Consider the following 140,486-nt stretch of genomic DNA (forward strand, 5'->3'; position numbering starts at 1 on the left):
GATGGCTCACATTTCTTTTTTTTTTTTAAGATTTATTTTTTATTTATTTCTTTCCCCTTCCCCCAACTCCAGTTGTCTGCTCTCTGTGTCCATTCACTGTGTGTTCTTCTGTGTCCACTTGTATTCTTGTCAGTGGCACTGGGAAACTGTGTCTCTCTTTTTTTTGTTGCGTCATCTTGCTGTGTCAGTTCTCCATGTGTGCGGCATCACTCCTGGGTGGGTTGCACTTTTTTCATGCTGGGCGACTCTCCTTGTGGGGTGCACTCCTTCCGTGTGGGGCTCCCCTATTGGGGGACGCCCCCGCATGGCACAGCACTCCTTGCGCACATCAGCACTGCACATGGGCCAGCTCACCACATGGGTTAGGAGGCCCTGCGTTTGAGCCCTGGACCTCCCATGTGGTAGGCAGATGCCCTATCAGTTGAGTCAAATCCGCTTCCCTCATATTTCTTCTAATCCATTCTGTCAGTCTATATCTTTTGGTTGGAGAGTTTAATCCATTCACATTCAATGATATTTCTGTAAATGCATTATTTACTTCCACCATTTTATTCTCTGGATTTCATGTCATATCTTATTTTCATCTGTCTTTTTACTTTTGGTTATGCTTTCTGTTATTCTTGCTTTCTACACTCTTCTCCAAGCCTTTCTCTCCTGTCTTATTCTTTTCAGCTACAGGGCTCCCTTTAATACTTCCTACAAAAGCAGATTCTTTTTATAAACTCTCTTAGTTTCTGTTTATTTGTGAATATTTTAAACTCACTTTTGTATTTGAAGAACAATTTTGCTGGATAAAGAATTCTTAGCTGGCAATTTTTCTCTTTCAGTATCTTAATTATATCATACCACTCTTCTCACCTCCATGGTTTCTGATGAGAAATCTGCACTAAGTTTTGTCTTGCATGTCCCTTGTCTGTGATGGTTTTCTTCTTCCTTTTTTCTATCAGAATTTTCTCTTTATCTTTGATGTTTGACATTCTGAGTGTATTAGTCAGCCAAAAGGGTGCTGATGCAAAATGCCAGAAATCAGTTGGTTTTTAAAAAGGGTATTTATTTGGGGTAGAAGCTTACAGTTGCCCGGTCATAAAGCATAAGTTACTTCCCTCACCAAAGTCTTTTACCATATGTTGGAGCAAGATGGTTGCTGATGTCTGCCCGGGTTCAGGCTTCCTGGATTCTTCTCTTCCCGGAGCTTGCTTCTCTCCAGGCTCAGCGTTCCTCTCTTCCCAGGGCTTGCTTCTCTTTTCCTCACAATCAAGCTCCTCTGTGTGCTTACTTCCCTGGGGCTCCAGCTCAAGACTGCAACTAACTCTTCTGTCATGTCATTTTCTCTAGGAGTCCCCACCCCCTTGGTGGGGCAGGGATGCAATGTTGTGCTGACATAGCCCAATTAAAACCTTAATCATTATTTAATCAAGTAAAAGTAAAACCTCTGAATCCAATATAATCTAATATACCCAGAGGAAAAGACCAGTTTACAAACATAACCAATATTCATTTTTGGAATTCATCAATAATATCAAACTGCTACACTGAGTAATATGTATCTTGGAGTAGGTCCATTTAAATTTATTCTTTCTTTTAAAAAAAGATATATTATTGAGATATATTAATATACCATGTAATCCATCCAAATTGTACAATGAATGGCTTTAATATAATCACTATGTTGTGCATTCAACACCAAAAAAATTTTAGAACAATTTCGTTATTCAAAAAAGAAAAACTCCATAACACTTAGCAGTTGTTTCTCAACCCCTCTATCCTTCCCCAGCCCTACATAACCATTAATCTAATTCCATCTTTATAAATTGATTTATATTTATATTTTATATAAATGGAGTCATACAATATGTAGTACTGTGTCTGTTCTCTTTCACTTAGTGTTATTTTTTTGTCTGATATTAACATTTTGTACTATAAACTTATATTTGTTCAGCTTCAAAGAAAAACAGTCTTATATATGCCATTCTACCCCTATTCATATTTCACATAATTTTTTTAGTTCATAAGAGGGCAATCACACAGTATTTGTCCTTTTGTGTCTGGCTTGCTTCACTAAACATAATGTCCTCCAGGTCTGGTTTCTTTCATTTAGCATAAAAAATTTTTTTGCCTAACATTAACAACTAGTAACATTAAAATACATAGCATTTGTTCAATTTCAAAGAAAAACAGTGCTATATATACAATACTACCCATATTCATATTTCATATTGTGTGTTACTATGCTATACTGTCTCATGCTACTTTTTTAGTTTTCCTTTTTTATCTATCTATCTATCTATCTATCTATCTATCTATCTATCTATCTATCATCTATTTCTCTCCCCTCCCCCCCACTGTCTGCTCTCTGTGTCCATTTGCTGTGTGTTCTTCTGTGTCTGCTTGCATTCTTGTCATGCAGCACCAGGAAACTGTGTCATTTTTTTTGCTCATCATCTTGTTGCATCAGCTCTCTGTGTGTACGGCACCACTCCTGGGTGGGGCTGCACTTTTTTTGCATGGGGCAGCTCTCCTTGTGGGGCACACTCCTTGTGTGTGGGACACTCCTACACAGGGGACACTCTTGTGTGGCATGGCACTCCTTGCCCATGGCCTAGCTCACCACACGGGTCAGGAGGTCCAGGGTATTGAACCCTGGACCCTCCATATGGTAGGCAGACACTCTATTAGTTGAGACACAACCACTTCCCAGCTTTCCTTTCAGTAATATACATGACCTTAGACTTTTTCTTTCAACCACTGTCATACCCATGTAATATTATTGCTAGGTATGAACATTATTTTGTACTTTCACCTTTCCTATTTGTTTTCAGATTTATTCTGATTGGAGTATGCTGTGCTTCTTGGGCATGTAAGTTCATTTCTTTCATGAGAGTTGGGATATTTTTAGCCATTATTTCCTCACATAGTCTTTCTGCCCCTTTTCCCTTCTTTTCTCTTTCTTAAACTACCATGACACATATATTGTTGTGTTTCATGTTATCATTCAACTCCCAGAGCACTTGCTGAAATTTTTCCATTCTTTTCTCTCTCTGTTCTTCTCTTTCTTCAATTTTAACTGTTCTGTCTTCCATATCACTTATTCTTTCTTCTATCATAGAAGTCTGCTGTTGTATACCTTTAAATTTTTTTTTTTTTGGCATCCTTTCACCACACTGGCCTATCTCCATGCCACGTGGGAGCCTGCACCTCATCATGCAGGTCTGGGATGCCTTTTTTCTTTTTTTACCAGGAACTCCCAAATCAAATCCATGAAGTCTGTTATTTCTATTCAGGTTTTCAAATTCTTCTTTGTGCTCACTCAGTGTCTTCTTGATCTTTATCTCTAACCAAACTGCCTTTCAACTCATTAATTTGATTTAGGGTTTGTATTAATACATTTGTATGAATTCAAATCACATAATTTGATTTGTAGGAATCTCATTGATTAGTTGTCTGAAATCCTGTGTCTCTTCTGGGGCTTTAATATATTCCTTTGTTTGGGCCATTTCTTCCATTTTCTTAGTATGGCTTGTAATTTTTTGCTGATGTCTAGGTCTCTGATTTTGATGGTGTGTTTACTCTGATGCTGAATTTCTCTCTTTTTTATAGGGATTTAGTGACTGAAGGCTGTGTTGCTGCCATTCTTTGATTCTTTGCTCAACTGCTTCTAGGTCTTTAGGATTTGCCCAGTTAGTTTCTCAAATTTGGGCCATGGACCCAGTAATGGGTGGCAGGCCCACTTCCAAGGGCGTTGGGAAGGAAGGCTGGAAAGGCTGGAAAAAGCCTCACATTTAAATTTCTTCACATGCACTTACTTGGTCTGCCAGCAGATGGCGCTTTTCAGAAGCCCTCTCTGTTCAAAACCTGGTTGGAGTGTGTTTGCTGCAACACTGATGTCAACACTGTGACAGAAGATCCTGTCTCAAGGCTATTCAGAGCCTTCCAAGTGGAACTGTCTCAGAGGCTGTTCTCCAGCTTTTGCTGGCAGCCCCTCCTTTTTCACTGGTAGGAAATAATTCCATTCTCCTTTGCGTCCCCAACAACCAGTCCTGTTCAGTAGGGAGGGTGATTGAGAGGGTCGGATCTTTTTAGTCCTGTGCTGGCTCCCAGAACAAACAATGGCACTGCCCCACCTGACCTGGAAGGGCTCATGGAACACAGCAGGCCAAATTTGTTAGCTAAAAGCTGAATCAGCCATAGGCTGCATCATTCTCTCTCCCGTTTCCCGAGAGGTGAATCCCTGCAGAACCCTCTGTCTGTAGATGCTGGCCCAAGACCAGAGATTCCAAATTATTTGCTAGTAGGGTGGGGGTGGGGGGAGTGTGCTAGCAGCTGCAGTTGAAGCTTCTACTCATGGTCTTTCCATCGAGACTTTTCTCCTGTGTCACTGTCTCTTCTGGATGGTGTCCAAAACCCTAGAACATTTTTTTCTAAGCCATTTCTGCCTGTCCCTTAGCTATCTTTCTGGGAGAGAGGAGAGTCCTGGGTCTTTCTAATCCACCATCTTCCCAGAAGTCCTAATTTCTAATTATATTTACATAGTCAAAAGCTGACTTCATTTATAATGTCAAAAGTTAACTTCATTTTGATAATCATCTCAATTTTGTACTTCCCACAAAGAATAGTAATGGGAACCTCCTGTATTTTTAATGTAACATTTTGTGTGATCTATGTATCTTTTAAAAATAAATAAAAGTATATTATTATATAAAGAAAGAACAGTAAGAAATAAAATGACCATAAATGGTTTTTGGGTTTTTCCTAATAAAAGCAGTGGTTGTTAAAAAAAGATTTTTTTCTACTTATACTAATATTAGAACATCTATCCTTGCAATTGCCCAAGGATTTCTTTCTTATTAAAAAATCTTAATTTAAACTGTACTTCCACTCCTCACCTCCACCATCACTGTATTGCACTGAATCTATACTATTTTGTAATTTCTTCAAATTCTTCCTTCTCTAAAGCAACAGGAAATAAATCATTTGCAAGAGAAAGTATGTTTACCTTCCCTGTAATTATAAAGAACTTTCCAAGTGCTTACTAAGCTTAGACTTCCTCTAAGAGTTATTTTAACACATTTTACTTTTTCAGTTTACTCTTTTAGTCTTTCAAATCTTTAAGGCTAAGTAGAAGCCCTTCTTCTTGTGTTTATCTAGACTCTTGCTGATTTCAAGAACAGCTATCCAGAGCAGATGTAGCTCAGTGGTTGAGCACCTGCTTCACAAGTATGAGGTCCCAGGTTCAATCCCCAGTATTTACTTTACAAAAAAAAAAAAAAAAAAGAACACCTTTCCAAGCTGGTTAATGGTTTTGTCCTTTGAAAAGAATTGTGGGTTTGGGTCAATGCTTTAATGAAATCAGTGTTAAAAATTGCGTTTGATAGTTTTTCTTTGTCTAGCCCTTCTAACAGAATCAGCCTCCAGTTTTCTTTTGGGGATCCACCCTTTCCTCACTCTCATCTATGAGGTGTCCTGACACTCTGACACCTTCCACCAAGGGTGAAGTCAAGACAACTTTCTTACACATGGGTTTTGTGGTCACAGTGATTGGTTTGAGGGAGCAATGGCCTAAGCCAGTGCAATCAGAGGACATTTCAAGACTTTTATGAATGTCACCAACTGATGAGTTTCCTTCTCTGATGGATGTGAACTTAAGGGGCTCATTTCTGCAGCCATGTTATGACCATGAGGGGACTGTCTATTTGAGAATGCAGTCAACCAAAAAGAAGTGGAGCTGAGAGATGACAAAAGGGAAACCAGGTCATAATTACTTTAGCCCCCTAAATTAACTTTTTTATTAAGCAATTTGGATTGATCTTTCTCTTACTTATAGCCAAAAGAGTCTTAACTGATATAATAACAATCATGTAAAATTCAGTAGAATAAGAGAAAAAACTGGATAAATATAGCTCTTATTTTTTAAAGAATGATCTGAGAAACAAATGAAAAATCAGAATTTGTTGGCCATATATGCTTGTACCTTGACACAATTATTTGTCTAGAAAAGAGAGTAAAGTACAAAAAAGCAAGACTCTGAGCATTGCCTTCAAAAAAATCCATTTGGTTTCTTGGGGTATCTAAAGTCTAAGAGATTTAACCCAGCCTCTTACATTATGATCTATAGCAACAATCAATTGCAATGAGAACAGTTGTTCTGAAGAGTGACCCTGAAACACCACAAAAGCAGCAGTCATCAGAGAAAGGTTCGTAGGTGCAGAGAATTTTAAATCTAGAGGGAGTCAAAATCACCTGCTGCTTAGTAAGGCAGGAAAATGGATTCCTGCCATTTTCAACAATATAGGTTGAAATACCCATTCCGTCTTAATTCCTAAATAACTGACAAATTAAATATATGAAAACGATGATTTTCTAATCCCTTCCACTGCTTGAGGCCCTACTATACGAGGGAGTTAACTATGGCTGGGCTTTCTTAGGTCTTGAGGAACACAGAAAGTTGAACAAATAACTCAACTGCCTTCTTCTCATCCTATAATTCATATAGTGGGGCCAGAAGAAAGGCAAATCTATTTTTCAAAATGATCTTTGGGAATGCTGTACATTTTAATTCAAGTTATTTGAAAGGAAGAACATCGAGTAGAAAATAGAAGAAATTTGGAGTTAAAAGACTTTGATTTAATTACTATCCATGTCTGTGAGAGCTACTAGACTGTAAGCTCCATTAAGGCATGGCCCATATCTGTCTTAAATAACTGCTAGGTACCCAGTGCCAAGTACAGTGTCTGGCACATCTAATAGGTACTCAATAAATTGTTAAATAAATATATGATTTTGTGTTATCCCTCGACCTTTTTATTTAGGCTAACTGCTGTGACATCTACCAAAACCTCAGTGCCATTGTGGGTTTTTTTCTCACTCACATTACAGTCTAACATGGGTCAGTGAATGGGGGAAAAATATCTCCACTCCATAGAGTCATTCAGGAACTCAGATTCCTTTCAAGTGGTGGCTTCAGCATCACCTGAGGCCAGATGTTTTGTTTCTGTTTTTGTTTTTTGATTAGAGGAGTTGTAGTACACAAGAGATTTTAGAGACCCACCCTGCAGGAGGTTCACATTGCTTCCATCCACATCCCTTGGCCAGAACTCATTTCTATGCTGGCCCACCCCCTCCAACTTTACGAGAGTTGGAAACTGTAATTTAGTTGCATGCCCTAGAGGATGACAAGAAACTCAAACATTGGTGAGCATTAGCTTTCTCTGCTCCACTCTCTGAGCCCCAACTTCTACTTGTGAAAAGAAGAATTTATAATTGCTATTTGTAGCACTTCATAAGGATTAAACAAGGTAATAAATGTGGAAATACTGGATGCAATGCTAATCAAATGTTGGTTATGACTATTCCTAGGAGATTTGGTCTCTTTATTTCTGTACCGCATCTGTGAAATATGTTGGTAGGAATGATTTCTAAGAAAACTTCCCAGCTCTAAAATGCTTAGAGTCTATGGTTCTTTTAACTCTCTATCCAGCAAGCCCCTTTCCGACTTTGTATTGGTGCCTAGGATAAACTCCTCAGGCCAGGGGTTCTTAATCATTTTTTATTTCACAGATCCCTTTGCCAGTCAGGTGAAAACCATGGACCCCTTATTAAGTCCACAGTGTACTGTGTATTATTTAATAAATACATCACACCCACACCAATATGTCTCCACAATAATAGTGTTTTTTAAAAATTTCAACTCAAGTTCACAGATCTCTTGTTAAGAACCCCTACTTTAGGGCCCCACTCATGATTCTACAACCAACCCACCTGTCCCTAACCCCTCTTTTTAATTTTTCTTAATTTTTTATTTATCCCCCCACCCTTGCCGCTTGCACTCTCTGTCTGCCCTCCATGTGCATTTGCTGTGCATTCTTCTGTGTCTACTTGTTTTCCCTCTCTTCTTGTCTTCTCTTTAGGAGGCACTGGGAACTGATCCTGGGGCCTTCAAATGTGGGAGAGAGGTACTCAATCAATTAAGCCACCTCAGCTCCCTGGTTTATTATGTCTCTCATTGTCTTTCCTCTGTGTATCTTTTTGTTGCATCAGCTTGTTGTGTCAGCTTGCCATGTGGGCCAGCTCTTCACATGGGCCAGCTCTCCATGTGGGCCAGCTTGCTGCACAGGTCAGCTTGCCTTCACCAGGAGGCCCTGAGAACTAAACCCAGGACCTCCCAAGGGGTAGATGGGAGCCCAATAGCTTGAGCTACATCTGCTTCTCTCTAAAGCCTCTTTAATTGCTATACTGTGGCCCATGTCCTTTGTGAGATATAACCTGACTCTATGTTATCTCATTTTAATTTGGTCAACCTCAAATATGGGTAAAAGGAAACCTTTTCCTTCATGTCGCATCAACCAGTTCCAGGCTGCTACGTTTCTTAATTTCAGAACAAAATTAGATGTGGGGAAGAGAACCTCAGACAGCATTTGACAGATTAGTAATATCAAAACAACATGATTACTTTAATCCTGTATAGAAAAGTTCTATGTAATAGCAGTTTGGTACAGACTGTCTCCTTTGTCTGTGGCTTCCTTAGTTCTCCTAGCATTTTTCTCTAGCTAAATTCCCCTTTGTGGTTCATTGACAACTGTCTTGCTCAATGATGGATTTCCTAGGGTGGGCAGGAAAAGGGGTTCTGAATTCTCCTATATTAAAGGCAGGTTAGGAACTGATAGCCATTAATGCTCAGGGGAATCCTGGCTAATTATAAAGCAAAGCAATGGTTCTATCCACTTCTATTCTGGGCCCTTCTAATCCTTCTCCCAACCAGAGCCAGGGTGCTCTTTTCACACTGCAAATCTGATCATGTCATCTGGGCTTAAAACCCTTTAATTTGTATGTGTGAGCTTTTTTGTTTTTGTTTTTGAGGTACCGAGGCTCTGAACCCAGGACCTCACATGCAGGAAGCTAGCATTCAACCACCAAACCACACTGACTCCTCCAAGTTGGTTCCTTCGCAGGGACCAAACCTGGGACCTCCTATGTGGGAAGCAGGCGCCCAACCTCTTGAGCTACATCCACTCCTTCTTTCTGAAATTTTTATCACCAAAGATTAGATTTGCTTATTTTTGGATTTCATCCAAACATAATCCTACTGTATGTACTTCTTTGTCTCTGGTTTATTGAACTGAACATAATCTTGAGATGTTTCTGTTTTGTGTTTATAAGTAGTTCGCTCAAGAATATTATATGAATAAACTGAAACCTATTGATCCAGTCTCCTGCTGATGGATATTTGGATTGTTTGCATTTGGAACTCTTTCAAGGCCACTATGAGCCCATTTGCGTTCATGTTGTTTAGGGGGCACATATTTTCATTTCTTTTGAATTGAGTGGAATTAATGGGTCATTGGGCCTTTAACTGTCTAAAGACCCATTGATCTCAGAATGAAGACCAAAATCCTGAGTTCTCTGCATGGCCCTGGCCACCCCTCTGGAGTTGTCCTGCATTTTCCCCCTCCCCTTCTCTTTCTGAACTTCAGCCCCTTTGCCCATGTCCTTTGCTTTGCTGGAAACACTCTGCCTCCCTCTTTCTCTGACTGTCTTTCAGATCTAAACTCCAGCACCCCCTGCCTACTTCCCCATGAAGGCAAATGCCCTAACCACAGGCATGCTCTACGTTCTTGCTGCCCCAGGACTTACTTAGATTGCTGTTTTGTATTTACGTATGTGATTACTTAATGTTTGCTTCTCACTCAGCAGCAAGCTCTGTGAAGGCAGATTGAGCTTGGGTTTACTCACCCAATGTCTGGTCTAGTTTCTGGCACAGAATAAGCTCTCACTAAATGATTGTTGGATGAATGAATAATGACTGCTTTATATCCCACCCTAGATTCTGTTCTCTACTTTGGTAAAATCCCTTTAGTTAACTCAGAGAAGAAACTCTCTTTGCCCTCTTCATGAATTTCTTCACGTCCTGGACTTAGCCGGAAAAAAAAAGCCCAGGTAATCAGTTGGGTTCAGGTTGCCTGGCTTCCAGGAAAGAGAAGAGCTTGAGTTGTGACCTTTATAGCTCCTGTGGTTAAACAGACCATTATGTAAATGAAGTTCCTCTTAAATAGGCTTTTGAGCCAAATAAGACAAGGTGTGGAGTTAGCAAAAATTCTACCTTGAATTAGGACGTAGGAGCTTGCTCCTGGGTCTGTTTTTCCCTTCGTTTTTATGAGCACCACATCCAAAGGGCATCCTCAAGATGGTCAAGTTTTTTGGAAAGCAAAACTTTTTCTTAGCAGGGAGTCAGGGAATGAACTTGTTCTAGACAAGAATTAGAAGATGGAATGCTGTGCAATGAAATTCGCTTCTGTATTGAAAGACAACTTCCGTGAGGTATTTTAACCATTTGACAGGACAGAGTAGAGATGTTGATAAATGGGAAGGCACAGTCACTGGATGCGTTGCTATTTATTGTGAGTGAGGATGTACTGGGATATGATTTACTACACTTCCCCCCACTGTCCAAAAAACCCAAATTATGCAGTAATGAACATTAATACAATCTTACATGCCATCACATGACTTTGAATTTCTCATGGATGTTTTCCTCATGAAGACATTGTCGGCACTCCTTCTAGGGTAGGGGCTCTCAAACAGGGGCCATGGATTTCAGGGGGTCCGTGAGCTTGAATGGAAAAAAAAATCAACTTATTATCTTTATTTTTTCTGACCTCTAACTGAAATCTAGCATTTCCTTCATTTATGAATGTATGCAATAAATTACAGTAATATCCATTTCATATCACATTACAGTTGTTGCATATCTCAAAAAATTGTTTACACCCATCTGTATTTCAAAATCACAGTAGTTGTTAGACCTGACGCTAGTTGAGTGTCATAAAACTATCTGCCGCTACATTCTGAGAAGGGGTCCGTGGTTTTTACCTGGCCGCTACATTCTGAGAAGGGGTCCGTGGTTTTTACCTGAGAGGGGTCCATGGAACAAAAAAAGTGGCGAACACCTGCTCTATATGATGTTCAAAAATCTGGCTTTTCCACAGACTATCATTCTGTGAATATCTTTTTTTTTTTTTAAGATTTATTTATTTTATTTCTTTCTCTCCCCTTCCTCCCACCCCCGGTTGTCTGTTCTCTGTGTCTATTTGCTGCGTCTTCTTTGTCTGCTTCTGTTGTTGTCAGCGGCATGGGAATCTGCGTTTCTTTTTGTTGCATCATCTTGTTGTATCAGCTCTCCGTGTGTGCAGCGCCATTCCTGGGCAGGCTGCACTTTCTTTCGCACTGGGCAGCTCTCCTTACGGGGCACACTCCTTGCGCGTGGGGCTCCCCTACGCAGGGACAGCCCTGCGTGGCACGGCACTCCTTGCATGCATCAGCACTGTGCATGGGCGAGCTCCACACGGGTCAAGGAGGCCCAGGGTTTGAACCGTGGACCTCCCATGTGGTAGACGGACGCCCTAACCACTGGGCCAAGTCCGCCGCCACCTCTTTTCATGTTTACATAAAGACAGACCGTCTTCACTCTTCCTAAAGTCCCGGTTGTATAGCTGTACTCAGATTTACTTAATCTGTCCCCACCTAATGGACATTGAAGTTGCTTCTGGGTTTTTGTTATTGTAGAGATGCTGCTGCCAGCATTGACATCTGCCTACTATTGTGTATGTGTTTGATTATCCCCTAGAAGTGGAATTGTGGGGTCAAAGAATGGGTGCACATTTTATATTTTGATGTTGCAAACTGGTTTACTGAAAAGGCTTTAGTGTCTACGCTTCCACAAGCATTACAGTAAATATTCTCTTATCCTTTACCAAAACTGGGCCTGATTCTTTTCAATCTCTGCTAACCTGCTGGGGGAAAACTATCTCATGGTCAATTGTATTTGATTTTCTTTGATTATTGGTGAGGTTGCTCAGCACAAATGCTTATTGGTCATTACATTTCTTTCCCTATTGCTCTACTTTCTTTCCATCTTTTAAAATTAATAGTATTATTTATTATTATTTTTAAAATTCTCTTAGTGTCCCTTGTCCTCATCTTTTTGAGCCCCTCTGCTCATACCAGACTTAGGGTAGTATGACCTGGAGACCCCCCTAAGTGAGGGGCTCTGGCCTACACCCCAGATGTGCTGTGAGTGAGGAAACTTTTTGACTAGGGACTCGTATGCAAGTGAGATTTTGCAGATGACTACATTAAATAAATAAAGCCACATAATTGAAAATGCTGGTTAGTAAGGAACTTACTTGAAAAACCAGTTCCTCTTTCATTTATCAGTTAACAGCTGAACACAGAATTTCCTGTGTTTTTATTTTTTTTAACTCATAATGGTTGACATCATCACAGCCAGCTAGAAGAGCAATTTCCTACCATGGTGGAGGCTCTGTGATATCACTGGGATTACACAAGCAAGGGAATTTGCCATCAGCATGTGTCTCTGGAAATTGCAAAAGACATTAATTTTAACTTTCCTGAGAAAGGAGCTGCTCAGGGGAACAGTTTTTCTTAATTTATTATAGAAAGAAATTTTGCTTTCTAGCCAACAGAGAGAAACTTATGACCTCCAGGTGCTAAATAAATAGGGTGGGTGGACTAAACTTCTTTTTTCCCCAAGCGACCAGACAGCCCTGAGAAAGCTTTGGAATTTCCCACTCTCTATACCTCAGGTCAGGTCTTTTAAGTGGGGTAGACCCTATTAGAATGAAGATGGATGTTTTCGTTTCCTTTGCCTCCTACACCAAGTACCACAAACTGGGTGGCTTAAAATGACAGAAATGTATTCTCTCACAATTCTGGAGGCCAGAAGTTTGAAATCAAGATGTCAGCAGGGTTGCTTCCTTCTGCAGGCTCTGAGGGAGAATCCGTTCCATGCCTGCCTCCCAGCTTCTGGCGGCTGCTGGCGATCCTTGGCCTTCCTTGCCTGGTAGACACATCACTCCAAGCTCCGCCTCTGTCTTTGCATCACCTTCTCCTCTGGGTGTCTCCCCTCTCCTCCCCTCCTCTCCTCTCCCGTCCACCCTTGTCATTAGATTTAGGGACTACCCTAATCCAGGGTGATCTCATCTTGAGCTCCTTAACTTAAAAGTCCCTTTTCCCAAATAAGGTCACATTTCCAGGTGCAGGGGTTAGGGCATGGAGATATCTTTTTAGGGATCATGATTCGACCCATGACAGCGGCTAAGGGTTTATGACCGTCTCGCCCCATCCACCCCTCTTGAGGTGGTGTGGAGGTGACTCTTTCAAGTAGTAGCACACTGAATCTTTGCAAGTTCATTCATTCACTACTAAGGACCTACTCTTTGTCATGCATTCCACTAGGTAGAGGCATACCCTGGCAGGGCCTGGCAGCAAGCTTGCAGTTAGCATTTTGGCACATATGCTTAACCCACCATATACTCCCAAAATAGGACTGTCTCTTACTGATATCTCAAGATCTGGGTCCATTTTTCTAAAGATTTGAGTGTAAACATGATTTCACTATGTCTCCAGATATAAAAAGCCACAGGAAATGTTTTATTTTAAAATTATACTCATTTACACCAAATACCATTGATTGTACACTTTGGATGAATTGTATGCTTTATTTATTTATTTATTTTAAAGATTTATTTTATTTATTTCTCTCCCCATCCCCCTGTTGTCTGCTCTCTATGTCCTTTTTCTGTATGTTCTTCTGCATCCGCTTGCATTTCAGGTGACATCAGGAAACTGTGTCTCTTTTTTGTTGCATCATCTTGCTGCTCTCCGTGCTTGCGACGCCACTCCTTGGTGGGCTGCGCTTTTTTCACGCAGGGTGGCTCTTCTTGCGGGGCGCACTCCTTGTGCATGGGGCATCCTTACACGGGGGCGCCCCTGCGTGGCACAGCACTCCTTGCACATGGCAGCACTATGCGTGGGTCAGCTTACCACATGGGTCAGGAGGCCCTGGGGATTGAACCCTGGACCCTCCATATGGTAGGTGGATGCTCTATCAGTTGAGCCACGTCCGCTTCCCTGTATGCTTTATTAATATATATCAATAAAATTGATTTGTTAAAAAAAAAAAGGATAATCATGAAGGTGCTATCAAATCTGGGAAAATGTTCAATGACGCTAGAAGCCTCAACCTGGTGTAGGGAATCAGGGAATACTTGCTGAAAGAAGTGACATTTAAGCTGGAACTAAAGGATGAATAGATGTTAATCAGAGGTAATTTAGGAAAATGTTTCTGGCAGGAAAAAGTAAGTTTAAAGGTCTAGGGCTGCAAAATATTCCATGTGGCTTGAGTAAGCTGGGGAGGTAGGCCTGGGCCACATTGTGGAAGGACAAAGGAAAGACATCAAAGGGTTTCCAGCTGGATGTCACATGATCTTATTTGGTTTTGGAAAGATCACTTTGACTATAGTATGGAGCATGAATTGGAGGGGTCCATACTAAAGAATGGGACTCAGTTAGGGAGCTGTCCCAGTGGTCATATGGGCAGGTTAGGGTGGTGGAGTGCAGAAGGAGATATATGGGAGACTTGGAAAGACGCTTCCCATTAGTTAAATGTGGGAGAGTTAGGAGAGAGAGGAAGAGGTCAAGGATGACTTGGGTGGTGAAGTCAGTTACTTATAGAGCATATTGGAGATATTTGGGGGGAGGGGATTGGGTTTGTCAGAATGTCCATTGTTACAAGTAAAAGAAACCAAACTTGAATAATTTAAGAATAAAAGGGCTGATGTCTAGTAGCAGAGCTGGTCCATTCTTTGGTTCCACATCCTTTTGTGTGTTGGTCTTATTCTCTCCTATTGCAGACTTTCTTCGTCCATGAAATGGAGAGAGAGTGGGTATTGTCACAACTCTGTATTTACATTTCCCCCTTCTCAGTGACTCCAGGAGAAAGGGCTTCCTTTTCCTAGTATCTATATTCCCAATTTTAACATTTTGTAACCGGGGGGATCTCTTAATAGATGACATCTAACAGTTTTTAATATTATAATGAGCAGGGTTATTGCTTTGTGATACTTAAACTAATTGGGCTTCTTATCACCATTGGGAACTCAGACTCATTGAAATGCCATATAAAATCTGAGAGAAGGATTCTGATTGGTTTGATATGTGTTGTCAACTGTCCCTGGGCCAATCATTGTTGCCAAGGAGATAGGGTAATCTAATTGTTCAGTACTGGCCATAGGCCCATCCCTGTAGCCAGTGGTATAGGGTGCTATGATCGGAAATCACATCTGAGTGACATTGGGGAGAGGAGGGATTCCCCCAAATGAGAGCTGTACTGTCATGAGAAGGAGGAAAAAATATGAAGCTGGGGAGGCCCAAAGACCAGATGAAGAGTACAAGAAGAAAGGCAGTGAGTTTCATTTTAGACATGCTGGGTTATAAAGTGGCTAGTGAGATAGTCCAGTGGTGAGGTCCACTGTTCACTAAAATTAGCAAACAGTTGAGCCATTTTTTACTTCAGTGAGAATATTTTCGGTAGAGTATGGGGCAAAAGGCAGACAACAGAGAGCAGAAGAATGAATGGGGAGTGAGGACAGGGATGAGGATGTCAGAAACCAAGGGGAATTAGGATTTGTTTGGGAACATTCTCTGTCTGAAGGCCAGTGTTACTTACTCAGTCTTTGAGGCCCCAAGGCAATGCCCTAGGGTGGTGGTTCTCACAGGCTGGTCTGACCAGCAGCATCAGTCACTTGGGAACTTGTTAGAAAAAGCACATTTTGGGGACCCACCGTAGAACCACTGAGTCAGAAACTCTAGCCCTTCAGGTGATTCTGATGCATGTTGAAAGTTGGGAACCTCTTCCCTACTGACCTGGAGGAACAAGCTTGGATAGAGCTGGACTGTGGTACTATCTGTACCAGGGAGGCATGTGGGGCTGTTGTTAACATATTTCCTCAAGCTTGGCTTGCTGGAAGCAGAAAGTCTGGTTTGGGGGCTGGGGGAGAAAGGCTGGACCTAAGGGCATGAATTTCTCTAAAGCAAACAAAAGAGAAAAAGGCCTGCTTCCTTCCCAGGGCAGGATCCCTGCTGCTTGACTGTGCAATGCACCTGTTTTGATTTCCCAAGTAGATCAACAATTTGACATCTTTCCACTCCTCTGAGCAATACAGTAGAGAATGGATCTCTTGAAGGACGAGCCTGGCATTTGGCTGAAGCTGTCAGAAAATGGCATTTCTTACAATATTTTCAGAGCCCCTGGGAAATGTTAACCAGAAACCGAATTTGCCCTTTGATTTCTGTCTTTATGGTTGAAAACCTTTCTTAAATGAAGCTGTCTTTTTGCCATTTTCGAGACTAGAATGATACCTAAAGTGACAACGTTTGTGAAGGATCTTTACAGAGCGGGTATAATTTTAGCTTTCTAATAATATACTCTTATTCTCTTGCATTCTGATTTGCTTTCCTGAGAGGAGGAGACTTGAATGAATGCAGTGCCTTTGGCTGCTGGATTTGCATAAAACCCCTGATGTACATTATCTAGTATGAGAGTCTGTAGTCAATGTCCACTTAATAGTTGATAGATGGATGTCATCTGTTGTGGGCAGATACAGAAATGTGGCACAATATAAATACCATAAGGGCAGAGCTGGCTGGGTCCATGGTTTCATCCCTAAAACCTAGACTAAGATGGATATCCAGTAAACATATTGAATAAATGAATGAAAGAATATGGCGGTCGTAATTGAATCTTGGATCACTCAGGAACCTGGAGGCCTCAGGGTTTCTTCTGAGCACCTAACCCTCTGGGACCATAAAGATAACATATGTAGGCAGAACTAGCAACATAATTTGCAGGGCCAGTGCAAATGAAAATTCACGACCCCTTGCTCAAATATCACTAAGAACATTAAGATGACAAAAGCAGAACATTCAGCCAAGGGAACAGCCCTTCTGAGTGTGGGACCCTGTGCACAGGTTACAAACCCATGAAGCTGACCCTGCATGTGGGAGAGGGAATGAAATCTTACCAATCCTGGTAACTTCGTGAATATGGCTTTAATTTTTTTGTGTGTGTGTAACTAAATGAACTTTTTATCTAGGTATTTCCTCTCTTTCCATGAAAGAGAAAGGCAATATCAAAATAGAGGGAGGCCTATAAAAGAATCAACTAAAAATGGATCAAAGACCCAAATATAAAAGCCAAGACCATAAAACTACTAGAAGAAAATGTAGGGAAACATCTTAAAGGCCTAGTGGTAGGTGGTGGTTTCTTGGGTCTTATACCCAAAGCATGCCCAACAAAAGAATAAATAGATAAATGGGACCTCCTCAAAATTAAACACTTTTGGACCTCACAGGACTTTGTCAAAAAGGGTAAAAAGGCAGCCAACTCAAAGGAAGAAAGTATTTGGAAATCCGATATCCAATAAGGGTTTAATATCCATGATATATAAAGAGATCCTACAACGCAACAATAAAAAGACAAATGACCCAATTAAAAAATGGGCAAAAGACTTGAGTAGACATTTGTTCCAAGAAGAAATACAAATGGTGAAAAAACAAAATGAAAAACTGTTCAACATCACTAATGATTAGGGAAATGCAAATCAAAATTACAATGATATATCATTTCACACCTATCAGAATGGTCACTTTTAAAAAGACAGAACTACAAGTGCTGGAGAGGATGTGGAGAGACAGGAATACTTATTCACTGTTGGTGGGAATGTAGAATGGTATGGCCACTGTTTGGCAGTTCTTGAAGAAGTTGAATATAGATTTTCCATGTGACCCTGCAATACCACTACTGGGTATATACCCAGTAGAACTGAGAGCAGTGACCTGAACACACTGATATTCATGGTGGCGTTATTCACTATTGCTGAAAGATGGAAACAATCCAGATGCCATCAACCTATGAATGGATAAATAAACTGTGGTGTAGTCACATAATGGAATATTATGCAGCTGTAAGAAGAAATGAAATTGTAAAGAATATGACAACATGGATGAACCTGGAGGACATTATGTTGAGTGAAGCAAGCCAGACACAAAAGGACAAATACTGTATGATTGCTATACTATGAACTAAATATATTGTGTAACATGCTGTATAATTCCATTTATATAAAATGTAAATATAAATGAATTTATAAAGATGAAATTAGAATAATGGTTATGTAGGGTTGGGGAAGGCATGCTAAGGGGTGTGGAGTTTTCTTTTTGGAGTAATGAAATGGTTCTAAATTTTTTTGTGGTGATGAAAACCCAACATTGTGATGATACCAAAAACCATTGATATTTTTGCATAGATCATTATGGTATCTGAATATATCTCAATAAAACTGCTGAATAAATAAATAATTGTGCAAGAATAGCCAGAAATAGCTATGCACAGCAGGGAAAACCGAGAGATTGCAAAGTGAAGAATTTTTTTGTTTGTCTGTTTTTTGTTCATTATTATTATTATTATTGAAATAATGAAAACACTCTAATAATGATTGAAATGAGGAATGCACACTATGTGATTATACCAAATACCATTGATTGTACACTTTGGATGTATTATATGTTTTATTAATATGTACCAATAAAATTGATTTGTTTAAAAAAAAAATAGAAGGAATCTGTGATAGACTGGATTATCCCAATTCTATTTTTCCTCCCTGGAACATATCCACAGTCTTTGCCATGTTGCTGTCCAGTACCTCCCCCGGAGAGAGCAGAAGAGATTTCCCAACCCACTGGTGTTAGACTTGGCTGTATGACTTGCTTTGACCAATGGAATGTTAACGAACATGACATGAGCAGAAATTTTAAATGTGCTGTGTGGTTTACATGCTTTAATGCATGCAGAGCACTTTGCATGTTTTTGTGTGTATTTTTTTAGGAGGTATGGGGCTTGAACCCAGGACCTCATATGTGGGAAGCAGGTACTCAACCAACTGAGATACATCTGCTCCCGAGCATGCTTTAATTAAAGCATTCCTTCAAATAAACCTATGAATGAAGTTACAAATATCCCCATTTCCAAGTGGAGATAAAGATCCAGGAAAACGGACTTTGGCCCAGTGGTTAGGGCGTCCGTCTACCATATGGGAGGTCCGCGGTTCAAACCCCGGGCCTCCTTGACCCGTGTGGAGCTGGCCGTGCGCAGTGCTGATGCGCGCAAGGAGTGCCGCGCCACTCAAGGGTGTCCCCCGCGTGGGGGAGCCCCACGCGCAAGGAGTGCGCCCGTGAGGAAAGCCGCCCAGCGTGAAAAGAAAGAGCAGCCTGCCCAGGAATGGTGCCGCCCACACTTCCCGTGCCGCTGACGACAACAGAAGCGGACAAAGAAACAAGACTCAGCAAAGAGACACCAAGAACAGACAACCGGGGGAGGCGGGGAATTAAATTAAAAAAAAAAAAAAAAAAAAAAAAAGATCCAGAGAGGTCAACTATCTTGCCCAAGGTCACACAATGCTAATGTAGATGGGATCCATCCAGGGTTGCACACACCCATACCTTGCCCCCTGCCATATGAGGGGAAATCCTGGAGAAACACAATATCTATCACTTTATCCTGAACTTTCCTTGAGTTTGGCCCACTTCTCCTTCTGCTCCACTTTTGATGATCAACCCTTGATCAACTTTGCCTGTTTCCTTCCCCTTGTCTCCACCCACACCTTGAGATTTGATGCCTGGTTAGGTGATCCTCCCAGCTCTGAGCAGCCCAAATTTCCCTCCCTTCACCCAGCATAATTCTTCCAAGAAAGGATCTATTGATAAAGACCCTGCTTGTTTGCCTAGTCCAGGGACCTCCCTCCCAGGGTATAGCTGACATTCCTAGCTTTGGAATTGGGTCCATAGAAGACCCTGAGTCACAAGGCTTCAAGACTTAGGGGAAGGGCTTGCAAACGGGAGTCAGGTTCATAACAATACCAATTAGAAAGTGTGCCTCTGCCTTCCTAGGTGTGGCTCCATGCAGCAAACGCACGTCAGCCAGGCTTCCTGGTGTGGGTCCGGGAGGCCACTACCACAGCACAAACGCATTACAGCCTGGCAGGAGCCGGGGCGCTTGTCACCCCCGTCCAGGTGTTAGATACGAGCTGATCTCTTTGACAAGACTGTAACACACCTCTCAAGAGACTGAATGAGTGCTGAATCCAGAGTTTGAAAAGAATGTATTAAGACAAGCAAAAAAGAAAAAAAGCTTTTGTTATCTTCACTACAGAATATGTAAATGACCATCCAGCCTCAAATTTCCTGGCTGTCCCCAAATTTGCCAAGAGAGCTTTTTTAAAGATATCATTAAAGAGATCTTACTCTAGTTGTCTTTCTTGTTTTTCAGAGATTGCAAGCACAACGTAGTTCTCTGGAGAGTCAGGAGAGAGAAACCTCGTTTTTCAGGAAAGCTCCTCTCACGTTGTGGCAAAGGCCCACTCAGCCGCTATTGTCTCAGTAGCCCCAGCCAGGAGAATATTCCCGATATTCAACAGCTGGTTGGTAGGGGCTCTAACCAGGAAAAGCCCTGCCCCTGACTGATCTGTGGAGTGGATGAGCTGTGATCCGGCTGGGCCGTCCAAATGGGCAACACCTCTTTCCCAAGGAGTCCCGTCCAAGTCAGAAGGCCAGCTCTCATTGGCCAAATCTAGGCCATGAGCCCATCCTTTGAACCAGAGGTTTGAGTCAGACTGACGCAGAATATATGGTGTGAGGGAGGGTTTCTTGTGGTAGGTAGATGACACCTCCCAGCCCCTCCCGAAGAGATTTATTCCCTGAACCCATGAGTATGTTTCGTGGCAAAGGGGACTTTAAGTTGCAGGTGAAATGGAGGCTCCCAGCTAATCTTAAATTAGGGAAATCATTCAGGATTATCTGGGTAGGCCAATGTAATCACAAGAGTCCTTACAAGTAGAAGAGGGAGGAAGCAGAAGGATGACCAAGGAGATGCAGCATGAGAAGGACTCAGCTTAGTGTCCCTGGCTTTGAAAACAGAGGAATGGGGCCACTAGCCACGGTAGTCTCTAGAAGCTGGAAAAAGCAAGGAAATGGAGTATCCCTTAGAGTTTCCTGAAGGAACACAGCCCTGCCGATAGCTTGACTTTAGTCCCATGGGACCCATTTTGGACTCTGACCAAAAGAACTTTAAGATAATAAATGTGTATTGTTTTAAGTCACTAAGTTTGTGATAATTTGTTACGTCCGTGATAGAAAACGAATCTATTCCCACCCAAAATATTAGGATGCTCTTAACAAAATGAGAGGGAAGATGGTGGGCAGGTAAACAAATAAATCAGAACAGATGTATATCGCAGAGTAGATCTCTGGAATCTTTTGTTCTGTGGCTCCCTGGATATTTTTCAGCAGAGACAATTTACAAAGTGTCATCGATGGCAGTGCTGACCTGTTCCACAAAGCAAAAACTCATAGCATCTGTAAGCAAGAGCAGAAAAGCATCAGTTAAGAGTGGGACCTTCAGACTTAAGATCTGGCTCCTTCACTCCCCAGCTGGATAACCCTGGACAAATTACTTAAACTCTCTGTGCCTCAGTAAAAGGAGGATCAGGTTTTGATGAGGATTAATGAGGCTAATACAAATAAAGAACTACAAATCATTCCTAAATGCTAACAGTTGCCATTCCAACCAATACTACTAGGCAGTCGTGTGTAATGTTTAGTAATCGAAATGCCGACGCCTACCTGGGCTCAAAGCTGAGCTTTGTCACTTAGAACCTGTATGCTTGAGCAGGTTACTTAACATCTCTGAGCTCCAGTTTCATGGTAAAATGAGGATAACGAAGCTATGCCACAGAGCTGTTCTGGGGCTTAAACGTCATAATTCATGTAAAGTACTAGAACAATGCCTTGTGCCCCCTATAAATGCTACCCATCATTATAATTGTTATTATTAGCATGGGGTCACCATTACTCTGCATGGCTAATAACTAAACAAGCACCACCATGAATTCTCTGACAACTTATGTGTTCATCAAGAACTTTTAGGCAGGGAAGAAGTATGGTTTCCATACTATGGGAATTTCGGGGACCAACACCATCTGTCCTCTTTGCAAGAATTCAAAGCATGGTAGCTCCTTGCTGAGATGCATGTGCAATATTTGAAGGGAAAGGAAAATGGGAAAATAGTGATCAGAAACACACCGTAAAGAAAGGCTCCAGCAGTTACGCAGAGCACCTACAGGCTTCTGGTTTCCCCCACTTGGCAATTCTGCCGGATTTGATTCTGCCTGTTGCTTTCCATGTAGTGTTTTTACACTTTGTAACACAGTGAGAACATTAGGTTAAGGAACCTTGCCATTTTCCTGTGGAGAGCAGCCCTATCAACAGTACCACGAATTCGCACTTGGGTAGATAATGACAAGACAGCCATTAGCAAACAAGCAAATCATTTGATGGCAACGACTGATTGAATCAAAACATTCTGGTTTTCCTTCATCTGAACCCACACAAGGGATGAATCAATCCAATTGGAAAAAAAATATTTGTTTTATCTTTGCCACATTTATTTACTCTTTTGGGACTGTTTAACCTGATGGGGCAGAGAAGTTGGAAAGAACAAAAACACTGAAGGCACTGACCAGCCTTGTGTGTCTCTAGCAGCAGGCAGGAATGCCAGTGGCCTGGAGGGATTTCCACAGAGGGCTCGTTCTTGAGCAGTTTCTGAGATGTCTGACCCTATTCTTCAGGGGTGGAGAACTGAACTGTTCATGTGCCAGCTTTCAGGAAGTGCAGAATGAGAATAAGAGAAAATAAGCCAAGCATTTAACCCTGCCTCTCCAGGTAAAGAATCTCGGACTATGAAATGCTCATTCCACAAGATTTCCTGAAAATTTTATAGGGGTACTCCACGATGCCAGGTGTTACGGGAAGGCAAAGAAAATGAGACATGGTTTGAAATCTCGAGGAACTCCCAGTCAAACAAGGCACAGAAAAAACATACATTTATCTGTAAGGAGTAGGTTGGGATCCCCGGAAGAAGAGCTGGAGGGGAGGCTTGTGGTTTATTGAGGGAGGACTTGCTGGTGAAAACTTTAAAGATGGGAGTGAAGTGGCAAGGGCTGGGGAGAAGTTAGGTGAGGAGGTGGACGCAGCCTGAGCCCATGAGGAGGAGCTTTGAAGGATCACCAGACCACAGAGTTGTCCCAACTCGAGGCAAGGGATGGGTTTCTCCCTGTGTCAGCTACCCATTGGCTGTCAGCTCTGCCTGGGGATAGGATAACCTACCAGACATTTCTGGGCAAGGCAGCTCCCTCCAGTCAAGGGAAATTCTCCAGAGAAGGGTGCTGTGAACCTTCCGTGGCCACCACACATAGCAGCTGTGGCACAGCAGCCTGGTAAAGGGAATCTGGGCAGGACACAACGGCAAAGTCATCCTTCAGAGGAGCTTGGGAAAGTGCTGGTGGAAGTGCCAGGGAGCTGTGAACTGCTCAGCTGAAATCAGCAGGAGGCTAAGAAGTTATTCAAGTGGTAGTTATTCCCCCAAAAGCAAAACAAATTCTCAGGAGCAGTCTTCCAGGAAGTCTCTGCTTGGACATTCCAATAAGACATAAGGCAAGGCAAAGGAAATGTGTTTAGGGCAGAATTAGAGTGATTGTGTATTGAAACATAACACTTATGGTTACCCTAGGGGAAGCATCTGGAAGGTGGCTAGAGATGAAGAAGGAGGAGGATGGACAATCCAGAGATTCAGGTCTCCTGAGTACACACCAACCCCAGCACCAACCACAGGTTCAGTGAAAGTGACAGAAAAGGCATGTGTAGAAAGGTCTCATCTGAGTCCAACTCCATCACACTCAGGAACACAAACTCCAAAGTAGGGCCGACTGACATGGCTCTGAACTCCAGAGCCATCTGTGATGACCGTAGAACATGTATTTCTCCATAGCCCTCAGAAGCACCAGTACCTGGGATTTTATCTACTTTGGCTAGTGTCCTGGTTTGGGGTTTGGGGGCAGGGAAGACTCTTCCATTCTGCTGCTTTCCAGAAAACTCAGACAAAAACCAAACCAAAACATAAAATAACCATTTATTGCTCAGTTACGATTTGCCAGGTACTGTGGCTCACCTGCATGACCGCACAATTTCTAAAGAGAGCACTTTCTCATATACAATCATATTTACCTCCCATGACAGTCTTGCAAAGGACACTTGTCTCTATTAAAAATGAGGCAGCTGGGAGAGGATGTGGTGCAAATTGTTGAGAATCTGCCTTCAACCATGGGAGGTCCTGGTTCGGTTCCTGGTGCCTCCTAAAAATCAAAACAAACAACAAGCAGAACAGATGGAAAAAACCAACTCAAGGAAGCCAATGTGGCTCAGTGGTTGAGTGCCGGCTTTCCACATGAGTCTCAGGTTCAATCCCCAGCTCCCCTCCCCAGTATCTCAAAAAAAACCCCACAAAAAAAAACCAAAGCAAAACAACAACAACGAAACAAAAATCAGGCACTTGAGATGCAGAGAGTTGAGGAACTTGCTTATGCTCACGCAGCATGAGTGGGACTGAACCCTGTCCTGCCTGCAGCCAGAGCTGCCGCCCTCACTTCCACACTGCACCATTTCCTCCTTGGAGCTTTGTAGTTAGTTTCCCTATTACTCAGGGACTCTCAAACCTTGCCATGCTTCAGGATCATTTGGAGAGCTTCCTCTTCTTTTTTAAATAGCAGCACCCCCCACCACCGCCCAGATGGCTCCCTCGTGTGTCTGCTCGTTGTTTTCTGTCATCTTCTTTAGGAGGCAGGGGGAACCGAACCCAGGCCCTCCCGCATGGGAGGCAGGCGCCCAACTGTGCGAGCCACATCCGCTCCCTGGAGTGCTTCTTAAAAGACATTGCTGGGCCCTACCAGTAGGTCTCTGTGAGGCCGGGTGCAAAATGAAAGTGAAGGGCCCCAACTTGGGGTTGGGGAGTCAAGCCGGCCTACCCACAAGTCCACTAAGCCTATCTAGGATGGACTGCCCAGGAATTTACAACCTCCGCGGTGGGATGTCCTTATAAGATTTCTGGTTCGGGGGTGAAGGCAGGCCCCTGACAAGTGGTCGATGATTGGCTTGCGCAGCTGCCAGCCTATTGGCTTGTGCAGCTGCCAGCAGGGGACAGCTGTCGCTCTGCCCCTGACCCCTCCCCTGTTTGCATTTGTGCCCCACCAGGGGCAGGGGCAGAGGGCAGTGGCCAAGGCAAGCCTCCCCCCACCAGCTCCAACTGGTTGCTGCCTCCGGCGGGGCGTGGCAGTGGTCGTGGGGCGGGGCGGGAGAGGCCCAGGGGGTGGGGAGCAGGTCGTTGGCGAGGGGAGGCACGAGGGACAGAGGGACGGGGGAGGACAGGGAGGGGGGTGCAGCAGGACGGCCGTGAGCCCAGACTCCAAGCGCCCAACGCTTGCTCCATTGTTCAGTCAGACTTCACTCATAAAATACTAATTCAAGGTTAAAGTCATTAAGAATTTTAAGGTGGTGACCTTAGAGCATTAAACTTCAGCTGCCAGGCTTCCTTAAATGCTGGCTCTGTGCTGAGTGCTCACCCAGGAATTCAGCTCTGGCCGGAGCGTTTGCCTTTCTGTCAAGTGCCCAGGGCATTCTGAGAACCACTGCTGTAACTTCATCTTTCCTTTCCTTTGAAAAGACTCAAAAGCATTCCGTTGCTCTCCTGTGCAACTTTTGCTTCTTTCTCTGTAAAATGGTGATATTTCCTGCCCTGTAGGATTAGGTGAGAGGCTAAAAGTCGATAAAGCCTCTAAAGACTTAGTGGGTGCTTAGAATATAGGCCACGCTCAAGGGTAATGGTTCTTGCTTTTGTTATCACCACCTCTCTCTTCGTTCAGGCAATTGGGTCTGATGCCTTTAGCTTTTGTGTCCTGCCCACTTCCTTTCTGCTCTCCTCCACCCCAACTTGGGAGGGGACCAGAGAAGTACAGCAGGAGGGTAGGGGTGCGGAGGGATACCTCAGGCCAAAGACTCTTGTTCCCCCCCCCCCCAAAAAAAAAGGAAAACCAATCAGGAGGGGATGTGTAATGTTGCTGCCAACTACCTTAATGAAAATAAAACCCAGATCCTCCAAAGCTGGCCATGGAGGGAGAATCTGTGTGTGGGAAGGAGGGGGCTGACCACTGTACCCAGTATTCCCCTGGGGATTATTGAACTTCTAGTCTGTAAGGGACATAAAAGATATATAAATATCTCTAGTGAGTGGAAAGCTCCAGGTGTCATTCAGAGAAGGACAGAAAGTCCCAGCGCTGGAGAACCATTTCCCACGACTACAGCCCTCCTGCCCCTTTCACACCTAGACCAGGTCATGATGTCGGAGAGCACGAGGCTGCAGCCCAGCCAGCCATAAAGGGCTGGCTTATCGCCACCAAGGCCTTCTGAAAGTCAGCCTTATATGGCCTTGCTTGCTCTCCAGGGCCATCTCACTGGGCAAGCACTTAGTCATCCACTTTCCCAAACTCTAGGCCACAGAGACCTAGAGAGAGACTGAGTTCTTCTGCAGTGGGTCTCAACCTTGGAATCTCCCGGAAGCTTGAAAAAATCACCTAGGGTACAACAAACTGTGAACCCTAATGAAACTATGGGCTATAATGAAGAGTGTAAACACAGTAACACTGTTTCATCAGTTGTAGCAAAGATACAGCACGAAAGTAAACTGTTCGTAATAGGGAAATTACGTATGTGTGTGTGGGGTATATGGGAACTCTGTACTTTCTGCACGATTTTTCTGAAAACCTATAACAACCAACTTCTCTAATAAAATAAGACAAAAAAAAGTTGCCCATGTCTTGGTCTCACCCCCAGGGGTTCTGATTTCATTAATCTGGGGTTCATTCCAGGCTTTGGTGTTCTGAAAACTCTACAGTCATTTCCACTGTGCAGTCAAGATTGAGAGCCACTGCGGGACTGTTTACTCAGGTCTGGGTTCTTTGAGGAAGCCGGACCTTTTTGGGGTGACTGACGCGCAGGGTGAACAACCCTTTTGGAAGTGGGGGAAACTCCATTATTCAACATTGGCATACCCTGTCCTAGCTAGTTATCCAGAAAAGTCATCAGCCACTATACAGCGAGGTGAGACGGGCTGGGGAGTCATTTAGTGGGTGGGGGGTGGGGTGGGCGCGTCATCAGGCCACAGGTAGGCACAGGTTGGAACAAAAAGCCAGGCAGAGGGATTCTAAGGTGGGTCTAGAATACATCCCCTGGAAATAAAATGGCTTCTCGGAGCTGTTTAGAGCGGCAGGACCCCCTCTTTATGGCTTTAAAGAGCTGGGTCAGAGAGTTCCTCACCATTGCATTCCCCAGCCCTTAAGCCTGGTGTAGGCGCTGGTGTTGCATTTGGCCTGGTCTATCCTCATTCCTCCTCCCAGACATATGCTGCCAGCCCAAGTACAACCTCCTCAACTCAAATCAGTTCTGGAAACATTCATAGAACATCTCTTCTCTGACAGGCACCATGCTAGGAACTAGAGAACACTCAGTAAATAGCTGTTGTTGTTTATGAATATTCTTCTTAGAATGGTAACATCGAGCAAGTGACTTGCCTCTTGGTACTTCAGGTTCCTAATCTGTAAAATGTGATAATAAAAGGGCCTACCTTGAAGAGGGGTTGGGAAGCCCAAATGAGTGAATCCATCAAAGCACTTAGAGCGATGCCTGGCATAAAGCAAACACCTAATGGATGTTAGTCAGCACTGTTATTAATTCTATTATAATTAAAAGGATTACTTCTGCTACCGTAGTGAATAAGACAGATAGGGTCTTTGGTCTTGTGGAACTCACAGGCAAATGGGGAAACAAGCAATTGTCATACAGAGTGGTAGGTGCTAAGATACCTGGACTCAGAGGTGCTGGGGGAACAGCCAAAGGGGCCCCTGTACCAGGCTTGGGGGATTATTGAAGGTTTCCTAAAGAAAGCAATGTCTTAGCTGAGATCTGAAGGATGACTAAGAGGTTTCCAGGTGTGGGTGGGGATGTGGGGGGGAAGAACATTCCAGGTAGAGGGAATAGCTGTGCGCAGGCTGCAGGTGAGAAGTGAACAGCTCAGCAGAGAAGCAGTGGGCTGACCGGGCTGGACAGGACAGATGGACCTGGCAGGCCATGATACGGAGACTGCACTTGATTCACACACGGAGAAGACACAGATCCAGGTAAGTGGGGGAGATGGACATAAAATGGACAATTTAATGTAATGTGAGAATTGAGAGGGGGAGTCCCCAGCCTTGCCCATGGCAGAGAAGAAAGAGGTGGAAAAAGCCAAGCTTGAAAGCCCAGATCAACACGGACAAGAGTCATGGGGAAACATTTTCCTTTTCCCAGCTCTGCCTTCTCACCTTTATTCCCAGGTCTCATCAGCTACTAGCAAGTGAGAAACCTTAGTGTGATCCCTCACGCTCACATTCAACCAATGGCCAAGTCCCACTGAGTTGCCAGCTCCGACTCTGCCCTAGGTGACACCCTTGTCATCCATCGAGGGACAATTTCAACACCTTGTGTCCCTCTCTCCAGCTTTGCCCCCATGAAATTCACTCTCCACACTGCGACAGCCAGAGCGGTAGTTCCAACATGTAAGTCCAGCCATTTCTCTCCCTGCGGCAAAACTGTTCAGTTACCACAGCTTCTTGTTCTACCTGCATGTCTGCTTACCCACAGAGCTATCACGAGCTGAAAAGAATGTGTGTAACATACCTTCAGGTACTTTGGAGAAACTTAAGGGTGCTATTTTTAAACTTGTTTTGAGTACCAGAGGTAACTCAGAATCCCTTCTTATCTATAATTTCACTAACCCAGAACCGTTTTGTTTTTTCTTGAAAATTCTGCATTAAGGTTTAAAAAAACACATTTTAGCTTTTGGCTGCAGGGATTAAAAAACACACACAGAGATCACCCTTAACTATCCTTATTTGTTTCTCCAGGGTGATCAACAGTAAATGCCAAAATATTGGCTAGAGAAAAGAAAACTGTTTGTGTACATTAACTTCCTAGCCTGAATAATTAAAGATTTCAGCTTTCCCTCCTTTTCCACTCCCCACCCCCTTCTTTATCCTCCTTCAGGGTGGTTCTCTTCTGGTTTTACTTTTTTAAAGTCAGGCTTATGAAGAATAATTTACATGAAATGAAATTTACCCTTTCAAAACACATAGTTCAATGAGTTTTGTCAATTGCATACAGTCATGTAACCACAACTATAATCAAGATACAGAACATTTCCTTTAACTCAAAAATTCCTTTGCAGTCAACCCCCATTCCCTGGGAACTTGTGATCTGTTTTCCAGAATGCCATATACATGGAAGCATATAATATATAATTTTTGTGTCTTTCAAATGGAATCATATAATACATAGCCTTTTGCGTTTGGTTTCTTACATTTAGCATATTGCCTTTGAAATTAATCCATGTTGCGTTATCACTAGCTTGTTCTTTCTCATTGCTGTGTAGTATCCTGCTGCCTGGATGTAACATAGTCTGTTTATCCATTCATCTGTCGATGGGCATTTGGACCGTTTCCAGTCTGTAGCTATTATGTACATTATGTGAGACATACAGATCTTTGTGTGAACATATGATTTCATTTCTCTTGCATAAATATCTGGAAATGGTATTGTAGGATCATATAATAAATATATGTTTAACTTTATAAGAAACTGCTAAACTGCTTTTCAAAGGGGTTTTGACCATTTTTCATTCCCGTCAGCAGGGAACGGGAGTTCCAGTCGCTCCATATGCTTGCCAATATTGGGTATTGTCAATCTTTAGAATTTTAGACCTTCTAGAGGATTTGCAATGGTCTGTCATCATGGTTTTAGTTCATATTTCCCTAAATGCAATTTAGCATATTTTATTGAGCTAATTTGACATTCATATATATGCTTTGATGAAAGTGTCTGTTCAAGTATTTTGACAATTTTTAGGTGGATTTTTAAAATTTTCTTATCGAACTATTTATATATTCTGGATGCAAGTCCTTTATTGGATAAATAAAGGGTTTGCTAACATATTTTCCAAATCTGTGGCTTTTAATTCATTTTCTCAACATTACCTTTATATATATAATATATACTTTTAAAAAATTTGTGTTAGGCTAGTATATTCTCATCCATTCTTTTATTTGTTATTTTTTTTAACAAATCAATTTTATTGAGACATATTAATAAAGCATAAATCCATCCAAAGTGCACAATCAATCGCATTTGTTGTAATCACAGATTTGTGCATTTATCACTTCAATCATTCTCAGAGCACTTACATTATTCTAATAATAATAACAAACAAAAACCAAACAAACAAACTCATCACCTCTCAGTCTCTCTATGCTTCCCCTGCTGTACATAGCTGGTGTTCTTTTTCCTTCTCTCTAGCATATTTGTTTTTATATTTCATAAAATGTCTTCTATCTATGCAATATCACCCATATTTGTGTTTTACACGAGGTTTTACTATCTTATACAGTCCCATGTTACAGTTTTTAGCTTTCCTTCTAGTATTATACATGACCTTAGATTTTTCCTTTCAACCACTGTCATAACCATGTAAGAGCTCTGCTAGTTACAAACACCATGGTATGCTTTCACCATTTCTATTCATTTCCAAAGATTTACAACCTTTTTACCAGTTCTGCACATTAACCCTCAGCTGTCATTTTCTACCCTCTTTTTATTTTCTGTCAACATTATCTTTTTTTTACATAACAGTTTCATTGAGATATAGATATAACTTATCTTTTGGAGAGTAGAAATTTTAAATTTTGATGAAGTCCAATGTATCAATTTTTCCTCATGAAAAATTGTTATGTTTGTGTACTATCTAAGTAACTTTCACATAACAGGGTAGCAAGATTTTAAACTATAATTTCTCAGAAATTTTATAGTGTTAGGTCTTGAACCCATTTCAAGTTAATTTTTGTATATGACATGAGGTAAGGGTCAAGGTTAATATTTTTGGCATATGGATTTCCAGTTGTTCCAGCACTATTTGTTGAAAAGCTCCTTGGGGAGCAAGTGTAGCTCAGTGGTTGAATGCCTGATTCCTATGCACGAGGTCCTGGGTTCAATCCCCAGTACCTACTTTAAAAAAAAGTTACCCTTTCTTCATTGAATGTCCTTGGCCCTTTAGTTGAAAATCAATGATTCTATATGGTTGGGTCCCTTTCTAGCCTGTTCCTTTGAACTTGTCTATCCTTATAACAATACTCTACTGTCTTGACTACTATAGCTTTAGAATAAATCTTAAATCAGTTAGCATGAATCTTTCAACTTTCTTATTCTTTTTCAAAATCATTTCTAGGTATATTGCACTGATGTATACATTTTAGAATCAGTCACTTTCTACCAGAAAAAAAGGCTGTTGAGATGTTCTTTAGGATTGGGTTGAGTCTATGGATCAATTTGGGGAGAACTGACATCTTAATATTAAGTTTTCCCATCCATGATCATCTCTTCATTTATGTAGCTCTTTGTTATTTTTTCTCTGCATTTTGTTTGTGTGTTTCAATGTACAGGTCTTACACATATTTGATTAAATTGATCTCTATGTATTTCATGCTTTTTATTCTATTGCAAATGATATAAAATTTCCAATTTTCCATTGTTTGCTGCTATTAGTAGGAAAACAATATTTATTATTTGTTTATTTATTTTTAAAGGAGTTTTATTGAGATATATTCACATACCATACCTTCCGTCCAAAGTGTAATCACAATGTTGTGTAATTTTAGTGTAATCACAATGTTGTGCATTCATCACCACAACAAATTTTAGGGCAATTTCATTACTCAATATCCTTCCCCAGACCTACAAAACCACTAATCTAATTCCATTTTTATAAATTGATTTATATTTACATTTTATATAAATGGAATTATACAATATGTAGTACTTCATGTCTGCTTTCTTTAACTTAACATAATGCTTTGGTTTTGTGGGTTTGTTGGTTTTTTTTGGCTTTAATAATTTGTAACATTAACATGCATTTGTTCAGTTTCAAAGAAAAACTTTTATATTTTTATATATGCAATATTACCCATACTCATATTTCACATGAGGTTTTACTATGTTATACAGTCCCATGTTACATTTTTAGTTTTCCTTCTAGTAATATACACAACCTTAGACTCTCTTTCAACCACTGTCATAACCATATATAGTAACTGCTAGTCGCAAACACTGTGATGTGCTTGCAACATTTCTACTCATTTCCAAATATTAACATACAACCTTTTCACCAATTCTGCATAGATTAACCTTCAGTTTCCATTCTCTAACCTCATTCTATATTCTGGTTACCTATATTCTAGTTATTAACTTCATGTGTTTACACAATGTATTTAGTTCATAATAGAATAATCATACAGTATTTGTCCTTTTGTGTCTGGCTTGCTGCACTCAACAAAATGTCCTTCAGGTTCATCCATGTTGTCATCTACTACATGACTTCATTTCTTCTTAGAGCTGCATAATATTCAATCATGTGTATGCACCACAGTTTGTTTATCCATTCGTCAGTTTATGGATACCATCTTTTGATGATTGTGAATAACACCACTGTGACCATCGGTGTGCAGATATCACTGTTGTCAGTTCTTCTGGGTATATGTTAATACCTAGTAGTGGTATTGCTAGGTCACATGGCAAATCTATATTCAACTTCCTTAGGAAATGTCAAACAGTCCTCCACAGTGGCTGTACCATTCTACAGTCCACCAACATTGAATGAGTGTTTTTATCTCTCCACATCTTCTCCAACACTTGTAGTTTTCTGTCCTTTTTTTTTCCTAAAGATTTATTTTATTTACCCCCCCCCCACCCCAGTTGTCTGTTCTCTGTATCTGTTTGCTGCGTGTTCTTCTTTGTCTGCTTCTGTTGTTGTCAGCAGCATGGGAATCTGTATTTCTTTTTGTTGCATCGTCTTTTTGTGTCAGCTCTCCGTGTGTGCGGCACCATTCCTGGGCAGACTGCACTTTCTTTCATGCTGGGCGGCTCTCCTTACGGGGCACACTCCTTGCATGTGGGGCATGTGGGGCTCCCTTACGCGGGGACACCCCTGTGTGGCACAGCACTCTTGCGCGCACCAGCTCCTCATGGGTCAATGAGGCCCGGGGTTTGAATTGCGGACCTCCCATGTGATATACGGATGCCCTGACCACTGGGCTAAGTCCCCTTCCTTTCTGTCCTTCTAATAGTGCCTATTCTAATAGGTGTGAAATGGTATCTCATTGTAGCTTTGATTTACATTTCCCTAATTGCTAGTGGGTTGAACATTTTTTCAAGTTTTTTTTTTTTTTTTTTTTTTTTTTGCCATTTGTATTTCTTTGGACAAATGTTTATTTGAGTCTTTAACCCATTTTTAGAATTGAGGCCTTTGTCTTTTTATTGTTGAGTTGTAGGATCTCTTTGTGTGCCATGGATATCAAACCCTTTTCAGAGATGTTTTTTTCCAAACATTTTCTCCCATTGAGTTGGCTGCCTTATCATCCTTTCACAAAATCCTTTGAGATGCAAAAGTGTTTAATTTTGAGGAAGTCTCTATTTATTTTTTCATTTAAGACCCAAGAAACCACCACCTACCACAAGATCTTGAAGATGCTTCCCTGTATTTTCTTCTAGTAGTTTTATGGTCCTGGATTTTATATTTAGGTCTTTGATTCACTTTGAGTAGATTCTTGCATAAGGAGTGAGATAGGCATCCTCTTTCATTCTTTTGGTTATGGATATCCAATTCTCCCAGAACCATTTGTTGAAGAGACTGTTTCGTTCCAGTAATGTGGACTTGGTAGGTTTGTCAAAAACCAGTTGGTCATAGAGGTGATGGTTTATTTCTAGGCTCTCAACTCTATTCCACTGAGCAGTATCTTCATGCCAATACCATGCTGCTAGTTTGTTGTTGTTGTTGTTGTTGTTTGTTTGTTTTGTTTTGTTTTTGAAAGTAGGTACCATTTTCAATTAATATAAATAGCATTATTTTTTTTTAAGATTTATTCATTTATTTCTCCCCCCCTCCCCCATTGTTTTTGCTCTCACTTTTTGCTTTCTGTGTCCATTCGCTGTGTGTTCTTCTATGTTTGCTTGTCTTCTCTTTAGGCAGCACCAGGAACTGATCCTGGGACCTTCCGGAGTGGGAGAGAGGCAATCATTCTCATGCACCACCTCAGCTCTCTGGTTTGCTGTGTCTCTTATTGTCTCTTCTCTGCATCTATTTTTGTTGTGTCATCTTGCTGTGCCAGCTCTCGGTGTGGGCCAGCACTCCATGCAGGCCAGCTCTCCCCTCAGGCCAGCTCACTGTACTGGCCGACTTGCCTTCACTAGGAGGCCCCGGGAATTGAACCCTGGACCTCCTATATGGCAGATGGAAGCCCGATCATTTGAGTCACATCTGTTTCCCCACCATGCCGTTTTGACCACTGTAGCTTTGTAATATGCTTCAGGATCAGGCAGTGAAAGTCCTCCCACATCACTCTTCTTTTTTTCAGATGCTTTAGGCTATTCAGGTACACTTTCCCTTCCAAACAAATTTGGCATTGCTTTTTCTATTTCTGTGAAGTTGGCTGTTGAAATTTTGATTGGTATTGCATTGAATCTATAAAGCAGTTTAGGTAGGTTTGACATCCTCACAATATTTAGTCTTCCATTTCATGAACATGGAACGTCTTCCATTTGTTTAGGTTTTCCTTGATTTCTTTTAGCATTGTTTTGTATTTTTTGAACATGGGTCTTGTACATCTTTGGTAATTTGATTCCTAGGTATTTGAGTCTTTTTGTTGCTATTGTAAATGGAATCCACCCCCTCCTACAATTTCCTCCTCAGATTGTTCAATACTAGTGCACAGAAACATTGTTGATTTTCACATGTTGATCTTATATCCTGCCACTTTGCTGAACTCATTTATTAGCTCAACTAGCTTTGTTGTAAACATTTGAGAATTTTCTAAATGTAAGATCATGTCATCTGCAAATAGTGAGAATTTTACTTCCTCTTTCATGTTTCCCTTTTATTTTTTTCCTTGTCTGACTGCTCTAGCTAGAACTTCCAGCACAATATTGAATAATAGTGATGACAGTGGGCATCCTTGTCCAGTTCCTGATCTTAGAGTGAAAACTTTCCACCTTTCCCCATTGCGTATGATGCTGGCTGTGGGTTTTTCATACATGCCCTTGATCATATTGAGGAACTTCATCTCTATTACTGTCTTTTCAAGTGTTTTTTATCAAGCAAGGATGAAAACTATGGAATGCTTCACAAATTTTCATGTCATCCTTGCACATGGGCCAGGCTAATCTCTCTGTATCATTCCAATTTTAGTATATGTGCTACCAAAGCAAACACCAATTTATTTTTTATATTGATCTTATATTCTAAAACCCAGCTAAACTCACACATTTGTTTCAGTACTTTTTGTTTTTTTTAAATTCCTTCACATTTTCTATGTAGATAACCATTATGTCTGCAATTAAAGGCAGTTTTACTTCTTCCTTTATAATCTATAGACTTTTGTTTTCTTGTCTTATTGTGCTAGCTAAGACCTCCAATACAGTAGTGAAGAGAAGTGGTAAAAGTGGACATTCTTGCTTTGTTCCCAATCTTAGGGAAAATCATTCAATCTTTTACCATTAAGTGTAATATTAGCTATGGGTTTTTCATAGATACTCTTTATCAGATTGAGAAAGTTTCCTTCTATTTCTAGTTTGCTGATTTTTTTTTAAAATGAATGGATGTTGTCAAATGCTTTTTTCTGCATGCATTGAAATAATTATATGCTTTTACTATTTTAGTTTGTTGAGGTCATGACTATTATTTATTGATTTTTGAATGTTAAACCAACCTTGTATTCCTGGAATATACCCAATATACATTTCTGAATTCAAGTTGCTGATATTTTGTTAAAGATTTTTGAGTCTATGTTCATGAGACATATTGATCTATAGTTTTTTTTTCCCTGTCTTGTCTATCTTTGGTATTAAGATAATGCTGGCCTCCTAAAATAAGTCAGGAAGAGTTCTCACTTCTTCTATTTTTTGAAAAAGTTTATGTAAAATTGGCATTATTTTTTATTAAGTGTTTGGTAGAATCCACAATGAAGCCTTCTGAACCTGATTTCTATTTCCTTAATAGAAATAGGCTATGCAGGTTATCCATTTCTTCTTGAGGGAGCTTTTATAATTTGTGTTTTATTATTTTTTGGCAGTCTTTATGTGAGATGTTAGCATATAGCTATCCTCTGATTTTCCACTTGCTACTAATTGTTGGAGATTTGGACCCGAAGGGTATCGGGAATGAAAGAAAGAGAAAAAGAGGGGAGGAAACAAAGAGAAAGAACTAACGAGCAGGGATCAGGGGGTCTGCGAGTAATGACCCCTCAGACAACTTTATTTTCTACATGTGGCATTATATATACTCAAACTATCGAGATAACAAGCAGTGTAACTACACATTAACAAGACTTGTAAATAAAAGAACTTATCTCAAAGCACAAAGATTCAGTATTCCTTTCAAACTACAAAGTGTGTTTGCTCGTATTTCTCCTTGCCCCTGACAGGACAGCTCTATCCTGTTGATTCCAAAGGCTTAATTGCTGCATTCCTATGTTAAAAGCGTAGCCATGGAAACAGCATATCTCCCTTTGCGAGACCACCATTCCTCAGTTTCCAACAACTAATGATCATCTATTTATCCATATCACCTTATCCCATCTTTCCTTATTTTTGTCCACTTAGTATCTGGAATGAACAAATCACAATACAGTTCATCTGGCTGACAGTGAACACGTGAGAGGAGAAACCTGCTGGGTTATGAAAGGGTGGAAGGCACTGTAGACCTTGGGCTAAAAGCATTACACTGAAAAAGACTAGGATTTGCCTAATGTCTTTGTCAGACAAATTTGTCTCTTGTAATATTGGCTTTAAAAATGGGGAAAAAAAGAATAACTGGTTCAGGAGAATTTGCAATAAAAATCTTCCCTTCAAACACTGGAAAAGTCAGAAGGAAAAAAAAAAAGGACAGGGCATACCAGCGTGATGCTTTCCGATTTACTTCTAAATAGACTTTAAAAAATGTTTTATAAGAAACATGCCTTTAGTGTTTATTTTAGAATTGTTGGCAATTCTGAAATGTAACAATTTCTTGATTGGAAGAATTTTAAAACAAAACATAAAAAATCCAACTTTTCTCCTTGATTCTTTGTCCCAGACCTGTGTATAAATATTGTAAATAACTTTTGAGAACGTTATAGCCACATTTGTTGGAGCAACACTCTCAGTGATTTGAATGACCTATTTAGAAGCAACTCTTGCCCTCCACTTAAAATGTTTCTTTGTTCAGATTAAATTCTATATTCTCATCCTGAGGGTGTTTTGTTTCCAAGTACAGAATAACCTCCTTAAAACTACTTTGGCTTAATTTACTTACATGTACAGTAGGTATTTTTTTCTATCACTGTCAAAGATTTGTTATAAGAATAAAATCAATCCTATGCTAGACTGTATTGGCAAAGAGAGATTAAAACCACAATATAAAGGAGAACTGATGTTATTATAGTGCTTTCCTTTATGGTAGGTCATGTAATTATAATTTTTGGGTGCTAGGAGAGCAAAGAAGGGCTGTTTGTGTAATCAACTGGCCTTTCCACATGGAATATATGTAGAAGTTGTCCTGTGGTTTGAGGAGTTGACTACTGTTTGTAAAGCTTGTTTTTTGTGGCTCTGCCACATGCCTTTGGTTAAAGCAAGTCTCACCCATGCTTGCCAATCTCCAGGTTGGTTCACTGGGTGCTGTTGCTTCTCAGAATTCTATGACTAAGCCAGGAGTGATATTTATTGTTTACTAATTGGTATTTCTTCTGCCTGCTCTGCTTACCACATCATCGCACCAGGCCTTGATCTTTGTGAACTTCTCTGGAAAGTCAAACACATCCAGAAGCTGCCCAGGCTTAGGTCTAATACCATCAACTGTTCTTTGGGAGATCGTGGAGCTGTGCTTGGGAGATGATTGGAATGAAAAGGAAATTTAACAGTTTATCTAATCCAAGTCTCTCATGACACTGATGAGGAAACAAAAATCCAGAGAAATTAAGGCATTTGATCAAGATCCCTTTTTCTATGAAGGGTCCCTGGAGTTCCCAAGATCATTGTAGTGCTGCTTTCTGGCAAAACCACTCTGTGCATTTCCCCATGTCTTGCCACCCTTTGTTACAACTGTTCATTGATGGTGTATATCTCACTAGACTGAGCGCTCCATAAGGGTGGGACTCAGTAATATTTGTGTTTGGGTCTCTGACACAAGGCCTGGAACATTTTGTGGACTCATGAAGTTTTGTTGAGTCAACCCACACAACAGTGGGTGAGTCTCTCACATGCCCTCTACCAGGTACTATTGTAGGGGCCGGCTCATGGAGATGAAGGAACAACTCCAAGGATGCCACGCTCCTCTGTCGGACCAGCTTCTGAAGGATAGGCCCAAGATTAACCTGAGAAGCACATCTAAGCCAGGGAAGAGGAAATGTCACAAGGATCCAGTCAGAAAGAAAGTGGAAAAAGAGCTTCAGTTTCCTCACCTGTAGATGCATTAGATTTATTCATTTATTCAGAAACTTTATATTGGGTGCCTACTTTGGGCCAGGAACTGTTCTAGGCACTGGAGATACAGAAGTAAGTATAACAGACGTCTCTCCTTATATTCCAGTGGGAGAGAGACAATAAAAAAACAAAGGAATAACCATTATACTGTCAGCTAGTGGTAAGTTCTGGGATGAAAAATAAAGCAGGAAAAAGAAATAGTCATTGATAAGGGGCTGCTATTTTAGATAAGTGGAGGGAAGGGAAGGCTCTCTTAGCAAAGACATGAATGAAATGGAGAACAATGCCATGTGAATATTGGGGAAAAAGCATTCCAGACAGAGGGAACCAGTGCAAAGGCCCTGAGGCAGGCTTGGTGTATTTAAGAAACAACAAGGACATCAGAGAGTTAGAGTACCAGGAGGGAGGAGAGAAGAGACAAGACAATTACTCTGCACTAGTGAAATAGTGTCCTTTCCAGCATGTAAGTTTTATGATTGATGGTCCTCTGACTATATGGACCAATTTCAAGTTCAATAGAGAGAGTCCATACAGTGCTGAAAGCAGAGCTCTGTCTCTCAGGAATACTTGAATGGAGACCACCCATCCCCTAGGGAAGGGTCTCACTTGAGTTCAACAGGCCCCTGGGGATTCAGAGTCAGGCTTTAGTTGTCCATTAACCCCCCAAATCTGTATGTCCAGAACATTTTTCTGCAGTGGAAGTCTTAGACAAAGCCTGCACACAAATGCCTGCAGGGGCAGGTAAGGATACAAAAGAGTGAAATAGGTCAGGTGCGAGAACTCAGCCACACTTGATCGCCTATTAAACATAGAGGATTTTTTCTTTCTTTCATAGATATGTGCTCTCTCATTTGTCTAGAAATGTGCTACCTTTTGAGTCTATCTTTTATACGGCAGAGACTTGGGTCAGAGATGGGTCTTCTCCATAAGGAAAACAATAGTACCAGGGTAATAACAAATGGCAAGTGAAGTCCAGTGTTAGGGAGATGATGGGATGACGAGGACTGTGGTTCATGAGAAGGCACATGCCTTCTGCATGGGGTGGTCACCATCTGCTTCAGCTGATCACGACCTTGACAGATCATATGGGTTGTTAAGAGAAAGTAGAAATCTAGATTTCTTTGAGGGTGAAATCTCCATATTTTTTGACATACATTTTCTTTTTAAGAGAACACTGGCATCCCAACTGTAACACTGTGGGAGTCAAATATGGCCCCCGGGCAGATGGTTTGTGAAGTGTAGTCTACAGATTTCATCAGGATTTCTGAGAGATCTGTGACTTAAATAAAATGGACAGCCCCTGCCCTAGAACACGACTTCCCTCCACTTCTGTGGGTGGAAAGACCCAGGGCATGGCCGTCTACCATGCTCCTGCATCCCAGAAGTCTAGGGGAAAGCCATCTGCCTGACTTCTCCCCACAGCCACCCTGATGCACATCACTGAAGCCAGTGACATCTGCTCCTCTTCCTTTTTTCTCTGACCACCAGAGAGTGGAGCAAGAAGGACATTGTAAAAGGGAATTGGTTCTGAGAAGCAGCAGATGGAAAGCAGCAGATGCTCTCTAAAGTAGGAGGCCACCCTTTCCTTCCTCTTCTCAATCTCTGTTCTCACCCCTTTTGTAGATCACACATACACCCAACCCACTGCCACCCTATGAAAATGCCTTTGACAACAAGTTATAGAAACCCAAATCAAACCAAGTCAGGCCAAAACCAATTCATTGGTTCCTATATTTGAGAAGTTCAAAAGTACGTTCAGCTTGAGGTCCTTTGAATTCAGAGGCTCAGCCATCTCTCCCTTTCAGTCAAAACTCAGCTCTGCTTTCTTTTCTGCTGATTCTTTCTTTGATGGTCTTCCTCTGAGTGATGGAAAATTTGGCTTACATGTCATTACATGCTCATCATCTCAGAAGCATTTATGTCAAATTTCGGGGGAAAAAATCTGACTGGAAAAAATCGTGCTCCTGGACAAAGCCCTGTGTTCAGGGACAGGGGGCACTCTGATTGGTTATCCTGGGTCACGTGATCTCCAGACCCACAGGGCCCAAAATCATAGGGAATGGTGGTGGTGGGCCAGCAAGTGAGGAAGGCAAATTCTCAAAGGAAGGGATAGTGGACACTTAGAGTATACCTTCTGTCCATAGGCACTTCAGACATAATCATCAAGAATCATCCATAGCAACCCCATCCCCAAAACAGAAACTTAAAAACCCTCTGGTCAACTCTGTAGAAGCTCAGTGTGGGGCACCTGTCAATTCCAGTATTAGAACTTCTGCATTGCAAAATACAAAAATGTCAATTCTGTTTGGGCATATAGAGGGGATTTTCAAGCCTTGGAAACTCCTCAAGGCAGGCAATGGATGAAACTTTCCAGTTTTGTGAAAATCACCCTCCCTCCCCTCCTCCAGCAGAATGACAGCTCACAGCACCAGCCATGAACCTGCCCCACCGTACACAAGAGATACGTTCCTGAAAATCTAGGAGCAGACAGAGTCACTTTGACACTCTGCAATTTCAAAGCTGAAGGGGAGTTCCAGGGAATCAGCTACAGGAAGTTCTCAGGTAGTCACAGGCAGGGGTGGGAGTGGGGGATAGGGAGAGGGGCTGTGAGCCTTTGAGCTTCACATCGGCAAGTATTAGATAATCTCTGAAAAAAAATCCAAAACTCACGGAGAGTTAAAAGATGATAGTTGAAATAATAGCTCATCTGTAGTAAGTATTTGCCACATGCCAATGCACCAAGCAAAGCACTTTTCAAAGATTGTTTCATTTAATTCTCACAACAAGCCCATGCAGTGGGTACCATTATTATTACTTTAAGTGGCTAAATAATTTGTCAAAGATCACATTAGTAGCAAGTGGTGGCCAAGTGAGGCTTCAGACTCAAGTAGTTTAACTTTAGAGCCCTGCTGCTAATACATTCATTCATTCAACAAATGTGTTGATGCCTACTGTAAGTAGGGAACTAGTCAAGATGCTAAGATATAACTGTGAACAATGCAAATACACATATATGTCCCCAGGAAGCTTACAGTCTAGTGGAGGAGAAACTCAGTAAACTGGACAAATAAACTCTAAATTAGGGGGAAGTGGATGTGGCTCAGGCACCTGGGCTTCCACCTACCACATGGGAGGTCACTGGTTTGGATCCCGGTGCCTCCTAAAGAAGACAGAGAGCTGGCCTGATGGGCAGGCGTGGCAAGCTGACACAACAAGAGACATAAGAAGAAAAAGCATAATGAGAGACACAACAAAGCAGGGAGCAGAGGTTCCCAGTGCCTCCTAAAGAAGACAGAGAGCTGACCCCCACAGGCGTGACAAGCTGACACAACAAGTATGTGGGGAGGAAAAACCTAACGAGAGACACAATAAAGCAGGGAGTGGAGGTGGCTCAAGTGATTAGGCATTTCCCTTCCACATCAGAAGTCCTGGGTTCGGCCTCCCAGTGCTTCCTAAAAGAAACAGAGAAGACTGAACAGACACAGCAAATGAAAAACAATAAGGGGGTAGGGAGAGATAAATAAAATAAATCTAGTATATATACATATATGAATTAGGTTAGACAGTGATCACTTGGAAGAAAAACTGAGCAGGGAAGGATGTGTTTATGTGCAGGGTGGGGTGGTGACCAATTCTGAATAGGGTGATCAGACGATATCTCATCAAGAAGGTGACACTGAAAAGAGCAAGGTGACACTGAAAAGATCTGGGGAAGTGCTGAACCAAACCATGCAGGTATCTGGAATAAGAGCACAAAGGTATGGGCAACAGGACACACAAAGGCCCTGAGGCAGGAGTGTAAGCCCAGCATGACTTGATCAGAGGGAACAAGGAGCAGAGCAGGAGGAAATGAGATCAGAGAGTTAAGCTGGCTGGGTGGTGAGGGCTCTTGTGATGCCTATTAGGGTTTTGTCTCTTACTAAGGTGCCGTGCTTCCGTTTGGGTTTGACAAGAAGAGTGACACGAAATGATTTAGTTTAAACAGGATCACTCTCATTGCTCTTTTTGGAAGAGACCACAGGGGGACAAGGAGGCCAGCCAGGAGGCTGCTGCAGTAACCCAAGCAGAGATGAGGTGGCTTGGACTGGGGTGCAGTGGAGGTGTGGCAAGCATGTCAATTCCAGGTTTATTGTGAAGCAGAACCAAAGGATTGCTAAGAGGTGGGATGTGGGGTGTATGAGAAAGGGAGCAATCAAAGATGACTCCAAAGCTTTTCTGAGATAAGAAACAGCTTTCTTTATTTTTGGGGGGAGAGGGACAGGAATTATTGGGTCTCAGCTTTGGATATTTTTAATTGGAGCTGCCTACTACACATCAGAACGGTGATGCTGAGAGGCAGGTCTGGAGCTCAGGAGAGAGTTCCATGTGAGCTAGCATTTCAAGCTCTGTTAACTACACCTTACTCCCTTTGGGTAACTAAAGACATTGACCCACATACAATTTTGGAAGAATGATGACTGCATCAAAAATACTTACATGGCATTAAAGAAAACCACGTTTAAAAATTGACCCATATCTTACAACCTTAAAGAAAAATAGCTGTTTTCACTTCTCCACATTCCCTTCTGTTTTTTCCCACTTGATACACAATTTTAAATGTGGTAACCATTGTGTAGCTACAATTTCAAATTCTACTCTTTTTTTCCACTTCATTTGACCCATAAATATTTTCCTAAGAGCGTCCCAAACATCTTTCTCGAGGATTAAAAAGACCTCCAAAATGCTGGGCATTACTGGGAAACATTTTAGGAACAAAAGCAGAAAATCCTACTGTGGTTACAAAGCTTGGTGCCACTACAGCTGGCATTGTATTTATCCTTTTCTTTGTGGACAATGGCTCTCTGTGGAGGCGACTCTGACCTGGGACCTGAATTATGAGAACCCCCCATGCACAGGATCAAGGGAGAGAGTTCTCCAGAAAGAGGAAATAGCAAGTGCCAAGGCCCTGTGGGTAAGGGGAAAGCACAGAAAGAAGGGTTGCTGGAAGATTTATTTCATTTGACAATTAAATGGAAGTTACGTATTTTATTTTTGTGAAAATTTAGGAACATCTTTAATGTGAACTACAGAAGAGTGGATACACCCCTCATTTGGGATTCTCTACCAAGGAAGAGAAGCAGTAACGGAATAATTGTGAGCTCTGTGACTCTAGGAGATCTAGTGTTTTCCTACAGGTTTTGGGCATCAGACTATTCACGTAGAATCTGGTATGTCCATTCAACCCAGCCCTCACCTAGAACCTGAGTCCAGCCTCTTAATTTTATAGAAAATGCACAAGTCCCAAGAAGATAAATGAGTTGTGTGCGATTATTCAACTGCTTTATAGAGGGTTCTAATTAGCGTTTAATTAGCTCCTCCCTCCCCATCAAAGATTCTTTCTAAAAAATAAAACAATTCTCGGCGCACACGACTCCGAAGCCCGTAGCTTGCCAGAAAACTGCCCCTCACTCCGGCTCACCATGCCTATCATTTGCATAGATTTCTCAAAAGCAGGAAAGTGATTGAGAAAACCGTTCGCCCTCGACCCCGAGTCTGGGAGCCGGTTCACGCTTCCGCCGAGAGCCAGCAGGGGGGGCACCTGGCAAGGGTTGTGAACCGCGCCTCGCGCTCGTCCCCGCCCAGTTCCTCGCCCAACTTCCCCAGGGCCGCCGCTTCGACTAAAAGTGGCCATTGACCTTTCAAGCTTTTGAGCAGTGATGCAATAGAATAGTATTTCAGAGAAAAATGATTATCGAAATTTTTGGATCCGATTTTCCCGTGAGAGTTAAATGATTTTTTAAAAAGTAGGTCACGTTCAAAGTAGGTCACACTTCGGGGACGGCGTGTAGGCAAGGAGATGAGTTTCAACTAAGGCCAGCGGGCCTTCCATGGGGTGGGAAGAAGTGAGGGTCTCGGGAAGGAAAGGTGCGAGGAGCTTTCCAAATTCCCGGTTCCTGGGTGCCAATTCTGCAGGGAATCGCGCAAACTAACATTCCCCGAAGAGCGGACACCGAGGCCCGACACCGGACACCTCGCCGCAGCGCAGGTAAGAGCGGGCCCCTCCGCGGTGGGCGCAGGTGAGCCGGGCGGAGCGGCGGCCGCCGGGAAGGAGGTGGTCGAGCGGAGGAGAAAGGGAGGAGCCAGATGGGGCTGGTGCGGGAGACCGAGAGCCGGAGAGCCGAGGGGAGGGGACTGAGAGCGGCCTCTTAAGGAGGCGCCGCTCTCCGCCCTCGCGCTGCCTTCCAGCACCCGGGGCCGGGGGAGCCGCCTCCAGCCAGTTCCCTCCAACCCCCCCGGCGTGGGTACGAGGGGCAGGGCTGGAGCTCAGCACCCCATCACAGTGTCTGGGAGTGGGTGGGACGAGTTTCCGAGAACCCCTAGTTTTCCCTGCACTGCCTCACATATGTGAGGCCTGGGGGGTCGCGTCGAGAAGGCGCGGAGGGGACGGGAAAGGCGAAACCCCCTGCCTTGGCGACCGGCGGCGAGTCTGGCGCTCAACTGTCCTCCCGAGAGGACGAGCACAGGGGCGCGCAGCTGGCCCTGGTGGGGAGCGGGTTCCTGCCGCCGAAACTGGGGCGGCTGTGGCCGGGGGGTTGCTCCGTTTGTCCCGAAACATCCCGGGGTGTGGGGTCAGAGGGAGCAGATTCCCAGGCTCCCCAACCGCCCTACCCCGCACCCGAGCGCCTAGAGCCTGTTGTCCCCAAAGCCTGCGCATTTGCGCCGGAGCCTCTTTAAAGCGGTAGCCGGGGCCGCGGTCACGTGAGGCGGATTCCTGGAAAGTTCCTGGAAAGCGGCCTCCGCAGCAGCCGGGCGGGGCGGGGCGCGAGGGGAGCGCGGAGGCGGGAGGAAGGCGGGGAGCTAGGGAGGCGCGTCCGGCTGGGAAGTCGCGCGCACTCACCGCTCTGGGGACAGGCGTTTAACTCTTGCCAAGTCTCCCCGCCGCCGCTGCGGCTCGCGGGCCTTGGGTTTCCCCTGAAGCATGAACCTCCTCGTCCGCAGCCCCCGGCGCTGCGCGGGCTGCGGACGGTTTGCACCGGGGCCCCGGGCGCACGGCCTCAGGATCCTCTCCTGCGCCCGCAGCTCGGGCACCGGAGGAGCTCGGGCCGGGGCTGACGGCAGGTACCGGTGGGGGGAACCCCGAGAGCTCCGCCCAGAGGAGAGTCGCTGGGGTGGGCACCCGGACGCCTGCGCCGGAGTGGCGAGCGGGCTTCCGCAGTTTAGATCCTCCGGGGTAGAATCCGAGCCGCAGATCTGCCCAGCAGCCGGTCACTACTGCCTGTTTTCTCCGGTTCCTTCTCGGCGTCGGGAAGTCTCCGGAGTTTTGTTTTTTTCCCCCCTACACTGTCATCCAAATGATCTGTCGTCCTAATAACCTGATCTCCCGCCCTTGTCCTTTCTTCTCCTCCTTCCCCCTCCTACCTGCTTTTTCGCAGGCGGAGGGAAGCCCCGCAGCCCTCAGTGTGTGTGTGGGGGGGAGTAGGGGAGCTGCAGCCCGGGAGGTCAAGGCGGTGATCCCCGAGGCTCTTGCCTGCCCTTGGCGCAGAGAGGGCCAGCACCCGCCGTCGCTCCGGCCGCGCTCGCGCTCGTCGCATCCCCCGGCATCTCCTAAATTAAACGTCAACAGGGGAAGCTGGGGCAGACACACCCCTCCTCTCCCGGGCCCCTCCCGGCTCCCCCGCCCCTTGTCCGCTGGGGAGCCTGCCTGGTGCGGAGGCGGCTGCTGCCGAGGCCGAGGTAAGGGTTCGGCCTTCGTCGTCTGCACGTCCCGCGGCGCTTTCCCTCGCCCGCCGCTTCCCAGCCCCGCGCCCGGGCGAGGGCCGCGCGCCCGGGCCGATTCCTCGACAGCGCCCGCGGCGGCGGCGGCAGCCACCGCCTCGGCCCTGTAGCTGTGGCCGCGGTACCCACCAGCGCTGCCCACCCCTGCTCCGAGTTGGCCCAGGGAAGCAGAGGAGGGGGAATGCGACCCATCCGGGGCGGGGATGTGGGTGCTCGCTCCCCTCCGCACCTCGGGCTGGCTGACCGCGGGCGCCCCGGGAGCCCCGCGGCCCTTAGGGCGGGGAACCAGGTTCGTGCGGGATGCTGCCTCCCAGGGGCACCCGGGCTGCGTGGGGCGTGGGATGGGGTGCCGAGGAGGGGATATCGCCTGCTCTTTCCATTTTTCCCCCTCCTTGTCCTTGACGAGGGCCAGTTCCCATGGGATCCGCAGGTGACTGCTCACAGCCCCAGGCGGGAAGACACCCCTGTCCCCACCCGTATCCTGTTCCCCCTGAACCCGCCCCTCCCCCCGCCGCGCCCCCGCCAACTCTGGCGCCTTGGATCCGTGCTCTCTTTATCCTCCTTTTCTCTCGAGCTGGGCCAGGGCGGCGACTGTACGCTTGGGGTTAAATGGTGCGGGGAGCACAGGGGCGGAGAAGTTCCCGGGATTTTCCACGTCTCTGCCTGCCCACCCCCTTCACCCCAGCCGCAGGGGTCCAGTTCGGACTGACCCAACCCTCCACTTTCTCTTTACAGGAGAACTGTGCGTGACCGCGCCTGCGGGGGACTTTGCCATTCTTCGGTCGGGACCTGGGGAGGAAGAACCCGCGGCTCTCCAACCCCTCCCCCTCCGCCACCATTTCGGACACCCCGCAGGGACTTGTTTTGGGGTTTCTACTGACTTCCAGGAAGGACGCGTGTCCCCTCTGACCCGAGCTCGGGCGGCCACCTGTTTGTGCCACAGTGACCTTTCCCACATGACCCTGCGGTGCCTCGAGCCCTCCGGGAATGGCGCGGAAGGGACGCAGAACCAGTGGGGGACCGCGGGGTCGGCGGAAGAGCCGTCCCCGGAGGCGGCGTGTCTAGCGAAGGCCCTGCGGGAGCTCGGGCAAACAGGTAGGGATGGATGGGCCGCGGCGCCAGAGGGGGTGCGCTTCCCCAAAGACGGGGCTGGGGCTGCGCCCGGCCCGGAGCGCAGCTGGGAAGTGGGGTCAAGGTGGGAAGCAAAGAACGGGATGCCTATTTCCCTTGCTTCCCGGCTCTGGGACCGCGGGACGGTGCCCACACGCTTCTGGATCTTTAGGAATGCGAAGGGCGAGTGGTTCTCGAGGGTCTCCGAGGGCTGAGGGAGGGCACAGTGCGAGAAGGGCTCCTTGGAAATAGTCTCCTGGGGCGCTGGAACCTTGACTACCTTATCGCAGCGGCTTCGGAGTCGTCTTCCGAGCTCGACTCCTGGTGAGAGAAAGCGCTCGGCGCCTCCCTTTCCGCGGGGTGCGAGGGCGGCGAGCGGCCGCCAGCTTCCCGCAGCTCCAGCCGCTTCCGGGTCCCGAGCGAAGCCGCCGCAGCAGCCTGGGATTTTGGTGGCCAAGTCCAGGGACCGACAGACTGCCCCGCGGGAGGCCGGCCGGGAGGAGCGCAGGCAGCGAAGCCCCTGCCAGCGCGGCTCCCGGGGGCCGGCGCGCCCAGGGTATTGCTTATTTCCCGTGCTGTGCTGCGCTTCGCGCGACTGTCGCCTCTCGGCGTCTGAATGAGAAAAAAAAATTTTATTTTATTTTATTTTTTTGGGGGCATATCGCTTTCAAAATCTGAATCCTAAAAACTTAAGTTTGAGGCAAAGTTGAAGTTTTGGTAGCACTAGGAGTAAGGGGAAATGCCCCCTTGCTTGCTGTCCCTGTCGTGCAGTGCCGGCTGTGGGCTTTCCCTCAGCGAGGTGGGAGAGCCGGCAGATTGCAGGTCTCAGGGCGATTTTTAAGGGGAGGGAACACATTGTTGAAATTTCTCAAATGCCGAGTGACTCTGAGTCACTTTTGAAAACGGGATGGTCTCGGGAGATGGCGCAGGCAGATGAAATCGAGAATGCTGGGGCGATTCATGGTTGTGATTGGATTTGGATTTAGGCAAAGTCCACGAGAGTTTAGCCAAGATTGTAAACTTGAACTTGAATTATCAATTGGGGCTTCCCTCATTTCTCAATGGCTGATAAGGCAGTTGTAATCAAAGCCGCAAACAAAAGTTATTGTACTAGAGCTGTACTTTTTAAACTAGTAAAGAGCAGTGCCTACCAGGGCTTTCAGCAAAGGGATGCAGACTTTTTTTTTTTCTTTGACGGGTGGGAGGAAGTACCAACCATCCAAAAGGTTACTTCTTTTACTCCCCTGGAATTACTGGGGGTGGGCTTTCCGGCTGTTTTTTTTTTTTTAAGACATGAAAGTTATTTTTAACTTCTGAATAATTTCTAATTTATTTTATTGATTTCACTTAAATGGTGCTAAAAACATGGTGTTTTGTCAGCCAGTGGTTACATCGCAAATGTTTTGTTTCATTAGCACCAGGTAGTTTAAAGAACAGCCAGAAAGATTTTTTTTTTTTAACAAAACCAACTCAAAGTTTGGGCTCATAAAATTAAAAAGGACCCAAAATTTCATTCTGTTTTTATGGAAAGTATGTCATTCGCCGGTAGACTCTTACTTGCAAACTTTTAGTTTATTTATATTTTCTACAGAGCTAGAAAAATTGCCAAGTACTTCTTGCTCAATTCTAAAGATTCTTATAATAACTATTTTACCCTCTTTTTTTCCTTCTTTTTGTTCAAAAACCCCAGGATGGTACTGGGGAAGTATGACTGTTAATGAAGCCAAAGAGAAATTAAAAGAGGCACCAGAAGGAACCTTCTTAATTAGAGACAGTTCTCATTCAGACTACCTACTAACAATATCTGTTAAAACATCAGCCGGGCCAACTAATCTGCGAATCGAATACCAAGATGGGAAATTCAGATTGGACTCTATCATATGTGTCAAATCCAAGCTTAAACAATTTGACAGTGTGGTTCACCTGATAGACTACTATGTTCAGATGTGCAAGGATAAGCGGACCGGCCCAGAAGCCCCCCGGAACGGCACTGTTCACCTTTATCTGACCAAACCTCTCTACACGGCAGCACCATCTCTGCAGCATCTCTGTAGACTCACCATTAACAAATGTACCGGTACCATCTGGGGACTACCTTTACCAACAAGACTAAAAGATTACTTAGAAGAATATAAATTCCAGGTATAAGTGTTTCTCTTTTTCTAAACACACCTCCTGTAGAGTGTCTCCGAATGCAGCTATATAAAAGAGAACCAAAACTTGAGTTATAGCCCTGGATAACTACACGAAATTCTTTCTAAGAACAGCTGAAGTCAATCTAATTTAAGTAAGTGAAGAGGTAGCTAGATATTTAAAGTTCCCCTGAATATTTTCTCCGGAGTGATGCCTGCCTTCCTAAGGCTGACCAGTTGGTCCTTTTAAATGAAAAATAAAGTGTCCCAAGTAAAGGCTATAGGAGCATTTTATCAGAATGCCTTGCCTTTCTGGGGCTCCTTTCCAGTAGGGCAAAGGTCCTAGCATGGGTAATAGGTAAAGAGCTCCTCCTAGGAGTACTGATGAAGTGGAAGGAGGCTGATACAGGCTTAACTTCCATTTTACATACCTGGTGATCAGAGTCTATTTTAGGACATGTTAAGGTTTTGCATTCTGATGTACCTGGGAGTTTTGTTAAAGAGATCATGCTTGTACTTTTCCCTCATTTTATGCAATTAACTAAATCAACCAAAAAAAAAGTAACCACGAAATCCTGTATTTGTCTTTTTACTACATGTATGAACTCTCATGTGAATGAGTACTGTAGTAATCCACTCAAAGGGAGCCTTATTTCTGAAATTCTTCAAACTGGTGCAAAGGGAAAAGACTTTCTCTTTTCCTTTAAGGCTAAAGACAAGAATGTCATGCTATACAGGTGCAACTCAATCTCTGTTAATACAGTATAGATGTAGACCATTTTATGCTGTTGAAGTAGCTGTGTCCAAACCTGTTACCACTGATTTTTTTTAGAAATGGCTTTAGAAATTTCCAAGTTGTCCCTGAACTGTCTAACCATGGACATTAGCAGTTGTCGCCCTTCTACCATGTAGAATACTTTGACTTAATTTTCTTCCAGACACAGGGGAATACCTGTCTGTTTTTCAAAGTGTTTATTTACTGCTGTTACTATTTGATTAGAATGTATTAAATAAAAAACCTGACTTTTAAAAGTTGCACTGGTTACTTTGAACTGTAGAGAACATACACTTTCATGATGATATAGGGTTGCCATAAAAACTTGTCAAGTGAAATGAGCCAAATAACGAGCAAGGAGTGGAACATTACTAGCCTTTATCTAAAATTATGGGCTATACCTGCCCTTTGCATTTCTGAAAGCATGGTTAAGAAGTGACAAGAATTGCCAAGTGGCCTGGATTTTTACAAGTTGGGTTGGTATTACACTAATAATACCCTTTGTAGTTCCAAAAGCATGGATTAGAAAGTATAAAAGTTGTGACATGTCATACATAATCTTTTACAAGTTGAGTAGGTATAAGACAAAATAAAAATTAAAAGTTTTGTGGCCATATTTCTTCCTACATGGTCTTTTGACTATGGCAGATGTACCGCCTTTTTTGGAGTCTAGACACTATTCATTTTGCCTTCTTTCATTTCCTGCACAACTACACACAGAAGGTAATCCAGTATATCATGTGTGTGCCCTGACTGCATTAGAAAACTCAGTTAAAAATTATAGTAAATACCTGCTCATTGCATATCTTATTTTCATGAAACTCTTGAAAAAATGTTAACTGTGCCTGGAAGGAAAACGTAACTTGCATGTCCAAACAACAGAGTCAAATACAAGAGATTGCTAGGTGTGGCTTCAGAAGAGTTTGTTTATAGCCTAATATTTAAAGAAGGGCTGGGCTGTTAGGTCTATGATGGGGGAAATAACCTTTTCATTAGCATGATTGGCATTCTGTGCTTTATTTACAGTGTTTCTCCAGTGACAACAGTTGTTCAGTCTTGGGTGTTTGACTTTTCTGGCAAAACTTCCACATCATCAGTGCCAAGGGGCTTTGTGGAATTTCTTTACAGTCTTTTGCATTGCTAGTCTCATTGTTTCAAACACTGTATTTCTCAATTATTGAGAGTGGGGGACACTAGCAGGATATGAGTGCTCATGAAATTGTAAGAAGTTCTGCATTATCACTAGCAAGTGACTAATTATGAGAAAACCAGAGGACAGCAAATACATCTGTGGAGTGTGCTGTGTAACTATTACCTTACTTTTTAAATTTTCTAATTTTTTCAGGAGGTACCCATCATCTTGTACATGCTAAGTATGCACTTAACCCTGAGCTATGCCTGCTCTATTGCCTTACTTTTTGTTTTTTAAATTTTTTTGTGCCTTTTTAATCTTCCCTCTTCCAAGTAAGTTGATAAGCATTGGGAGAGAGTCCTTTTTAAAGATTTAAAAAAATACAGTTAAGAACATCGTTTATTTATTGCATTTATTGTGTGCCAGGTTCTAGCTCAGCACTGTACCCGTATTATCTCATTTAATGATCGCAACTGAATGACAACATTACAGTGATTACAGGAGGTATGCCCTCTGATTTGCGAGCGAAGAGGCATTCCAGGAATATCCTGGCCCTTTTTATTCCTGGAGAGGAATTACGAAGAGCAAATTGCTGCTGAACATTTCTACATTGATCCAGACTAACAGGTTAGAGCAGGCTATAAAAAGAACCCTCAGCCTTTTTACTGCTGCCTCATCCGGAAGGAGAGGTAGAGATATCTTCATTAGTGTTGTGCTTTGTGGGGTTCTAGTCAGCTTGGCCCAGTGGTTATTTTTTTTTCCTGAACATTCCTGAAAAGGGAGCTCACAATAACTGGTGTATGTGTCAGAGGGGCTTACAATTAAGCTGGTAAATGATGTGCTTTAACTCTCATTGGCAGTCCCATTTTACACATGGTGGAATGAAAAAGTTAAAATGTACACGTCTCAAAATTATCCTCAGCAGAGCCAGGAAAAATACCCAGGTTTCTTGCGAGGCAGGGCAGTCTGGGGCATGAGTGAGGGTTTTTATTATTATCGTTGAAATATATGGTATGCAGAATTTACATATCCCACGAAACTTAAAATATTTGGATCTGAGTTTCTGTTCTGAGCAGAGGGGAGGCAATGGAGTTTTCCATTACCATCACCGTGGACATTGGTGGCTGCTAATTTTTAGGGACTTGGGTGTTTTTTTTTTTTCAGGGCTTTGGATAGTGGAGAAAAGGCAGTTCAGCTTATGAGTTGAGAGTTCTTTTTTGGTGTGTCAGTAAGAAAGTCTTGACTTCATAGTAATTATGTAATCCAAATAGGTAACAGAATGGGACGGTTGTTTAGGACTGTTTATTTTCTTGGGAAGGATTTTCTCTGCTTTTAGAAAATTGTACCCTGGTAAGGGGGGGGTGGGTAGGAGACAGAGACGTCATCAAATAATCCCAGGGATGGAATGTCCTGAGACTCAGGCCGTGTGCCGCTGTGCTGTGGGCTTGGGTGCAGGCAGGTGGGGCCGAGTGGCTGCTGTCACAGGCTAACAGCTGGCTAGAGGCCACTCTGGCTAGAGGCCGCTCTGTCTTGGAAGGGTCGCGTTATTCTACCTTTTGGAGCAAAGAAGTGCTGTCATTCATTCTAGGCCTTACTGAGCGGCCTGTATTCTCCTCTCCCAACTTTCAACTTCCTAGAATTTTCAAGCTTGAAACCACTTTCCAGATCACATATTTTTCATCCCCTCATTTTACTGAAGAAGGATTTCCGACTCAGAGAGGTAGAGTTTTGCAACAACAACAATTAGCCAGCATATTTTTGGCAAAGCCAGCATGTGAACGTGGATATTTTGATCTCTGGATTAGTTTTTGTACAAGCTGACTCTTTTACCCTCTGTTTAAATTGTCAGCCCTCTTCTTTGCTCCCCTGTCAGCCCTATACTACAGTTATTTTAATGTCATACTTTTCTTCCTCTAAAATTTAGAGGAAGGGTTTGCCAATTCTAGCTCCTTCCCAGCCCACCCGCAAGTATCAGCTTGTGCTGGGTTTCACGATACCTTTATCCTTAGGAGAGTTCTGAATTAATTTTTGTATTTTTTATTTTGAGGTACTGGGGCCTAGGGATTGAACCTGGGACCTCATATATGGGAAGCTGGCGCTCACCCACTGAACCACATTAGCTCCCTTTGAACTAATTTTAACTCCTCAATGTTCCTAATCTTTTGCTGTTTTAAAACCTCCCATCCATGCTGTTTTGTGATCTCATTTCTGTCTCTGCCAGCTGGGACTCACACGCAGCCCCAGTGCCCGAGTGAAGGCCCCTCTCCAGGCCTCACAAGGTCGCCCATTCTTTCTTCGCTCACTCCTTGGCATAGTGGCGTCGTTCATTCCTGCCTTACTCTCTCCCTTTTTGTATCATAGATTTGCCCTCTTAGCTCATCTGCCACAGCCCTGTTGGCAGTATTATACTCCAGTGAAAAAGAGTACTTAACGTTCTCCTTGAGCTGGATAATTGAATGATGAAGAATACCTTCAGATTAAATTTCCCTTTGTCTCTCTCTTGGATTCACTTCAGGGTTTGAAACAAGGAGCCAGACCCAAATAAAGCATTTTTATCATGCGAGTGTTTTTATTATTCTTTATGTAGCGTATCGGAGGCTCCTTTTTCACCGTCAATTTGCGTTTCATTGGGATGGAATGAAAATGCCGTCCATTCCTTCACTTCTGCCCATCTATATGTAAGAATGAGTCTGTAGTAGTTTGTTTTACCCCTCCTTTGTGTGCAGACTTTTCCTTGTATTCTCATCTTCACATATTTTTTATTTTTCTCTACGTGGCTTGAGTTCAGGTTACTTAACGTTATTACTAAAGTAAAGTAACAGCTGCTGCTAGAGTAACCTTAAAAGTTCCAAAGTTCCACATGCCTAGATAGTAAGGAAGCTGAAGTCCTAGAAGCAGTTACGGATATCCCTTCCTATCCCTGCCCGAGCCTCGGCACCCGGGAGGCGGGACCAGCTCCGTGTGGTCACAGAGAATGGGGCTCACTTCAGTTCAATAAACATTTACTGAGCCATAAAAATAAAACTGCTTTTATAGACAACACTTACTCCAACTACGTTCTCAACTTAAAGGAACTCTGACTTGCCCTGGAGATCAGGAGCACATTTTGTGATGAATTACTTATGGGGCTTTGCCTCTCTTAGATACAGGCAGATGGAAAAGGAAAGCCAGAGTGCAAGAGGGAAGGAAACGTCAGCTGCCTCTTTTTCTGTCTAAGAATAAATACCATCACCCAAGCAGCCCCTTTCCTATAGCAGAGAGAGAGCCCCACCACCACCACCCCTTTTTTTTTCACGAGTTAAACTATCACAGAACTTCCACCTTTCAGGAATATTAAGATAGACATTTATTTTTTCCTAATCTTTCCCCCTTCTGTTTCATTGGTGTGCTTTTTCCTGTTTAGATTTTTGGTCCAGAGAGCTGCTATAATTTTTAAAATTCAGAAATGTATTTTTCCGTGTCAATTCTACCCAGAGAAGTGGTTTGACTTCCCATGTTAACATCCCCTCTGCCATTGTGATAAAGTTGATCCTTTTTTGGTTTCCAGCATAGCTTCTATCTCTTCATTTCTATTTCCAGGCCGTGGTCATCAATTCTATATTTGGTTGGGAAGTGTGTTTGTATTTTGCACATTTGATTAGAGCATCTGTTCTCAATTATCTGTTGTAATAAGGGGCAGAGAGAATGGGGATAATTGAAACCTATAAACACATCTAACCAATAGTTTCAACTTCCAGTTCCATCTCCTTTGCCTGACAGAAAAAAATCAACTGTTTCTCTGTTCTCATTTTATTTTTTCTTGTCCGTCAGGCATTGAGGATGTAACTAAACAACAAAGAACTGAAAAGATAGCAAGAGTGAGAGAAGTAAGGATGACAGAGCACATGGGGTGTGTTGAAGACTCTTGAAAGTGAATTGTTAAATACTTGGGAGGGATTTTGCAAGCTAAATCATTATGGGCACATCACTGGTAACTTGAAATGAGCCTCAATGGGAGTGTTTACTCTAGGGAAATTGGCTGATGCTACAAAGCAAGCTCCCAGGCCCCTAGCCCCCATGGCTTGTATATCAGCATACCACTGATCTATATGTATTGCTTGTCAATAATGGAGACTTCACTAGAGTAAGATCAGTTTGTTTGTGTCCTCCTTTGTACCAAGCCTGGTACTTAGAGCAGAATAGGAATTAACAATTTCAGGAATGAAATTTTTTTACAAGTATGTATGCCAATCCTGTATTGGGCTCTATTAGTCTCTTGATGCAGTATCTTGCCCTAGTGACTCAGTGGTACCCTTTCAGTATCTGTTAGGATGGAGGGATTGGACATTCTCAAAGTCATAGAAGCAGTGGTGACAACAATTCTCTTAGCTCTAACAGATCTAGGTCTTATTTGATTTGCATCTAGCTTCATTCATTCATTCAATTATTTAATTTCCTTTTTTCTTTCCTCTCATCTGCTTTCCTAGCTCTCTCCTTTATGACAACATTTATTGAGTTCCTACTGTATTATTCATCAGGAATACAGAGAATAAGAAATGTTCTTACATTAGGGAGCTCTGATAGTTCTCTGGGAAGGGACAGAGAGGAGCTAAGATTTAGAAACAATCTGATATGTTCCATATCCTTCTCAATAATTCCATTTACTCCACATGACAAACTGACAAGTTATATATAGTTCCCATTTTAAAAAAATGAAACTGAGGTTTGGAGAGGTAAAATATCCTACCAGTAAATGATGAGATCATGTTTCAAACCCAATTTTTTGTTGGACTCAGATACTTGGTTCTGCATCTCAGGATACCACATAGTACAGGAGTTGCAACTATCTGAGCAGTTTATTGCAAAACGCAGTGATAGAAGTGGTGACAGCAGGCAGCATCGTGGACGTCGTGTCCTGGAGGATTCACCCAACTTCTTGAGAGGTTAGAGAAGTCCACAGAGGAGGGTCCTTGTATCTAAGTATTAAAGGGCAGGAAGGAATCTTCAGATCCATGGTGAGGAAGTTCTTCGGCCCAAAAGTTTGAAGAAAAGGGTAGAGGAATGTTGCAGGCGCTCTTTGAAAGGTGAGTTGGGGCCAGGTCTTGCAGGCCTTGTGAATGAAGAGCTTGGACTTTATCCAGAAGACAGTGGGAAGCTGATAAAAGCTTTTTATATGGTGGAGTAACTGAACTTTAGATTTGTGTTTTATGCCATTACTCTGGCAGTTGACTTGAATTAGAGTGTAGTTTTTGTATTCTATGCCATAAAAGAGTCTCGTTTATTTTGAAAAATGAATAACTTTTCTCTCTAACTCTGGACTTATTCAAAGCTGGAGTCAGTCAGCTCAGTTTTCTCCTGGTGTGAAGATCTCTGTGTTTTCTGCTGGGTTTGGATCTTTGAGCACTGCCCTATAATGAAGAGTTTGGACTTAGGTTTTAGATCTTGGTTGTGAAGGAGAAACAGGAGTTGGACATGTCAGCCATTGTTATAATTCCCCTTTTGGTAGCTTTTCATTATCAAAGGACCTGGAGGATTGTCTTTGCTTTGCCCCCTAGCTAATATCATCCATGCACTCCTAGAAAGTTGTGGGCAAAGGACATGTATTTGTAACTCATTTTCCCCATTTACATTGATTATTCTCATTTCTGATTGAACTTCAAGGGACAGGGATGTCATTGAACTTTATTTTTTCTTTTCTCTGTCAGGCAATTAATAATAAAAAATAATAATAAAGGAAAATATATCTCAATAAAAATTGCTTTAAAATAAAATAAAATAAAATAAAAATTTTAAAAGAGGAAACCACCTGAAATGCACTAAGGGGATTCTTAAATTCTTTGAAAAAATGAAAAGAGTCTTGGAATATGAATGATTCTCCTCCTCTAATCTATCCACCTTGCGGGTTTGTATTTTCCCAGAACTGTTTTGAAATGGGACACACCTCTTGTCTTGATAGCCATGTGGAGGGTATGGGTGTGAAAACATCTTAGGTAGAGTTAAGTCATCGAAATGGGTAATGACTAAAAGCTCTCAAGAAGTCACTGTGTTGGATAGGCCATGGGGTCCACTATTTTCAAGGCTTGACAATGAGGTGGCATTCTATAACAAACCAACTCTTAGGCCTCCAGGGGACTGAAAAAAAAAATCTAGGGTATTTAATAATGCCTGGCATTGCCCTTGTCGCTTTACAAATATGACTTCATTTTATGCTCATGACAAATCTTTGAAAGTGGGTTTTGTTATATCTTATTTCAGAAATATGAAGACTGAAGCTTAGAGAAATTAAGTGGCTTGCTTAAGGTAACAGAGAGAGCTGGCATTTGAACTCAGGCCAGCCTGGCCCCAAATCCCACGCTTTTATTCACTCTTCTATCTTTTTTCTCAGTAACTTAAACACATACTTTTATGCTCTGAGGCCTGCAGTCATCATAGGCCACAATGATGTATACTAGGCCATGGACCTTTTAGTCATATGGAATTGATATTAAGAGAGCTATGACCCTTTCTGCCCTGTTTGTACTTATGCTATTATTTAATTTCAGAAGTAGTACAAGATATCCCCAAATCCTGAGCATCCAGCTTGAAAGGATCCCTTACACCTTCCCTTCCAGTCTCCTTCAGCTTTCTAGCCAGTATACCCATAACCTACCGCCTCTTCCCTATTACCCCCTTTCTTTTTCTGGAGGTAATTTATCTGAATACTGTGTATCAGTCACAATAGATGAGGTTATGCTGCTGAACAAACAACTCCAAATTCTCTCAGTGGCTTCAAACAACAAAGGTTTATAGCTTACATTATATGTCCCTCATGGGTCAGCAGAGAAGCTCTTCTCTTAGTCACTTGAGAACCCCAGCTGACGAAGCAGCCACATCTTTGAATGTAGCTGGCCAGAACTCTGTAAAATGGTGCTACCCAACCACAAGGCGGGCAGGAAGGGCAGCCCTCCCAGGTGCCCAAGAAGGAGAAGGAAAACAGAACTATTTGGTGAGCAGCAGTAATAACCACCACATATGCCATGCTTCCTTCTCCTCCTGCTCCCCCCGCCCCCTGCCCATGCCAGGCTAATTTGAGCTTAGGTAAACTTTATAGGGCACACATAGACTCCTTAAGTCCATTCCTCCTTCCCCTTTGTCTTCCAGTACTTTTTCAAGTACTGTAAAATAACTTCTCCCTCTTCTTTGTGTTAGCCTTTTATAAGCCAGAAGTCTTACACATTAAAAACATGTTGAAGAGCTAGAGCTACTAACCTCGAAAGCTTCTGAAAGGACCAAAGGCCCCTTCTGCTCTCCACAAACATCTCTCTGGGCTTCCTCACCCTGCTAAAATTAAGCCTGTCTTTCTTCCAGCGTCAGTAGTCACAGTAAATTATGTTCACATCCGCCTCTATTGTTTTCTGTTTTGATTAATTGGATATATTATAATAGTATTCAATAATAGTATTTTCCAAGTTTCAATTAAATACAGAGACTTTTGGGCACATCATAAGTTAAATAGACTTGTGTGTGCTAAATTGGGCACCAAATCACCAATTTTAATTTGCTTCTGAGGGAAACTGTATTCTAAATTCTGGACAAGCAGTTTGCAAATCCTGCTTTAGAAAAACCTATTTGTAAGTTAGGGTCTTTTTCTACAGCAAATATAAGAATAAATGCTGTACTTTAATAGACAATTAGCCTTGACTGCATTCATGGTTTTCTATTTTTGAAATAATTAGAATATGCAAAATGTACTTTAATTTAAAACTTTAATGGACATAATTCAATCTTTTCCTTCATTCCTCATTTCAGGTTTTCTGCACAAACCCAGGCAGGAAAATTGAACATTATCTTTGACCTCTCCCTCTTTGTATTTACCTTTTTCATTCTTTCACTTTTTCCTTCATTCATTCATTCCATCACTCAATAAATTCTTACTGAGCATATACCTCTGCCAAGTACTAGGCAAGGTCCTGAAGAAAATAAAGCCACAGTTCCTGCCTTTAAGGAGATTTCTGGCTCATAGGGAGACACACGTGCCAGCAGTTACAGTACTGTAAGATAATTGCTATAATGGAGGTATATGCAAAACACAGAGAAGCAGAGAAGGACCACCTCTGGAGAGCATTAGAGAAGAGGTGGCTTCTGACACTTAGAGGATGTTGGCCTGGCAGAGAGGACATCACGAAGGAGTGAGAAACCACGTTTGTTCCCAGAAGTTCTACCATTGTGAATGGGGCTTTAAATGCCGAACAGGAAACCACAGGTGATGAGATTGAATTGGTGACCAGGGATAATAGCAGCAAGGGCTTTGCCTGCCTTTCAGAAGAGTTTGTATTTTTCCCAAGAAGTGAGGGAGCCATTCAGGTCTTTTGAGCAGGAGAATGACCCTGTCAGATTTGGTGGCAATATGGAGACAGGCCTGGAGAGGCATGGCTCTGGGCTGCAGATTTTTAACCTGATTCCTGGACCTGCAATAGAGCCACAGATGGAATGTAAAGGGTCTGTGAACTTGGCTAGAAAAAAAAAAGACATCGTACTATCACTAAGCTCTAACTGAAATTTAGCATTTCCTTCAGATACAAGTGCCGGCAACAGATCACAGCAGACTTAGCAGAACCTGTGAGTTTGTCACCAATAGAAATCACACATTTTCATAATCATATTAAAGTTGTTGCAGATATCTCAAAATATCCTTTATGCTTATCCGTAAACTGAAATTACTGTAGTCATTAGATGCACTGTTACAGCTTATGATTTAATGAGTTAATAAAGAAGCACCTATAATTACTATGTCATGATTAAATTTTTCTTAATATCTGCATTTCAATATAATTCATCTTTCGTAATCCTCTGCGTTTTATGATTTAAATACATTATTCTGAGGCATCCATAGACTTTGCCAGATTGCCAAAGAGGTCTCAAAAGGTCAGAACTCCTGCATGAGAACCATGTGATTGGTGAGGTCACTGCAGGCTAAGGCAGTGGCAGGGAGAAGAGTGAGGAGGAAGGATTTGCAAGTGATTCTGGAGACAGAGCAATCTTGATAGATCTGGGACATAAAGCAGAGGGAGGGTCCACATGCACCTCTCTTTCCCCAATAGGCTTCTAGCTGGAGCAGAATTCTTCCTAACGTCTGTCCAATCCATCCCTTCTTTCACATTGCGATCGTTATTTGACCCTTAAACTTTCATTCTAGTAATACATGTAGCGTGATTATTAAAAAATCCAATAGTACAGCAAGACATAATGAAAAACAACCATCCTTTCCTCCTACACTTTTTAAAACTCTTATTGTGTTATCTTCTCCAGCTAGACTGCACATTCCATGCAGGTAGTAACCTTGTAATCCCCATCATGTTTTTCACAGGTGTTGAATAAATAACTTTGATCGATTCCAAAGGTACTTCCTGTTTCAAGGTCATTGTGTACTTCAATTATCAGTACACTTTAGTTACAGAAGTTATACCAACCTTGACATTGGCTAGGAAATTGGTCTTTTGCCTAGATTCCCGTATTTTCTTGTCATTTGTTTCCTCAAAAAATAGCACAGAATGTGCAATTGAAATTCCATTTACTTGGGCTTTCTGGTTATTTTCGTGAAAGGGAGTTTAGGGTTGAATAATGCCATATAATCTTAAAAAAGAAATTGAGAAGGTGTATTTGAAATTTCTACCCATTCCTTTCTTTTCTTTTCTTTCCTCCCTTCCTCCCTCCTTCCTTCTTTCTCTCTCCTTTTTTTTTTGCTCTCTTATTCTTGGCAGCAGTTATTAAGTTTGGTCTTGTTGCCCATGTTGTAGACTGCAGGTGTAGCTGAACGCTTAAGTTGGCTTGCTGAAATTCCTTGTTGTGCTTCTTGTGAGGTCCAGGAATGTATAGTTTTATGGTCCGATATATCTTGATGGTTGCCAGATAAAACGGATGACTGGGACTTCTAGGAAAAACACATTTAGATGTTTCCAAGTTGATTTGTAGGAATTTAGTGTTATTAGATCTTTATGGCTGAACTTTTTCTCAAGTGGCAGAACTTCAGTTTTGAGAACTGTTAACGGCACTTTTCATTAGTGCCAAGAGTAAAAAATTTCACAAAGTACTGGATTGTTAAAAGTACTGGGTTGTTAGTATGGACTGACTACAAAATATAAGCAAGTCTTATTTTAAGATTTTTCAGTTATCAATACAGTAAAATACAGTTTTAGCTACTGACAATAGACTTGCCCCCAAACTTTTAGAAATATGCACTTTCCCCCCTATTTTCTCTAATAACATTTCTCTATCTAGTGACCTGAGATACTACTGGGTTAACCTTGAGGCTTGATTGTTTACTGTTCTCAGTTGTTTTTGCCGCGGAGGAGAGCTGGGTTTGAGAGAAAGGACTGTGGAAGAGTCAGCTTTCCGATTTACACATTCAAATCACAGTCCTTTCATTCATTTATATTATAAATATTTGAAGAGCAAGTAAGAGCGGGTTCCTGAAGAAACGGGAGCTGTTACCTGGTACTACGATGAGTTAACTTTCCTTTAAACTTCCTGGCACCCCCCCCTTAGGGCTGGATAACAAGTTTTTACTTGTTGGCACTGCAGTTAAGCTCAGAACACTCTTGGAGCAAAATGACTACATATTTTTTTTTAAACTTTATTGAAATATAATTTTTAGTGGAGGAAATTTTTAGATTTGGAAGAAAGTTTTAAGCTGCGGACCTTCAAACCCAACTTTTTCAAAGGAGTTGACATTTAATCAGCAGCTGTGAAAAAGGGAGGTAAAATCTAGTCTCTATAGGAAGAGTTTGGAAGGGAGTTGACCTTGACTTATTCATACAGGACCAGAAATGAAATCGCCTCGCTGGATATTTCTAGGAACTCGTTAAGGGAGAAAGAAAGTGATGGGAGTGAGGGGAAGAAGGGGCACGTCTGTCTTTCTGCGGGAGGAGGAATTTCACTTTTAGTTTTCGTTCCTGGTAGCTGCTTGCGCATTTTCAAGTGGCGTTCCTACGGGGCGCAGGCTCTCCTTTCCACGACGTGCACGAGGGCTAGGGGAGGCCACCGATCCCGGCGCCGCTGGGTACTGCAGAAAAAGTCCTTTGTCTGCAGCCCCGCTGGAGCGCGGAGCCCAGGCGGGGTCTGGGGCCGCGGCGGCTCCCCCCAGGCGCGTCCCGGCGCCGCGCGGGGCTCCCAGGGCGTTATGTAACCGAGCATCGCGGAGCCCAGCCGTCCGGAGCTGCCCGACCGCAGCACGGTCCACGCTGCACCTCCCCCGGGGAAGGGGCACGCAGAGCCAGCCGCGGGGCTCGGCCGAGCCGGTTACCGCCTCTGCACGTCGCCCTAGTGAGCCCGATGCAGAGGATGACTGTGGAAAGACAATTTGGCTTGCAGAGAACGTCTCATGACAGAGCATCCGTTTTGTTTTTTGTTACTGTAGGGTTAATATACCCTATAATCTTAAACTAGTTTTTCGATTATTATAAAATTCATACATGCCCACCGTTTAAAATGTAGTCAATTCAGAAGAGCATGAAGTGAAAAATAGAATTGCCAACCCACCGTCCCACTCCTCAGAGGAAGTTGAAACTTTCTCTCTCTCTCTCTTTTTTTTTTAATTCTTCCGGAGTTTTAAAATGCAATTTTAAAAATTACTAAAATCTCTCTTTTTTAAAAATAAAGATGATTTTAAAAATTATTAAAGTCTCTCTTTTTAAAAAAAGAAGCACTCATAAAGAGTATTATACTATCCCCTCTGCTCTCCAATTTGCTTTTTTAAATTTAATACTTGGAGTTTGTATATCTCTGTAGCTTTATACATTTTTGTAGTAACAGAGCTCTACATCTTTTTTTTTTTTAAACAGGTGCACAATATTCCCTTGTAGGAATGTACCATTATTGATTGAATCAACCCCCTACCAATGGACTGTTAATTTTTTTTAAATTTAAAAATATATTTTATTATCAAGGTCTAGCACCTGAACAAAATTCAGATCTCATGCTTTGACTAAGGAACTGTATTTTGTTTCTCTTTTCTAATCAAAACAGGTGCTTTCGTAATTATTTAACTTTGGGTAGATACATAGAAAAAAAGTTATTCAAAGCTTATTATTCAGGGACTCAAGAATACTTAGGGTCAAGGTCAGTGATGGTTTAATGGCATCAGATGAAAAGTATATTCCAGTCAAGAGCATCATATCAACTTCAACTATAAACTAGAATGCTGCACTTTTTTAGCAGCAAAAGTGATATTCATTAAAGTTTTTAGTTTTCCTTTAGTCTTAACAATTTTTTTTTATTTCCCCAATAGATTTATGACTCCTAGATCATTTTATAGTCTTTTCTCATATTTTACGTTATTGCCTACATTGTGTAGATAGCTATAGTAACTGCCTTTAAAAAACTTGGGAATATGTAAAAATATTTTGGAACAAGGACAATGCATCATGGATCGTTCATTTTTAAATAGCATATTTAGTAGTGAGATCAAAAAAGCTTGCTAATTAAATGACCTCCAAGTTAAATCTCTTCCAGAAAGGCTGTCTCTGGAGCTTTAGGTGCTCTGCCCTGGGCCTTTAGAATCAGAGAGGCCTGACCCTGCAGCCCGGAGAACTTCAGACTTGGAATGCCCATGGGTACCCAGGGAAGTGGAGAGATTCATGGCTTCCTGCTTTGACTGTGGCTCCCATTAAAGCAACTGATCGTCTTCAGAAACCCCAGTGGGCAGAACTGGAAAAGGTGGTGTGTGTGTAATGATATCTTTAGTTAATTCTGTTCAAAAGACATTTATTAAGCAGGGATACAGTAAAGGTCGCTCCTTTTTCAACTCCCTGCCATCCCCACTCTTTCCCTTCTAGTTTCCCCTTTTCTCTCCCTCCCCTAAGAACCACTTATTCTCTGCTCCCTTGTGATATCTGAGGGGTGGTCAGTTCTAGCAGCAATAAGATTGACTTCTTGCAACTGAATGGTGCCTCTGGATTGGGGATTAATTTTGTCTGTGGTTGTTGGGATAGTGTCTTGACTCTAATCTAGATCCTGACCCTAAAGGGATATTTGATCTGTTTATACCTCCAAATGCTTGAGGCATCCCACCTTATATGGAAACATTTCTTCTTTTTACTTCCATTTTTTGCAGTTAAAAACCCATTAACTGATGAAATCAGATGCTAAGATATAAGTCAAGTTTCAAAAAACTTGTTTCAATGTTAAATTGATATAGATATAATCATAGTAGCATGTTCAAATACCTTTTAGGTTATAGCCACCTGTTTGGATATTATAGAACTTGGCACTTCTCTTATTTCACAAATTACCTATTTCTCTAGGAAATGGCTTTTCAAAACCCAGCTCATCCATCTTTAAAACTCATCTTAAACAAAGACACAGTTGCATCAAAGGAAGATCTGGGTGTCGGTAAAAACAAAACTAAACCTAAAGTAAAATAAAATAAAATAAAATAAAATAAATTTCCATGTTAGTCCCCATTAAGTCAGAATCTCTGTGGCATTGTGAGCTACTCCATTATCATACAGAGACTTATGCTTTAAAATAAAAGAGATAAATCAACATGCATCAACAGTTCCTCTAATCAAAACATTTAATTTCAAACCACTGTTTCCAGTAATACATTAGAAATGAGCAGGAAGAGAGAGGAGGTGAAATGTGTTGTTCCATGTTGTCCCTAAATAGAACATTCTTCACTACTGGCAGGAAGCACCTGGGGAATTATTTGCTTTAGAAATTTGGAAATTGTTTTTAAAATAAGAAAGAAGAAATAAATTGGTTTCTAAGTTCAGGTGCTTTTACCATTTTCATTCATACATTTTTAAAATCCAAATTCTGATGATAATGAATTCAAGTAAATAATGTATTTAAATTTAAGGGAAAATGTAGATAATTTCAAGATTGGAAATTGAGATGGGAAATTTTAGTTTAAATCTCCTTTTCTTCTGTTACTGAACTTGACTTTCAAGATTACAGTACTTTCATTTTTACAGCTCTCTATATATTCTGTACAAAAGCTTAAAAGTGAAACAAAGATGTTTCTCAACAATTATAATTTCTGCCACCAAAGTCTTTTAACTTTTTAAGTCCATTAAGACTTTTGAAAACATTCTTTCCCAAATCTAGCCTTTACTTAACAATTGGCTAATGAAGTTATTTTTCCATATTTATTTTCCATAATAAGAAATATTCTAGTTCCTTTTTAAAATCTTATGTTACTTCTTTACATATAATTCTTTGTTTTTTTACCTTATATAATTAATATGAAGATACTTTATTATAGAGATTTCACTTGCTCCGACAGTTGTTAATATGAATATATATTTACCCACATCACTAGAAACAGTTATATAAGGAGTTATTCTGAATATAAGCTCTTGAACACTGGAAGTTAAGGGAAAATTTTTTACTTGTAGGGTCATTGGTCTTTGTGTTTTAAATAATAAGAGTTAAGTAAGAATTTCACCATCATCTAACCTGTACTTGAAGCAAGTTTTACCACATTTTAAAAAATATGTCAAATTGAATAATCCAACCAGAAACACAGGGTACTGATTCCTTTTGTCAGCAATACTTGAAAAGTATTTATTGAGAGTTCTTTTATTGCCTCGGCTTCATTACTTTTGCAAAATATGTGAGGGATATTAAACTTAGATTTACTAGTATACTTAAAATCTTGTCAAAATGAAACAAACACTTTTTGTCATAAGTAGTACTGATTTAAAAGCATTTGTGAGGGGGATGCTTTTGGAATCGCACTCATTATTGAAAATAAAATATGCTCAACTTTTTTCTTTTCAGTAGACATTTATTTTACTGATTCCAAGCCAATAGTTAACTTGAGGAGATATTTCACATGTTGCAACTAATTTTTATGATTTAATTTTAAAAATGAATTGCATTTTAGGTTTTTTCTTCTCCTTTTAGATACCTGACATGCATTTCTGAAAATATGCTGCAGACCCTGTCACTATCAATTCAGTGGAAACACCAATTCTTTCTGCCATTCTTTGTTGTTCTGACTTCAGAATTTCAAGAGGGTTTGTTGTCAACTTTAATGTACCTTTTGATAAATAAATTGAGTCTCAAATTTCTTGTGTGTGTGTGTGTCCCTAGAGCTGGAATGCTTTTCTTCGGCCAACGGAAAGTGGAGCTTGGTCCTTCTCATTTCCAGATTAAATCTGGTTTCACTTGTTTTAAATTCAGTTGGTTCTTGACTAAAAGAAGAGAAATGCCCTCATTTTTCCTTTTACTTTAAGCCTTGACAATCTACAGCCTTGCCAATGTCTTTGGGCCCATCAGATATCAAGCTAGTTTTGGCTTTGTATCTGGTTAATCTGATAGGATCTACAGTCTTTTGGCATTTTATTTATGTTATTTATATTATTTTATTTTTTATGGGGGTATAGTTCTCCCAGCTACTTTCTAGTAGCAATTAAAGGGCATAGGCAGTTGTGGTTATTTTACTGAGTTTGCCTTACCCCTCCATCTTGTTCTCAGCCATCCTTCCACTTACCCAAAACTTAATACTTCTCAGTATGAACCTTCACACTTCACCTAGCGCCAAAACTTGGTTACTTGGTTAGATGGCATCATGCATGGGATGATCCTTAGGGTAATTAGAAGATGTATTTGGATTTATCTCAGCGGGATTAGGCTGTTTCTTGACTTAAATTGAGTTCTTATTATGTGACCAGTTTTCTGCCAATTACTTTTCATATACTATTTGATTTAATCCTCACAACCCCATGCCTGGCATATAATCATATTGTTCCCATTTTGCAATGACAAAACTGAGGGCCAAAGAGGTTGAAGTAGAAGGCCATCCTTCTACTAAATGGCAGAGCTGGGATTTAAACCCAGGTTATTTAATTTTAATATCTCAGACCTTAAGCTAACTATGCAGCTGAGTTACTAACTAGGAAGTTGCTGTTGTAACAGAGTGCTAAAAAAGAGATATCAAAATATCTAGGCCTATGACAATACTGTTCAAACAAAACTGCTGTTTCCACAGGCCTCTCTGTCCTGACCCACATACCACTTGCCCATGAATTGCTTTTCTTCTTGGGGATCTATCTTGTCTTATTGGTAAAATAGAAATTATATTATTGTAGGTGAACAACTCTTTCTCGCTTTAAAAAAAAACTTTTTAGTTTGAAATAATTATAGATTCATAGTAAGTTGCAAAGGTAGTACAGAGATGGCCCATGTACCTTCACCCAGTTTCCCCCAATGTGAATATTATGTAAGTCTAGCACAATAATGAAACCTGGCAATTGACGTTGGTATAAAGTGTATGCATAGCTCTAAGCCATTTTGTTACCTCCAGATTAGTATAACCAACACGGAAATCAAGCCATAGAACTATTTCATCACCACCAAGATCTCCCTTGTGCTACCCCTTTATCGCCCCACCCATTCCCTCCCACCTCCCACATCCCTAACCCTTGGCAACCACTGATTTGTTCATCTCTATAATTATGTCATTTAGAATTTCTTTTATAAAAATCATTGTTTCTTTTATTATGAAATATTTCATCAGAAAAGTACAAAGAAGTCCTTAGCAATCCTTACAGAACCACTGGCCAAATTGAACATAAAACTAGATTGAGTAAGTGTTATTGTCTTTCCTTCACAATTGAAAAAACAATCACAGGTTCAGTTTTCCCTTTGTCCAAATCTTTGATCCTATTGACTTTATGCCTTCCCCAGATGAACTCTGCCACAGTGTTACTGGGTATGTTTCCTATCTGTGTTTTTATCTTTTACTATATAAGTAGGTGCCTATAAACACATGGAATGGAATTTTATATGTTTTAAAAATATAAATAACTGTCAACAACAAATATTTATTGAGTGCCTACTATGTGCTAAAACCTGTTAATAGACCCTGGGAATGTGGTGGAGAATAAGGGAAAACCCTGGCCCTAAATATAAAAACATGAATAAAGGAAATAATTGTAGCTGCTGATGGGTGGAAGGGGATCAGAGGGTTGGCAGGGTCCTGAGCAAAGGCCTTGCTGAGGACACTGTGTTTAAAACCAAAAGCCATCTGATGGCCACGGGAATTGCTGAAGGCAGGGAGAGGGAAGAAGAGGTGTGATATGGGGACATTTTCAGGACTTGAAGTTGTCCTCAATGATAATGCAAGGACAGATGCAGGACATTATACATCCTGCCATAACCCACTGAATAGACTGGAAGAGAGTGTAAAGAATGTAAACTATAATCCATGTGGTGTAGCAATGCTCCAAAATGTACTCATCAAATGCAAAGAATGTACCACACTAATGAAATAAGTTGTCCGTGTGGGAGGAGTGGGGTGTGTGTGTGGGGAGTGGGGTATATGGGAGCCTCTTATATTTTTTAATGTAACATTTTGTGTGATCTATGTATCTTAAAAAAAAAAGCTAATAAAAAAAGTGGAAGGAAAAAAGCACCGATTGCTAAGTAGGAAACTGCCAAGCAAAAGGAACCACGAATGCTGATGTCCTAAGACAGGAATGAGGGTTTTTTTGTTTTTGTTTTTTTTATAGTAGATTTTGAAAAGTTTTATAAAGATACATAGCTCATACAAAATGTTACATTAAAAAATATAAGAGGATCCCATATACCCTCACTCCCCCCTAACCCCCACTCCTTCCCTACCCCCAAATTCTTTCATCAGTGTGGCTCATGCATTGCATTTGATGAATATATTTTGGAGTACTGCTATGCCAGGATTAAGGAATGAGCTTGATGTGTACAAGGAAAAGCAAAGGGACACAGCAGCTGCTGGAGCAGTGTAAACAGTGGGGGGCAAGGAAAGAGGGGGTGTCAGAGGAGGAGGGGTGCAGATTAGGAAGGGCCAAATAGACTGTGGTAAGGAGTTTGGATATAGTTCTAAATATGTGGGAAGCCACTGAAGTATGAGCAGGGATAAGATGTGGTTGTCATGCAGTTTTCCAGGTAAGAGATCCACCAAAGGGATGGTGGTGCCTTCCAACAAGATTAAAAGTCTTGGTATCATCTTATCTTTCTGCTGTTTGCCTTTAGGATACAACATTGTGTTTTGAGATTTACTTATGCTGATAATTGTAAATACAGTTAATTCATTTTAACTGCTCTGTGTACTCCATTGTATGAATAGGCCTAATTTTCTTCATTGGTTCTCTTATTAATAGATTTTAAAGATAAATTAGCTTTCTGCTTCTATGCACAGTTCTGTGAAAAGCATCCTTATGTGTAGATCCCTGCGGATAGGACATTTGTTTCTCTGAGATATGCATCTAGCGAGAGAATCTTTTCGATATGCTTATTATCAAATTTGTCGGATAGTTCAAAATTGCTCTTCAAAGAGGTTTTACTAATTCATAGTCACTAGTTGGGTATGAGAAATTCCATTTCCCCAAATCCTCGATATGTGGTATTGTGCTTTTATTCATTGCCAATCTGGTGGATATGAAATGGTATGTTATTGTCATTGTAATTTGCATTTCCTGATTACTGGTCATTATGTTTATTAACTCTTTAGGTTTCCTTTCTGAGAATCGTTTCCTATCCTATGCTTTCTTTCCTGTTGGGTTGTTTTTTCTTATTGATTTGTAGGATTTTTAAAAAATACATATTCTGGATAATAGTCATTTATTGGGTTTTATGCATTGAAATTTGTAATTTTAATTTGTTTATTGTAATGTTATCTCTGTCACATTTTCTCATAAGCATGTGTCTACAGGCTCTCTATTCTGTTGTGTTGTTTTATTTGTCTCCCTATACACCAATGCCATTCTTTTGTAATTACTACAGCTTCATAGTAAACCTTGCTGTCTGGTGTGGTGAATTGTCTTTCTTTGTTCTTCTTCTACGTTATCTTGGCCATTTTTGTCGTTTAGTCTTTATTTTTTATTTTTTTTTTAAGATTTATTTATTTTTCTCCCCCCCCCCCCCCCAGTTGTCTGTTCTCTGTGTCCATTTGCTGCATGTTCTTGTTTTTGTCCGCTCCTGTTGTTGTCAGCGGCACGGGAATCTGTGTCTCTTTTTGTTGCGTCATCTTGTTGTGTCAGCTCTCCGTGTGTGCGGCACCATTCCTGGGCAGGCTGCACTTTCTTTTGCGCTGGGCGGCTCTCCTTATGGGGCACACTCCTTGCGTGTGGGGCTCCCCTATGCAGGGGACACCCCTGCGTGGCAGGGCACTCCTTGCCACATCAGCACTGCGCATGGGCCAGCTCCACACGGGTCAAGGAGGCCCGGGTTTGAACCGCGGAACTCCCATGTGGTAGACGGATGCCCTAACCACTGGGCCAAGTCCGTTTCCCCGTTTAGTCTTTAATATTAATTTAAGGACCAATTTGTCAAATGGTGTGAAAAAATACTTGGATGTTAATTATAATTGCAACCAATTTATAGATTAATTTGACTCTCCAAATTAATCTCAAAAGCTCATCTTTGAACCTTCTCACCCAAACATAGACGTGGTGTATCCTTTCATTTATTTAGATCTTCTTCTATGTGCCTCAGTCAAACCTGACTCCTTAATAATCTTGTACTTCCTCTGTTAGATTTGCTTATAAGTTCCCTAGAGTGTTTGTTGCTATTGTTAATAGAATCTTTTTAAAAAATTATACCTTCTATTAATTTTTTGCTGGTATATGGGAACACTATTGCCTTTTGGGTATTATTTGTATCCAGCAACCTTTCTGAACTCACTAATTCTAATAGTTTGTCTGAAGAGTCTTTTGGATTTTTAAAAAATGTAGTCAGTAATATTGCCTGCAAATAATTGTTTTTTTAGTCCCCCCTTCCCCACAAAGAACCAGAGTTTAGATAATCTCTTTAAAAATTTCTACACTCTTGGGAGCCAATGTGGCTCAGTAGTTGAGTGCCGGCTTCCCACATACGAGGTCCTGGTACCAAAAAAAAAAATTTCTACATTCTAGGATCCATGATTTTATTCCATGCTTTTGTTTAATGTATGTGTGTATAAAAATTATGCATGGGCACCATTCCTGACACATTATATGATTTTTTGATATATTGTATATGTGCCTATACCCTTCTCTATTTAAAGGGAATTCCCATGAAAATTGATAACAAAAATATAAAATACATAATAAAAATAAAATTTTTAAGAGAGATTGGACATCATTCATCACTTGTTGATGATTTTGCCACCATTGGAGCCTCAGACACACGCTGCACATATTACTAATTGCAAGGTGAGGGTCAGTAAGAAACAAGAAAATAAAATTATGTTGATCCTCGGTATTTGTAGCATAAACACACACACTCATATATGCACACATATACATATATATGCACACACATCCACACCATATATATACGAAATGTATACTGTACAACATATAGGCATGAGAATATGTTTCCTGCACATGAAAAATCAGGTCCAGGAAATGGACCCAGTTTCCAATAAAGATTCAAAGGTGTATGCCAGTGTATTTCTGGGATGAGTTTCTACTTTTGGATGGGCTCCTCAGATTGGGATTATAGTCAAGCTCCTCCACTGGGTGGTTTGAAGCAAAACTGCCCTTCTCTGCTCAGCTCCTGTGACACTAGGCGGCTCTCACGGGACACTTGCCCTGACACCTGCATGGTGGGTGGTAGTGAGGGAAAGGACAAAGGAAGTCACTGAACTCTTACAGCTGACAACGAGGTTGTCACTTGGGTCTTCTGCCATCTTTGCAGTTTTTGGGTGACTTGGGAAAGGCAACAGACCTGCTCCTCTTACAAAGATTTCTGAAGGGACTGGCCTGTAGAAACTTGCTGGGTCTGCCTTTCTGGAGTTGTCCAAACCTCCCTGGAGCGAGGTCCAGTCAGGATGTGGTCTGAACTGAGAGGCAGTTACCAGGCCATTTACTCCACCGCTGAATCTCCTTGGTCAGAGACCAAGTCATAGCTGTTCCCCGAAGCAATGAGAGTAAACACCGCCTCCTATTTTTAGTTCATTGCTTGCAAAAATAGCTCGAAATCCAGACCTTTGAGTCTCACCAGGCTTCAGCTTTACAAACCGTCCTGTGGTAACAATAATGATAACAATGAACCCCACCATTACCCTGGAGTTCCTGTGTGCTAGGTGCTGTGCTGTGCTAAGGACCCTATGTGCACTATCTTGTTTAATACTCACACAGGGTAGTTATCATTATCCCCATTTTTCAGATGGGCAAATCAAGACTCAGAAAAGTTAGCTCGGGAAACGGACTTTGGCCCAGTGGTTAGGGCGTCCGTCTACCACATGGGAGGCCCGCGGTTCAAGCCCCGGGCCTCCTTGCCCCGTGTGGAGCTGGCCCATGCGCAGTGCTGATGCGCGCAAGGAGTGCCGTGCCACACAGGGGTGTCCCCCGCGTAGGGGAGCCCCACGCGCAAGGAGTGCGCCCATAAGGAGAGCCGCCCAGCGCGAAGGAGGGAGCAGCCTGCCCAGGAATGGCGCCGCCCACACTTTCTGTGCCGCTGACGACAACAGAAGCGGACAAAGAAACAAGAAACAAGACGCAGCAAAAAGACACAGAAAACAGACAACCGGGGGAGGGGAGGGGAATTAAATAAATAAAAATAAATCTTTAAAAAAAAAAAAGAAAAGTTAGCTCACCTGCCCCAAGTCACACAACCTTTCAGAGGCTTGAACCCTCGTCCGTCCATGTTTTTTATCACTTCTCTTTCTTGCCTCTCCATGTTCTATAGTGGCAGCTCTGTTGGGATATTTATGATGTAGGATCTGGCCCAGGTTCCTCAAAGAAGTTTCGTTGATAAATTGGATTCAAGTTAAATAATCAAGAGCTTATGTTCATCTATGTGGGTAATATTAAATATCATTTTTTCGTATTGTTTTATTATTTTTAAGGCCATTGGATTTTCAAGTTACATTGTTCTTTCCGTCGTGTTCCTTTCCTACAGAGAAACCCAAGATATTTTTCCTACATTGTATTATTTAGAGTAACTGCTTGGCAATTTAAAGGAGGGCCCAGCAGTTGTGTGTAACATAGTCTTAAAATGGCTAGTAAAACCATCAGGGGATGAGCAAGCTCCAGGGCTGAACCAGAAATGTGGCTGCCTTTTCTGGCTGATTGCTTTAGCAGAAAAATCAAGTGCGGGAGCCTGCGTTCCCTGAGATGATTGGCATGCATTATCAGAGTAGCTGCACCTGGAAAATTTCTGGCTAAAATCTATTGATTTCATGTCAATGACATATGGGAAACAATAAGTGATAGTTTGGTTGCGGAATAAAAGTACAGGGAACACCCACCTGAGACAATACACTTGCTTCTAATTTGCCAGCTGTCAGAGGGAAAACGCCGTGGTGCTGGCTGTTTCCTGGGGAGTCCTCATTGGGTATACGAGTATATAAAAGCTCCAGTAATTATGTGCTGAATGGGGTGGCTGGTGGTGGGCTCACAGAGTGCCTGCACGGGGGATTATAAAAGTCCAGGCTTGGGGAGCGGGTATAGCTCAGTGGTTTGAGTGCCTGCTTCCTATGAGGGGACCCTGCTTCAATCCCCAGTACCTCCTGAAAAAAAAAAAAATGTCAAAGCTCTTTTGCTTGTAAGCAACAGAAACTAACTTCGAACTAGCTTAAGGAAAAGTAAATTATTAATAATACATATAACCATAAATAATTATTTATAAAATAATGTAATTAGGGGAGGGGTTTTCCTTTAAGAATACAAGGTTACCTCATGGAATCCAAGGGTGACAAGGGTTGTGGGCTTTGGGTGGGACCAAATGGTCAGCTGTTTCCCCAGGCATCTTTCTCTGGACCCATGGCCCCTTATTGCTGCTTCTCTAGCGTCCTCTGCTCCTCTTCTCTTTCTCTGTGCCCAGCTCTGCCTGCCTTCCTGGGCATGGCTGCCTCACTCCTCTTGATGTTATGCATCCTCGGCTTATGCCAGCAGTAGAATCTGACTCTGTACCTAAAGTCCAAGTTTGGGGTCAGAGATTCTGATTGGCCTAGCTGTGGCAGGTTGACAGCCCCAGCTGTGGCTCAGACATGGCCTCCACGCCCTATGCATGGAGGGTCACTTTCTGAACACATATTTTCTTCCGACTTTTCTGACCTCACAGATTCTTCACAAAACATGGAGGTTTTTTTACTCTTCCTTTTTAAGAATGGGGAAAAAGGTGAGAAGAAGATCCATCCTTGTGTGAATAGGCCATACATAAATAAATATGGGGAAATGCCTGTTCTTAAACATTCAGACACACCAAGAATCTGCATTTTTAATTCCCAGACTAAGAAGAAATGACACTTTAATCTAATCTAATCTTTGTATGCTTGAAAAGAGTTTTACTGATCACCTGTCAAAAGGAACTACAATAACTACATAAAAAAGTAGTTTTGCCAGATACATTATTTTATAGGTACGGGTGTTTCCATCAAATACACCAGAACTCAGCACTTTAAGAAAAAAACTGTGATGGATATTTTAGAAAGTTAGACACACATATGTAAAGTGATTAGTCACCTATTGGAATATTTTCTGGGTAAGATCAGAATTTTTGCATGTTGAGTTTTTAATAAAATTGATTACTGACACATTTAGAGTAAAATGTTGTTAAGGAACAATCCCTTTCCACCCCCACCCCATCTCCCTGCCTATCAATCTTGTTGATATTATGTGTCAGTACTGCTTCTGAGTAGTTCTTGGGAGCTTCTCTTATTTATGATTCAAAATTGTATGTTTGAATTATACACAAAGCACAGGCCATCATAACCAGGATTTAATAAAGATGATTTTTATAGCAAGATGTAACTAAGATTAAAGATCAAAAGAATTATCCAAAACTCTACTATATATTTCTTTTTTTTTAAAGGAATGAACTTTTTTTTTAAAGATTTATTTTATTTATTTCTCTCCCCTTCCCCGTCTCCCCATATTGTCTCCACTCTGTGTCCATTCTGTGTGTGTTCTTCTGTGTCTGCTTGCATTCTCAGCAGCGCCGGGAATCTGTGTCTCTTTTGGTCGCGTCATCTTGATGCATCAGCTCTCCGTGTGTGCAGCACCATTTCTGGGTGGGCTGCACTTTTCTCAATGTGAGGTGCACTCCTTGCGCATGGGGCTCCCCTACGCGGTGACAACCCTGTGTGACACGGCACTCCTTGCACGTGGCAGCATTGCACATGGGCCAGCTCACCACATTGGTCAGGAGGCCCTGGGTTTGAATCCTGGACCTCCCATATGGTAGGTGGATGCTCTATCAGTTGAGCCACATCCATTTCCCCTATATATTTCTTATGAACACACTCACCCACTTCAGGAAGGTCATTACCTGTTGGAAACCGGATGGGTGATGACAGGGGATTCAATCGTATCTGTGATGCTTTAATCAATTGTTCATTCTGGGAAGTTTCCGTTGTAAAGTATATGGTGAAACAATTTGACTTTTCAAGCAGAAGCTGGTCCCTCAGGTACATTTGTAATCAAATGAAAAGGAATTACATAAATGGCCACAGGTAGCCATCCCTTGCGTGCATATCTATTGCATGAATACCGCTGAAATCAGAGAATAGTGTCAAAGGGGAAAGGGAAATGTGCTTCGAGTTGATATAGTTCCTGATTTTATTCTAGTCATATGATGCTCTTTTGGGAGATGGTAGATGTAAAATTCATAGCCATCACCATCTTCAGCACAGCTGACATTCATTGAGTGTTTTATGATGTGTCAGCCACTTGCCAAACTCCTTAAATGGGGATATTAGGATACAGGTTCAGCCAATGTAACAGAGACCTAAAATAGCAATGGCTTAAACAAAACAGAATTTTATTACTCACCTAACAGTCCTGGATGCAATTCACAGCTGATATGATAGCTCCATGCTCCTCCTATCTTGTTTCTCTGCCATTCTTAGCGAATTTCCCTTATCCTCATGACCCAAGATGGTTCTCCATCACAGCATTTACTTGCTGCTCATTTCTCACTGGCCAGAATTGAACCACATGGGCACATCTGGCTGCAAGGGAAGCTGGGAAGTCATCTTTATTCTGGACAGCCGTGGATGGCAGCCATAAAAATTGGGGTTTCTATTCCTACAGAAGAAGAGGAAATGAATATTGGGAATATTAGAAGTCTGTGCCACAAATAGTCTCTATTCTTGCAACCACACTAGGAGTCAGATCAAAATTACCCCATTTAACACATGAGAAAAAGAGATGTTACGTTATTTGCTGAAGGTCACACAGCTAGTAATTGTGGAGCTGGGTGTGTATTTATTTTTGTTCCTCCTTTGCTGAGAAATTCTACTACTAGGTAGGATCAGGGCTGGGAGTTCTCACCCTTCTTGTGGCTGCCCCACCTAATTACTGTTTGATTGATTTCATCACACCATTTAAAACAATCATCCAGGAAGGCGTTGTGTGGTGTGTCCTTTAGCATTGAAAGCAAGCACACATTTAATTTTGTTCAAGGAATTCTGTGACATTTATTGAGCAATGGATAGTACATTTGGGTGTTGCCTCATCAGAACTGGGAAACTAGACCAAGGAAATGTCATTCTTTAGTTTGATTCACATTATATCTGACTTCTGGTTAGGCTAGAAAATATGCTCTTCAAATCTTTTTTAATAAGTAGAAAATGCTTTGATAAAATACATGTTCTAAAACCTTTTTCTGAGCCCAAAGTCAAGACCATAGACTTGCACCTAAAAATTAAATAAAAGGTGGCAAATTTTCAAAAAATTAATTTTATGTTTAAGAAGAAAGTAGCATTGGCACATTGACAGATGTTGCTTTTCCATAGGATCATCCAATCAGTGGCATCTTCCATGCAACAGAATTTGGCAGGAAAGCAAACCTTTGCTTCTACACAGCTCACAATTTCCAAGAGATGGCACATGGTGAAAACAAAATTTAACAAGGGAAACCTAGTTCCTGTAGGTTCACATGTGACATTTTTCAAGCTCATGCCAGATCAAAATGATACAGCCTGGGACAAGGCATGAAATCATACCTGTTGTCGATCTTTGTCTTTGGAAATGTTAAAAGTTGAAGTCTGCACCATTCAGGATCAGGACCATGATTAGAATGAGGCAAGTGAGGCACACATTTCAAGGAGCAAAATTCATTGGAGGTTGCAAAAGACTTAGAAATTGACATAAATATCATTTTGTGGTAAAATTTACATAGCATAAAAATAATTTTAACCATTTTAAGTGAAAAATTCTTTGACGTTAAGTATATTAATATTGTGTAACTTTTACCACTGTTTCCAGACTATTTTCAATATCCCAAACCAAAATTCATACTTATTTAGCAGTAATTCCCCATTACTCCTTCCCCTTACCACTGGTAACCACTATTCTGCTTTTGTCTCTGTAAATTTGCTTATTCTAAGTGTTTTATATAAGAAAAATCATACAATATTTGTCCTTTGCACCTGGCATAGTTCACTCAATATGATGTCTTCAAGGTTTATCCACGTTTTAGCACATACCAGCACTTCACTTCTTTTACTATTCCACTGTATGACTATACCACATTTTGTTTATTCATTCATCTGTGATGGACACTTGGGTTGTTTCCACCTTTTGCCTATTGTAAATGAACATTGGCGTACAAATATCTGTCAAGGTCAATTCTGTTCCATTGGTCTATATTCTTTCTTTATGCCACTGTCACACTGTTTCAATTACTATAGCTTTGTAGTAAACTTTGAAATAAAAATGCACGTGATTCCTCCAAATTTGTTCTTCTTCAAGATGGTTTTGTATGTAATCGAAGTATCATTTAAAAAACAAAAACAAATTCTTTAAATAAAATAACTATAAATGTAAAAGAAAAAAAAAAGGTTTTTGGCTATTTGGGGCCTTTCCAATTCCATATGAATTTAAGGATCAGCTTTTCCATTTCTGCAAAAAAAGACTGCTGGAATTTTCATATGGATTGCATTGAATTTTGTAGATTGCTTTAGGCAATATTGACATCTTAATATTAAGTCTTTCAACCCATAAATACAGGATATCCTTTCATTTATTTAGGTCTTCTTTAATTTCTTTCAGCAATGTTTTGTTGTTTTCAGTGTACAAGTCTATCACCTCCATACAGGTTCCCATATAGGTTATAGTGATCCCACATAGGTTAAATTTATTCCTGGGTATTTTATTCTTTTAGATGCTATTGCAAATGGAATTGTTTTCTTGATTTCCTTTTCAGATTGCTCATTATGGATGTCACTCAAGTGACTTCTGAGTGTTTATCTTGTGTACTGCAACTTTGTTGAACTATTTATTAGTTCTAGTAACTTTCTTATGGATACTTTGGGATTTTCTATGTATAGGAGCATGTAATCTGTGAGTAGGCGTAATTTTATTTCTTCCTTTCCATTTGGATGTCTTTTATTTCTTTTTTTTTTTTTTTTGCCTGAGTGCTCTTGCTAGAACTTTCAGTAAAATGTTGAATAATAGTGATGGCAGTAGGCATGCTTGTCTTGTTCTTGATCTTAGTGGGAAAGCTTTTAGTCTTTCACCATCGAGTATGATATTTGCTCTGGTTTTTAAAATAAAGGGCCTTTATCATGTTGAGAAAGTTCACGTCTATTCCTAGTTTTCTGAATGTTTTTATGGTGGATTTTGTCAAATACCTTTTCTGCATCAATTTAGATGATCATGTGGCCTTTCCCTTCATTTTTATTAATGTAGTGTGTATACTGATTGATTATCAGGCTAGTGACTCATCTCTCTTCTCTGGGCCTCTGTGGTGTCTGTAGAGCTGTCTCTCTTCCTCTGTATATCTACTTCCATGTTCTTGATTAAGCATTAGTTTACATAGCCCACCAAGGGGGCAGGGACTCAACCCTGCCTGCCCTAATGATGTAGTTGAATCAAAGCCATAATCTTGATTTAAGTAAACTAAAAGTGAGACATCTGAATGTAATACAATCAAAGGTTATCATTCCCAGAGGAATAGACCAGTTTACAAACATAACCAACATCTTTTTTTTGGAATTCATACATAATATCAAACTGCCACAGTAAGTAATTCCTCCTATTCTATTTTTTGGAAGAGTTTGAGAAGGATTGTGTTAAATCTTTAATGTTTGATAGAATTCAATAGAGAAACCATAGATCCTGGATTTTTCTTCATTGGGAGGTTTAAAATTACTGATTCAATCTCTTTATTTGTTATAGATTTGTTAAGATTTTCTATTTCTTCTTGCAACAGATTAGGTAATTTGTTTGTTTCTAGGAATTTGTCCAGTTCATTTAGGTTTTGTGATTTCTTGGCATACATTGTTCATAATACCCTCTTGTAATTCTTTTTATTTTTGTAAGATAGGTAGTAATGTTCCTGCTTTCATTCCTGATTTTAGTTATTGTGTCTTCTCTCTCCTTTTCTTTGCCTGTCTGGCTAAAGACTTGTTGATTTATTGATCTTTTCAACAAACCAGATTTTGGTTTTGTTGTTTCTCTCTATTGTTTTTCTATTCTCTCTTTCATTCATCTTTTCTCTAGTTTCTTCTTTCTACTAATTTTGGGTTTAGTTTGCTCTTCTAGTTTCTTTAGGTGTGAAGTTATTAATTTTTTATCTTTCTTCTTTTCTAATGTTGGCATTTAGGACTATAAATTTCCTTTTGAGCGCTGCCTTCAGTGCATTCCATAATTTTGGTAACTTGTGCTTTGATTTTCATTTGTCTCAAGGTATCTCCCATTTTCCCTTGTGATTTCTTTTTTGACCCACTGGTTGTTTAATAGTGCATTGTTGAATTTCCACATATTTGTAAATTTTCCATTTTTTTGTTACTGATTTCCAGCTTTGTTGCATCATGGTCTGTGATGATACCTTGTATGATTTCAATATTTTCAAATTTATTAAGATTTGATTTGTGGCCAATTATGGTTTATCCTGGACAATGTTTTATGTGCACTTGAAAATAATATATATTCTGATATATTCTGCTGCTGCTGGGTGGAGTGTTCTACATAAGTCATTATGTCTAATTGGTTAAGTGTTGTTCAAGTCCTCTGTTTCCTTATTGCTCTTCTGTTTAGATGTTTTATCAATTACTGAAAGCGGTGTACTGGCATCTACAACCATTGTAGAACTATCTATTTCTGTCTCCAATGTTTACTATATATATTTTGGGGTTCTGTTATGACATGCATATATGTTTTTTTAAAAAGATTTATTTTATTTCTCTCCTCTTCCCCCCTGTTATCTGCTATGTTCATTCACTGTATGTTCTTCTGTGTCCACTTGCATTCTTGTCATGTGGAACCAGGAAACTGTGTCACTTTTTTTGTTTCGTCATCTTGCTGCAACAGCTCTCCGTGTGTGCAATGCCACTCCTGGGCATGCTGCACTTTTTTCATGTGGGGCAGCTCTCCTTGCTGGGCACTCTCCTTGTGCGTGGAGCACCCCTACGCGGAGGACACCCCTGAGTGGCACAGCACTCCTTATGTGTGGCAGCACTGAGTGTGGGCCAGCTCATCAAACGGGTCATGAGGCCCTGGGTATCAAACACTGGACCCTCCATATGGTAGGCAGACACTCAGTTGAGCCACAACTGCTTCTCATATATGTTTATATCATATCTTCTTGCTGGATTGACTTTTCTATCAATATATAATATCCTTCTTTGTCTCCTGTAATTATTTTGACTTAAAGTGTATTTTGTCTGACAATATTATAGCCATTCTGGCTCTTTTTTGATTACTGCTTGCATGGAATATTTTTTTCTACCTTTTTACTTTCAATTTCTTTGTGTGTTTGTACCTAAAGTGAGTCTATATTGTAGACAGCATATAGATGGACATGTTTTTTTCCATGCGATTTTTCAGTCTCTGACTTTTAATAGGGGAGTCAAATCCATTAACATTAAAACATTTAAAGTAATAACTGAGAAGGAAGAATTTATTCCTGCTATTTAACTATTTTTTCCTATATACTTTACATGTTTTTATTCCTCAGTTACCCCCTTACTGATTTTTTAGTTGCTTTTTTATTATTACCATTTTGATTCCCTTCTTTCCTTTGCTCTATATTTTTAGTTATTTTCTTAGTGGTTACCTTTGTAATTACAATTAGTATCTTAATCTAATAACAAGATAGTTTGACTAGTACCAACCTAGTTTCAGTAGTTTACAAATTCTGTACTCCTATGTATCTCTGTACATCTCCCTTTATATTGTCATTGTCTCTGATTGTATCTGTACACCTTGAAAACCCACCAAAATAGATTTTAAATGTTATTTTACACATTTGCCTAAGTTAAGTAAGGAGAAAAAAAGCAGTTACAAACCAATAATATATGATTTTATATTTACCTATGCAGTTACCTCTATTTATGTTCTTTATTTATTCATTTGGCTCTGAGTTACAATCTTGGGTCATCTTATTATTATGCAATAATCCCTTTTGCATTTCTTGTAGGGCGGGTCTTCAGGAAATGAACTCTTTCAGCTTTTGCATATCTGTATATGTCTTAATTTTTCCTTGTTTTTTTATTGTCTTTTTAAAAAAAGACATAGATCACACAAAATGTTACATATAAAAAATATAAGAGGTTCCCATATACCCCCCTCTCCACCATCCCCACTCCTCCCATATCAACAACTTCTTTCATCAGTGTGGCAATTCATTGCATTTGATGAATACATTTTGGAGCACTGCTACAATGCATAGATTATAGTTTACATTGTAGTTTGCACTCTCCCCAGTCCATTCAGTGGGTTATCGCAGAATATATAATATATAACATCTGTCCCTGCAAAATCATTCAGGACAACTCCAAGTCCCCAAAATGCCCCCATATCACACCTCTTCTTCCCTCTCCCTGCCCTCAGCAACTCCCATGGCCACTGTCTCTACATCAACAATACAATCTCTTGCATTGCTAGAGTCACAATAATTCTATAGTATAATACCAGTAAGTCCACTCTAATCCATATTTTATTCCTCCATCCTGAGGACCCTATGATGGCGACATCCACTCCACTTCTAAATCAGGAGCGGGGCTTAGATCCCACATGGCTGATGGATGGATGGATGGGATTCTCCTGCTTGCAGTTGTAGACTCTCTTGGTTCCCTGGTGTGATGGCTGACCATCCTCACCTCCCTGTTTGCTGACCTGGGTAAGTCCAACAAACTAGAGAGTAGGCGTTGCAATTCCATTGAGGCTCAGGGCCCAGTTGGCACATGGACAGTCCAGAGAGTCAAGTCTCCTGAGCATACACCAACCCCAGCACCAACCACAGGTTCAGTTAAAGTGACAGAAGAGGCATGTGTAGAGAGGTCACATCTGAGTCCAACTCCATCACACTCAGGAGCACAAATTCCAAAGTAGGGCCCACTGGCAAGGCACTGAACTCCAGAGCCATCTGCCATGATTGTAGGACCTGGGTGTCTCTGGAACCCTCAGGGTCACCCCTACTTGAGGTTGTATCTACTTTGGCTGTCTCTGGGATCCTGCTGAGATGTGCGTAAGTGTGACACCTCTGATGATCTCATGACTCATTTTGAAGTCTCTTAGCCAAATAAACTCATTTGTCTTTATCGTTTCCCCCTTTTATTCTAGGTCTTTTTGTAGTTGCATCACCAGCTGGTGCTTGATAGTAATCCCTTGGCACCAGGGAGGCTCATCCCTGGGAGTCATGTTCCATGCTGGGAGGAAGGTAATGCATTTACATGCTGAGTTTGGCTTAGAGAGTGGCGGAGGTAACTCTTAGGCACCTTGCAGCTCTAGGCCTAGTTGAAATTTCAAGCACAGAGGCTCAAAAATGTAGTCATCAGTATCCAGGGCCCATCACTGGACCACCCTTCTTCACTGGTCTTTGCCCTTGCACTTGGGGGATTGTTGCTCTTCCATTGGGGAATGTGACAAAGCTCCCCAGAATGGGAAGTCAGCACTCCCTCAGTTGTCATTTGTAACTCTACCCACTATGACAATACCCAACGAACATATGAACATATCTATATACCCTATATGTATGCCCTGGGAAAACTCCCTCCCACCCATGCATCCTCTCACACCATCAATGACACATCACACTAGCGCTCCTCCCCTGCCAGAGTTGAGCCCCTCTGTGATCCAAAACTTCTTCAAAAATGAAGCCTAATATATTGCCAAATTAAATAGTAGTGGTAGTTTTAAGGATTAGAAATAGAGTACACAATAATTTAGAAAAACTAAAATAAAGTATAAAATAGCTTGGGTATTAAAAAATGAAAAATATCATAAAACTGTATTTTGGATGTTTTGCCTTTCATCACTGTAATACGTGTTGCCCTGTATGTACAGTGGCAAGGCAATCTCTTCCATTCCTTCCTCAGTGCCTACATCCTTTTTATTTATTTTTTTTATTATGTCTTCAAAATGTTTTAGGTTTGCCTTCAGTTTTGTTTTTTTTTTTTTTTTTAAGATTCATTTTATTTATTTCTCTCCCCTTCCCCCCCATTGTCTGCTCTCTGGGTCCATTCGCTGTGGGTTCTTCTGCATCTGCTTGCATTATCAGGTGGCACTGGGAAACTGCATCTCTTTTTTGTTGCGTCATCTTGCTGCATTAGCTCTCCATGTGTGCACCACTCCTGGGTGGGCTGAGATTTTTTCATGTGGGGTGGCTCTCCTTGCGGTGCATACTCCTTGTGCATGGGGCTCCACTATTCAGGGGTGGCCCTGCATGGCATGGCACTCCTTGTGCACAGCAACACTGTGCATGGGCCAGCTTACCAAATGGGTCAGGAGGCCCTGGGTATTGAAACTTGGACCTCCATATGGTAGGCAGATGCTTTATCTGTGAGTCATGTCTGCTTCCCTGCCTTCAGTTTTGAAAGATGGTTTTGCCAGATATAGAATTCTTGGTTGACAGGTTTTTTAATTCTTTAAGGACTTTACATATGGCACCCCACTATCTTCTGGCCCCATGGTTTCTTCTGAGAAATCTGCTTTTTTTAAAAATTAACTTTATTTTTCTTTAATTATCCCCCTCCCCCAGATTTTTCCCTCATCTGTCTGTTCATTGTTTGCTTGCCTTCTCCAGGAGGCACTGGGAACCGAACCCAGGACCTCCCATATGAGAAGGAAGTGCCCAATGGACTGAGCCACATCCACTTCCCACAGGCTGCAGCATCTGCTGGCAATGTGGCCTCCGCTTTTTGTGGCAGGGGTGGAGTCTAGCTTGTTGCAGAAGGAAGCGGCATTTAGCTCTGTTGCAGCAGGAGGCGACATCTGCTTAGTTTCTTTTAGGAGGCATTGGTACCTGAACCCAGGACCTCCCATGTTGTAGGCAGGCACCCAAGTGATTGAGTGCCACATCTGCTTCCTGAGAAATCTGCTCTTAATCTCAGTGGAGTTACCTTATATGTGACAAGTCACTTCTCTTGCTGCTTTCAAAAATCCTCTCTTTGTCTTTGGATTTTGACACACTATAATGTGTCTTGATGTAGCTCTCTTAGAGTCTGTCCTGTGTGGAGTTTGTGGGTTTTCTAGATGTGTATATTCATGTCTTTCAACAGATTTGGGAAGTTTTTAGCTATTATTTCTACACATACTTCTTTTGCCCCTCTCTCTCTTGTCCTTCTGTGACTCCAAAGATAAATATGTTGGTATGCTTGGTGGTGTCCCATAGGTCCCTTAGGCTCTGTCCATTTTTGTTTATTACTTTCTCTTTCTATTCCTCACAATGGATAATTTCAGTGGTCTTATTTTCAAGTTCACAGAAAATTTCTTCTCCTTTTTCACTGCTGTTGAATGTGTCTAATGAGTTTTTCATTTTAATTACTGTACTTGGCAGTTTCAAAATTTGTTTGCTTCCTTTTCATAATTTCTCTTTATTTTGTTGAGAAAACATTGTCTTAATTTTTTTAGTTCTTTGTGTATGGTTTCCTTTAGCACCTTGAATATATTTAAATAGTTGATCTAAAGTTTTTGACTAACAGTTCCAATATATGAGATTCTTCAGAGAAATTGTTTTTTCTTTTCAATGGGCTTTCTTTGTGTGTTTTGTAATTTTTTGTTATAACTCTGGAAATTTAGTTCTCCCATCCCTCTGGGATTGTATTTTTTGTTGTTGTTGTTGAGGGCTGGAGCCATCACAGCTGGAGCTATGTTGTTGAGGCTCCAATAGTTAAGGAGCCAATAGTTTTCCAAACTATTTTTGTTCCCATATGGGAAATAGAAAGAGAAAAGAGAAAAAAATAGGTATTGCTTCTTTAAGACTCCTCTGCCCTTTTGCCAGGCATGAGGTTGGGAGGTTGTTGGAACAGTGGTTATTGGAACAGTGGCTCCCTAGTGATCTGAAGAAGCTGATTAAAAGCAGGGATTAGTGTTCAGACCACTTACCCCAGATTTTGCAGGAAAGTCATATAGTCTGCTCTGGTATAGCAAACTGTACCAAGAGCCCAGGCTGCAGTCCCCGCTGCTGCATACCATACAGTTGGGAGAGGGGAGGTATTAGCTACTGCACTGATATTTACCAAAATGTATCAGCCTCTTCATCCAGCTCTTCCCTCCATGTTGCACAGTGTTCCACTAGACTCCAGATTTCAAGATAGTTGATTCAGACAATTCTTGCTGGTTCAATAGTTGTTTTGGTGAGGGACTGATTCTAGAAACTTTCTACTCAGCCATCTTTCCACAATTCTCAAGATAAATTTACACTTAGTGCAGCATTTAAAAGATCAAAATAAATGCAGAAAAATCCATTATGAACAAAATATTAAAAATTTACATAAAGACAGGCTGTTATTATTTGCTTGTTTTATTACCCTGCATCATCATACAACTGGAAGGTCATTTCCAATTAGCCTGTAGTTCCTGGCCCCACAGTTCTTGTGTGCCTTACTGGGCAGGTTTGGGAGTGTTGACAATATGTGTAAACAGATTGGGCAATGTGGGGCTTTACATATAGTCATACTTTTTTACTGTAGAGCTTTTATTAACTTTTTCCACCTGGTTCAAAATACAGGAGGATATTTTGACGAGTGTTTATTTGGATGCATATTTTTCTTTTGCCTCAGTCTCCATATGATTCAGCAGAGAGTGCTATAAGGACCTCAATGAGCCACTGCTATGATGAGTTCCAAAATTTTGGGTGACCTAATAGTGCTGGTTCCATTTCTGAGACCATTTGGCTAAGCATATGATTCCTCACCTTTTAATCATCATTCCGCAAATGCACTCAGTCTTTTCATTTATACCAGGTGGGGGTCTTTACTTAGTATGTCTATCTAGAGATGCATTAATATCATTTGACCTAAGCCTGGAATTCCCCTGATCACTACCTCCCCAACTCTCCCCTTCAGAGATTAAATACTTCTTGTTTTCTCTCCCTTTTGTGATTTTGCATTCTTGTATTTGTTTATTTCACATCTTTTCCCCTACGAGGCTGAAGTCTCCATGAGGGCAAGGACGATGTCCCTCTGGCTCATCATATTGCTCTCAGGCCCTAGCAAAATGTCTACATGATGTAGGAAGCCAATATGGGTTTTTAAAAAGTGGTTAAATGAATCAAGAATTGGTTTATTCCTGGGAAAAAGATTTGGCTCAACTGATAGGGCATCCGCCTACCACATGGGAGGTCCAAGGTTCAAACCCCGGGCCTCCTGACCTGTGTGATGAGCTGGCCCATGCGCAGTGCTGATGCGCGCAAGGAGTGCCCTGCCACGCAGGGGTGTTCCCTGCATAGGGAGCCCCATGAGCAAGGAGTGCACCCTGTAAGGAGAGCTGCCCACGCGAAAAGAAGTGCAGCCTGCCCAGGAGTGGCACCACACACACGGGGAGCTGACCTCAGCAAGGTGACGCAACAAAAAGAGACATATATTCCCGGTGCCGCTGGCAAAAATAGAAGTGGACACAGAAGAACACACAGTGAATGGACACAGAGAGCAGACAACAGGGGGGAGGGGAGAGAAATAAATAAAAAATAAATCTTAAAAAAAAAAGAGTTGGTTTATCCCCATTGTCCCATTCTAAGTAAAGTTTTGCATGCTTTGTTATTAGCTATTGGTAATGATGCTAACAGGATTTTTAAAAAGCAAACATTCCTTTAAATGTCAATGAATTAAGTCTTATTCTCTTTCTCTTTCTTTTCTGACTTAAGTCTTGCTGAAGCAAGCAGGTATTTCTCCTACCTGATAACTACTATTAAATTTTAAGTGATGGTTTACAATATCTGAAAATGAAAAGGCAGAGTTGTTTGGTGGAAAGAGTGCTGGATTAGAATTTAGGAGGCCCAAGTGAGAAGGGTAACTCTCACAACAGAGAATGGGATGCCTTTGGTAAGATGGGCCGGGTTGTCCCCTGAACAGTCAAGCAGGCCTGCATTCTCGTTCTCTTGTAGGCCCTTGACCATGCTCAAGTCCCAGAAGTCCAGAGTCTCTCTGTTCTCTTCAGGTCTGCCCTGTTTACCAAATACATCTGACTGTAAAACCTTGGCACAGAGACCTCTTCACACCAGAGCCCACCCCTGTCTATGCTTCTTTCTGCAGCCAGCAAAGCCTTCATGTCCCAGTTCAGTGTCTTTTCTGGTGCCCTTTCTTCAGCTGTTCTGGATCAGAAGAATCTGGGAGTTCCTTCCTTGAGGAGGTTATTGGTTCAAAGTGTTTGGCAAATTCAATTAATGCTTTTGCAGTAAGGCACCAGCCCTGGCAAGGAATCTGTCCTCCAAGGCTGTCCTAGCAGGTTGAAAGAGGCAGGGTGGTGAGGGAACAGAACCCTCGCTCTTTTGAAGTCAGACAAATCTGGGCTGATGTCCTAGGAGACATTTACTAGCTAGCTAGTCTCAGTTTCCTCCTAAGTTAGTGGAAAGAGAATTGTATTAAAACTCTGTTAGCCAGAACTCTTGGTTTTACGTGACAGACATCCAACTCAAACTAACTTAGGCATAAATGGGAATTTACCAGAGGGACTTACCTGGTTTATTTCCTCTAAGCCCAGGAATGGTGAGGGACAACTGGGTTTCAGGGACAATTGGAAACAGGGTCTGTAACATTGTCAAGAAGAATGAAATAACCAACTCAGGAGAGCTGGTGTGACTTAGTGGTTGAGGTGTTGGCTCCCACATATGAGGTCCTGGGTTCAATCCCCAGCCCTGGTACCTCAAAAAAAAAAAAAAAAAAGAAGGTATGTGACATCTTCAGGACACACAGCTAGTTAGTGGCACTTCAAAACCTAGACCTAGCCCTCAGAGCTCACAATTCACTTTACCTTCTCTATACCATATGATGGTTAAGAGTGCTGTTAGCTCTGAAGTCAGACTGCCTGGCTTTGAACTCAACCTCTTACTGTATGACCTTGGGCAAGTTCCTTAACCTTTCTGAGCCTCAGAGAGTCACTTTGTGGGGTTGTTAAGTTGATTAAATGAGTTAATATAGCTATGTTAGGTATTAAGATGATTCTACTCTAATATACTCCTGTTTGGGTCTCCTACCCTGGAGCTGGTTACCTTCTCCACATGTGTGAGGGGACTGGCTGAGCAATGCAATGACACCTCAGTTTGGTTTCATTGGGCCCTGTGGTTGGAATAGGAGCAGCTCTTCAAATCACCTAGGACTCTTAGTGATAAATGAAGTTGGCACCTATCATTGCCAATCCCAGAAGTACAGTTAAATAGTTTTAAAAATAAACATGCTCCCCACATAAAAGTGCATCATGTTCATTGTTATTGTCCTATTTGCGAGCATTTAGGAATCTCTGAGTTCCTGCCCCAGTTACTGATGCTGTGAGGCTCTGTCACAGATCTCACAGGGAGTGTTCAGCAAGCAACCTAATCTCCCTGTGTCCTTTGCTTCTCTGAAAGAGACACAACAGTACCTGTACTTCCGTTAAACGGCACAGACTTTGGAATCCAACAGACCTCCATTTGCATCCTGCCTCTGCTACTTCATAGCTGTGTGTCCTTGTACAAGTTGATAAATCCTCTTTCATCTTGAAATTTCAATATTCACCCTGTAGAGCTGTCCGGAGGAGTCCATGAAGGGCAGGCACAGTGCTGTTAGCTATTTTTAGAATTGTCACATACCATGTACATGTTTGAGAACATACAAAATCATTGAACAATGGTAAACTATCATTTTTATAAAATAAAGACATTCGCATACATAGTTTCTTGTAATTATGCTACCTCTTTAAATTCTAAAGATACTCAAGTGAATGAAACTTTGGGTAAGAGTTTTCTAGTGATTTTTAAAACAACAGCCATGCCAGCAAAATACACTCACCCAAACCAAGAGAAGTGTCTTCTTTGGTTATGTGAAAGGCTGCGGGGTTCCTTTAGACAACAGAAACAAACAGAGTGGAACGGTGTAGTTCAGCTCCATGGCTGAACACCTGTTTTACACATACTAGGTTCCGGGTTCATTTCCTGGTACTTCCTGAAAAAAAAAAAAAATCAACAAAAACAGAAATCCTGAGCAGCAAGTGATTCTCACTCCTGGTTTCAGGGGAGGAGAAAGCATTTATTATTACTTCCAGACTCATATGAGTGCTTCTTTCAACCACAAAGCTTGAGGTAGACTGGCTTCAGAAAAAGAACCTTGTCTCAAAAAACAGAATTTGAAGCATTCACTCAATTTCTCTTTATTTGTCTCAATCCCCATCCCCACCCCCACCCCTGCAAGCACCATTGCATAGTTAGCAACTTGTTGAAGGTTCTGGCCCTGTGGTTTCAAGTATCCTTATTCACAAAATTCTCTTCAACATTTTAGAAATTCCCTTTGTACCCTGGAGAAAATTATTCTCTTCGTAGTGGAAGCACTGTCCTTGTAGTGGAAGGTTCTTTCTAACATTGTGAAATGCTATCTTGATAAGAGGTATTTATATTGATCAGAATGGGCTAGGTTAAGTGCTGTAACAAACGAACTCTTGAGATCTCAGTGGCATAACAAAAGTTTATTTCTCATCCACCCAAATCCACTGCAGTCCTGGTGGATTTCCATGGTGGCTTCCTTCCAAATGGGGGTTCAGGGATCAAATTGGCTTATACTGTAGCAAGGGAAGCAAGGGCATGAATGTGCCACACCACTTCCATCACAGGCCACTGGCCAGAACCCATCTCACAGATCTACCTAAGGAAACTTGGAAATGTATTTCTCACATGTGCCCAGGAAAGAGAGAATGTGCCCAGGAAAGAGAGAAGGAAACATTTTTGCTGCAGTACTTTTCCTATCCAAACAATGGAGAAGCTGGTTGTTGGGTCAGGGCATCTTGTGATAGAAATTTATAAGGGGCTTAAAAGTCTGAGCAGGGGCAAACAGGAAGAAATGGAAAATACAAGTATGTTCTTGAGTAGGTTGAGTGCCTTCCTTTCAGTGGTTTAGGAGGCCTTCATGTAACAGGAAAACATGGAACATCAAAAAGAAGCCGAGATCTGGGGAAGTATCGTGCTGAGATGCAAGCATTGCCCAGACTCAGTTGCCCATCCATCCCTTCACATCAACTTCCTGATATCACACCACCATGCACCACCCACAGAATTCTCCTTGTATTATTATTATCTTAACTTTTCCTTTAAATAATGTATTCCCTTAAATAAAAGGAACTTTAAAAGTAACTTCATGCTCTGCCTTAGTGGAAACTCAGTATCATTTACCATAAATAGAAGGTCTCCCTAACAACAAATACAATGCTAACAAAACAGGGTTGTGAACATGAGGTTTGCTCTCTTGGTTACAAAGAGGGGTTAGCAAGTGTTGGAAAGGTGAAAAAGACAAATCAGCTCTAAATTTCTTTATGGAATTAGAAAGATTGAAAGATACTGTATGGGAGCAGATGTAGTTCAAGTGGTTGAGCACCTGCTTCCCACGTATGAAGTCCTGGGTTCACACCCTAGTTCCACCTAAAAAATGAAAAACAAACGAAAAAACCAACTCTCATTGGGGAGCAGATGTAGCTCAGTGGTTGAGGGCCTGCTTCACATGTATGAGGTCCTGGGTTCAATCTCTGGTACCTCCTTAAAAATAAATAAGTAAATAAAAGAAAGGTACTGAAATTGTAAAGGAAGAGGCAGAGAGCTCAGAAATGGGCTCTTGTGTCAGGATGCCCAGTTCTAATACCAGTGCCACATCACTTACTAGCTCTGTGACCTTGGACACATTGCCTAATCCCTTTGTGCCTCTGTTTCCTCCTCTGTGAAACTGAAGATAATAATATTACCTACTTCATATACATGAAACCCTTAGAACAGCGACTGGCAGAAAGTAAGAGTTATATATGCATTAGCAATTTTAGTAGTTTCTTACAATGCCATATATTGTTCAATGCTGTTCTTGATGCCACCTAAAACCATTTGTACTCATGTTCCATCATCTCAAATCGTCCAGTGGGATGCATCCCACTTTTAGGAAAGCATGGATTTTGTGGCACCATTACAGGCTTTGGAAATTGATACTCTAAGACCTAAACCCTCTGGCTCAATTGGTGTTCCTTTAGGCAGGTTACAAACTTCTCTAAGTCTCATTTTTATCATTCCTAAAATGAGGACAAAATACCTCCCTGCTACCAGATGCTGTAAGATAAAATATAGAGTATCCATCCCCATTTTGCCTTGTGATGGGTACTCACTAAATACTGCCCTACCTTCAAGCAGTAATTCATATGTGTCCACTAGAGATTTGTGGAAGTCTCTGGTGGAATCTTTAAACATTTTGCCCAACATATTAGTTAGGGTGACCAACTCTTCTGGGCTGCCAGTTTCAGTATTGAAAGTTCCATGTCTGGGGACAACCCTGAGTCCTGGGCAAACTCAGATGGTTGATCATCCTGCCTAGAGGGCTTGTTATAACACAGATTCCTTCCCCCCAACTCCCCATCTCCAGAAATTTTGATTCAGCAGGTCTGGGGTGGGGTGAAATGAGAATTTGCATTTCTAGCAAGCTCCCAGGTGATGCTGAGGTTGAGAGTTCAAGGACCACATTTTGAGGAGCACTCACAATATTAAACTGATGCCCAGCATTGGGCAGCACCAGAGTTGAGAATCACTCAACTTTTAGAACTCCCAGGGGTTCTCATAGTGAGAATGTTATTATGCCCGTTTTATAGATAAGAAAACTGAGGCTTAGCAGGGTCTTAGTAATTTGCTTGGTCGTAGCTAGGAAGCACTCAAACCCAAGTCTGACATCAAAACAGTTTCCCTCAACCTGCCCTGCACACACGTCAGGCTTCCTGGTTCAACTCCCTTTTTGGAATACATTCTCTCCAGGGAGATGGTTCAATCCCCCAGGGAAACAGGCTTCTGGCCAATCATTACCCTAGGTCAGCCATGGACACGGCAAAGACACAAGTGGCGACCTCGGTTCTGCACGTTTTGCTTACCTGTACTTTTACTAATCAAGAAACAAGGACATTGTCAAGATTTCCTTTGCAGATTGACTTGTTTCAACAAATTTCATATCATCAGATAAAGAATCCAGAACTACACAATTGCTTACCGACCCACCCTAAACATTTTAAATCCTCTTTCATTACAGTATAATTATTGGCTGACCTGAGAATCATATTCTGTTCTAAGGTTTAGCGCAGCTAACTCAATTTCTGCAGTACCCAAAATGCAGCCTTGCTACATTTAGGAATAAACCAAATCTAATATTTTATTGAATTCTGATACCACGATCAGTGCTATTATGTGTAAATAAAACTTGCTCTGATATTCAGTTTATGTTGCTTGTCATTGTTTTTTCCGCTTTTTACACAGAGGAGACCTCGGTCAGCTTCCCTCCTCTGCTTTCCTCCCAACTCCTTCCTCTGCTTCGAGAACCGGTTGGTTGGTTCCCTGGTCTCAGCCCCCATCAACTGGTTACGCTTTTGACCTCAACGCCTCAGTCACGCCTGTCCCTTCTGGGATTGCAGTCCTTCCGCACGGCCCTCGGGACCATTGGTCTTCGGTTCAAGAGATGCTAGAAGAACCCTGAAAGCAACACCTACCTCAGGAGCTTGTTGTGAAGCAAGACAGGATGTACCTAAAGCGCGCAACGTGGCACCGGGCACGCGGTGAGCGCTGTCAAGACCATCTGATCCCTTCCCTTCCCACCCCTCTCAAACCCGGGCCTCTGCACAGGCCGCTTCTGCCCGCCAGGCAACCTCCCACTAGGCTCCCTTGTCCTTTTTCCATGTACCACGCATTTCTCCTTTGTATTAATAGCAGATCACCGCGCAGTTATGCATCTTTCCCCTGGATTAGTCTGTGGATGCCTGGCTCCTCTGCCAGGCCACACGGGGTGCGGGCTGTGACGAGCAGCTGGGATTCGCCTTTGGCCTTCGCCCCGCCCGCGGTTCTGGCCCCAGCAGCTGCAAGCACAGCCCTCAGCCGCCGGCCCCGCGCTGGGCCTCAGGTGCAGACAGTCGCCCCGCCCAAGGCCACGCCGCCTCCCCGCCCTGGACTCTACACACTTGACCTTCACAGCCCGGCTGGGGACCGCGCCTAGCGGCTCCCCAAGCCAGAACGCCTACCCTCGTAGCTTGGCCCCGGCTCCCCTTAGACTGCATCTCGAGGTGCCTTCTCCCTCTGCCCAAGCCCGTTGACGCCCTTTCCTTGCACAAAGCACTACCTGATCAACTTCTGCATGCTAATCTCCGTTTCAGAGGCTGCTACCGGGGGAACCCAAACTGCGCCTCTGTGCTCTCAATAAAGGCAGGAATTGTATCGGGTTTTGCCAATCGAATACGTTCTCAGAGCCCACCTGGAGGATCTCAGTAAATGTTTGCGCAACGAGTGAATAAATAAGGGGTAAACAGTGCTGGTATTATTCACTTAGGTTTTTTATGTCTCACCCCCTCTCCTTCCTTCAAAGGGAATTTAACTTCTACACAGGAATTTCTTGGCTTTGCATCTAGGGATCTAGCTTCTTCCTCGTCCTTCCCCTCTCCTTTCACTTTCCTCGTTCCTTTTCCTTCTCCCCTTCCCCTTCCTAAAATCCTAGGTTAGCAATCCCTCTTAGACCTGGCTGAGGAGGAAGGAGAAAGCCTGGGGAAAGCAGCTGAGAGATGGTGGTGGGAAACAGTTAAATTAGTTTAGAGGCCAATTCTGTAACTGCAGCCTGCCTTTCTATCAGAAGCTTGTGTAGGGCCCCGTGGAAAAAAGGGAACTGCCAAGGGGCAGAGGAAATCAATATCTGAAGCCTTGACTAATTGCATGGCAGTCGGAAGGTATTTTCTCATTTTGAATGAGAAGAAAGGCCCTTTTAAAACAACAAAGCTCTTGTACAAACAGAAAAAAAGAGAACTCACATTTTGCATCCATGTGAAAAATAGCCTCTTTGTTATTAATTTTTCATCCTCATGTAAAGTCTACTGCAGTCAATGCTTTATTTTCTGCAACTTTTTTTTTTTTTTTTTTTTTTGGCTCCTTCTTCCTCTTCTAGAAAAATCCACCAGATCAAGTTAGGTTAGGAGACTGGGATTGAGACCTAGCTCTGCCATTTTAGTAGCAGTAGGATGTCTCTGAGCCTCAGCTCTTCATTTGTAAAGTGGACATTTCCTAAGAAACTCAGAGAGCTGGGCTATGGCGAAGCTCAAATGAGTCAAGAATGTGAACAGCTTTGAAAATTGCCACGGACTCTAAGAAGAAATTTCCATCGTTGTCATTGTCACTGTCCTTGTATTTAATCTTAAGTTAAAAAACTGGAAAGTGAAAGCTGGTGCCAAATAAAGAATAGACTGCACTTCAAAGCCAAATATAAAAGCTTTTTATCATCCCTCATCTTGAATGATGTTTGGCAATGGTCCCGTTGACCAGCATGAGTAAGAAACTACTGTTCTTGGGCTAGACTGAGAATGTCAAACTTTTATGTATTCATTGATTCATTGGTTAATGGCAGAAATGGGAGAGCCATCTTGTTCTCAGATACAGGGTTTTGGATCAATCAGGTAGACGCTATTTTTCACAGCTCAGTTAGTACCTTCCTTTGCTTCTCTTCCATCCAGTGCAGCCCTGGTAGTCAGACGCCACCTAAGCTTTTCCTCCAAATACCTTCTCTTCTGAGGATTTATGCCATTAGGAATCATCTCCCATCCTCAGACCCGGTGTGCAGGGATCCATGATTTCCTTCACGTAGAGCAAATTCTGTAAAATATAGGACTCTTTCTCTTTCCCACAGAAGACAGACAGATGAGGGTCCTTGAGGTGCCAGCAGAGGATCCAGAGGCTGCCCTTTTAATGCCGCTGTATTCTTAAATCCCTGTACTATTCAGGGGCTGCAGAGAGCTTGCGTTGTTTTATAATCAGAAGTGAGAACTTGGGGATGGGGGGTGGCCAAATTTTCAGCAGAGATTATCATCATCTGTAGGCATTTTTAGAACAGGGATGGGCTTTTTGACTATCTCTATCCCAGCTGCAGGAAAAGCTTTCAGGAAACGTGAGCTTTATATTTGATGTGGAAGGAGCTGAAGAAGGAATAATGACAAAATTACATAAGCAAGCAGATAGCTACTGCACTGAAGTCCTTCTCCTTCTACCATTAAGATGGCATGATTATAGCCTTGAAGGACAGCAATCCTATCTTATGTCCCTGTGCCCACACATAATGCTGGGGGCTCCTTCGTTAATGGGGCAATGTGGCATTGTGTTGCTTCCATGATAAAATCCAGACTACTCGGAATGGCATCCAAGGTCCCTTATGATCATTGCCAGCCTGATCTCTTGCCGTTGCCCCTCCTGAACTCCATGCTTCAGCCACCCTGGAGGAATTGTAGGGCTCCAGGCATGCCCCCACCTAGCTGCATTTGCAGATGCTCTTTCTTTGTGTTTCTCATGAAACTAAGTTCTTCTCTTTTCCAGGGCCTGTCCAGAAACTCCTTTTTAGGGCAGTCTTCCCTCTCTAGTACCTACCCCCATGCCCCAAATCCCACGTCCCACTGGGTTAGATGCCCCTCTTCTGAGCTGCTTTACCAAGTTGCCAGAGTCCTTAACTTTCTGAATTCTTTATCAGCAGTTATCTTCCCTGTGCCCCCGCCCCATGATTGATATCTTAGGGCTAAGTGTTGGGCCTTGTTGACCATTCATTCCTAGAATCTAGTGCTTAAGATATAGTAGGTGCATAATAAATGTTGGTCGAATTAACAAATGAATGGCTGTTCAGATTTAATCTTTCCTCTCCATTGGCATCAGCCTCTCTGGCTTGTTTCTCTATAGCAGGGGTTCTTAACCAGGGGTCCACGGACCCTCAAGGGGTCTGTGGAAAGGTTTCAGGGGGTCCATGAGCTTGAATTGGAAAAAAAATTAACTTATTATCTTTATTTTCTCTGACCTCTATCTGAAATCCTTCACATATGAATGTATGCAATAAATAAACTACGGTAGTATTCAGTTTACCTGACTGGCAAAGGGGTCTGTGGAACAAAAAAGGTTAAGGGAAGCAGACTTGGCCGATGGATAGGGCATCCGCCTACCACATGGGAGGTCCGCGGTTCAAACCCCGGGCCTCCTTGACCCGTGTGGAGCTGCCCCATGCGCAGTGCTAATGTGCGCAAGGAGTGCTGCACCACGTAGGGGTGTCCCCCGCGTAGGGGAGCCCCATGCTCAAGGAGTGCACCCCATAAGGAGAGCTGCCCAGCATGAAAGAAAGTGCACTCTGCCCAAAAATGATGCAGCACACACGGAGAGCTGACAGAACAAGATGATACAACAAAAAGAAACAGATTCCTGGTGCTGCTGATAAGGATAGAAGCGGTCACAGAAGAATACACAGCGAATGGACACAGAGAGCAGACAACTGGGGGGGAGGGGAGGAAGGGGAGAGAAATAAATAAAAAATAAATTAAAAAAAAAAAGAATCCCTGCTCCATAGGGTCACTGGACAGGGATCCTGAAGAGTAGATGGAGAAGGCCTGCATTTGTGGTGGGTTTTGCCCACATTTTACCACTCTGCATTTTAATTGGGTTAAGGTATTATCCTCCAAGAGGTGAAAACACTACATAGTACTTAGATGAGAGAATTGGTAGACTTGTGGACTGTTGAAGTAGAAGGGATCTAACAGGTTGTTGGGTCCATCTCTCACACATTACAGATGACAAACCAGGCCCAGAGACAGAAAGGTTTGTTCAAACTCTAATGATTAATTAATGGCTGAAGAGGACGTCTTCTGCTTTTTGCCTGTCACGGTGACTTTGTGGGACCAACCCACCTCATATTCCTAGGAGGTCAAGTAAAGCTAAGGGGACTTGATTTCAGGATATTAGAAAAGAGAAGTTCATATGCTCCACTGGGGTTGCTGAGGAAACGGGGTGCAAGCCTGGGACCATTGGCAACCATTTTGTCACCATGGGTAGAAAGACTGAGAACAGAGTCAGCACCAAGAAAATCAGAGCCAAGCATGCCAATCTGTCCTGATGCCATCACTGGTGATCCTGGATACAACCATGTCTGCTCCTTGCTCCCTGTAAGAACTCATAAATAATAATAATTATTATTTTGCTTAAGGTTGTTAAAGTTGCATTTCTGTCACTTCCAACTAACTAACCTAAGAAATACAATAGCAGACCTAGAACCAGGCCTCTAACTCCCAAATGCTGTTTGGGAGTGAGCAACTAGAGAGTCCACTAAAACTAAATTTGCCTACTTCCCAGTTCTTACTCTGGCAGCCCAGTGAATAAGGCTTTGAGGATAAGGACTGGGAGGGGGTATTGGCGGGGGGGCGAGGAGGATGGGGAGAGGCACATATGTTACTCAAAACAGATTCAGCTGGGCTATTCTTCTAGATGAATTAAAGTACATTGTGCTCTGGACCAGGGACAGCTGCTGCAGTGCAGACTGAAAAAGCAAGGACAACCAGTAAGACGTCACCGTTTTACTCCTACTATGTCATGACTCACCTATAGCTTGGGAAAATGTGCTGCGGAACAGCTGCAGCCATAATAAATAAACCTTCTACTGCTGATACAGCTGGGCTGGACCTTGTCCATCGATGGGGATCCAGGCAAAGAATGAAATCATTACGACATGCTAATTAGATTGCTTCATGTGTTGGAGATAATTTGGTTTCCAGTCTCTGAGATCAGAACTCCATCACGAGGTCCCGGAAGCATGAACTGAAACTGAGGTCCTGTCCAGCTACCAGGATGGGATTTTTAGGAGTCTGCTCCATCCCACTTTCCCTCTCTTCTCTGCATTCATATAGAGTTCAAAAATAGGCAAAACTATTCTACAGTGTTAGCAATATTGGTGATGTTTGCTATTGTGATAGGGTGGCTGAGAAAGGGTACCAGAGAGGCTCCAGGGGCGCTGGTAATGTTTGGAAATCTTGAAAACTGTGTGCTGGCTACATGAAGAAGTTCAGTTTGTGAGACTGTGTTGAGCTATGCACTCATGAATTGTGTACTTTTCTGCATGTGTGCTTGATTTTTTAAAAAATTATATGTTGTTAAATACTGCGATTGTGGGCAATTGTTTGGTACCAATGAGGTCTTAAAAACAAAGTTAAAGGGTGGCCAGTGCAATTAAGTGATAATACTCTATCATAAAGTCGTCAAACAGATGACCCAGAATATATTTATATTGACTTTAAGATTTATAATTACCAAGGTGAAAATATAAATTAATTATTTTAGTAGAATGCTCACATTCCTTCTGGGGTATTTGGTTTGAGTCTTTCGTGGACCCCAGAAAATTATGTTCTTAAGCTAACCCATTCTTGTGCTTGTAGATCTATTGTATGTGAGATCTCTTGGTGAGATTCAGTGAAGGGGCCTTTTAATTAGACCACTTTTTCTTAGATTGCTTCAGTTAAGGGCCCAACCTGGGTCCCAATCCTCTTACTGAAGTTCTTTATAAATGGAGGACTAAAAAACCACAGATATACAGAGAAAAGACCACAGAAACTAAGAGAAGGAACCCAGGAGCTCAGAGAAGAAGTGGAAGAGAGAAAAACCGCAGACAGAGCCTGAAGAAGAATTAGCAAGACCTGGAGAAGAGGGAAGAGCCGAGCAGATCGAAGCAGAGACTTGCCCTGTACTTGATCGCCCACAGCTGGACTCGGGGAGAAAGTGGGCCTGGAGGAGAAAGCAGAGACTCAGATCAGCAGTCACCACTACTGTGTCTTGCCACATGGCAGGGGTCCAGGATTGCCAGCAGCTGACCTGCAGTGAGACAGCATCTCTGATGATTTGGATATTTTCACACTCTCAGAACTGTAAGCTTTTAACCTAATAAGTTCCCATTATAAAAGCCAACCCATTTCTGGTTTATTGCATTGGCAGCCCTTAGCAAACTAAGACAAGGGGCAATCTGAACTATTATGCTACCTCAGGGTCACAGTAAATAGATCTCAAATCCATTCATATCTCTTCACTTCCATTGCCAGTGCTCTAGTTCAAGTCACCACCAAATCTGCCCCGGACTATGGCAATAGCCACCCTCTCATGCCTGATGTGTACAATCCATGGCCCACACAGTAAGCAGACTAGATTTAAAACTTGTCTCAAATTACTGCTCCCCCTGAAAGCCTTCAAAAACTACCTATTACTCTTAGATTTAAATCTAAATTATTTTCATGCCTCCATCTCTTGATCCTGCTTCCTCCAGTTACTTCCCCATTCTTTCTTTCTCTTTACACACAACTTCTTAAAATAATTGTCCATACCAACACTATCCAGTAGAAATATACCATAAGACACAAATATGCTGTCATGGTCGAGTTGAACCAGACATGAAACTCAGCCACTTTCTCGGCTTCCACTGAACTCCTTCAAAGAATGCATGCATGTAGTAAGCTTCACTGATGTTTAGTGGGGAGGGAGTTTATTAAGGAGGTGGGGTAGAAAGAAGAGAACTTTATATCGTATCAATATAAACACCTTTAAATTAGAACATGACATTAAGTTTCTTAAAATGCCCAATTGGTCACCCTACCAATGGGGAATTTTTAAAGGTCCAACTGGCTCTCAGGCCTGCAACTTCTCCTTGGCTCCTCTCTTGCTTTTCCATCTTCCATTTCTTCCACCCCACCACCACCAGCCCAGACTGCCACAGAGAAGTCTAGTTTCTTCTTTGTGGATACTCAGCAATTTTCAGATCCTTGTTTAATCAGAATCATCAAGGTGTTTAGGAGTTTCAAAAAGACTTCTGTTCAAGGAAGCCTGGCCAAACCCCACTGGAAGTCAGAGGGCAAGGGAACCTGGGTGCTGCAGTTTGTAGAGGTCAGCCTCCTGGGGGCACAGGACAGGACACAGAGGGATGGAGAGTGGAATCAGGTGAGAGCAAATAGAGAATAACCAGTCTAGTGCCTGGTAGGTCTTATACACATGCTTATTGAATGAATAAATAAGTGGACGAATGAATGAGTGAATGGGCAAAGAAAGGTGAAGAGAAAGAGAAAGGGATATCAAAAAGAACAAACATTTAACAATCTCTTACTGTGTGCCAGGTGTTTTAAAGAAACAATCTCGGGAAGTGGACTTGGCCCAGTGGTTAGGGCGTCCGTCTACCACATGGGAGGTCCGCGGTTCAAACCCCGGGCCTCCTTGACCTGTGTGGAGCTGGCCCACGTGCAGTGCTGATGTGCGCAAGGAGTGCCCTGCCACGCAGGGGTGTCCCCCGCGTGGGCTGATGTGCGCAAGGAGTGCACCCCGTAAGGAGAGCCGCCCAGCGCGAAAGAAAGTGCAGCCTGCCCAGGAATGGTGCCGCCCACACAGAGAGCTGACACAGCAAGATGACGCAACAAAAAGAAACACAGATTCCCGTGCCGCTGATAAGGATAGAAGCGGTTACAAAAGAACACACAGAGAATGGACACAGAGAGTAGACAACTGTGGGCGGGAGGAAGGGGAGAGAAATAAATAAAATAAAATGAAAAAAGATAATCTCATTTAATCCACACAGAAATCCTGTGGGATGCCTTATTGTCTTTGCATATGGCTGAAGACCTTAGAGGCTAACACACCCCATTGAGGAGAAATCATGGAACCAGGATTCCAACAGGTCCAAAGTTTTCTTCCACTGTGTCACTTTAGGCATACCTCATGTGTTTCCATACCTGTGTCAGCCCACAAGCTCCTTCGCTCCCTGTCTGGAAGGTCTTCCAGCCAGGTGAAATCCCAGTAATCCTCTGGATCAGCTCACTCTTCCTCTTCACCACCTGCCCTAGATTACCACGGCTAGAGGTCATCTTTCCCTTCTCAGAATATTATAACGACTATTATGTATCATTCATAATTCAATTATCATCTGTTTTTTATAATGTAATTGTTTGAGAGTTTATCACCCTACACTGAAAGCTCTCAGAAACCAGAAAGATTGATTTTTTATTTCATTACCTTGCATCCATCGCATTAGTAGGTACTCAATAAATATTTGTTGGTCTATTTACCTATATTATTTGATTTATTTTCAATGTTTTTTTGTTGTCTAGGATAAATTCACTTAAATTGTGCCTTTTTAACATATACCGTATAAACAACTTATAACCTTTTCTCATTTAATATGGGATCATAAGTATTTTTCCAAAATGCATACTTTGTAAACAGTATCTTTAATGATGGTTTAATAGTCAATTCTATGGATGTTCCAAAATTTGCTTTAAATCGTTTCTGCTGCTAGATATTTGGGTGTAAAACTTATCCCATCCCAATATTAATATTGCTAGGAACATTTTTGAAGTTGCATTTCTCTAAATGAAATAATTTCTGTAGGAGCCATCTTTAGGAAATACTTAGTGCAGACTGAATAAACAGTACACTTGTTAATCACACCAAGTAGATTTAGCTCTGAGATTCTAATTGATTTTGTAACCCCTCTTGCCCTGAGGGAGAGTCAAAATAAACGTGTCTCCTGATATACGCAGATGTACAAATACTTTTGCAAAGCAAATTCATCCAAACATCCACCCATTCATCCTTCTCTCCCTCTCTCCAAATCTGAACTACGGAGGAGCCCTGGTGAGGAAGGTGGAACACTGCACCATCTCCAGTGCAGCCTTTGTCCTTTGACAGCCAAGTGCTGAGCACAGATGATGTCGTGTGGGCAGTACAGCTTGTGATTCCTGAGGGAGATATTAGTTCCCTATTTTGCGGATAAAGAAACTGAAGATCATAGAGAATACATAATTCACTCAATGTGATAGAACTAATACATGCTTAGAGGAATGCCTGCCCCCTAGCAGGCATTCTACAAAGGATACCTACTAGTTCTCGGTCTTGTGGGAAATTTGAGGCCTGCTTAGTTCCCTAGAAAGGAGCTCTACACAAGATCAAAGTGGCGTGATAACTTTGCTGTTTAGAGTTTGAAATTCGTTTGGGATATTTACTGGATAATCCACATCACCAAATAATATTTATGGTCTCTCCAGGTGGGTCCTGAGGTATCAATTAAGATGCTATACAGAAACATGGGCCCTAGCCTCTAGCAGCTCATCACCCAAACAACTCTGGCGGGGCTTGTTGTTTAAGAGACGCGAGTAGGGCAAGGGAGTGCTGCAGAGATCAGAAGCTGCTGGAGCCTCTTAACAGGGCTTGCCATTGCATAAACCGGGGGAGAAAGAGCCATAGTAGGAAGAAGCTGGTAGTTTTCTTTGATTCCATACGAAAGGTAGACTCCCCAAACAAGATCTAGGAAGCGGTTTCTTGATGTTAAGTTTTCTTAGGTTAGCAGTTGAATAGTGTGGCTGATGCTGTTTAGCATTTGTTTTCAGCTCTATCTTCTGAACTACCTTTAGACCAAGCAGGTTGGAACACAGCCATACCCTAATCCCCTGCCATGACCTTCTCAAAACTCCAAGCAGCAAGTGAAGGCCCTCCTCTTTCTCCATAGCGACCTCTGAGGTCTCTTTCAGATCTCTTCACGGTTTGTGTTTGCTCTTACTGGTTATTTCCTATGCTGAATCATTCAAGGACTATCTGATCGTCTCCTGGGGAAGTCAAATAGTTTGAAACATTCTCAGTGACTCATGTATCCTCACTAGTGCTTTTATTTATTTTTTCTTGTTGACGTGTCACACACTCACACACACAAATAAGGGGCTGAAAAAGAGTTTCTATTTCCTCGGTCATATAATACCGACTACCTGCTTTTTCAGTGCATGTCTTCACTTGCCTTTTAGCTTTCTAGTTCATACAATTGACGTGAAATTCTGATGATTTAATCCTTAACCAAGTCCCAGGTTGAGCCAAGAGTGTCGAATTCAGCCCTACAAAGCGGAAGCATTCCTTTATGTCAAGGAAGGTCACGGTGCTGCTATGTCATAAAAAACTCCTGGTCTCTTAAGGCCATCGGATCAGCTGCTTTGCCACCCTCACAACTGCTCTGGCTGCGAACCCTGCTTCTGAAATCCCGCCATAATGAGACTAACAGAGCCTGTGGTGCACTGCTATTTTATGACTTTAAAGCAGCCATGAAATTGCAGGTGCTCCGAAAGCAAGAGGAAAAGGCCTGCTGAAAGTGACAATAGAGGTATGAGGGACGCAGGATGGACACCACTGTGAGTCCTCAGTGTCCAGCTTGTAGACTGTTCTGCCAAAGGCTTGGCTCTTTCCAGCTTGAAATCATTGCTCAGGTCTTCCTAGGGAGGATTTAAAGTAAAACAAACCTCTTTTTCATTTTTTCCACACAGGCTGTTTTCTCTCAACAATATACCACTTGAAGGCTGTGTAAGGGAATTTCTTTTCTCTGATGAAGGTAGACACACATACAACAGGACGCCAGCCTCGTTCCTTGGCATGGGATGCCTCCCCCAGACTTATCTTGCCTGATTGCTGCAACCCCTTAGCACGCCCTAGGGTCCAGGCACGCCTAAGTAATTATACAATTCCCCACGTAGGCCAGAGTGCTTTCCACATCAGAGCTTCTGAACATGCTGTTCCTCTGTCTCTAATGCTGTTCCCTATCTCATCTACCTGGAGAACTCCTACTTTATCTTCAAGATCGAACTCAAGTATTCCTGCCCCTGTACAGCCTTCTTAACTCTTCAAATAGCACTGAAGCCTGTAAGTCACACTGTACTTTGGGTGCACCTCTCTTAAAGCACCGCTTGCCTGGGCTTAATGCCACTCTGCCTTACATTTTGAGCTTTATGACAGGACAGATTGACTTGTCATATTATTTTCTTACTCTCGGGACCGATGTCATGCAAAGAATATAAGTATTTTTTGAATGAGTGAAAATGATTTAAAAATATTTATATTTGTCTGATGATATAACATTATATGATAATTAATAGAAAATTTAGGAAATACAGAAATGTGCAAAGAAAAAACTGAAAATCACCTGCAATCCCACCAGAGTTAGTCACTATTAAAATTTAAGGTTTTTTCTACTTTTTAAATAAAGCTTCATTGGCATTTGTTAATTATTTTTTATTTATTTGCATAGCATACAATTCACCCATTTAAAGTATACAATGGTTTTTAGCATAATCACAGAGTTTTGCAACCATTACCATAACCCATTTAGATCAAGGGATCTTAACCTATTTTGTTCCACAGATCCCTTTGCCAGTCAGGTGAAAACCATGGAACTCTTACTAAGTCCACACTATATTGTGTATTATTTAATAAGTATATCATACCTGCACCAATACGTCCCCACAAGAATAATGTTGTTTTTTTTTAAATTTCAGTTCAAGTTCAAGGACTCCTTGATAAGAATCCCTAATTTCAGTCGTTTTCTTCATCTCAAAAACAAATCCCATGTCCATTCACAGTAACTCTCAATTTCCTGCCAACCTCCTCACCAGCCCTGAGCAACTTCTAATTTACCTTTGTTGCCATAGATTTGCCTCTTCTGGATATTTCGTATACATGGACTCACACAATATGTGGCCTTTTGTGTATTGCTTCTTTGACTAAGCAGAAGGTTTTCAAGGTTCATCCATGTTGTAGCACACAGCAGATCTTCATTCCTTTTGTAGCTGAATAATATTCCATTGTATAGATATAGTATTAATGCATTTTGCTTTATTATTTTATTTATTTTATTTTATTCATCCATCAGGTGATGGATGTTTGGCTTGTTTCCACCTTTTGGCTATTATGAATGATGCTGCTATGAATATTGTCTTCAAATTTTTGTGCCAACATATGTTTTCATTTCTCTTCAGTATGTACCTAGCAGTGGAGTTTTTGGGTCTTATGGTAACTGCGTGTTTAAGCTTTTGAGGAACTGCCAGACCATTTTCCAAAGCAGCTGTACTGTTCTACATTCCCACTGGCGATATATGAAGGTTACAACTTTTCTACATCCTCATCAAAATGTATTATTATCTGTCTTTTCAGTTATAGACATCCTAGTCTATAACTAGGATGACCTGATTTGCATTTGAGCAATAATTTTAGCATCTTACCATGTACTTATTGTACTTATGTACTATTGGCTATTTATATTTCTTCTCTGGAGTAACGTCTATCCAAATCCTTGGCCCATTTTTAAATTGGGTTATTTGTCTTTTTTTCTTTTTGAGTTGTAAGGGTTCTTTATATATTCTAGATGCAATTCTTTTATCAGATATATGATAAGCAAATATTTTCTCCTATTCTGTGGGTCTCTTTCCACTGTCTTGATAGAGACTTTTGAATCGTAGAAGTTTTAAATTTTGAAGAAGCCCTTATCGATTTTTTCTTTTTTTTGCTTGTACTTCTGGTGTCATATTTAAGAAACCATATTTGTGGAAGACTTTTGCGTCTATACTAATAAGAGATATTGGTTTGTAGTTTTCTTTTCTTAGGATGTACTTATCTGTTTTTTTTTTTTTTTTTTAAAGATTTATTTATTTATTTAATTTCCCCCCCTCCCCTGGTTGTCTGTTCTTGGTGTCTATTTGCTGCGTCTTGTTTCTTTGTCCGCTTCTGTTGTCGTCAGCGGCACGGGAAGTGTGGGCGGCGCCATTCCTGGGCAGGCTGCTCTTTCTTTTCACGCTGGGCGGCTTTCCTCACGGGCGCACTCCTTGCGCGTGGGGCTCCCCTACAGCGGGGGACACCCTTGCGTGGCAGGGCACTCCTTGCTCGCATCAGCACTGCGCATGGCCAGCTCCACACGGGTCAAGGAGGCCCAGGGTTTGAACCGGGGACCTCCCATATGGTAGACGGACGCCCTAACCACTGGGCCAAAGTCCTTTTCCCATTATCTGGTTTTGATATCAAAGTAATACTGGCTTCATATAATGAGTTGAAAAGCATTCCTCTGTTCATATTTTTTTTGAAAAGTTTATGAAGATTTGTCATTAATTCTCCTTTAAACGTTTTGTTGGAATTCACCTGTGAAGCCATCTGGACTTGGGCTTTCCTTTGTGGGAATTTTTAAAATTACTAACTCAATTGCTTTACTTATTGAGGTCAGTTTGGATTTTCTGTTTCTTCTTGAGTCATTTTCAGTAGTTTGTGCCTTTCTAGGAATTTGTCCATTTTATCTGTTATCTTATTTGTTGGCATACAGTTGTTCATAGATTTCCCTTATAATTATTTTTTATTTCTGTAAGGCCAGTGGTAATATACCCTCTTTTCACTCCTGAATTAAGTTATTTGAGTGTTCTCTCTATTTTTCTTGGTCAATCTACCTTAATGTTTGCCAATTTTGTTGATCTTTTCAAAGAATCAACTTCTGACTGTGCTGACTTTCCCTACTACTTTTAAAATTCTCTAGTCCATTAATTTATTGTTTCCTTCTTTCTATTGCTTTGGGTTTAGTTTGCTCTTCTTTTTCCAGAGTCTTAGGTTGAAGTTTAGGTTATAGATTTGAGATTTTTCTTCTTTTTAATATGGGTGTTTGCAGCTATAAATTCCCCTTTAAGAACTGCATTAGCTATAGCATATAAGTTTTGGAATGTTGTATTTTCTTTTTCATTCATCTCAAAATATTTTCTAACTCCCTTGTGTTATCTTCCTTGATCCATTTGTTATTTGGTAGTGTGTTGTTTCATTTTCACATAATTGTGAATTTACTAAAATTCTGTTATGGATTTCTAGTTTCTTTCCAATGTGATCAGAGGATATACTTTGTAAGATTTCAATCCTTTCAAATTTGTAGAGTCTTGTATAATAGTCTAACATATGGTCTGCATCAGTTTCCTATGGCTGTCATAACAGATTACCACAGATCAAGCAGTTTAAAAGAACAGAAATTTATTCTTTCACCGTTCTGGAAGCCAGAAGTCCAAACTCAAGGTGTTGACAGTATTGGTTCCTTCTGGGGTCTCAGAGGAGAACCTGTTCCACTCCCCTCTCCTAGCTGCTGGTGACTGCTCACAATCCTTGGCATTCCTCAGCTTGTAGGCATGTCACTCCAATCTCCACCTTCATCTTCACATTGCCATCTCTTCTCTTTTAAGCTCACTTGTCATTGGAGTTAGGACCCACCCTAACCTGGGATGATCTCTTCTTGAGATCCTTATTTCCATCCTCAAAGACCTTTTATTCCAAATAAGTTTACATTTACAGATTCTCAGTGGACATATCTTTGGGGGGTGGGGTGGGGATGGACCATTCAACCCACTACATCGTCTGTCTGGGAGAATGTTCCATGAGCATTTGAGAAGATTGTGTATTCTGCTGTTGGGTGGAATGTTCTATAGATGTCTGTTAGCTACCGTTGGTTGATAGTGTTGTTCAGGGCTCCTATTTCCTTGTTGATTTTCTGCCCAGTTGCTCTATCCAATATTGAAAGTGAGATATCAAAATATCCAGCTATTTATTGCTGAATTGTCTATTTCTGCCTTCAATTCTGTCAGGTTGTGATTCATGTTTTTGGGGGCTTTGATCTTATTTAGATGCATTTTTATAACTTGTATATCTTCCTGATAGATTGACACTGTTATCATCATAAACTGTCCATATTTTTCTCTAGTAACAATTTTTATTTTAAAGTCTATTTTGTCTGATATTATTATAGCCATGCCAGCTTTCTTATGTTTGCTCTTTGATGATGTATCTTTCCCATCCTTTTACTTTCCATCTATTTCTATCTTAGAATCTAAATTGTGTCTCTTATAGACAGCATATAATTGGATCGTGTGTTTTTGGAGTGTTTAATGCATTTATATTTATTGTTATTATTGATATAATTGGATTTACATCTGCCATTTTTTTGTTTGTTTTCTCTGTCTCATGTCTTCTTTATTTCTATATTTCTCCTTTACTGCTTTCTTGTGCTTTTACTGAGTATTTTTTCATCTAACATTTTAATTCCTTTAATGACTTTTCATTGCATTTTTAAGTTATTTTCTTAGTAGTTGCTCTAGGTTTTACCATATACATCTTAACTTATCAGAACTGATAAGCTTTGCTCCTCTAAAGCTGTGTTCCTTCTTCCCCATTTTGGTACTATTGTTATATACATTACATCCATCTACATTACAAATCCAACAATGTATTGTATTAATTACTTCATAAAATTTTATGTCTTTTAAAGAAGCCAAAAAAAAAAAAAGGAGAACAAGTATATACTTACAGAGATTTTTTTTGTTAATCTTATTTACCATTTCTGGTTCTCTTCATTTCTTCCTGAGGATTTGAGTTACCATCTGTGTCATTTCCTTACTCTAATATAGCCTACTCCCATCCACTTATTTTGTGCCATTATCATCAACTATATTGTATATCTATATGTCATAGGACCACCAATACAATTATATACATATTGGCTTATACAATTGCTTTTTAAAAATCAGTTAAAAGAAGAATGGAGAAGAAATATGCATTTATACTGTCTTATACAAAATGCCTACATAATTACTTTATAGGTACTCTTTTTATGTGTGTATGGAATCAAATTACTATCTGGGGCCGCTTGTTTTCATTTTGAATAACTTCCTTTTGTATGTCTTGTAAGGCGGGCCTATATATATATTTTTAATGGAATCTTTGTATCTCTTCTTTCCTCTCACCTAATAATGTTCCGTGCCCTTTTCTGTGAAGCGGACTTGGCCCAGTGGTTAGGGCATCCGCCTACCACATGGGAGGTCCGCAGTTCAAACCCTGGGCCTCCTTGACCCGTGTGGAGCTGGCCCACGCGCAGTGCTGATGAGCACAAGGAGTGCCCTGCCATGCAGGGGTGTCCCCTGCGTAGGGGAGCCCCACGCACAAGGAGTGCACCCGTAAGGAGAGCTGCCCAGCGCGAAAGAAAGTGCAGCCTGCCCAGGAACGGTGCCTGGTGCCTCACACACGGAGAGCTGACACAGCAAGATGACGCAGCAAAAAGAAACACATATTCCCGGAACCGCTGATAAGGATAGAAGTGGTCACAGAAGAACACATAGCGAATGGACACAAAGAACAGGCAACTGGAGGGGTGGGGAGAGAAACAAATAAAAAATAAAAATCTGAAAAAACAACAACAACACAGCCTATGTCTACATGATGTTCGCGGCCAACTTGTATCTAACCATTCTCCTGGGAACCTCCTAGGGGGTTGTTTTCAACTTTTCGCTATTACAAATGATACCATCATGACCATCTTTGCATATACTTCCCCTAGGGCAAATTCTCTTGGAAATATTTAAAAATTCTAAAGTACACAATAATCTACAAACACAATTATATCTAAAACCATTCCGACCGCACAAAGGCCACCTTTCAAGCTGCCTTCCTTGGCTGTTACCACCTCCTTCTCAAACGTTGGCTTCTTGGCTTGATGTGTGTGTCCCTTTTCATATCTATGCATTTACATGCACACATACACACACAGAAAAAGAGAGAGAGATGGGCTGAGAAATACATGTTTTCCAGAGGATGGGACCATCCTGTATATCCTGACCCTCCCCTTATTTTCTTTACTTAATATGTTTAGGAGATCTTTCCATGTCATTATTTGAATTCAGTCTTTTTCCAACCATGTAAAAGTCCAGACTTTTATTGAAGAAGCATTCATTGAGTTTCTATTATGTGTCAGGCCCTGAGGATGCAGACTTTGGGGCTTTATTTGTCACAGAATGGATGTACCAAATTTAGCATTCCCATTGTATTGAATGTGTAGTTTTTCCAAGGACAGATGCTTAGAAGAGGAATTACTTCATCAAAATATATGAAAATTTAAAAGTCTTTCGACATGTATCATGAAACTGGTTTCCTAGAAGCAGGGCCAGTTTATATTTCCATGAGGAGCGTATGAGGTTGCTGGTTTGCTAATTTGGTAAATGGAAAAATTTTAGCTTTAATTTGCATTTTTATTTTATTACTGAGATTGAATATTTTTCATATTTATTAGCAAATTGTATTTTCTCTCTGGATTGTTAGATTTTTCTTTTATTAGATTTTTAATAAGGTCTATATTTGTGTTTTCTTATTTATTTGCATAAATGATATCTTGTGGATATTTTTCTTTTGTAGTTTTATTGCAAATAGCCTCTCATTTGTTCTTCCACTCTAATTTTTTGTTTTTTAATGACTCTTTGGTGGACAAAAATATTTTATTTTTTAAAAAAGGGTTCATTTTAATGAAATATAATCATCCATTTTTTTCTTCTTTGTTGTTTCCTATGCTTACAATGTCCTTCCCAATATCATGAGAAGATAAATAATTGTATATGTAAACTTCACTATTGGTTTCATTTTTAACATCAAATTTTTCAATCCACCTGAAATTTTTTTTCTTTTTTTTTTCTTTTTGAGGTACTGGGCACCAGGGATTGAACCCTGCACCTCATATGTGGGAGAAAAGTTTTTTTCTAGGAGGTACTGGGAACTGAACCAGGACCTCTCCTGTGGGAGGTCATTGCTCAACCACTTGAGTCACATCCTCTCCCCTCCAAATTTTTATGTAGGGAGTGAAGAAAAATAGAACTTTTTTATGTCTTTTTTTCCCAAATTGTCCTCACACAAATTATTGAAGGACTCTTCCTTTGCCCACTGTATCTGATGCCATGGGACTCTGTTCTCATTTGTCCATGGAAGGCTCTATTCTTTATTTACATTTTTACCTTTTTTGTTAATTCTCACTCTCATTTTCTTAGGTTCCATGGCCATTCACCTGAATGTGTTAGTATAGGTCTTTGAATAATGTAAGTATCCTTATAACATGTGCATTTTTTGTTGTGTATGCTTGATAAAAATCCCATGGGTCATTTTGTTCTGAACTTAATCAGTCTTGCTAGAGTTGTGTCTATTTTATTTATCTTTTCAAATAATTATCTTTGATTTATTAATTATAACCTTTATTATTTCTTTCCTTTGTTTTTCACTGAGTTTATTTGCTTTTAGTTTTCAGTTTCACAACTTAAGAATTTAGCTCCGTTTCATTAGATTTCTTGTTTTGTAATAAATGTACTTAAACCTATCAGTTCTCTTTTGGTATTATTCTAATTGTGTTTCATAATTTCTTCCTTGTAGAATTTTCAGTGTGATTCAGGTCTAAGCATTTTTAATAATTCTTATGATGTCTGCTTTAAGTCAAGAGTTTTTTGTAGAATGTTTTATAGTTTTTAGATATAATGAGTAATTTCTACTGTTCTTTTGTAATTGAATTCTAATTTCATTAGAACCAGTTGGTAAGATATTAATTCTTTGTAATTTATAAAAGGTTTCTTTTGTGATTAACTTTTATGAGAGTTCTGTATTTGCTTGGAATGAATGTGTACTCTTTGCTTGTTACATGTTTCAGCTTTGTAATTGTTTTTTTCAAATGATCCAAACCTTTATTTTTCTGTCTGCTTGATCTATCAGCTTTTGAGGAGGATATGTGAAATATACAAGAACAATTGTACTTTCAGTTTCTCCCCATAGTTCTGCCAGCTGCTGCTTTATTTCATGGAGAGATGCATAGTCATTTTGCTTTATTGAACTTGGTCTTTTTTCTACTGCTTAGCATCTCTCTTTATTCTTTGTGGGGTTTTCTTGGCCTTGAATTTCATTTTGTCTGACAACAAAATTTCCTAAGTAATTTGCTTTCTGTTACTTTCCATTTATCTTATAGTATTCGTGAATATTTATTTCTCTTCTTCTAAGATATTTTTCTAAAAGGGCATTTACATGACAAATTTTCTGAGTGGTTTTTTTTGTTTTTGTATCCTCACATAGAAAGGATACTTTAGCTGGATACTAATGTCAATATAATTCATCTAGGTATAAAGTCTTTTCCTTGATCTTGTTTGGTGCTCTGTTAAGGACTTTCAAGCTGAAAATTTTCCTTAATTCTAGAAAGTTCTTTGTCATCCTTTCAAGCTTTTCCTCCCCTCTCTTTATTCTTTTTATTCCTCCTGGGACCCCTGTTGTATGCATTTTGACATTTCCATCGCTATCCTCCTTATATCATAACGTTTTTTATATATTTTCCAATACTTTATCCCTTCTGTTTATACGACAGAGTTCCTCAACTTGATCTTGCAGCTCAGCAATTTTTTCCTCATGTGTATTCCTTGGGTTATTAGTTTCACTTCCTGGAATAAGGTATTTCCCCTCTGATATAGAGGCCTTTCTTGTCATTGACCTTTGCTAAACAGTGGCAAATATAAATATAGGAAACAGTAATGAGTTAAAAGCATTCCTTGTTTTTTTTTTAACTAATATTTCCAGTTTATTGGTCTCTTTCAAAATCTTTGCTTTTCCCCCCTCCCCCTTTGACAGATGGTATCCCTTTCTGGATCATTCATTTCACTTGGTTTCTAACTTTAGACTTGCTTTCACTTGTTATTTGATTTAGCAGGTGCAACAAAAACAAGAAACAAGTATGCTCACCCCACTTTCCACTTAACTGAAAAACTAAAATAAATTTCCAAAATTGTACATCCTAAAAAAAAAAAATCCACATTTTCTATTTGGTTCTTCCTTATTCTGTTAGGTTTTGTTTCATGTTATTATTTGAAGATCTTTAATGCTTCATTTTGCACTCATTATTTATCCACTCCATTAATTCTGCTGCTGCTTATTTTGTTGTCTTTATTTTTAAGTCATAATCTTCAGTCTTCAGGTGTGCCAGTTTTCTATCTGAGTTTCTATTCCCCTGGGAGTATTGGCTTTTGTGATTAGCAACATATACCAGGCAGTGGTCAGCCCCTGGAAGGTGGTAAGGCTACGTCTCCCAAAATATAGAGTCTACACACACACACACACACACACACACTGCCGCTGCACCTCTGCTGGGGCTTGAGCAACCTTTACTGCCTCCTGCCCATCACACAGAGCAGGTGACTCTGCCCCTTAGTGAATTTCTATTACTTCAGCCTTTCCAATAGCTTTCCTCTCCTAAGGGTCGGCAGGAGAGCAGCTGGGAGCACCTTTTCTTGGCTAGTCCACTGGAACCTGTTGTTTTCTCTTCCTCATCCTAGCTGGCTTCAGGGCCACCCTAGTGTTACCCTGCCAATCCTGGCACTGGAGCCAGTGCCAATTTTTCTGCCTCTCCAGAGGGCAGATAAAAATCCACCCAGAAACTGTGGGAGAAAGAAAGAACACAACTTCAGAACAACCCCTGCCCATGAGGCTAGTCTTCCTCTCCCAGGATTGTCCTCTCTTCCACCAAGTGTCCTATTTCTCCGGAATTTTCTCACCATGTTCATATCAGTTTTACAGAGCTATGCACTTCCCTACTGATTAGGCCCATTCCTGACGGAAACCCATTTCCTGCTGCTCATTTGCTCTGGCCCTACCTGCTGTCTCTTTGCAGCAGGACACAATTGCAGCCAGAGTCTGTGCTTTTGACTCTTGTTTCTACTGCAAAGACTTTTCCCCCTGCAGGGCTCCCTTCTTTGCCTCTGTCAAGTCTCTGCCCACTAAAGCCTCCTGAGCAAGTCCCACTAACGCATGCCTTGTAGCTTGCCAGGGTCAGTACTGTCCAGGTGGCAGTTAGAGTTATTTTAAGTTGTCCCCTCTGCCAATCCCATTGAAATTTTGATGAGGTTGTGGCTCTTAGGGATTTGACTGGAATTGCGATGAACCTGAATTAGAAAGAGTTATAGCCTTTTTAGAATAGTCAGGACCCTCCCATAGAGGGAACAATGTAAGTCTGTCTTTTTTCATGTGTTTGTGACTGTTGGAAGGGGGTTCTACACATGCTTTTTAATCATCACATTTTGAGCTGGCAATTACTAGGAAAGAAATGATTTTGAAGAGTAGAAGTGGAAGACTCTACCAGATTTCTGTTGATTTCTTCTGTTGTAGGACTTGAAATTCCCACCAGTAGAATCAGTAATAGGTAGTTAATAAAGAAGGAGCCATTATTTCCAGTCAGCAGGGAAATTGTTCTGTCGCTTTCTAAATATTATTTGATCAGATGAAATCTCTTCTAGGTTGGCACAAAGGGGTGGCTGTCTGGGCTTACCTGAAAGGTATAAGTAAATTATTTTCAATGTGAGCAGTAGGTAGGGCAGACCCTACCTACCTACTGAAATAGAAGCCTCTGCTGAGAAAGAGGGCACCCTTTCTCAGGATCCTTGACTGGAAGGATCCTGGGAGAAGGGGTGGCCTTCACCCCAGTTTCTGCAGCCAATCGTTCTGCTCTCAGGCAGAAAAGGTAACTGGACATTGAGAGTAGTGATGAGAATACATGCTTGACTCTGATGCTAAATAGCTGTGGACCCCTGAGTAAGGTTCTTGTTGTCTTTGAGTCTCAGTGTTCTCATCTGGAAAATGGGGTCATAATACTAACCTTTGAATATTGCTGTAAGAAGTTTAAGAGATAATATATATAGACAGAGTTTCAAGCACAGTGCCTTAATAGGTATTCAATAAATGTTAGCTCCTTCTCCCAAATGTTCAGTAATAATCTCCCTTTCCGTTAGAAAGTTAAAACATGGCACAGGAGAATGAATGCTATTGATTTTCAGAGAATGTGAATGTCTTTAGATTTCATTTACAGACGTTTTTCTACTTATATCGCAACTGTGTTCCTTTAAGTTCTTGCAAATCAGGCACACAATTTGCAATTAAATTTGTGGATGGGTATCTGAAATTCATGAAAACCTATCTCCAAACATGTCTTATTCTTTCACCCTTACTACTGTGCAGTTTAGCTTAAAAAACCTTTTCCTTTCCTGAACTGACTGTTCCTTTTCCTGGTCCCAGAGTGTAAGCAAGTGGAGGGTAGTGGTAGCTTCGACACCTAGAGTTACATGGTGAATTTTTAATATTTATCTGCTCCTTCTGTTCTCTTACCCTTCTTTTGCACTTCTGCAAAACATGTGCTATTGTTAGCATTTCTTAGTACCCTGGTGAACATGGGGAACTGATCTGTTGTCAAAGTTTTTGCAGCTGGCTCCTGGGCTAGTGTTTTGTCATCTATTCTGTAAAGTTTAATAGCTCCAAGTTTGTTGCATCAGTTGTGTTTCCTGTCTTAGAGATACTTGTGAGTAATGCTTAAAGCTTGGTTGGGCCATCTTCGTACTTTTTCAGATTATCTTAGAGAGGCACAGGAAGTTCAGATTCCTAAGGCTGCTAGAAAGCATTTAATCCTTTTGTTTGGTGCTGTGACTATTATCAAAGACATTATTATTTATTCCACTTCTAAGCATTGCTGTCCTTGAAATTTGTGTGATTTATCCTTCTGATACATGTGTGCATTTTCCAAGTTGTCTTCTTTTTATTTTTTTCTTTTTATGAATGATTCTTAAAGAGTTCTGGGACTTTTGAATGCACACCAGATTTTTAAATTTCATGGGCCAATAAAAAAGAAAAAACATAATACCATCTTCTATCATTATCATTTTATAAAAAGACATTTTAACATCAAAACAAGGAAGGACATGATTTCGGAACAAAGGGCAATCCTTTAAGTGGATGCATTTAAAGGAAAACTTGCTACATTGTTCTTTTTTTCTGTTTTTGCCTGGGACCACTGAAAACCTCAACAAAGACATTTGGAAGCTCTATCCACAAGCTCCTACCAGTTGGCTTTGAGCACTTTCTGTTGTTACCTTTAGTCTACCAAAGTTGTTCCTACCTGACTGTTTCCTCTCTCACTCCAGCAACTTTCAAAGACCTTTCCCGCAGGCAAAGTCTTTGCTTGCGACACTGGAGAGCCTTGATCATCAATTCTGTTAGGCTTGGTGTCAAGGATCTGGTGAGAAAGAGCCCACCAGAGGCGGCAGCTGTTAGCTCTGAGGACACCAAGCAGCTGTTCACTGTCATTTCAGGGCTATCTCATCATTTATTGTGCCCAAAGGTGGCTTTGCAGTTCTCCTTCATCCTTGACCTTCTCCTTACCCAGGCTAAGAACACAATGCTTTAATCTTGGTGCCATTACTCAAGGTCTTGGTCATTTATATTGCTTTTTTGCAGTGCTTTCTGTACGTTCCTAGTGTCATGCTCCAGAATGTGTTCCAACGTCAAACACAAAATGCAGGCTCCCATAGAGCAAGGCTTTGATCAGATTTTTTTTTTTTTCTGAATTCTAACGAGTGCCTTCTGCAACGTTTAGAAGAGGATAACATGTCAGGTATGCTTGGACTTCCCTCTCTGTGCCCTTCATTTCGTGGCCATGAATTTTTTGTTCTGTGAGTCGGTGATTTCATGCTGTCCTTCTCTCTTCCTCCAGAGTGCAATTAATCTGATAAAAACCACTCAGTGAGGGGTTAGGAGCTTAATTTTCTCCTTCAGAGGTTCTTGTCCACAGTGAAATGGAAAGAAGACCAAGCTGTGGAGTTTGGAAGCCTGAATTCTAGCTACAACTCTGTTTGCTGCTACAGGACCTTGGGCAAGTCATATATATCATTTCTCCTAAACTCAGTTTCTTCATCAGCAAAATGAAGATGATAATAATATCTACTTCCCAGGCTTGATGTAAAATTTAAATGAGATTGTGAATGGTCAAAATGCTTAATAGTCTATTAAGGTTTATCTTGATAGATTTTTTTAACTTCCTTTTTAAAAATGTTTTCCTTATTTTTAAAGAAGCTTTAGATTACATAACTGTTACATCAAAAAATAAAGGGAATTCCCATATGCTCTCCCTCCCTCTCCCACACTGCCCACAATAACTACATCCTTCTTTAGTGTGGTATATTTGTTACAATAGATGAGCACATAATGAAGGATTGCTACTAACTATGGGATGTAGTTTACATTATAGTTTACACTCTGCCCTGCACAATTTTAAAGGTTTTGACAAATGTTTAACAGCCTGTATCCATCATTGCAATGTCATGCAGAACAATTCCAATGTCCCCCAAATACCCCCATGTTGTAATTATTCTTCCCTTTCCCTCCCTTCAGAACCTCTGGTGGCCACTGCCTTTATATCAATGATGCAAATTTATCCATTGTTAGCATAATAATAAGTCTGTAATAGAATAATAATATCTACTTTAGTCCATTTTTCGCTCCCCAATTTTGAGGGTTTTGGGATGGTGATCCCCACTCTGTTTCTAATTGAGAGGGGACTTTTAGATCCAATGGGGCAGATGGATGGAATTGTCTTGCTTGCAGTTGCAGACACTCTCTGTTCCTTGGGATGAGCACTGTCCCTCATCATCTCCTTGTTAGTTGTCCTGGGTGAGTCCAATGAACTGGAGAGTGTGTGTTACATCTCTGCTGAGATTCAGGGCTCAACTGGCACATGAACAGACCAAAGATTTATGTCTCTGGGACATATATTTAACAAGTGTAGTGCTAATTATAGGTTCACATAAAAGGAGGAAAGGGGCCAGGTGTCCCTACACTATAAATGAGTCTAACTCTGTTACACTGGGAGCATAAGTTCCAAAGTCAGGCCCACTGTCAGGGTGCTGAATTCCTGAGTCTGTCTGCTTTGTTTACAGTGTCTGGATGTCTCTAGAGCCCTCAGGAGCCCTGCTGTTTGAGGCACTGTTTACTGCAGCAGTCAATGAGATCCTGCTGAGACGTGCATAAGCATAACCTATGGAATGACCTCCTGACTCACTTTGAAATCTAACCATAAAATAATTAAATCATTTGTATTTAATATTTCCCCCTTTTGGTCGAGTTTTTTTCCTAGATGCACTGCTACTTGGTGCTTGGTAATCCCTTGGTGCCAGGGAGGCTCATCCCCTAAAGTCATGTCTCACACTGGGGGGACGGTAACTGTGCTTATGTGCTAAGTTCGGCTTAGAGAGAAGTCACATTTCTTGGTGGGTAGAGACCCACACAATAACCACAAGAATACTTAATTCCCATCCTGGGGAGTCCTGCTATATTCTCTAACAGAACGGCAAGAATCTCCTGAGTACATGGGCAGTGTCTATAGAAGGAAGACGATTATTAATAGTCCTTTTTTGGGGGGTTGCAAACAGAATATATCTACTTGAGCTACCTTGAGTAAGGATATTAGCTTTGACTAACCAAGTTTCACATAGGACAGGTTCAAGAGGCTGTGAGAAACCAAGAAGTTCTCTTTCCCATCTATGGTCAGTCCTGCTAGTGTCACCCTAAAGACACAAAGCTAAGCTATATTTCCTAGCTAACCTCACATGTAGATGGAATTATATGACTGAGTTCCAGCCAGTGGAAGTGATATATGCCTCTTCCAGGCCTGGGTACAGAATGTCTGTTTGTTTTTCATGTTTTTTTCTCTTCCTCCCATCAGTTGAATGGGATGATGCCAAGGTGATCTTGAAGCCAAAAGAAGATGGAAATACAAGGTGGAAGGAGCCTGGGTCCTTGAGTGGCTGCTTCAGGAGAGCCACCTGATCGAGGACATTAGCTTTGGACTTTGTATGAACAGGAAATAAACTTATGTTGTGTTAAGCCATTGAGTTTTGGGGTGGTTTTTTAAAGCATGTAGTCTATTCTAACACACATATCTTGAGTCTACTTCTCCCTGCCCTTGCATTGTTTACATCTCTCTTACTGCAAATTAGCCTTCTTTGCCTTCTTATTCATCATGGTGGAAAATTATCCACCAGTAACTGCAAGCAAGCTGATCTCCCTTCCATGCATGAGAACAGCCTGATTGCAATTTGAAACTCCTAACTCTTATTTCAAATTCCTTTGAGAGGGAATTTGAAGGCCCAACTTGTATTGGGTGCTGATCCCTGAACCAATTGACATGTGGTGTGTCTATGAGGATAAGGGAGAGGAGCACATCCCAGAAAGTGGTTCTTGGCAGCCAGTCCAAAACATGCTTACCACATTGCCCCACACTTATAGTTAGAATTTTAAAAGAGAAACAAGAGGGAAGTGGATTTGGCTCAACCATTTGGGTGACCGGCTACCACACAGTAAGTCCTGAGTTCAGGTCCTGGTGCCTTATAAAGAAGACAAGCAGACACTGCACCTGCCATTACAAGTTAGATACTGCAGCCGCTGCAACAAGCAGACGCCTAAATGAGCAGATGCCACAGGCCAGCAGGCACTGCAGGCTGCAGGGAGCAGATGTGGCTCAGGCCTGTTGGGCACTTGCCTCCCATGTGGGAGGTCCTGGGTTCAGTTCCTGGTGCCTGCTGGAGAAGGTGAGCAAACAATGAGCAGTAGACGAAAGAACATTCTGGGGAAGGGGGAGATAAATTAAAAAATAAATAAATAGAAATAAAGTAAATATATAAATCTTAAAAAGAGAGAGAGAGAAACATGGGGAAAATAGAGACATACTTTTCTTTTATACCCCCAAGGACTGAATCTCTTGTGATGATTTTTCAGTAGCTAGGTAATGGTTTACTTCTTGGGGCTGGATAGATTTTCCCAATTAGCCTTAATTCAACAATATTGCCCTTCCAGTTTTGTGAGGCACTAGCTTAGGAGTTGCATGTTCTAGCCTGTTGGCCATACTGGATATGACAACCACCCTAATATTGGCCATAGGCAAGAGGTGAGAATCATTATCTTGTGCACTGGTACTTAAAGCATGCTGCAGGAAAGTCCATAACGTGACCGTGGGATGGTTGTACAATATATAGTAGACAAAAATTTGAGTTTGATTATTCCAAAAGCACAGAATGAATATTTTGTAAAAGGGCTACAAAACATCTCCTTTTCTATGTAACAATTCTACCTGCCATTGTCACATCCCATCTCCTAAAAGATAGTCAAAATTTTTAGTATGGCATGCAAGGTCCTTTGTGAGCTTTTTCTCCATGATATCCTAGTGGGTTCTTTCAGAGACTCCATCTGCTAACCTCTAGCCAAATTAACCCAGAAACAATTTCCTGAAATTACCATGTTCTCTCAAGCCTCAGTTCTCCCCATAATTTATACATGCTTTCCACTCCTTCTGAACTAACCCCCTCTCCTCACCAGCAAATAGCCCTGGCTAATTCAGGATTCAGGTTCAGCATTACTTCTGCTGATCATCCTCTAGGAGAAGCACACACACAATTTGATTTGGGCACCTTTCCTCTGTGCTTTATTATAATACCTAAATACATTTTGGTTTTGTAAAATAACATTTCCCCTTCCAATTGTAAATGCCAAAACATATTAGTGCTATTAACTTTGGTATATCCAAATAAGTACAAAAGAGACAAAACAAATCTCCCATATGCCATGATCTGGGGAGGGGGGATATATGTGGATGGATAGAAGGGAAGACAGACAGACACATATCTTCTATCTTTTCTATCTATCATCTCTCTGTCTCTCTGTCTCTCTGTCTCTCTGTCTGTCTGTCTGTCTCTCTCTCTCTCTCTCTCTCTCTCTCTCTCTCTCTGTCTTTAGGACAAAGGCCTAGAAATAGAGTTGCTTGGGCAAGGAATATGTAGACAAGATCCAAAGACAAGAAAACAGAGAGAGTTACTGTCTTGGATCCCCTTCTAAGAAAGAGGAAAACCTTCCCAGGAACCTTCCTCCCCAGTCAGATTTCCCTTTAAGGCCCATGGACAGAAATACAACATATGTATTTGCATAAAGCAGGTACTGGAAAGGACAGTAAGAATACATGATTGGTTTAGACCATCAAGATGTATCCTGTAGGGCCCAATACCTAAAAAAAAAAAAAGAGAGTAATAAACTGAACAAAATTTTAAGAAAAAAATTGGCTTTTGGCTAATAAGGAGGATTTGGGGGTAGGTATTGTATTGGAGCCAAGTGCTTTCCATATTTGCTGCAGGACATTAAAATCTTTTCCAATTTGATAGGTGACAAACAGTTTCTCATGGTCATCTTTATTTACATATCTTTGATTACTGGTGAGTATGAACATTTTTTTCCAAATATTTATTGGTTCTTTTTATTTGTTCTGTGAATTGCTGAATCATATTATTTTGTATCACACACACATCCTTTCAAAACAGTTTTTCTTAATTTTTTTAATCCTATACAACTTAGAACTCTGTCTGCCATATAGTTGGCACTATATAAATGCTTATTAACTGAATGAATGCCTACACGTATATGTGCCTATACACAATTTGGTGTGTTTTTTGCAGTAATAAGTAAAGGTGCACAGGATGGATGGTTCACATTGCATTTGATTCTAGAGAGACTGAAAAGTCTAAGGCAACTAACTTTAAGTAGCCTACAAACAGAGTAAGAGATTCTCCAAAGACAAATTGAGCTGTTATATTCAGAACTCTGCTTTCTTTTCTTTTAGTTCAATGTATTTTCCATTGTCTTGGTGTTTTTCATTTGTTTGTTGTTGTTGTTTTTGTTGTTGTTTTGTTTCTAGGAGGTACCAGGGATTGATCCCAGGACCTCTTACACGGGAAGCAGGCACTCAACCACTGAGTTATATCTGCTCCCCCCATTGCCTAGGTTTTAATTCACTTTACAATGATCATTATGATGCCACTCATATTTAAGTTGAAAGATTTGACAGGTTTGGAAGAAAAAAAATCCATCATCTTCAAAAAATTAAAACAAAAAAGTAAAAGCAAAAATACCCCCAAAACCCCAGATATTAGAGAACCATTCACCCTTGCTGTAATTCTTATGTTAATGGATTCCCTTGTGTAATTATCACCCAATTTTATGAGAGTGAATTTGCAGTTAGGAAAAATTGTTATGCTCTCGTAAGCCTGGAATTACAGAACTCTAGAAAGTAAGGATAAGAAATACCAGAGAACTAATATTGTGAGTCATCTGTTTAAATCCTAAGGTTTATGGGAACTGAATAAGTGGGAGGGATTCCTGAAAGGATCTCTTGACAATGGGAGGCTGTGAAGTTTATCTTACAAACCCAGTAGCTTTAAGTTCTGAATGAGGACAGTACACAATTCCTTTTCCTCTCCCTTTAAAAATAAAGAAGAACATAAAATACGAAGTGCGTTTTATGGCACCTTAAACAAATGAAAGAGATCTCCTTTTTTATGTGGTTGATGATATCCCTCAGCACACTGGTGAGCCAGCATCATGTCTAGACAATGAAAAATGTACTCTCTGATTCCTTAAAAACCAATTACCTGGTTATGTTAACATAATCAACTCCATGTGGAAATAGTTATTTAGATTGGTAACTATTGATGATGCTATTAAATTGCTCTTTACAATAATTCATCTAAATCTAACTCTAATGGTTAATGCTTAATGTCAGCATTTTTCTTTAAACTTAGGGAATGAATGCATCAAATCACTCTGGGATTTTTCAATATTTAAAAATTGAAATGACTCTTGCATGAAGGAGATGTGGATCATTGAAGAGCTGGGCCATTGATTATGAAATTCTATCATTAATTTCAAAATTCTATAATCCTCCATCATCTTGACATGGCAGCAATCGATGACAAGCTGATGAGAATTACAAAGCGTGTAAATGTTGAAATTCATTTATTTCCCTTGGCACTCAGGTACGTGAAGAGCTTAGAGAAATGTGCTGGTAAGAAAAAGTCCATGAGATTCTACCACCATTGTCCTTTCCCTGTCCCACCCATAAATAAGCCTGTAACAGTGAGTAGCAGTCCCTGGAAGGTAAACCCTGCCTGCTTACACTGCTATAACTTTCACAAGTGTAGTATTAAGTTTGGATTAGTATCCGGGTTTCTAATAATTTGATAAACAAACTGGATTTCTGAAGGGTTTTGTCCCATGATTCGACCTCTCTTCATACTCATTTCTTTCCTCATGTTTATTAGCAACAATCATCATGCTTCATCAGCACCAAGATATGCAATTTGGCTTCATTTATTTAACAAGAATTTACTCAGCATAGACTCTGGCCTTAAACTTTGAGTAGTCACTGCAATTTAGAATCTGTTTTCACCTGAGCTGTAAATCATTCACTGATGAGGGCATCCTGGGTCTGTCCAGGGCACTGTGGGAAACAAGGGAGTGAGCAATCCAGAGGACTCCAACAAGGCTTCCAAGAGGAGGCAGCTTTTGAGTTTTACTAAGTAACAAAAATTTGTATTAAAATCTAATTTTAGAGATTATAAATTATGAAACATATTAAACATACAGAAAGCTAACAGAAAATACCATAACAGAAACTGTGTATCCACTAGCCAAATTTAACACAAGTAAACTTTTTTGAGCTCTCTCCCCACTCACTTTTTCTTTTTAAATTCTAGAAATAAAATGCAATAAATACAGCTGAAGTTCGACCCTTCTTCCCCCTTTATATTTCTTGCCCAGAAGTAATCCCTATCCTGAAATTAATGAGACTCATTCCCATACATAATTTAGAATGCTTACTGCATAGGTATGTATGAATATACAGTATTATTATATATATTTAAAAATGTACATCATAGTATTCTCTAAAACTCACTATTTTCATGCAGTAGTGTGTTTTTGAGATTTATTCACCTTGAATATGTAGATTGTTCCCTACTTTTTTTGGAGGGACAATGAATTAATAATATGATGAAAAATCTTATATATATATCTCCTCCTCTCTTGAAGAAGTGTTACCTAGTTTAGGTACCTAGAAATGGAGTTTGTTTATTTTTTTAAGATTTATTTTTTTTATTCCCCTCCCCCAAAGCACCCTGTTCCCCTCGTTGTCTGCTCTCTGTCTCCATTCACTGTATGCTCTTCTGTGTCTGCTTGTATTCTCATTAGGCAACTCCGGGAACTGATCCTGGGAACTTCTGGAGTAGGAGAGAGGCGATTACTCTCTTGAGCCACCTCATCTCCCTGTTCTGCTATGTCTTATTTTCTCTCCTCTGTGTCTCTTGTTGTGTCATCTAGCTGCACCAGCTCTCAGCGTCCGCCAGCACTCCTGTGTAGGGCAGCTTTCCCCCTCTGGCAGCATTCCCATGAAGGGGGCACTCCTGCGTGGGGCGGCATTGTGGCACGGGCCAGCACTCCACTTGGGCCAGTTTGCTGTGCAGGCCAGCTCATTGTCACCAGGAGGCCCTGGGCATCGAACCCTGGACCTCCTATATGGTAGACAGGAGCCCAATTGGTTGAGCCACATCCTTTTCCCTAGAAATGGAGTTTTAAAACACCATTTTAAAGACACCTTCAGACTATATTTTAATCATTTCAAGAAGGGGTTGTTCCGACCTAGGAAACTGCCTTGTCACTTGAATACACTGCAACAGGAACCTCAGTAACAATAACAACAACTACACAGGCACCATCTCTGGAAGGCTTCCAATGGGCTGGGCACTGTCCTTAGTGGTTTGCATGAATTAACTAATGTAATATTTGCAAAATCTTTAATGCAGGATAATGTGGATAATACCATCAGTCCTCTAGGCCTGGGCTGGAGGAGACCATCAAAGTCACAGGCAGCCGGGCTGAGAACATGGAAAGCGGTGGTTCTCAACTTCTAATGTGCATTACAGTCACCTGGAGGGGTTCTTCAGTCCCCACATGTTGGATCCTGCTCCCAGAATTTCTGATTCAATATATCTGGGGTCTGGCTTAAGAATTTTCATTTCTAACAAGTTCCTGATAAAGCTGGTGCTACCGGTCCAGGGACCAAATTTTAGAAACCACCGATCTAAACCAACCATCCCCTCTGGCCCCAACATCACCACCAATCTTTAGGCAAGAGCATAATGAAATCATCCCTGCCTTTCTTCCTTTTTACCTTTATTTCTTCTTTCCTTCCTCCTTTCTATTAATTCTACAAACATTTATTTCATGCTAACCTATTGCATAGCATGAAGTTTTTAGCTGTGACTGGGTGCCATGAAAAATTTAATGATTAGTCTTAAATAATACAAGTCTAGTGATCCTGCAAAAGAAAAGTTGCTGGCTTTCATTTTGTTTGAAGAGACATTCATAAATAAACATTGAAATATCCCTAGTAGATTGTGATTAAATGGCAATTGAAAGTTAGAGCGTACTTAGATACTCATAATAATCCTTGCTAATAAATATGCAATTTACTGTTTGTAAGTGCAATCTTTATTTCTCTCCTTTTAAGAATATCCCTGTAGCATCTTCAAGCAGAAACATAGTAGAGTACAAGTATAGACACTTTAACAAAGACCAACTCAACCTGGTTTAAAACAAGATAGAAGTTCGTTTTCATGTAACAGCCTGAAGGTGGGTATTTTAGTTTGTTAAATGTTGCCAAACGAATCCACCAGACATGGGTTACTTTCACAATGGGAATTTATTAGGTTAAAAGCTTACAGTTCTGAGGCTGTGAAAGTGTCTAAATCAAGGCATCATCAGGAGATCCTTTCTCCACGAGTAGCAGCTCTGGTTGGTCAGGCACATGGCACCATCCACTCCCCTCTCCTCCCAGCCTCGCTGCCTCCAGGTTCTGGCTGCTCTGTCTCTGGCTTTACTCTCTCCCTTGTTCATTGATTTCAACTTCTGGAGGCTTCTCTCTGCCTCTGAGGCTTTTTTCTGTCTCTGTGGCTTTTTATTCCTTTGTTTATAAATGACTCCTGTAAGAGGATTAAGACCATGTCCTACTGAAGTAATCTAATCAAAAGGAAGTTTCCTTAATGAATTGAATCAAAGGGTCCCTTCTGTAATAGGTTTACATACACAGGAATGGATTAGCTTTAAGAATGTGATTTTCTGGGGTCCACAAAAGCTTCAAACTGCCACAGTGGTTAATCTAGGCAGGTCATATTTCAACCTTTGGAAGGGGAAAAGGGAAATAGGGGACATGCCCCTTGCTTTTATGGGGTTAATTCAGAAGTTTCACACATGCCTTCCTTTCATATTCCATTGGCCAGAATTCAGTCATGTGGCCACAGCTAGTTGCAAAGGAGGCTGGGAAATGCATCTTAAGGTGGGGGGCCATGTGCCCAGACAAAACTCAACGTTTTCCTTACCAAAGACAGAATATGAGAATGGATATTGGAGAACACCTAGCAGTCTTTGCCTAGGAATTATTATTCACTTTTATAGAAGTAGAACACTGAAGATCAGGAAGTATAAATGACTTGTCCATAATTACCTTATCAATGATTGATGGATTTGGTGATTAAAGTCTGTTGTTTTTTTTTGACAAGTCCTATTGTCTTTCCCCTTTATTAAACTGTCTCCAGGCAAGAAGCTACTCTATTTTTAAAGATTCATAGAGAAAAATATGATGTTGGTTTCCAATACCGTTTTCTTACAATCTTTATTGCTAAGGATATCTTTCTGGAAGCAAATTTAAGTTCTGTTTACTGCAGTTTTATATATTCATTCATTGATATAGTCAACATTTATTTAGGCACATGCAAGAGTTACCTCTAGATTCAGCTTATTTTTTATGTGGCTTTTTAGTTTACAAAGTTTATCAGATAATTATCTCATTTGATACAGGATGAATCAGATAGTCATACTCCTAAGGAGTTCACAGTATGGGAGAGGAGATAAGAGTAGTATATAAAGAACTACCATATGTTAGGTGAAGTGGCAAGTGTCATTATGGATGATGCTAAGGGATTCAGAGGAGAGAGTGAAAGTTGATGACTAGGGTTCTGCGATACACAAGTAATACCTCTGTTTCCACTGCAGCCACCCCATTCTAAGCACCGACAACCTCAGTGGGATTACTGCAATAACCTCACAACCAGTCTCCTCCTATGCCAGGTATTATCTGTTAGCAGTTAGGACTGATCCTGCCCTTTGATGCACTCTTTTGTTTCGTAAAGGCCTAGAAAGCCGAAAACTACACTTCCCAGACTCCCAGCTATTTTCTGGTTAGATTCTGCTAATAGGAATCACTGGTTGGTGATGGATTTTTAATCATCTACTCTCCAGGTTAACCACTGGGGTTAGGTAATGGTCTCTGCCTTTATGAGGTTTTTATTAAGCAAAGGTAGGTTAGCTTTCACTCAATTATAGAAACAAAAATGATTAAAGCGAAGTCTGTCTTCCAAGTCCCTAGCCTCCTTTTTCACATGCTGTCTCCCTCTTCCATCACACCTCCTCTGCCTGGCAATAGTCTTTTTGTGTTTCTGAGGAAAAATAGCTGATCAACATATTGAATCAAATCAGGCCCAGGTGGGGCATTCAGGAACTTCTCCCACAGAGCTGTAGCTCTCGGCCAGGCTCACAGCTTGGCGAGGGGAGCACAGGCTGAATGTCAGTCCCCACCTACCCTCTCCGTCAGGTGTCTTCGTGCAATGAACAGTCTGCACATCTGTACCTGTAAGATCCGGACAGTACCCCAAACTCACAGCAGTTCACCCCTGGAACTCTGCTCCTACCACCGAGGCCTTTCCCCAAGACCACTGCCGGCCCCAGCTCACAGACGCCCTTCCTTATTTATTCATTCATTAAATATTATTAGTTGCCTACAATGCTCTTGGTTCTATGCCAAGCTGTGAGGAGACTAAAGGAGGAGGCCAATCTTGAGATAATCACAATGCTGCGACCAGAGTTAGAGAAGTAAGCCTCATAAAAAACAATGCTGGAGGGAAACGCCCAGGAATGGCGCCGCCCACACTTCCCGTGCCTGTGCCGCTGACGACAACAGAAGCGGACAAAGAAACAAGATGCATTAAATGGACACAGAGAACAGACAACCGGGGGAGGGGGGGAATTAAATAAATAAATAAATCTTAAAAAAAACAAAACAAAACAATGCTGGAGTTGCATGCTGCAATTTTGGATGCCAGCTTCATTCTTTCCTTACTGGGCCTCCTTTCCTCTCGCCCTTAATTTCAATTCCTGTTCCCAAATGTTACTGGTGGCTTTCATGGCTAGAGGCCCCAACTGATTGGGTCTTGAGGGCAGAGGTTTAGATTAGGGATTGTAGGGGAAGGGAAGGTGGTCATCTGGCAATTTAAACCCTAGGGGTATTTTTAGTCTTGATTTCATGCCTTTTTTGTTGCTTTACCTATCCTCTGTAGGCCTCAGGGCTTTATTTCCACCACCTGCAGCTTCTGAATAGTTGGCTCTCCTTTCCTGCCCTCTTGAGGTATAGAACTCAATCTTATGGCATCTCTCTTATCCTTTTTTTTTTTTTTTTTTTTTTTTTAACATAGTAAGCATTTGGCTCTTCTGAAATCTCGGAGGAACACATAGAAGATTAAAATACTCTTCCGCCTCCCATCTTCTTTTAGAGACAGCTAAAGAAAGACACCTAAGGAAAGGTGCATGGTGATCTGGCATTCCCAACTACCAAACTTTAAAATTCATCTCAATACCTAAGACTAGTTCATTTCTATTAAATGCATTTTATGAATAGGCCACATTAAATATATTCCTTAACCTAGTGGAAATTAGTTGTTTCTAATCGTTCACTATTATAAACAATGCTGCAATGAACATTTTTGTGACAGGGTTGGAATGTGTTGTGTGCCAAATTGCTTTCCAAAGGGACTGTCCCAATGACGATGTATGAATTTTCATTTTGCGGCCCCCTCCACAGTGCTGGCTGATCTTAGAATTTTTCATTGTCTCCCACATTTTACAGTCGAGGCACCTGAGACCCTGAGAGGCACTGGATTTGGGCAACCTCCTCACCCCCAGCTTAGGGCTCAGTTGTTAGTTTGAAAATTGACCCCTTTCTGCCTTTTTACATCTACTCTGTGCAACATTTTTAGAAACATTTGAAGGAAAATTAACAAAGTTGTGGGTCTGGAATTTGGATTTTGCCGTGACAATTCCTAGTCCTCCAGTCTGGTAGTGAGAGGACTGGTCAGTCCTCTGTTTTGTTTCAAAAGCCTCCTAGAAAACATGACTACAATTTGCATTTCTAATCTGTAAGTGGGAAATGGGGCAAGATGTCAGTGGTGAAATTGCCTAATATTAATACCACTTAGCATCTATGGCACTAAGACAGGTACTAATTTTAAAGAATAGTTGCATCAAGAAATATTCATCAGAATAAGGTCAGAGTGTTAAAGATTTTTTTTTAAATTAAATTTTACTTTTTTAATGCAATCAAGGAGAAAGTGTTTTTGGATTGAGATCCTGAACAATTCAAATCTGAAAGGTTGATGCAGCTCTGCTCTTATTAAAACACAAGGTGTGCTTTCATAGGTCAAGGTAATTACTTCGATACAAATCATATATTCCTCTACAGAACTCATTGTTCAAAGATAGTATAAAAAGAAATATTCTCCTTCCTTTAAGTTTATCTCACAGGACTCCCGTTATTTGGAAGGATAGGTATTCACAAAGGGTTATAAGCATAAATTAAAACTTAGGTCTTTTCCCTGAGGACCATGCACCCTGGAGTTAGCCCTGCGTTTATAAATAATGCAGAGAGATGCTAGGCGAAAGGGCAGCATGAAGGGTAGATCTCTATCTGGCCACACTCCACAACGCTCTCCTTTACTTAGACCTGGGTTTGTTTACTAGCAAGTTAATTAACCTTTCAGCCTTAGTGTCCTCATCAGAAAAAGAGGATAATAATAATTCCGACTTCACAGGACTGTTGTGGCTACTAAGGGAGATAATGCATTTGAAGTGCCTAGCATATAGGAAGCACTTGATAAATGCCAGCTCCTCTTCTTAATAGTTTCTACCCTCTCTGAATTCTTAAAAGGCTTATCTTTGAGTGCCTCATAATTTAGTCCCTAATTGCATACTGTTTTATACAGTTTGCTCTTGTTTCTTCTAAGTTAATCTTGTCTCTCTTAGCATCATAGACCTTACGGGAGAGAGAGTGGTTCAAAAATAGCATCAGAACCTGCTGCTTTTCAGTGAACAAAACATGCCCACGGATGTTATTTTGCATGTCTCTTTCTTTTCTTCATTTCTTTTTTTATTTTGCATGTCTTTTGAATCCCCCACTTGCCTAGCCCACAGCTTACACAGGCCAGGCGCTCAACAATCTGTGTCAACTGATGGACATCTCTTTGTCTGGAAGGTGAATGCCACCAGAAATGCCTGTGAATCACCGGGTTTCACTTTGAAGAAAGAGCACCATGCATTTTCAACATCTCGAAAGAAAACTCACCTTGAGCATTTTGAAGTCTGTTAGAGTAAATGCAAAAATCATTATTAATCCTTTTTCATGGGCGCACTCCAGTAAAGTTAAAGAGTACCTGTGGCACACTGTTCTTTTGTGAAGAGGAACACACAATAGTGTACTGGCGTGGAGGAGCCATTGCTAAGCAACGGCACCAGGCCTCGACTGCACGCGAGTGGAAGTTCTTTGTTCAGCATGCTGAAGAACTATTAAGCGGAAAATGCTTAATAGAAACTCACCTGCGACAATAACGCTCATTATTTTTCAGAGCACTGATCAGTAGTTGATCATTAATTTTCACAGGAGTCTCTGACCAGAGCTGGTGATTCTGTTTCCTAAATAAAACAGTTCAATGGGAAGGGTTCGGATATTCAATTTTAGGGAAGGCATGAATCTGACATCTGGATTTAGAAATCGCCAATCTCTATGCTAAAGGTTTGATCCAGAATGATAAAAATCCACCTGAAGAATGCATTCCAACACAGGATAATTTTGGTGGAAATAGATTTATTAACATAACGTAAAGCAGAGGTTCTCAGTGAGGGACCCTGGACTGGCAGCACCTGGGAACTTGAGAGAGATTCCCATCCCAGACCCACTGAATCAGAAACTCTGGGTATAGGACAGTGCTCTGTGTGTTCACAAGCCCTCCAGGTGATTTTAAGCCACTTTAAAGTTTGAGAACCACTGACTTCAAGGCTCACAGATCACTGTGTGAGACGTAAAGAATGAAGTTCAGTTAATAGTAGTGGACCATTTTGAGCCACTATTTTTTTCCTTGAGATTTCTTTTCCTTTTTTTTTTTTAAGTTAGAAAAATTGGAGATCTTCAGAAAAATCATGCAAAGTACAGGGTTCCCATCTACTCCCTTATACATTCAATTTTCCCTATTATTAACATTTTGCACTAGTATTGTACCTTTGTTACAATTGAAGAAACAATATTATAATATTATAATTATACTATTAGAACTATTCAGGTTCACTTTTTTTAAGTTTTATTTTTTTATCTTTTTTTAAAGTAAATAGATCACACAAAACCTTACATTAAAAAACACAAGAGGTTTCCATATGAGGTTCACTTTTGTTGAACCACTTTTGAACTGTTGAGTCATTTTGAACTGGGGAAGAAATTCATAGATGTAACTCAAAAGCAACCATAGAAAAAATAACATATATAATGGAGGAGACTTTTCAAGGTAGCATTCATGTATTTCTTGCTGAAAGTGAACCCAGGTACAAAACACATCTTATGTGATGACTACAATAAAAAGAAGGCATTAGGTAATATGGTCATTTATCCATCAAGCATTTTGTGTAAGTATTATGAGTCAATCATTGTGGCAGTTGGTCAACAACTGTTTGTTAATAAATACGTGTATTTTGCACAGTCAGCAGTGATTTGTGCAGAATTGGAGGAGAAAGAAATTTCCTGAAGTTTGGAAATTATACAGATTAGACCAGGGTTTCTTAACCTTTTGTGTTCCATGGACCCCTTTGCCAGTCAGGTGAAAACCACAGACCCCTTACTAAGTCCACACTGTACTATGTATTATTTAATAAGTATATCACACCTGCACCAACACATCCCCACAATAATGTTTTTTTTCAATTTCAGTTCAAGCTCATGGACCCCTTGTTAAGAACCCCTGGATTAGAGCAATAATAGTAAATAGGAAGGTAACTAGTAAAGCTATAGAAATATAGTTAATGAAGATTCTATATCTGGGGAATTAAAGATGCCTCCAGATTTGCTGATGTCCCTCCCACTGTCCCTTCTACTGGGATCTGGGCTAAGGCTGTTGGTATCAATAGAGTAGGGTGGAACTTACCATAACCCAATAAAAACCTAGGCTATTAAGGACACTGGCAGCTTCTGCCTTGGTCTCATGGAGTCCCGAGCTGCCTGGTAAGACATTTGACTACACTGCTGGAGAGATCATGTGGAGAGGCCTTGAGCCTATACGAAGGGGCAGAGCTCCGCTGAGCCCTGCCTTCCAGCTGTTCCTGCAATCTGCTAACCTTGTGAATAGGCAAGCGGCCAGGTGAATACCACCAAGCAACCCTGCTTGACCCCAGGTGGAGCTGAAGTATCACCCAGCTGAGCCCTGACCAAATACCCGATCTACAAAGTTGTGAGATGCAATAAAATGGTGGTGGTTTCAAGCCACTAAATTTTGGGTAGCTCCTTATACAGCAATAGATAACTCTGAACTTTAAACGATTGCTGACAGAACTGGAAAAGGCTCAGACCTGAGCAGAGAGCAGTCTGACAAAGACCTATGTAGAACTATAAGCTATGAGAAAGAGAAACAGATCCAGGACAGCAGGGGAGAGGACCAGACTAGAACAGGCAACTCCTGAGTTAAAAGCCCAGGGAGGGGACACTGGAATCACACTGGTGTACATCTGCACAGTAAAATGGCTAAGAGCACAGGGTCAAGAGTCAGACCAACCTGAGCTTATAGCCCGGTGCCACCATCACTGCCGCATCCTTACATGAGATAGTTGATCTTGCTAAGCCTCAGTTTACTCCAGTATAAAGTGGGGAAAATAGTAATACCTACCTCATATGTTATTGCAAAGATTAAATGAGATCATTCCCACAGACGTGCTTTATCACAGGGCTTGGCTGCCCAGGTGCTGGGTCTGCTTGTCCTTAAATGTATTCCTCGCCCTCCTCCTGTCCTGCCCTGCAAGCTGAGTTTTTTGGGCTCTTGCATTGCCCGAATTCTAACTGGGTTCAGCCAGTGGTAAGCTATGACTAGGTTTTCCAGTAGCTGACTACAGGTGATTACGTCATTTGGAAGGCCAAGGAAGAAGGAAGCCAAATATTGCACCCCAATCACTTCTAGTCTTTTGTGGTCATTATTCATTTTGAGTTTGTTTTCCTCTCTAATCCTTTTTCTGGGGTATAGTCCTTTTCCTGCTATAGCTTTATGCAGGATGGTCTCCAATGCACCACCCACCCCCACCTGGTGAATTTCTAGCCCTGTAATTTGTAGGTGAGTGTGGGTGCTGCAATGCTCACTCACTTCCTGGACTCATGCACCCTCTCTAGTCATGTGGTCCTAGAGTTCCCTTATCATTTTGTGTGTGTGTGTGTGGGGGGGTGGATGGGGGGCTCATCAGTTCATGCTCAAGAGTAATTTTTATATTTTCCTCCTGTTTTCAACATTGCGTAGCATTAGGTTTCAGGCTCTCTCATCCATCATATTGTCACAAATGTTGAAACTCTATTTAATCTTAGGCTAATTATTTAGTAAACTATCATATTTTCCTGGATGCTCAGTCATTTTGATAAATTCCTTCTTTATTTTTAAAAGTCCCAAAATAAAATAAATGCTTCCTGTATAACTAAAAGGAGATATCTGAAGTGGCTGAATGCTTACAGTCATTTTCTCTTGTGCCCAAAGTAGCCATGGAGTTTTAGGTGGCATAATTTTTTTTTTGTAAAGATTTAATATATTTATTTCTACCCCCGCCCCCCATTGTTTGCACTCTTTGTCTGCTTTCTGTGTCCATGTGTTGGATGCTCATATTCATTTTAGGAGGCACTGGGGACCTAACACAGGACCTCCCATGTGGGAGGGAAGTGCCCAGTCACTTGAGCTACCTCTGCACCCGCTTGTTGTGTCTCTCATTCTGTTTCCTCATGTCTCTTTGCTGCATCATCTCATTGCATCAGCTCACCATGCCAGCCCATAACATTAGCTTACTCTCCAGCTCATCTTCTTCAGGAGGCACTGGGAACCATATGGTAGGTGGGTGCCCAACTGCTTGAGCCACATGCACTTCCTTATTACATTATTTTAATGTTGGCAGTTACCCCTTATTAGTTTTAGGTCACAGCTTATTTTTACTTGGATTCACTTTTCTCAATAAGATCATTTTGGTTACTCTATAATCTTATATAGAACATTATAAAGTTAAGGCAGTATGCTTCAAATTATGAATAAAGCTAAAATAATCTTAGTGGTAGGACTACACACATGTTCAGAAATAAGGACCTTCTTAATCCAAGCTGGTTATTTCATATTTGAAATCTAACATACTAATTCTAGTAGGTCAATAAGATTAATCCAAAACTGTAAGCAAACACTTTCTGGGGTATCATTCAAAATGATTTTAGGTAGTATATAAATAAACTTAAAATTTTTTTATGGATGTTATTGCTTAGGAGTTAAAGTAAAATATCGAGCATGTAAAGTTTAAATTGCATTTGCATAGAAACAATAAAAATACACAAAACACCCACATCCTTATGGCAAAGAAAATTAAGTCTCTGCTTATGGACATGAGGTCCATAAGACAAGTCAATATAAATACAAATTATTGTGCACTACGAAAAATAGGGAAACGAATGGTAAATCTAGACTTTTATGGATAATATTCTTTTTTTTTGTAATTCATTTTTTAAAATATTACATTAAAAAAATATGAGGTCCCCATGTACCCCCCACCCCCCGTAGGTGGCATAATTTTTTATGTCGAACTTTCTCTTGGATTGTAGGCCATTTAGTATCCTTGTCTTCTGGACAATAATGCCAGGTAGCTCTCTCTAGTCAGTCTGACAACCCAAAATACCCTTACCTATTTCCGAATGCTAGTGTTTCCTATCAAGAACTACTAGGGAAAAAAGCACCCAATGAGAGTTACCATAGACAGGGCCATCCTTGTTGGGGTGTGCCGTATATTACAGTGGCACCTGTGTCAATTTTTTTTTAAGATTTATTTTTTATTTATTTATTGCCCCCCTCCCTATTGTTTGTATTCACTGCCTGCTCTCTGTGTCTGCTTCTGCTTGTCTTTTTTTTTTTAGGTGGCACTGGAAAGCAAACCCAGAACCCAGTTGCTCAAGCCACCTCTGCTCTTTGCTTGTTATGTCTCTCATTGTGTTTCCTCGTTACATCTCCCCATTGCATCATCTTGTCACATCAGCTCACTTCACCAGCCCTTCATGTCAGCTCGCTGTCTTGCTTGTCTTTTTTAGGAGGCCCCAGGAACCGAACTAGGGCCCTTCCAGGTAGTAGGTGGGCACCCAACTGCTTGAGCCATATCTGCTTCTCCAGTCAATTTTTGAAAGAGGTCATTTATCAAGAATATACCATCATTTTTAATTTTTGCTTTTCCCTGGAGACATTAAATGATGTCCATTGCTTACTACATGAGAGATTGGTAGCTTGAAAAGCTTTAAGTAATATAAAATGAAATGGTTAGAAAATATATGTGCATATCAATCTCATGAACTTGGCATTGTTTTGAAGTTTTGGAAATCATGTGTAGTGACTCAGGCCAAATGAAGAGACAATTGCTCAGTTATAAATTGAGAATTAAGTTGGGTAAACAAGGTAATCACCTTCTGTCATGCAATCATGACAAGTCACTTCCCCTCCCTGTGCCTCATATTTTACTTCCTTGAAATAAGAGGTGATTGTTATGTTCTTTTCCATCTCCAGTGTTATGTGATAATATGGTACTGATAGTCCCTGTAGGAGTTCATATTTTTTTTCAAAGACAGTTCATATGCATGGATTCACTTGGGCCTTCCAAGAACCCAAGACTTCTATACAGCAAAATAAATTTTAGTTAGGTATTAATTTTAGAAACCTGAATGTTAGAAAACCTGTAATCATCACTATATAGTTTTAGCAGAATGTTCAGGGCATTTATTAACTATTATAACAGGGTAAGTGCTGTTTTGGGCAATGTCTGGCTAGATATGTGGGATGAGGAGCATAAGAAGAATGGCCTCATGCAGCCAAACCTTAATGTCCACATGCCCTGAAAGTGAACGGCTCTAAGGCTGCAGCCTGCCAGAAGAGAGCCATGGAGCTCAAGGTTGAGGCTACGCTACACTACTGGGTAGGAGGGTGACCTCTCTTCCCCCCCAAATTCATGTCAACCTGGATGCCATGAATTTGACCTTACTTAGAAGAGAGTCTTGGCCGATGTAATCAAATTAAGTGAGGTGGTACATGATGGGATGGGGGTGGGGTGGGGTGGGCCCAAATCCAATGACTGGTGTCGGTTTACGATTCGGACACAGACTTGCAGGAGGAAGGCCATGTGAAGATGGAGGCAGAGACTGGAATTATGCTGCCACAAGCCAAGGCGCACCAAGTATTGCCCCTGGAAAACACCAGCAGCTGGATGGGGGCAAGAGCCTTGAGAGAGCAGGCTTGGCTGACACTTTGGTTTTGGACTTCTAGCCTCCAGAACTGTGAAAGAATTCATCTCTGCTGAATAAAGTCACCCATTTGTGGGGCTTTATTATGACAACCCCAGGAAACATATCGGCCCTGACCTTACTCTCCTGGGTGAGTGTTCCCTGGCAATCTGGCCAATCAGAAGGGAACTAGTATTAATAGGACAGTAAAGAGCTCAGGACTTTGGAGTAAGGCTGACTTGTGTTTGAATACTGGCTCTGCCACTTAACTAGTTGTACTGACCTCATAAGGCTGTGCAAGCATTAGATCAAATTAAATGAAATAATATGAATAAAGAATGTTCGCAGTTTTTGACATGTCATAAATGCTTGATAACTGTTAACTTTAAAAAAGTTAGGGTCCAAGCTATTGGGGGAAATTGGATAATTTAAATTGGGTCTCAATGAATATGTTACTTTGCATAAAAACCTGTTATTCTGCTTATTTTTCACGTTCAAATGTGTCTTAGGCTTATTCACTTACTGATTCTTGGATTTCTAAAGTCAAGAACTATTTATTGAGCTCTGACTTAGTGCCAGGCTCTATTGTAGACACTGGAAACATAGCAGTAAACCGGACAGAGAAGCTTACTGCTCTTATGGACATGCATTCTAAGGGGGAGAGACAAGCAATACTGCACCCACCTCTCCCCTCCATAAGTAAGTAACTAAGTAGATAAATAAGAAATTTAACTGATAGTGATAAGTGCTAAGGAAAAAATGAAACAGAGTGATGTGATAGAGCCTGGGGAGAAATTTTGGATTGGATGGTCAGGGATATGACATTTAAGATGTCACCTGAATGACAAGATAGAGCAAAGTTATGGGTCCAAGCAAGATATGGTAGTGATTTGGCCAAGGGTAGTGGTAGTTAGGAAGGGGAGGGGGAGATGTGAATGGGTTGTCATATGCCGTAGAAGTCAAGTCAGTAGGATTTACTGTTGGATTGGACAGTAGGTAGCAGGGAAGGAGGGGAATCAGGATGATTCCTGAAGTTTCTTGGCTTGATTGGATGGTGGTACCATTTGCATAAATGGAGAAGCAAGTTGGGAGTAAGAAGAATCAGGAGTCCAGTTTTGGAAAGATTAAGTTTGAGTTATCTACTGGACTCCAATTGGAGATGTCAAGTAGACAAATTGATATATTATGTCAGAGCTAAGCATTTGGGAGAAATTTTCCTTTAGATAACATTTAATGGAGTGGGCTGGATGAGAGTATTTAGAAAAAGAGTGAAGTTGGAAATAAGAGGAGGCTACTGAAGTATTCCTGAATTTTTTAGATACCAATGACTCATAACAAACCTTCTGGTAATGAAATATAACCCTTGTAGAAAGAGTCATATAGAAATAAATTGATAGGAACATTTTACTTTCTCACATTTTTTTAGTAAACAGTAAATGGGGACTAAGAAGAAGTCTAGTTGTATTACGTTAGTCTCATATTCATTCATTTGGCCCATATTTTTTGAGTGTCAACTGTGTCAAAGTTTCTGTATTAGGCACTGTGCATAAAATAAAATTAGTAGGGCAGCCATGGTTTTGGCTGAACAAATTTACTGAGCATATTCTGTGTGCATAGTACTAGATGATTTGGGTAGAGACCACAGAAATGGAAAACAAATTCTCTGCCCCCAAGGAAAAGACAGTGTAAATTAGGGAGGGAGAACAAACCACTCAAAAGTCACAGTGACAGCAGCTTCCCATTCTCTGATTATCTGATGTTCTTAGGCCAGTAGGAAAACTCTATGTGAGCAGAATGGTGTGGAGGGGTAGGCTACATTCTATCACTCCTTCTGTCCTTTCTCCTTCTTTCCATTTCTGGTCAATGGGAGGGCTTCCCTGGGTGGTGAGAAGCATAGTTCTATCCATTGCATCTTTCTAGTTGACTGATACTCTAAGCAGCCCAGCATTTATCTTCTCATTGGGAGAAGAGACTTAAAGCATCCACCAGCACTTTTAATAGCTTCCTTCTTTTCTCTGTTAACTCAAACACAGACTCCCTAAAGAACAGTTCTAATACTTCAGTCTTAATAATCATTATTTGTTCAAAATTCTGTATTTCCTGTATTGCTAGGAGATAAACTGGATGGATATCCATTTATCAGTGCAAACGGGAAGAAAGGGAAGCACCCTCTTCTGGGTAATGGTTTTATTTGCTTAATTAAGAAACAGCTGAACCTTTGGATGGATTGTTGTCAGAAAGAAAACTCTAGCATTAATTTTGCCAAAACAAAAATCCTTCTTTTGGCAGTCATTCTCTAATTTTTAAGTGGACTTCATTAAATAACCACAGATAAAAGCTTGGTTCACTCAGTTACTTGGTACATTTATTGATAATTCATCCTAGCAGACCCATGATGATGTATTTCTGCTTGGAAAGACATAGTCACTAGGTCCATGGAGTTCTTTTATGGTCAGGTGACCAATTGATAATCCAAACACTCAGGGTTTTTTTTTTGGGGGGGGGGGGGCGAAAGGGTGGGGTGTGTGTCAAAATAATGTATTTCATGCCTTATGATGCCAAATTCTGTGGTTTAAGCCAAATACTTGGTTTCTGCTTAAGCGGGGCAAATCTTTTTTCTTTTTCTTTTTTCTTAATTCATTGAGAAACATCTTGGCCCTTTTTCCTGGTATCAATGCAGGCTTCTTCCATGTCCTTTCATCTGAACAAGAAAAGAAGATCAGCTACTAAATTGTTCTCCACAAAATGTTATCAGGGTTCTTCTGGTCTGAATTTCTCTTTTAATCAATGACACATTATATTAGCCCAGTAGGTATTCAGCAGAGAACTTAGCTATTAAATTCTGCTATTCAGAATACACAGGTTTGGTTGTTACCTGGTACTTGAAAGAATCTAAATGGCTTCCATTTAGTAGTTTCTTTCAGATCTACTACTGCATTTAGTTAGACCACCGGAAAGTCAGTGCCTGTGTTATATTGAATTAATACCAGAAACGTACATTTGAAGAATATTTTAGTACTTTATACAAAATAACACAGGGAAGACATAGTTTATAATTCATCTCATGTTCCTTATATAAACAATATAAAAAAATCACATGATAAATTCCTGCTTGAAACCAGTACTGGGGAAATATTAATCTCTCAAGATGACTTGATATGTTTTCTTTCTTTGAGAGATGAGAACTGTAAAACACAAATGGTTTTCTCTTTTTATCTTGAAGGCCGGGAAACATAGACCTTAGTTTAGCATTGAGATATCCTTTGCCTTAGATTCTTAATTGGCTCCTTATCCATCTTTTAAATATGCATTTACTATTTTATAACTACTGCAAATCTTTCTGAAGAAAATAGGAAAGATCACCTGCTCAAAGAGGCTTTCTTTGAAGACTCAATCAAAATCAGGCCCTGCTCCCAGCCCCCTAACTAGTTTTTCTCACCAAAGCACCCTTTCTTCACTGCATTTATAACAATTTGTAATTATCATTTTTTGTTTCCTTGTTTATATCTGTCTCCTCCACACGACTGTAAGCAATATAAGGGCAGAGACAATATTTGCCTCTTCACTGTTTTCTCTAGCTGAACCTATCACATCATAAATGCTAATAAAAACTTGTTGCTGGGTAATTATGAATAAATTGTAATACTTCTAATATTATAAATCACTAAAATCTTACAGGATGATATTATAACCTTCTAGAAATATTGGAGTATTAAATTAGTACCTGATAATTTGCATACTAATGTATTTAGCCCCTTTAAAAGGCTTTTGTAAAGTCCCAGGATTTCTACAATAAGCAATAATAAACCTAAGATCAAAATGAGATCTCTGAGAATTGAAGGAATTATTAGAATTTGTAACTTAGTAAGAGAATAATTAATTAGTGTGGATGACTCAGATAATACTATCTACACATAATATCCTTATCAAAAGTTATACAGAGAAAGTTATATTTGCATTCCAAATACAGTTTAAGATTTATAGTTGCAGGGATGGATGCTTATATTTTCTTTGACAAATTCTGTCTTTATCTTGGAAGTGGGGTAATATGGCAGCTGGAGGATACATGGGCTTCCTTGTTGCATGCCAAGAAAGGAGCCAAGATAAAATGGGGGAAAGAATGTAGGCCCAGAAGTCTTTGCTTATTTCTGACTATGGCTACATCCTTCACATGTTCTCCTTTTT

General features: G+C 41.2%; 1 protein-coding gene and 1 non-coding gene across 6 annotated transcripts; one reads left to right on the forward strand and one right to left on the reverse strand.

Moving 5' to 3' along the window:
• Nucleotides 1–35,031: 35,031 nt before the first annotated feature.
• LOC111760131 (U6 spliceosomal RNA) lies at nt 35,032–35,137 on the reverse strand. The gene has a single exon (XR_002793914.1). It is a non-coding gene; the product is annotated as a U6 spliceosomal RNA (small nuclear RNA).
• Nucleotides 35,138–45,501: 10,364 nt separating this feature from the next.
• SOCS2 (suppressor of cytokine signaling 2) lies at nt 45,502–118,685 on the forward strand. Of its 5 annotated transcripts, none has more exons than XR_009188301.2 (5): nt 45,502–46,095; nt 46,873–47,232; nt 48,938–49,389; nt 82,115–82,279; nt 92,834–93,881. XR_009188301.2 is itself a non-coding variant. In XM_058308538.2 (5 exons), the coding sequence occupies exons 1-4, from the start codon at nt 45,714–45,716 to the stop codon at nt 57,533–57,535; spliced, it is 1,209 nt and encodes a 402-aa protein (XP_058164521.1). In that variant the 5' UTR covers nt 45,503–45,713; the 3' UTR covers nt 57,536–57,565; nt 66,152–66,317. The 5 variants fall into 5 exon arrangements, 4 of the variants coding, with proteins under 4 accessions (XP_058164519.1, XP_058164521.1, XP_004446793.2 ...); XM_058308538.2 differs by lacking the exons at nt 82,115–82,279; nt 92,834–93,881 and adding exons at nt 57,521–57,565; nt 66,152–66,317 and having other exon boundaries at nt 45,503–46,095; XM_058308536.2 differs by lacking the exon at nt 82,115–82,279.
• The last annotated feature ends 21,801 nt before the right edge of the window (nt 118,686–140,486 follow it).

This window comes from Dasypus novemcinctus, chromosome 12 (genome assembly GCF_030445035.2).
Source record: "Dasypus novemcinctus isolate mDasNov1 chromosome 12, mDasNov1.1.hap2, whole genome shotgun sequence".
Lineage (NCBI taxonomy): Eukaryota > Metazoa > Chordata > Mammalia > Cingulata > Dasypodidae > Dasypus > Dasypus novemcinctus.

Coding starts and splice junctions, on each gene's coding strand:
- SOCS2 (XM_058308536.2), top strand. CDS start 45,714: ATGATCTGTCGTCCTAATAACCTGATCTCCCGCCCTTGTCCTTTCTTC. Junction 46,096..46,872: donor CGGCTGCTGCCGAGGCCGAG/GTAAGGGTTCGG, acceptor TTCTCTTTACAG/GAGAACTGTGCGTGACCGCG. Junction 47,233..48,937: donor GCGGGAGCTCGGGCAAACAG/GTAGGGATGGAT, acceptor CAAAAACCCCAG/GATGGTACTGGGGAAGTATG.